This window comes from Takifugu flavidus, chromosome 7 (genome assembly GCF_003711565.1).
Source record: "Takifugu flavidus isolate HTHZ2018 chromosome 7, ASM371156v2, whole genome shotgun sequence".
NCBI classification, from domain to species: Eukaryota; Metazoa; Chordata; class Actinopteri; order Tetraodontiformes; family Tetraodontidae; genus Takifugu; species Takifugu flavidus.
The window spans coordinates 10589640-10733818 of record NC_079526.1 but is presented as its reverse complement, the minus strand read 5'-3'; the positions used below and the strand labels follow the sequence as shown (position 1 = coordinate 10733818).

Here is a 144179-nt window from a genome sequence, read left to right as displayed (position 1 = left end):
TGATGAACTGGCATCCATTAGCAGGCCTCACTTCTTCCCCTAGGGAGCGCCACTAGCTTGGAGCAATTAGATGCCTGTGCCGTGGCTTCTCTCGTGCAGGTGTGTGGATGCATGTAAAGCTGTCAAGAGCACTTGGAGAGAATCTGCCAAGGTGAGACCCCGGCCACCTGTTCCTGACACCAGCCTCGCAGCCATCTTCACCCTCGACCACACATTTCTTCCCAAAGACGCAGCCGTTGCTCTTTGCTCGGGTGATTGATTGAGTCTGTTGGCTCAGGCATTTAGGGCTGAGCAGGGGGGAAGGGGGGAAAAAATGTAGGTTGTGTTGGATGAATTACTCACATTTGACTGTGGCGTCATCTGGCTAACATCAAGAGAGCAACAGCCACTCAGAACATTAACAAGCCCAGTAACAAGTCCCACTAAAGGCTATTACACACCCCACAAAATTTCTCCCGGAGCTGCAAAAATGCTATTGTGTGATTGGTCAGAAATGTGAAGTGGGTGTGGTCATTGCAGTACAGTTAGCTTTCCTATGTTCATGTCTCGTAAAGACTAGCAAATGGGTAATAAGTTGTGGAAAGAGGTATCCCGAAAGACGGCTATCCCTTCTGTACAAAACATGTACAGATGAAAAGAACATGTGATGTGAGCTGCAGTGGGCGGAGCTTATGAGGACTTCACGTCAGTTTCTTGAGAACTACGTCCTGGCCATGTCAAATTTTGTATGAAATCTATGAAACGGCCTTAAGTCGCTGACCTTCACAGCTCAGTGAGATTTTCCTTTTCTGGAGGTAAAACTCTCAAAGTGAGAGGGTTAGCATGCCAGCACAAGTTTCAACACAGCCAGATCATTTGTCTTTAGCAACAGAAGCTCATTTTCTTCCTTCTTTTTCTTGTCTGGAGAAAGAGATTTGTCTGTCAACTTGTAGTCAGGGAGATTTCCGTCACTTTTTTCTTCCTCTATTCCAGATAGTTTTTCAGCTTGAAGGGCCTCGTTGACATGAAATTGGGTGAATCCTTGCCGGATGAAAAAAGGAATACCTCGTGCAGTTACACAACAAGACGACTTTGGTGTGGTTTTTAAAACTCTGCAGACTTTGCACAAAAATGTACTCCCCCACTCCCCTCAAGACACACACACACAGACACACACAGGATTGTGTTTATGCTTCTCTGAGACTTGTGAAAATAAACACTGTCTGGCAGCAGCAGCGCCATCTGCTAACAGATAATGATGAAATACATTTTTCTGAAAGTGCCGTAAATGACAAAAAAAGAAAAAGTCCTAAAAATCAAAAGACTTTTAAACGACATTTGAACAATGCTAAATGATTCACATCACTTTCACAACAAGATCCTCTGCATCTACATTATGTTTTGATTCAGATCAATTTTAAACCATCACACGAAACAAAAAGAAAGGCCAAATGTCCAAATACAAAGCCATGTGATTCATGTTAGTTCTGAAGTCATATTTCAAAGGTAGAAAACACTGCCTGTGCTCTCCACCGTTCAGTCTTCATTTAATCAGGTAATCTAATCAGCTGCCTCGATGGGAGAAACTGATGTCTGACCGCTGTGTTAAATTAATTCAACTTATGTCTCTCTGTGAGCAAATGTAAATAAATAACTGCAAAACTGATGAATTGAATTAGGACTTTAGCGAGAGACAGGAGAGGTTCAGGAAAAACAAATAATTCCTGGGAGCATTGTGAATAGTCGATGCAAATCATGGCCAGTTCTGCCCCTGCAGTGTAGATGAACTAATATTCTAACAAAGTTCAGGGCTGTACATTCATGGGGGGACTATTTACAGTTAAAGTGATGCAGTCTTTAAGCTCTTTAGCTACAACATTAAAGTAACTTTTTCCATGACTTCCATGTGCTAAAATATCATCTGTGGAGAGTCGTCAGACCTCAAAGTGCACAATCATCCCGTTGAATATATGACAGGTTTGGATCTCTGAAATTGTCATCATCTTTCATACACAATTTCATACAAAATTAACATTTCTACAATGAAAACCCATCACAAGTAAGTCAAAGCGGCTGCGCCACACCCCAGACCTGGAACACAAACCCAAAGCTCTGATTGTAGAGTGAAATTGGCTCAGCAAAAACAGAATCAAGAAGACCAAAACATAACACAGACTAAAAGAATGCCTGCAAACTAAAGTACAGCAACGCCTGTATTCAACATGCCATATAGTAAAATATGACCGAGGGCTCTGTCTTTGCTGCGTTTCGTTAATCTTGTGTGTTGGGAATGGACGTGCTCCGACGCTTAAAAGACTGTTTAGCGTAACGGCCACAGACACTCAAGGGCCTGTTGGGTGTCAAGGAAGATTTAGCACTTTGGCTGGCCACTCCACTGGGTATGGTCTGCATCTGGACGCGTCTCAAGCGCCCTGAAAAAATCCCCATCGATAACTGGCAAGGCTGGGTAAAAAGTCCTCAGCTATACATTTAAACAAAAACAAAACACAATTTGGTGGTTCCAACAAATCTGAGGACACAGACTGATTTCTATCTGGCAACTTTTCTACTAATATTTAAAAACGTGCAGAGACTGGATAAACCATTGTGCGTGATTGAGCAAATATTACGATCAAGGTGTATTCAAATTTTTATCAAGACAAATCTCATCTTCGAAGCAACTGTTGTTTCCTTTGCAGACCCATTTTCATTTGCCTTATTCCACCATAGCTCTCATTATGCCTGTCATTTCTAATCTGTAAATATCCAAAACAAAAGTTATGTATGATCCAGCTTCATATTTTTTTCAGGAGAACTGTTTTCTCTTAAACCCGCGACTCTTCACACAGTCTAAAGTTAACTGCTGTACTCAACTTTTACATTAAAGCTCAATGTGCTACTGCATTTCATCATTTATTCATTTGGGGTAACAGCATCATCTACGGGGACTCCATGATCCTCAACTCCAAAGAGATGCACTCCACACTCCACCCACTAAAGGCTCTCCTCCTCTCAGAAATTGCATCTTTATAAAGGATTGAAGACAGGCCATTTTGTCACAAACACGTTTGTTGGCTCTTCAGGGACTGCCTTGGACCTGTAATTGACGCAGAGACACTGTCCCTGTCACGTCCCCTTTTCCCCAGCCGAGGGACTTGCAGGCTAAGTAGTGCAGAGTTGTGGAGGGCCTTGGTTGGGTTAAGAGGCTGCTGCAGTGAACACCATTAGGCTAAGACTCAATAGCTCTCTGGTGGGAGAGCAGAGCTAAATGGACTAGGACAGTGGCATTTTAGCATCGTGCTCCTCAGAGACTGCTACACTTAATCTTTTAAACCAGTTCCAGCCCTTAAGTCTTGATGATGGAGAGCCTGTGGCATATTTGAAATTGCCACCTTTTTTGGGGGTCCACATTCAGCAGTATTGGTCACACAAGATTGTTTGCATTAAAGAACGCACAGTAGCCTTCAGTGTTGCATGTTTCCCCTCATCATTATCACCAGCATTCTTTGCAGGTTCTGAGTAAGCTTCTGCAAACCTGAAAATCCAGCTTGAAATTCATCACTTCCATATTAACCCACAATAACAAGTTCTAATTTTAACATTTGGGTTTTTTTGGCGTCCACATGGAATTTCTTTATTCTACAGTAAAGACCAATGCTTTGATTATATTGATAAAACTTTTGGTCTCTTGTGGCTTTGTCTTTGCCATTACATTATCAACTTTGGACACCATTAAGGATAACCATCAGCGATTAATTTCTCATTTTTAAATTTAAATTGATCCATTTCTGTTCATCTCTGCAGCACCAAAAGAACAAAGACTAAGAAAACCGAAGAGTTCATTTGCCGACAAACTGGAGAATTAGCATTTCATCGATATCTGCAGCGTAAAATAAATTATGGTTTTACACTTCAGTGAAAGTTATTATGTTTTCCTGAGGTCTGTCACTGTCTTTTCCATCATCTAGGACTTAATAGTTCTTCAAATAAACCAATGGATGAGTTTATAAATTCCCTGATACGTGTCTAGATCTGCATGACTTTCCTTTTTTTTAATAGAAAGAGGTGCATCAAATGGTCGGATGTACTTCTTAAGGCAAAGAAAAGTATAAGACTGTCATTCTGGAAACGCCTCAAGGAGGATTTTGAAGTCTCCAAGGACAGAGAGGGGAAAACATGATTCTTAAGACACCTTTCTTGACAGGCCTCCTCATCAAAAAGAAAGAAAGTGAGCTGCGATAATCGGATTTATGCAAACTTTTGTGTTACATCAAGACCATAAAAGAAAAAATGTGACAAGCAGAGAACCTGAGCTGGCTGTACAGTATCTCTGATTCTAATTTCTGCAAACTTATTCCATTAGTATGCAGTTACGGTGCATTAATCTGGGTCTGCTTCTGTGTTTTTCAGCACATGTCAGAGGAGAAAATATGGCCCTCACCTGCAATTGACCTCCTGCTGGCAGCTGGACAGGTGAGCAGTGTTGCTGCCTCATTATATTCAGACACTGCAGAGCTTGGCCTGCACAGACTGACAGAACACAACATGCTTAGACACATATGGATTATCCAACCCCGATTTACTGCCCACGCAAACACAACTCTGAACCCATTCTCCCCTTTGTGTTCCTTTCTTTCACTCATCTATCATTGTGCTTCTCATTTGGCATGTAAACATTTTTTTATTGACTGATTTTATTAAGAGATTCCGTAATATTTTTAATTACATTGACATCAGATCAGGTTTTGTTGGTACAGAATTATACAGAGAAACAAACACAAAGAGCAATCTCACACTCCCATTTTGAGGCCCGATGAATAAAAAATTGACATAAAATCAGAAAATGAGAAGAAAAACAGTCCAGTTGACACAAAAAACTACCTTGGATAACCATGGCCTGGATGATTGAGAATCTACACAAACATCTGACACCAATTAAACAAATCTACATGTCAGCCTCTGCTGCCTGCTACAATCACGCCATTGGTATCTCTAGCTCTGCATGATGGCTCCAGTCTACTCCTATCCTGCACATAGGTGAGAACATCCTTCAGGATGTATTGATATTCACCACAAAATACCTTCAAATGAAGGGCAATGAATTATTTTGGACAGTAGAACATCTTCATCTCTAGCTCCCTGGTTGCAATTGGCATTCTGCATTTATTGACTCCTCGGATATATTATGTAATTGAACTGTGTGTACATTAGTTTATTGTACAGCCCAAAGGTTTGTGCTGAGTGAAACATTATCTCACTGGTTAAAATAGATTAAATAATCCACTTTCCCCATTTCACAATGAAAAGTCCTCCACAGCAAATTGCCGCAGAGTTGATAAAATTGGGAATGTGTCTGTTCCTGCAAATGTTAATAGGTGAAATGGGTTTGGGAGCTGGTAAGGTTGTAAGGTTGTAAGGTTGCACTAAGTGGCCTTTTGAGTCAGGAACAAGAGCTCTCTAATCAAAAGCAAATGAGCAAATGGAAAAACATGTGGCAATGGCACTTGTTTGTGTGTAAATATTTAAGATGGGGAGTCGTAAATGAGGACCCCCTGAGACTGCTGGGGGGCACAATTAAGACTTTTAAGGTCAAATAAGCCTAGTTCACCACCTCCTCCACCCTTTACATCATGAAAATCTGTGACCCAGAACTCCTCTGTTTTTTTCTAGAAAGCTGTCAGTCTCCCAAACTTAAGGGCAGCCACTTTAGAGAGGGGAAGCCGAGGTGAGGGGTCAGAGGTTAACTGCAGCTCTTTGGGCCGAAGCAAACTTTGATGACGAGGCGTGTGGCTCATGCGCCAACACCGGAGGTCAGTGAGACCTTGGTGGAGTTGTGGGTTTTTCATCTGCAGGAATAACTTTTAATTTGTCAAGCACTGAACACAGAGGATTCATTTAGCTGATGCCACAACACAAACAGAGTGGTCCCTTTGATTTCTTACTTTTCCCTCCAATTCCTCTGAAAATAATCATCTCTGTGCATTAATAATGTTTAAGTCATAGAGCAAGTTAAACACACACACAATGTTTCATCTGCTAATGCACAACCTTTCATTATTGATAGGCCATTTGCAGACAAACTTAACGGCACAGTGTACCTCACCATTAGGTTCCTGACCTCTTTCTGGCTTGTGGACAGCATTATTTATGCAGGAGCCATGGGCGGGGGGCGGGGGGGAGAGATGACGCCTGTTGATGGGGAATGGTGCAAGTGTGTGTGCATGTGTGGAAAAAGAACCAGAGGTCTGCAGGGATACCATCAATAACCCTCCTTTCCACTCCTGGTACACATAGAGGGAAGGGGAGTTGGGAGGGTGGTTAATATATGAGTGAAGGTAGAGTGACAGTGTGGCTAAAGCAGGGTCACGGGGGGTCAAACATTAACCTAAAGAGAAAGAAAAAAACAGTGCAACTGCTATTTCTGAGTTCCTCTTTCTTAGCAGCTTGGGGTAATTTTAGCGTCCAAACCCAGACGGCGGGTGGAAGTGGGGGAGGGTGTGTGTGCATCAATCACCTGAAGAAGACACCAGTGTGCACAAGGAAAGAAAGATGAGCACTGTCAGAGTGGGGGAGAAGGAAGGGGGGGGGGGGGGCAAACAGAGGAAGAAGGTAGGTGGAGATGATGCGCTTGGTGGGGTAACCTTTTGGACTGGGTCATTGCCCAGATGTGTGGTGTGTTTGTATCACGTGTGTGTGTGTGTGCGTGTGTGTGTGTGGACTGAGCTGGTGCACAGCAATGAACTGCGGTGCCTATCAGAGCTAAGACAGTCAGTATGTTTACATGCACAGATTAAAGATCCTACCCTCAGAATTGAACCCTGGCTTCTTGTCAAAATCTGTTCCTTGTCCCAGTTTACACACAACAGAGAAAGATGGATAACTGATAGGGAGGGGGAAATATGTCTCTTTTGGCAGGATAATATGGCTGGATTGATTGAATTCTCTTTAAAATGTATGTATTTGTGATGGTTTTGGCAACAGGTGCCAACAGAGTGGCAGGGGCCATCTTTAAATGAGAGTTTCACGCTTTCTGTGCCACAATAAACTGCAGAATGTTCACTGAGTTGTACACTGAAGAGGAAAGATGTGACAACATTCAAGGCAAACTTCTACAGCCTAATTGTTGTGTTTAGCTGTCTTTTATTTACATAAAAAATGATGTGAAATGATTTTTGTTGAACTGTAGATTGTAGCCTCAGGTCCTGTGTGCACTAAAAGTGGCCTTTTGGTTGTAAGTCATATATGTTGTCAACCCAAACATAGGGTTGGGTAGCCAATAAGAGGGCAGATTGAAGTATGTATCAATGCAATAATACACAGAGGATGACAGAGCTTGTCATTTTCTGCTCCCATGTCTGTAATAAGGATGTCTGGTGGGCCTCCAATACAGGAATGTCCCGAAGGCTACCATTTAGGAAAGGAACAAATTAAAACATGTCATATCAATGTTAGCATCTCTGAGAGCAGTCAGGCAGGGAGCAATGATTCTCATCAATGCACAACTTAAGTTTGCTATATTCCCATTCTTGGCATGCATGAATGGTTGGGAAAAGTGATTGCACAAATCCCCTGATTTAAACACCCGGTGGATTATTTCTTAACTGATGCTTTCAGAAAAAGAAAAATATTGAGATGTTCGACAGAATTAAACTAATTTAAAATTGAATCATGCACCAGTTGTACACCTGAGGATCAGGTCTAAGCTAGCCTGAATGGTTCTATGACAACATCAAGGTTGGATGGATTCCTAACCCAATTCATGTATTGATCCTTGTGATAAATGCCTTTAGGAGAGCAAGCAGAATTACCTGCCAACTCACAATCACCAGCCTCTTGTTCTCACTTCTTCCCATAAACATGAAAGACACAAATCTCTGATTCTAAAAGAGCAAATTTTAACAAAACCTTTGCTTCTATTTGAGCATGACGTCCCTTAAATAAAATTAGCGTGACGTGTTGGCTGTGACCTGTATATCGTTAACTAATTCAGCATGAAAGAATTCCCATGTGACACCACAGATCAGCCCAGTCATGCAGGAGAACCTTTGCACTCTGTTCAGAAAATCAGTTTTAAAGAGGGGCCCTCAAAAAATGGAGGCTTTACTATTTCTGAAACACAACAATGTGAAACAGGGCAGCAAACCTAGTTTCAACACAAGGAAGAGACAAAGAGGATGAATGAATGAATCACACAAGTCATCTAAAAGGGAGGAGATTAAGAAATTTAAGGTCGACATGGGGGAGAGGTGTTTACTCAACAGCTACGGGCCAAAAGATCGTTTTTAATCTTTTCAAATTCTCAGTGTTTCTGCCACACCGACGTTTAGTTTTTCCATTCAGAGTCTGGAAAGAGGTCAAGGTCTGTTTGATTCCCATCCAAATCCACGTATTGATCTTTGTAATAAATCCTTCAAAGCAGTTTCAGGAGGGCAAACCAAATCCTCTGCTTTCTCACAAACACAAGCTCTCTGGTCACCCTCTCAGTCCAAAACATTACTGCTGCCAAAGATCGAAAACAGTGAAAATGTAATAAATCAAAAGTGACCTCAGGCAAGAAAATAAAATGTCAAGTCCTTTGAAGGTTGGGACTGATGGTGAATCCGTGATAACCTTTTCACCTTTCTGCCCTTCGTGTCCAAACAAGCAAAAGGGATGTAAACATGTTTTATTACCGCATAAAACTCGAAGGAGTTTGTGGTGGGTCTGGACATTAAGGGCTTTTATTTGCCAGAGAGAGGCATGTTCTGAGATTTTCCAATGACCTCTTAAATCCAAAGGCCGTAAACATGCATGACTAAGTGCACGTTAATGAAAACGAGGTTAACAGACAGAAGTATCTGACACAGCTGGTGATTGTGGAATATATTCAGGAATAACAGGAGAAAGTATGGATGGATGGTTCTGTAGCTGCTGGCAGAGGGTAAAGTAAATGAATGACTTCATCTATGACAATTAAGTCCTTTTCTGTGCAGTGGCTCCTTGGAGCTATGAGTAATCAATAATGCTGATGTGATTATTGTGTTGTGTGAGGTTAGCATTATTGTACATCTGTAGAGTGACTGCATATACAGTATCTACAATATTATCAATCAATCTGCCAAGCTTGCTAAAGGAATAACAATAATACAGTTGTCAAACTCATGTGACAGGTAATGCCTACTGTCACTTTTGAAGTGTGTTAGCTGTGCCATGTAACTAAAACCATTAATAAAGCATCAATAATGTATCTGTAATAGGTAACATATAAGCTACCTTTAAGGCTACGTTTAGAATTATGGCATCACAAATTCATCAAGGATCATAATTGTCTCAGCTAAAATGAAAAAGCTCTGCATGAAATGCTTGAAATTCTCTTCCAAAATATAAATATCATCATTCTTAAGTGAACACTGATGCAAACCATTGCAGATATTTTATGACAGCTTGTCTGTGAACAATTATTTTTGACTTTCAGTCAAGCTGAGCATTCCCAATGATGAAATATTAGATTAAAAAAATAGGTTTCTCTTTTTTAAAAAAAAAAAATCAATAAATCATTGTAAAATACAAATACAACATACTGTATAAATACATTGCACAGGTGTTTGGGATCACTTGGCGTCCGCACATCCTTAAATAAGGCCAGAAGCTCAGACTGTAAACATTAATGTCTGGCCAACATTTTTTGAAAAGAAGTGACAGAAGGTTTTCCTCAACAGTCTGACCAAGTGGATAAAGATGCCACACTTCCGTGAAATGCTCTTAGGCTGCCTGTACTCAGCATTCCTCTCTGATTCCTGGTCAACTAAAACACTTTTGGCATGAGCTCCTTGAGCTGAGGAGGAATCCTGACAGCTGATATGGGGAAAGAAGTAAATGTTTTTGATAGAATTGACAAATTGGCTGAGGTAACCATTGTGTGTGGAGCTGGTTTCCAGACTCACATCCCACCAGTGTTCATCAGTGTCTGGGAGGCTGACGGTGTTCTCCTCTGTGCAGGTGACCAGTGGACTCTGAGGGAGGCTGTCAGTGAGGAAAGGGAGCTGTGAGACCTCCAGCGGTGTGATGCGCTCATGTTGGTCCAGCTGCAGCATCATTTTAAGTAGGTTCACAAACAGCTTTCTGTCCTCCAGGTCTCCATGAGCTTTGGCACATCATCCAGTCTGATTCTCATTAATGTCCGTGCCTGGACGCCTGTTTCTTCCTCATACTCTCCCGCTGTCTTAAACCTCCAGCTCTGCTCACTGTCTTTCTGATGGCAGAAGTAAAACGCAGTCTCCTTCCCGTGGTCCAGAACCTTAACTGATGGCTGGCAATGGCACTGGATGATCTGGCTCAGCTCATCATACTCTTCTTTGCTTCCAAAAATGTTGCACGCTGTACCTTTTTCGACAAGTGATGCACCCGCAGACCACATATTTATGGCCTCAGTGAGTGGGTGGACACCCAGCAGCACTTCTAGAGCTCTGTAGCCTGGAGCTTGATAAAAAGGATGTTCTTCAACTCAGAACGCCAGCCCAAAGTCAATGAGATGAACTGTGAGTTCCCTCCAGTCCACAAGCATGATGTTTTCGGACCTGATGTCAGCATGAACAGTTCGGAATGTGCTCAGATGCTGCAGGGCTGTAGCCACCTGCCGAATGATTACTTTAATCTCTGGAATGAGGAGACCTTTTCCTCTGCTCTCAACATAATCACGCAGGTACTGATCCAAAACTGATGCAGATGTGATTTTGATATGTGAAGCTGCTGTTCCACTTCAGGATAGCGGAGGTGTCTGGACCCAAGCAGCGCAGCTGTTCCTGGATGGCCACCTCATCTATCTTTTACAGAGGAAGACCAGGAAACTTGTTGGTCTTGACGGCCTTCATCTCACAAGTTTCAATACTGAAGCATTTGGTCACATAACCAAATGCTCCCTCCTTGAGCAACTCCATCACCTGGTGGTACTCAGAAAGGAAAGTTATTTTTCTGATGTTGAGCTCTTCTATAAGTGCCAGCCTTTAATTCATACTGCCTTTGGTTCTGTTCATCAGCAAGCCATTGTACAGTATATATAATGTACGTTTGCTCTTAGCTCTTCAAATGTGTGTTCTGCTTTGATCTTTAACTTCAGTGTTCTGATCTCATTACTACTTTGGTGTATGCATTTGCTTTGTTACCATAGCAATGCTGCAGCTATAATAATTAGGAGCTCAGTTGGTAGCAGTTTAACTGCCTAAAGTGCTTAAAGAACAGGTCCCTTTATAAATCTGCAATTTAAAATACTTCTTTTCACCCACTTCAGTCAGTAAAAACCTGCAACACCTTTTACAGCTGAAACTGTATTTTCTGTTTTTATCAAAATTGTTTGCGTAAGGGGAAAGGCGATTGTAAGGCCAAATCCAATGCTTAAATATACAGACAAGCCTATGTCTTCATTTTATGAGGGTTACAGACAGGTCTACGTTGAAAAAAATGTATGCTACCTTGGGTACCTTGGGTCCATGAGGACCTTAGAGATATAGGGGGTTGTATTTAAAAGCAATGGTTAAAGGTTATTCAATCCATTGTTTTCAGAGGACAGGAAGCTTTAAGCTTTATTTTAGCTTTATTTTGAGATATCGTCCCAGACTTGTGTATCAGATTAAGGTGTGAGTATGTGTGACCACAATGATATATGTGGTTTTCACTTGGAATCAATCTGGTACGCAACAATCTGTTAACAAAATTTACATTGTAGTTGCAACATAATTCAAAATTGCAGTGGAAATAAAATAATATTACGGTAAAAAAAAAAAAAATCATTTGAAATCCCCAACAGCTAAGTAGACATGTTACACAATATTCATGTATGTTCTTCATGCAGTCTCAGCAGGTTCAATCCCACAAATAGGAGCAGTAGAATTTAACCCACATACTGTAGGTAAATCTGCAAGGTTTAAAGCAAAGCCTGTCCACAGAAGTAGGGTCTATCTCACATATAAAGCCTTAAAAAGTCTCCTGCCGTCAGACTCTGTGACACCATAGTCCCCAGGTTAACCTTTGTTTTATGCCTCAGTTTTCCATTACACATGTGCTTCTGATGGGGCGAAGGAAGAGTACAGTTATCAGTCAGGGGAGTGATTGACATTTTGGTGGTTGTTAAGGTTTAAACTGCTCACCCGCAGGAGTGAGAAGATAGAAACTCTTCCCTCTGGAAGAGACAGTTCTTCAGAGAAGTCATTTTAGAGACATTCACGTGGCATTCCGTCGCACGTGCACATGGAGAAACCTTTTTGGAAATACTTCAAATGTGAAATATATAAAGTGCTACCAATCATACCTTCAAGAGGCTTCATCTGTTTGTTCCCATAAAATGATCAGACAAAATCTGTCACAACCTCTTGAAAATCTATAGAATGCAAAGAAATCTATGCAGATATTCATTTATTTCCCTACTCAATCACATCGGCATATGTCAAAAACCTCTACGCATATTAATCCTTTCAGAGTAAAGAGCTACGTCAGCTTTCCCACACTGAGTAATGAGTTGCACTACACTTGTTGAATTAAGAAAAAAGAAACGAAGTGAAACCTCAGCTATGGATATGTGACAGCCTGGCTGGTCCATTTTCCAGCTGTTCGAATGGATCCATCATCGACTCATTCACAAAGACATCCTGCACCTGGGTCTCCAGAGACCTTTATTTATCTTCTCATGGCGCTGTTGATGAATGGGTTGACGCCTTAATTAATAGCGGTGTTGGTGTAATAATAATGATCGAGAGCTGAAGTGGTGTTGATAACTCAATCAAGGACAGCTAGTTCCTAGAAAACCTACTGATTCAATAATTATAGCCTGGCTTGTAATACTATGTTTTATCGATGCTGAGATACAAACTAAAACACAACCTACCATTTTTATTCATTCAAGGAGGTCATATCTGATTAGTGGTATATAGCAAACCTCTGGAATAATTTCTAACTCCTGCTGGTTTTTAATTAAATTGAAACAATTAGTTTGGTCTTACATTTTTCTTGTCTCAGAGAAAGCAATTTTTTTTTGATTCAGTGCTTCTACCTGAGCAAAAAAAAAAAGTTTTTTCACATTCTTGGTCCATGTCCTCTTAACACTTTTAACCAGTGTAATATTCTTATTGTGTACATTATTGCAAAGATATTGTGTGTTTCTCCTGCAAAATCGTGTTGCACTTTTCAGAACATAGTTAAACAGCAGTAGAAACAGCCAAACCACACAAAACTTTTAATAACATTTTTAAAACAAATTGTGCTACGGTTTGCTAAGTATTATTCTGCTAAAGTAAATTTATTATGACACAATAATTGTGTGGAATGATTGATTAATTTAGCACAGCAACATTGCCTTGTTGCCAAAGCTACAGATGGTGCTTCATTGGCATTACATTTTAGATTTACACACATGCAGTATTTACATTACAAATGGAAGATAACTTCAACTTCAGACTGAAAAAACCTAAAAAAAACAACAAAAAAAAACTTTTATTACACTAGGTAATTACTCTAGAATATTGCCTACATCTGTGTTGTTTATTTTCATAAAAATGGCTCATTAAGGCTTTGAAACAACAATTTTAGGGCACAGTAGTAAAGGCAATCTATTATTTATAATTCTGAAAACATTAAAATAAAGTAATTCATTATTGTTTGCATTTCTTTAGTTTACCTGCTGGTCTTGAAAATAAATGACCCATCATTCAAATTTTCTGTAAACACTGCTCTGACATAGCCCCTGTTTGGACAGGTGTGTGCAAAGGTGCAGGCTGTGAATGCGTGCGTGCGTGTGTGTGTGTCTGCTCTTTGGTCTACAAAATAAAGAAGCCTTTAATGCCCTGGCTGAGGGAGTGGTCCTTCAGTTTGCGCAGTTTCTTAACAAATCTTTGAGAGGAATTAGTAAGGAGCTCACCCGCTTGCCTTGCTTTCACAACAAACTCGGTCATCGAGAAGGTTAAAGCCACATTAAAGTTGAACTTAGAGTGATTTTGAACTTTGATCTACCCTGAAATTGGAGGTATTCCAGGCTCAGTCAGTTCCTGAAGTCGTAGTAGATTTGCATGAGTTGTTACAGAACAAATGTATTAATTCTTTTTTTACCCTGCATAAATTGTTTTTGACTTATCTCTTTCAAGGGATTGTGTTAAACTCACATTTGAAAGTAATTCTAGGGCTCAGGTTTAGTACTGAACAGATTTTTTGCTCATTTAGATTACTTTTTCCTCATCAGTCCAAATGAACAACTCATTTGGACACCCACATTTGGAAAGATGTGTCACCATTGTGTGCTTTTTTGTCACCTGAAACCCTAGGGAGATGAATTTCAGTTAAAAAGAAAAAAAAAATCTATATTACTGCTGCAAATCAAATCAGAAAGAACACAGAGCAGCGTATCAAATGGCCTTGATTTCCCCTGGAGCAACGGCAAAATGTATATCCAGATGTAGTCTTTCCATTATTCTAGCCGCTGCACTGTGGCAGGACATTCAGCAGCCCAGCTCCAGCACCTGTCTTGTCACACAGCTTTGTCCTGCTCCTTGTTTTGAAAACAGCGGCTTATGAATAGCTCCGGTATATCTGACACGCGTGCTCTTAAACTCCAATGTGCTGCAGCCTGTTACCACTACAGCAACTGGATGAGCTTGCCTGGAAAAATGAAGCAACAATTGCATTCCATTAGGATGATGCTTGTGGGTAAAGGTCTGTGTGTGTGTGTGTGTGGTGTGTGTGTGTGTGTGTTTTCTTGTGCCCATTACCTTGAAGGCGGCCTGGCAGGTCTGAAAATAATGATCCTCTTTTTAGTTTTCACGAGGAAATATTTACTCACTACTTGCTTGGAGGTGAATCTACATATCTTGGTGGTGTTTAAAAAGGCATCAGTAAAAGTTTGCTTACTCACATTTCTTTTTATGTCTTTTAAAAAAAAGTTTATCTTTGTATGTTTTGGGTGTGTGTGTGTTTATATTTGCTACATATTGATATATACATAAATACTCATTCTCCTACCAAACAAGTTACTTTTTTTGTGAACCGGGGCCATTTTGGAGGCCAACAAATTCAAAGGACATGATTTTAAGGTTGATGTACAACTGGGTTTAGGTTCAGGTGAGTTTGGATAGTTAGGATTAAAGTAGGGACCTGGGTTTAGTTTAGTTTTGTGTAATTCATTAGGACCCCGACACGTAAGGCATTATGTCTCCCCAAAGTCCCACAAAGACAGAGATACAAAAATGTGTGTGTGTGTGTGTGTGTGTAGAAAGGGAGGGAAGTGCTTATCTGTGCTGCCTGCTTCACTTTAGACTTTATTTAGATACCTGGCTTTTCCAGTGTAGGGCAGATGACACCGTGGTGTCTTTCCTCCCACGCCTGCCTTGCCTCACACAAGAGCCGCTAACAGATAAGCTGTGGGAGAGGAACACAGATATCCCTCGCCTCTCTCCACTTAACCACGCTGACACATCTAACTGCAGACAGCCGTTCCACAGGAGAGATGAGCACATCATTAGAAATATCACAAGGTCATTTTAACTTGCAGGGTCACATGAATAAGAGTTTAGAAAGCAGATTGCTCAGCTGTTTCCTCTGCTGTGGGCCGCTCTGTGCTGATTACACTTTTTTCCTTTTTTTGAAATCTCAGCGGTCCTCCATTAGTGTTAACCCAACTTTGGTCTTTATTCAGTCGTAATCACGTCTCTGTTATCTGCCTCACAGCATTTCTGTTTGTTTTCCTGGATATATGGGCCTTTAGAGCTCTGGAGCCTCTGCAAGTGCAATTGGCTTTATCCCACTGAAGTAAACACCATGGGCCCTGACACATTTCTCTTTTTGCCCCTATTACCCCACTCCCTGCACAGCACCCTCCAGCTGGAATGACTAACACTGCACCACTAAACCCAAGCTTTAAAGCTAAAAATTCTTTAGAAAATTGAGAACTGCATATACAGCAAATTACTGAGAAGATCAAGATTTATTTTTTGTCTGGACAATTATGTAGACATGTTTTGGAGCTTTCCTTTTAAAAAATTTGACTGTATTAATTTACATTCCAAATTTACATTCCATTCCAAATCCTCAAATATTGTCTATGACATTTACAATAATGAACTTTTAGCCACGAGAAAGACAGCGATTTAATAAAAGGACAATTCCTCCTGCTCCTTCTTAATACCTTCCTGCTGCTATTACTACTTCTACTACTACTGCTACTACAACAAGGACATCCCTCTTTAGATAGAGGCTGACAGAGGCTCTCAGAGAAGAAAGGATTTTGTTCTGCTGTTTCCACATGACCTCCTCCAAACTTGGGTCCTGGCTTAACACAGGGAGGAACATAAGGGGGAACACTGTTGCAAATTTGTCACCCAGAGTGTTAAAATTCCCACAGGAATGTTAATCTGCCCAGTGCTCCCAGCGCACACATACACTTCAATAATCCTCTAGACCATCACTTAAGAAGGATCTGCTTGTCCGCTACTACTTCTAGAGCTAAGAAAGCCCGCCGTGAGTAAAGCCCCAGTTTATCTCGAAACCTCCGTAATTGAATGGTAAATGTCATTGCAATCCACCAGGACAGGCTCTGGAGTTAGGACACGGGTTTGCTTCAGTCTCACACATGCTTCCATGATTTATCAGTAGATGTGAATAGAATTTCAACTATGAGTGTTTTGGTTGGGAGGGGTCAGAAGCACTTCAGAGGAGGAGAAAACCAGTTTACCATTCAACCGGGGAAAAAAGATGTAAGATACAGTATACATACTGTGAGGTGGCTTTTAACTGGTTTCTATATGCACAATTAAGTTGCATAGCTAAAGGAGTTGCATACCCGTGACATGTGGCAGCCCTCTGTGGTGCACTCATGCATTCAACTGGAGCTGTTGATAGTTCATAGACCCAAAAGATGGCGGCGGCAGGTGGACCACCGTCTAAAGACCGCATACCTGTCTCTCAGCAAGTCCAGCGCCACTGTTTAAATACTACTGCGATCTGAGCAGACACACCTGGCTTTTAAACAATGCAAAACTGTGACTTGCTTTGTATTACACCCCCCACACACTCATGCATTACAGATTAAATATATAATCTCTTTGGATGAAACTGCTGCTAAATTATTTCCCGTTTGATTTCCAAAATTTCACCCAATCCTCACATATTCCATTTGTTAATGAATAATGCTTAAAACTGTAGGCACCACAGCCTCATCTATGTTGTTTTGAATTAATGGAAACTGCTTTTGTACTTCAAAATACAGTAAACTCCTCGTGGTTCCAAGGCCTGGCAGGTGATTGCGTGTCAATACTGGTGTGCACGTGTGATGAGGGGAAGAAAGGTGGCGCTTATACAGCAATCACTTTCCTCCGGTTTGAATTTTTTTCTCCTTCCTTTATCCATTTTTGTCATCACACGGAGAGAGAAACAGAAGGCAACTATGCTCTTTTTAACTTTTTGACCTTCAGACAAGATTGAATCTGTTATGCTGCCAAGCCAGACAAAAAGGAGTCTGAAGGCAGAGTCAGCTCACAACTTAGCCTTCATGTAGCCGCCGACACAGTCAAAAGGAGGGAAAGAGGGAGAATTAATGCCATGCATTTATTTATTCAGACTGTCCATCTGCTGTGTGGCAAAAGCTTGGCGAGTATATGCATAACCACAGACACACACACACACACACACACACACACACACACACACACAAAGAATGAGTGAGATGGAGGAGGAGAGAAAGAGAGCGAAAGAGATGAAGCCACATTGTCAGGGCACCTATCATAATGGGGTTTTCAGAGCGGACATGGCAATGGCAGGGATGTGCTTCAAAGCCTATTATTTTAAATGGCTTGTACAGCACAATGGAAGTTCTCCACGGTGTCAAGTAAAATCCTAGAAGGGTAAAATGCTTCTGTATGCATTCATGGATCAAAGCCAAAGGGAAACACACAGAAGCAGAGAAAGCAAAGTCATAGATTGACCGTACAACAAATTATCCAATTGGAAATGGATGGTTAGTGCAAAGGTTGGCTGTATGTTCAAATCTTAAATTAAGTTCCCATTAGACAAATGTGTTAAAAAAGTTTTGAAAACTGCATTGTGACCTCTGCATCAAACCCTGTATCAAGACAGATCCCCAATCCATTACTGCTTCCAGTAATTGCCTCCCCAGGAGTTTCTTGATCATTATTTTGGTTTTATAAGCTCATTTCACAAACACACAATAAAAGTTGTTTACGATCCACTTACGATGCATAAACATATTTGCAACTGCTGTTTAATTCCAATATAGTTATGAAACATCGACTAAAAAGACAGACCTGGCCAACATTAATAGCGTTTGCTGTTTATTTATTGTTATGTACAAAAACATAAACCTTTTCACTTGAAGAATCTTTACCATTCTTCAATATTTGATGAGTTTTAGCTCCTTTTATGGAATTCATTTACTGCTTCACTTACCATTTCAAATCTATAGATTAGTAGACTGCAGTACTTTATTATCTTGACAATCCCAATAACAGAGGTCCAGGTAAAGGTTTCAGGTGAAAATAAACTAGCAATAAACAAATGTAAGTAATGTGTGACATTAGGTACCATTCATTGGAAAAGGATCAAATGTTGTCCCACCACTATAGTGTCAGCTGAGATCATATCGACAGTGGATCAGTTTCTGGTGTGTGAAAGGAATATGCTGGAGTGCTGAGACGGAACATCAGGATGGGAGTGTTTATTATGTTATGTATGAGACCTGGTAAGGGAAGATTTAATAGCAGCCTTCTTAAGGAGAACACAAACTGAAAAGGATCTGCAAATCATCGGCCATGCAGCAGTGGCTGTAAATAGATTCCTATTGCATGGTACGTAAAGTGGCTCTTGACGTGCATGTAAAGCATCACTGTCCTTGTGGAATGTTGGCTCATTCTCAGGAATCACACGGCTGGGACATCATCCTATAACTGTTTTGTTCTCCTTTTAAAAATCAAGGAGATAAGTGCCAGTGCTGATGGTGCCGCCTCTGTATTGCTGGGGGTAGCGATGACAGGAAACTGTAGAGGAGGCAGCTGTGCAGGCATTGGTCTGTAAACAGTTAAGGCACCCTGACCTGTTACATCGCTGATGTGTTGGTGCCGTTCCTTTGTTGTATCGCCAACCATTAAGTCAGGCTGATGATAATTTGCTTCCGTGTGTGACAGTTATATTGTCAAAGCAGGGGTGGAAAAAGGGGCAAAAATGATGAAGGTGGGCATGCGACCACCTGCCTTTGCATGTAGGGGCACATGCATGGCTGTGCTCAGTCAAGTTTCTACTGTACACACGGAGGTGTGAAGAAAGATCCGCTGTCACAACGTCAGTCCAGTATTTATGTTGCAACTGTCTCACAACCTTTCCCATCAACCCTTCATGTAATTAGCCAAATGGGATCAGTGTGGCTATGTGATGAGTTTTAATTCTGGTTTTAACAATATAAGATAGTATTAATGAAGTGAGACCATGCTAATCAATGGTGTGATGGTAACAATCCATCACAGGACTGCGGGGCTTTCCGCAAGCATATGATATAAAACTTAATTATCCACCACATTAGTAAAATAATTGGCAGCATTGTATGTTCTAATTTAATGTGGATTCAGCTGAGTATATTAAGACTCCTCCATCACCGTTAAAATAAGGAATTGAAACCATAGCATTTTATTATAAAGTCCTCTAGATGGATTAATAAAATAAACAAAATTCCTCTTGGTTGATTTGTGTTGTTCTCTGTTTGCACCACAGGTCTGGGATATGTGAGGGTTCTGCACAGTATCTTGCAACCATGACTGCACTCTTCTGGATAGAGCTCAGAGGCTCCTGCTGGAACCATTCCCATAGTCTGGGGGTCACAGCCTCTAATGCACCTAATTACCACAGGGACCATTTTTGGCTTTCACCTCCCACATCTGTTCCATTTATTTCTTCAACCCTTGGTATTTCTTTTCTTTTGCGTCCTCCTTCTTCCTGATGTTACTGTCAGTGTGAGTGAGTGAATCTATCACATGCCCTCATCTGCTCCCTGTCAGCCACAACTATGTCTGCTTCATTTGCCAAGAGTAACTTGTCTGTCTGGAACGTAGAGTCCCATCAGACCTTGACTGTTGATCTCGACCACTCTCAGCGCTACCTTCCACCAGGACTTTGGAACTTCTATTCATTATTGGCAGCGATGTTCCTGTGCATTTTCATCACCACTTGGTTGTTCATCCTAACAGTCCCGGCTCACTTCCTGGTGCTGTTTTATCTCAGGTCATCTTTATTGTGTACACAGGCTATCCTGTCTGCTCTCGTAGACCTCTATAAATCGCACAGGTCGTACCCTTGTGCCCGCATAATTAAAGTCTCTGCATTGTCTTTCTGAGCCACTGCTCCTGCCACTGCTGCAATTTCCCAATGCTAGCCATCTTGATCTACCATCGGTTGGCAGTTCAATCATGGAGAAGCTTCACCCAGCCTCATGGGATTATTTCCAGTGTGGTATTATGGATGTAATCCATTTTCCAAGATACAATTTAATCTAGCTATTTCCATGATATATAGGCTAAATTAGCAAGCAACCAAAAAAGGTAAAGTCCAGGTACAGGTGATCAGCAGAGCAGTAGTAAATAGGGAATAAAACAGTGATAAGAAAAATTTAGCACTAAATCATCACAGGAGGTAATTGGGAGACTTTTTTGCCCTCTTTCAAATATTTGAGACACTGAGCCACTACTGATAAGTCATACATCTTCATGTGGCCATCCTCATGTGACATAAACCCATATTTCATGAATGGCCTGTGTTTTTGCTGTCTCAAAGAGTAGTGGGAAAGCCTCCGTTTGGACATGTGCACACATTACCAAATGTTACTTAGGCTCCTTAGTCAGGCGATTGGGAATTCCTTTAGGGGAATATACAGTCACCATCAATGCCATTCCACACACATTGACAAATATATAGATTCCCTGAGATGGTTAGAATTATACTTATGTAGAGAGAATTCAAAAAGACTGGGAAAAAATGCTGTTGTATTTGTGCTTCTCTAAGTTATACTTACAAAATCACAAGGTTCATTTAATGGCAACTTTTTAAGGGTTCATTTTATTTTCAGAATGTGACTTTAAATTTGTGTGGGCTGTAGCTCAGGTTGCTTCTGTGACATGAAGGTTGGCTGAAATTCCTGCCTACTACTTGGATTTTGAAGTGTCCTTGAGCAAGACACTCAACCCCCAAATTACTTCTGCCTTAACACCTGAATGATTATTACTAAATCCAATATCACCTTCAGTGTGAGAATGTGATTGTAAAGTAGTGTGTAGCTCTTTGAGTGGCCATAAAATGCCAGGATAACTGCTTTTCAAATACTCCATTTGTAGATTACACATATATGTTTTTGTAAAATCCAGTGGGCCTTTATATACTGCTGATCCATTCTACAAATGCTCAACACATTGCTACTTTCCCCAATGCCTCTGGCAAAAAAGGACTTTAATTCAAATTTAATCAAAAGTATCAGGTGTTATTTGATTGAAAGCGGTGTTGGAAGTGGAGGGGAATGAAAGGATAGCTTTAAAAGGGAAAAAGTGGAACCCTAACATTGCTGCCCAGCCGGACAGACTTATATCTGTGATGAAATGCTCAGGGAGAGCATGCTGTTATTACCCTAGCGGATGTTATTGTCCAAAGCCAAGGACTGGTAATGAAATGATATATGATGTTTTAGTGAGCAGACAGAGAGTGTGTGTAGTTGAATGAGTGTGAGTGGATGTGCCTTTTAAACGAGGAGCCAGTGTCAGGCACCATCTGCCTGATGGAGGCTACAATAGATGATGAGATTGTGGCTGAGAAAAGATCTATTTGTGTTTGCCCTGCACCTTGACCCCCTCCCCCACCTTAAACAAGCATGCACATATGAAAACATGTCTGGTGGCTCCATTTGAGCCTACTTTAGCTCTCTGATTAGGACGATTCAACACAGATGGGAATATATGTATTAAACCTATTTACAGAGAGAGTCTTTCATCCCTTTTTTCCCAAGTAGTGGGAAGACTGGCATGTGCAATCACATCTTCTCAGGAGGGGGAGTGTGACTCTTAGGGCAGGCAGACTTACAGCTTGTCCTCCAGCTCCTGGACCGAATGACTCTTTGTTTAACACCTCGGCTGAAAGCAGAGCCTCGCCAGGCACGTCCGCTGCTGGCTGACAAAGAGCGGATCTTGTCTCTCCCTCTCAGCAGCCAGCCGCGAGGGTGAGGAACAAATGAGAGACCCGGGGAAGACAGAGCGGGAGGGATAGGAGGACTGACAGAGCCAAAGAGGGCTAGAGAGGGAAGATACTGAGAAAGGAATGTATCGAGTTTGTCTACTTGTGCCAGGAGACCTGCAGAAGTCCTGCCTTATTGGCATTTTTCATCTCAAGATGGTCTGGCCAAGTCACATCCAGGTTGCCAAATGCTTCCTTGGAGATCTCCAGTTTCACTTAGAGAAGAAGCCTTTGTCTTCACTCCGGAGATGCCAACAGCATGATTTCCCCCAAAGGCACACATGAGAAGTAACAAAGTACAACCTAACCTAATAACTTATAAAAATTTACAGGAAAACCCACTCAAATAAGTGTAGATGATGGAAAAAGGTGAAAGAAAGAGGACAGATGGTATGTTGCAAGTCCAGCCCTGAGCAGATGTTTACTTCTGGGGAAGCACAAATGTGACAGCCCATCTTCAACCTCTCTTGTGTGGGGCCATGATGATTGAGATTAACTTCACTTAACATAACGTAGCTTCTCTTCCCCTCACAGGTCATGACTGTGTTTATTATTGTAGATGTCAAATGCCCGATATCTAAATACTTCTTGGAAAGATTAGGCATTTAAGGGGTCATACAACAATATCTGCACTCAATTATTTGGCTTCGTTGACAGACAGATTTTCTTTCCAGTGGCAAAAAGTAGAGCCTTGACAAATGGAGCCTGCGGTATTTTCTGCATCATTATCTGTTTCATGTACAGATTTTTATAGCTCTGTTTCTTTTCAACTCTCATGTGTTCATAGTCCATAAAGTTTTTTTTTTCCTTTATAAATAATTCCAAAGCTGACTTAACCATGAACTGCCCTTCCCTCTTTAAAGTACTTTCATTTATTGTTTATATAAGGGAATAAACTCAAATACATGACTTTTATAATGTTTTCTGGCATATTTCCCAAATTTACTTTACTGAGAAAAATCATTAAAAACATGACAAAAAAGGGAGTGTGGCATCAACTTTTAAATCCTTACTAATAATAATCATCAGGAAGAAACCTTGCGCAGGACCAGGCTTATATATGGCCACCCTCCTGCTGATGGCAGCTGGGTTGAGGAGGAGCAGAAGGGAAGACATATCAGGGGGATAAGAACAGAAAAAAGAACAGACACATACTTCATAAATGCAAAATCTATAAATGTAGGCTCATATCCAGCTTACCTATATGTCCATGCATGTTTTCATATTTAGAAATGTATATATTTATTTTTGCACTCAGTGTTATGCTTACTTTTTCCATTTTATTCCTGGGATCCACCCTGACTAGATAGACCCAGACCACTGTAGGTCCTAGTACCAAAGTGCCAATGCACCATCATGTGATTACACAATGAGGTATGAGAGCGCTATCCAACCTTAGCACTGACCTTCAAGGGGATTTCCAACTTATTTCTCCTGAGCTAATAAACCATCATTTTTATTACACTAATCAGAGTGCTGCCAAAATAATAGAGTCCAGTGGCTCATCTCCTAAAACCATCTCACAGACATAACAAACTTACCCACACAGACAAAGCCAAGGCCAAGGCATGACTACCTGTCCAAGACAATGAAGATCAGATACCCTCCCCTCTTCCAAAAATAACATTTTGGTTGTTTTACCCTTTTCCCTACTACTCACTTAAGAATAGCTCAAAAACAGCATGTTTAATACCAACATGATTAGCTTCAAACTTACGTCACCGCTGAAGTCATTCGTGTCTAAATAAATCTTTGTCAAACCCAAAACTCATCTTTATTTCTGAGGAGTGGCTCTTTTGTATATTGTTCTTTTTCAGTGACTGTTGTTAACTTTTATCATGGATAGTGAAAATAAAGAGTAATTAGAAAAATTCTACTGTAGTTTAAGCCATGAGAAAATGTGTAGAAAATGACAACATTAGTTAACTAACACATTTTGCCAACAGTCATCATCGAATTAGCTTTGCAACCACCTGTACTTGAAATGAGAATATATTTGCCAAGAAAATAATAAGCACAAAAGTATAGCAAGCTTTTAATTTTAGCTTTTACACATAAGTTTCTTCACTAAAGTTGGACAATGTCAGGGCCATAATAGAGAGGTGAGTAAGTCAGTGACACACAGGTAACTGCCATCATTCTGTGGGTGACGTTCTTAACCTCAGCTATATCCATAGATATTTTTATTGCTACATGAAACATGGCATGGTTCAATGGCAGCTCCAGATGTTGCAACAGAAAAATAGAAGAGTTCTGAACTGAAGTCATTAACGTCATTGATTCCCAGTTAAACGTAAACATGGTTTATCTCAGCGTGGGGTGGGAACTACGAATCATTTTTGGTCTTCTGGTTTATCCATGTTAATAAGAATTATTTATCATCTACTGCCTCTTGTCAATCTCCAGAATCCAATCGCCTCTCCCTTAATCCCTTCACTTCACTGCCTCTGTCTCTCTTCTCTCTCTCTCTCTCTCTCTCCATCCCGCCTTTACTCCAGAGTTACTGTGGTGGAACAGTGGCTGACGTCGGCTTTTTTCCCTCTCTGAATTCAGTGTGGGCCCTAATTGCTAGTCTCTCTCACAAACAGACAGATCTGTTTTATCTCCTGCCGGCCACACCGTGCTTCAGCAGACAGCCCAGCAATGGCGGAGACCACTCAGCCCACTCATAACAGTTCAACACCCCCTCGCCATCATCTGCATCCAAGAGCAGTGTCTTTAAAGCATCCAATTAAACCATTACTGTAATGGAGGGAGGGAGGAGGTGGGAAAATGAGGCAGTGGAGGGAAGGAAATGTGAGAGGATGTGCTTGAGAAGAGAGATAAAATATACACAGAGAGGGCAAACAAAAAAGATATTTCTTCTTTTCAGTGTGTTTATTACCATAGACAGATCTACCCCTCAGCACAAATATGATGGTAGAGACAGGAGAAAGGAAAGAGAGAAAGGAAAAGGAGAAGAGATATCAACTCAGTAATTTACACCCCTTTTTGTCTTGGTGTCCACAGCACCTGAGGGTAAAGGAAATGGCAGAAGGCAATGGGAGATAAGAGTCCTACTTCTATGGAGGTGCAGAGATCGTTACATTCCACTAAATAGCCTTACACTCCTGTCCACCTCGGCTGACTGGAAATGAAAGTGTAAATAACTGCCCGAGAAGGCCAGACATATTTCATTATGGGTCCATATGGTGAGTGCCCTCGGCTAATTTTTCAGAGGCTCTCTGGGAAAAAGCTTTTTGAGGAGATCTTTCAGATGTCGCAACCTGCTGGTAGGCTTTTTTCTTTTCATTGAGAGAAATTGACAAATTACCTGTTTTTCCTTTGTTTCCAGGGTTTATGTTAAGCTAAGTGCCTGCCAAGTATTGTATTTTTAACACTCAAATCTGGAGATGGTACTGATTTTCCCAATGGACCATTCTTTTACATGATCCCTGCAGCATTCTCATTACACTCAAAATGGCCATATTTGGATATGACAAAACATTTTATGGAAAATAAATTAGATTTCTCACACAGTATAATGACATGTGGTAGACAGTGGCTACAGAGCTGTCCATGACTTTGGAATACATGGTTCTGCAAATGCACAGGAAACAATCTGGATGCCTCTGCACCAAATATTTTAAAAATAACCACCAAAATGTGGATTTGGGATGTATTTTCTTTCACTACTCAGTAAAAATACAAGTTATAGATGCAAATATTGCACATTTCAAAGTTGACTATTACACAAAAAAAACAAATATAGTTGAAACATTCAGTTCCACTTTGCCACCACTTCATTTTGCAGTTTATTTTGAATGATTTGGTTGAAAACCTACTGCCCGTACCAGGGGAATTCAACAGAGCAGAAACTAGAGACCCAACATCTGTGTCCCTGCAGCATTTCAGACACTTACATTTTTAATTGAGCAGTCGATTTGACAGCAGGACAGCACAACAGTGAATCAAGATGACTGAAAACTATAGCCAGGTTTTATACAGGTTGGGCTCTGCCACTCCAGAGTTTATTCAAGGACGAGACCACTTGTGCCATGAGCCACTGCTTTGTTTGCTTCTGAAAAGGCAGGCCGATCAGAATTATACCTGGCATTGATTTGAATTTTCTCAGCTTTATTAAGAGATCTTGATCTGTAAATGTCATCAACACAAGCTGCTGAAAGAAGGCCCAATGTCATCACAAGAGGTCATTTGTTCTAAAGTTCCAAACAGTACATCAACTCGAAGGTTAAAACAAGCGGGAAATAGTCTCTGCAAAAGCAAATCTACAAAACTGTCCAACATCTTTTTGAGCATGCATTAAATGGAATAAATGTAGTTAAAGATTTATCCCCAAACTACAGGAAGGTGCAGCCGTAGGAACTTAAGTGAATTAAATAGGCTTCTATACTCATAGCCTGGAAACATCCCATCCCACAAACCTGACCAGTATGGAGGCTCCATTATGTGCACTGATTCGTGACCATCGACACCATTCCTTCTTACCCCTTTCGGAACTAGGCTGCGTCTTCTAAAGCCATTTCTTCTCAAGTAGAGAGTGGGAGTTAAATATACAGTAGTACAGTTTGCTGTGACAGACATGCCACAAAATGTGCAATAGCATTGGAGGGCTGTGATTCATGATGCTTCCTTCGACTTTTCCTACCAGGACAAAAAGAAAGCTGCATACAAAAACATTCTGTTTACCAAGACTAAGGCCATCTGTGCTTACTAGTTCATCTATTCGCGTCCCACCACAAGCAGAGAGACATCTGACGAAAAATGGCTGATGGCACAGTGGAACATAATTGGACTTTTGCCTTCGTCAGAGTTGACATTCACAGAAGTCACCTCACATGCAACCTGCCTTATGACCGGTGGAGATTAGCACTCAACCTTGTTAGTAACTTTGATTTTATTCAAGCTAACATACTGACATCCAATTTGTGTAAGTCAGAAGCACTTCATTTCACCAGAAAGGTGAGGATTGGTGGGCCACCCTGGAGGCTATTCCAGGGTATGTGTGTTGAGAGGGGTGAGTTTAAAAAAGGAGGTGAGATAAGATAAGAATGAGACTTGAGGGTGTGGTTATTTAATTGTGTTTATCCAGTACTGCGGAGCTGTAGTGAAGGCAAGTGCGTTTTCAGAGTGGAACCCTCTCGGTGGGTCAACATGGCCTGGGAGTCATTTCAACTCCGTTTGACACGAAAGAGACAGATCACTGTTGAAAGAGGCGGGGAACCAACACACAGGATGTTTGGTGGGGTTTGTTAGCGTCCTGGTCCCATCTCGTTCAATAGCTATACGTCGGGGGGGGGAAGACGGATGAGACTCACCCCCAACTAAACACAAAATCACCCCCTTGTGTATTTTTAACCCCACAGTTCCTGCAATTTTCCACCTACCAATTCAACCAGAGGATATGGGATCACCGAAGTCACCGTCAAGCTGGAACACCATCTCCGCTTCCATTAATAGCAAAACACGGCCTGCTAATGGACAGAATGGTTTATTGCAACTTCAATCATTCCTGACATGTGTATCTACAGTCATCTGTGTCAGCCCTTGTTCCACAGTGGCCTTTAAAATAGTCGTCTTTAGGCAGCCAGGTAAAATGGTCTTCTCCTAATGCAACTCATACATAATCTGGAGGGTGCTAGGAGGTCAGTGTCCTCAGGCAGAGATGAATGATAATGCCTTCCATTGCTCCTCTTAAGTGTCCCTGTCTGATCACTCATCTGGCATTGTTTTTGATACTGTGGAAGTGCAAACATTGCATGACTGATTCCAGAGAAATAATCATTCGCCTGCGGCATTTTTGGCACATTTAATTCCTGATTAATTTGCTGTTTAGACAGGGAGGAAAATGTTAAGCAACCACATAAATAATTATAGTTAAATAAACAACTTCAAATGCATAGACAAAGGAAATAGTACTACAATAGTTCTGCCAGTCACTGGCAATGGGACGTCTGGTGTCTAGCTCTGAAAGGAGATGAGAGATTGAGTTACTCTCTGTTGAGACAGAGAGAGAAAAAAAAATATATATATATGTATTTGTGCCAAGACCGAGGGTCCCATGTGCACCCCAAATACACACATGAGCAAGACTCAAATTAGTGTTGTGAGTTTTAAAATATAATTCTGGGAACTGATTCAGCAGTGCCACCCCCCCTCCCCACACACACACACACACACTAATTTCAGGCTTAACGTTAAAAAGCATTTTAACAAAGGAAACCCTCTCCATGCCCTCCAGGATTTGGCAGGGGGGGCACAGAGCTGTCCCAACCTGTCTGGAGATTCCAGTAATAAGACCACCATGCGCCCTTGTAAAGTTAGTGTGGAAACAGAGTTTTTCATCAAAGCATCCTCAGCAAAGAGAAAAACATTGATGGTTCATAGCTCCTCCACCGTTTAAACATGCACTGCCCTCATTTTAACTCCCTCCCAGCTATCCTTGCACAGATATGTGTCTCTGTGTACGTTTGCAATAACAAAAAACTGAACAAGCTTTGTAGCACACACATTGGAATTGTTAATTGTTAATTAACAGAACAATTATGTGGCTTCTGACATGGTTTTGGCATGCTGACCTTCACCAAAACCTCCAAGTCAAGTGGCACTGACTGAAACTGATCATTCATCTACAAATAAAATAATTAAAATGACATCATTGGTTGATGCCAGCAAGGAGGGAGAGTGCGCTGTCATCTGTAAACTGTGCATTATTCATGTTTAGAGATGCACTATTATACGAAACAAAAACACAACTTTTTCAGCTTTTATTACCAGTTACTCATAAATTCGTGAAGTAAGGAAATCTAAGTAAAGTAATATTGCTCAAAGGTATGCGATGATCTAAGGGGTTCTTCTTACAGCCAATCAACTTAAAGAAGTCTGCACAGTTTCTGTCTCCCTTCAGCTGCTGGGGACTGATGTGTGCACTACATTACATGCACACATACAGTGCGGAGATCTGCGATTCCTCAAGTCCGTCCATGCAAACAGGTTGTATTACAGGCTGAATGCAGCCACAGTGTGAAATGAGATTGAACGTATATACTTAACATTGCAGACGTGGGTCAAAAGTACAAGATTGTTTCTCTTCCTGGTGTTCTAACCACATTGCTCTCAGTTCTCGAGTTGGAATCTTTGACGTCGATGTGTTGGAGAAAAAAGTCCGGCATCATCTTCTTGGCTCATTTTTACACTTATTAGAGCGCAGGGAGAGTAAACGAAAGCATCATTTTCTTGAATCGCTTTTTTTTCCGTGCCAGATTAATGTTGAACAAGAGGTCAATGCAGGAAAGTCTCTAGAGATGAGTTAGTAATTACATTTAATTTGATGTTTTCATACAGTGACTGCACTGTTCTTTCACTGGCAATTACCAGCTAGCTCTGCCAGCATTCCACTTTTATTTACTCCTTCGTGTTGGGAACAGAACTGAAGCGTTCAGGTCTCCAGCCGTGTCCCCTCGCACCTCTGCCTGAACGTTCACACCGTGTTGGGCTTTTAATTTGCTCTTCTTCGGTACAGGTGAGATTGGAGGGTTTTCGCTGGTGGGGGGAAATCGATGGGAAAATGAGAATCTGCTGAATGGATCACGGCGAATACGGTCGGTCCTCACGGGCATTGGAATGAAAAAAGTCTGGACAATGTTTTTAACTTCTTTTAGGAGGCTGACGACAGCAATCTTCCCTCTCAGCTTCATGATTAATTTCTTGTTACTGGGAATTGATCGCTTCTATATGGACTCGTTTGTGGCTGATTCCGTCCGGGTCCGCCTGCCAACAGGACCATATATACTCTAAACATTGGAATTCATCTTTAAGAAAGAAGGCAATTTCTGATGTCGGCTTGTGGAGACAACGCTCTTTTATTTAATGCATCACAGGTGTGACTAAAAGGTTACATTTGTTCGAAGCAGAAATTCAGTTCATCTTCGGCTCAGCACAGAGAATGAGACCGAGAGAGGAAATTGCTGTGTCACTTTGTCTTTTCTTCTGTTTATTAAAACATTGCTTGTGTCAATTGAGTGGATTGATATGCGATGGAGGAACAGCAAAGGCTGCTAGCAATACCAAGACAATCCCTCCACAGTTCACTTACAGAGGGGGGGGGTTCAGTGTATTAGTGGAGGGATCAAATATCATTTCAAGTCAATTCCAGGTATAACACATCACACACAACTGTGTAAGTTATTACAACTTAAATACACATTTTTCAAACATGTTTTGCTGACCAAAAGCAATGTGATGTGTCTTTTCCCCTTGAATTGGTCCAAATGTAAATCCCATCCATACTGACTACTAAGGGGTTTCTCTCTGTCCATCAATAGACAGTGCACCATCATCACTGTCCACAGGGAGAGCGCTGGACACCTTGTGATCTGCTGTTTTCTGTTTGGCTCATCAGCATCAGAAAGAGCTGATTGCACTGTCAGCTGGTTGTTTATGGCCTCCATGTTCAACATTTATCTCCCACACACCCAGCGTCTTACTAATCAACCATTAGTTTACAGTTTGTTTTTATGTCTATATATAGTTAATAAAACAACATAAAAAATATTTTTGGGGCCAGAGAGATTAAAGAGCTCACTTTTATTTAAACTTTTAAAACTGGCAGTGTTTCTGCTCAAGACAAGATGCTCACACATGCTAATTCTGAAGTACTCAGTGCCAAATTCAGGGCCAATTATGTTATTCCAATATAACGAGAGTAAATTCTCCCTTAATAAGTATCATGGCTCATTCTCTTAGTGTGTATGCACTTTCCGAAACATTAAAGATCTTTGCAGGTGAGGTAAACCAACAAACCGTGAGCCATTAGCATGTTGGTTGCAGCACTGCAGACAACCATGTCAAATCAAGTTTGTCCTTCATGTCTCACATGTTATTGCAACAATTTTGAACCTTTGGTTCTGCTACTCATTTGCATTCAATGTAAATCAGGCAAATAAATCATAAACCATTGTATTAAGCTTGCACAGGTAAAAATATGAATCAATAAAACTTTACGTGCAACAGCCACAGCCATTAGCGATCCCCATAAAAGCAACGGACCCGCTTGAAATAATCTGTGTATTAAAGTATGGCTCTGATGGTTTTACTTTGCATTTTTACGATCTTCTCCTACGCTGAGCCAAGTCTTTGATGATCAAATATGAGCCGTAAACAGACACAAAAACGGCACTCGACACTGCGCTTAATAAGTGTCGGGTTGGAGGGCTTATAAAATGGCGCTTAACAGATACCGTCTTCATTTTTTGCCCAACCTAGGGAAACTAATTATTTCAGCATTGTGCTGCGAGGACGGCCGCTGCCTGGGTATTCTCAGTATGGGATCCACTTTGATGTCACAAATATGTCCAGTCCTCAGACGCCAGACTGCTAATGATTATTTGGCCCTCGGTGGTGAGTCATCCATCAGCCCATTCAGGATAAGGTAACCACAGGACAAACTGGTTTGACACACACACACCTGAGGGAGCGGCTGCATAGCTTATATGCTCTGTGACCAGCCCTGCCACGGTTTGCATTTGGACTTTGAGCATGATTTCCCTTCTATTGTTATATAAATTGAGGGTGTGGTTATTTAATTGTGTTTATATATCACTAATGCACATTAAATGTTAAGGTGATGAAATCATAGGTTCCTGCACACTGTTTATGGGTTTGTCACAGACGCACGTGCGGAGGGTTTAGTCTTACAAAGTGTGTGTTTTCAGCCTAGAGGAGGATTTTGCTGTGCTTTTTTGCAGTGTTGCTTCAAGGGTGTCAGCAAGCCTCATTTCCTGTCAAAGCCAACGGTCCACTTGAGACTTGAGTACCGACGTACATTTTACACAATCACTCCAAATAACCTTAGCTGGTGGGTGCAGCGCACCCACACGATGACCAAGCAAGAGGCTGCATTTAGAAAGTGAAGTAGGTGAGACTTTGCATAGATGCTAATGGCTGTAGACCAAAGATCAGATGATAAGCTTCCAGGTTTGTGATCACGTTACAGAAACTAGGGAACACAAATTGTAGCAGAGCAGATTTTGTATCTGGATGTGCTAAAAATTCCAAGTCAGTGTTATCAGTGTAAAATAAATGATGCCAGCAGCTTTGCAGCAACATCCCTCTTGCTGTTCCCTTCCTCGGAATGGAATGAATGTCTCTTTAATTTGCATCGGTCTCTTGTTAAGTCTGCAGCAGTGGAATGAATGTGGCATTGTTTGACTGCAGGACACATCAGTAAAACAACTCTGGCTTGGAGAGTGTGCGTAAACAGGCTAATAAATGGGTCACATAAACCGTCTTTCAGGGGCGATAAAATAGCCATAAATGTCCATTTGTTTCTCCAGAAGAATTAGGAATGCTCCATTACTGACTGTCCCTCTATTGTTCTGTTTTACTTGGCTCTCATTAGCTGCAGTGAGGCCTCGTTTGCCACATTTGTGGGTTTTCCTTCATTCCCACTTGAAGTCCCACTAAGTGTGTGAAACCACTGGTGGATCTCTGCTGCTGGAACCTCATTTGGGAGGTGCTTGACCGTTATGATGCCGCACATGTAACAGCTGTTTTCATTTTCAGGTTGTCACCGTGGCAGCGCGAGCATTACACATCTCCTCTGAGCAGATGCTGTCCAACTGGGACGTCGGCCACACGATTTTCTTCTTTAAAGCCATCATTTTCAGATTAACATGAAGTTGAAGGGTATTGTAATTTATGTTTTTTCCTAGTTGCTCAAACATGCCTGCTTAATTTATTTTTGGAGCTTTTTCCAGCTAGTGCCACTGTACTTCTTTGGGTATTCTGCAAGAGATGCGTTTATGGTTTGATTATGATTGAGTTTAAGGTCAGGGTCAGAGTTAGGGTTAAGGCCAGGGGAATGAATCATATACGTAAATGCTAATTTAAAGATACATGACTGTTGTACAATCTTAATGTATCTAATGTCCATTTATGTATAATGTAAAGAGGAAAATAATGTACTTACCACAAAATGAGCGGACATGCAGGCAGCCAATTATACCCAAAACTGTGTTTTCTGTTTTCGGAAGCTGAACACACTCGTTAATATGAGCGAAATATTACGGCCTTGTGGATCTGTCCGTCTGACTATCACGGTTGGGCATTTTCAGGACATATGAGACATCATATTAAGAGTGCACTTACAACTTCTGTCAACTCCTTAGGCAGATAACAACCATTAAAAATTCTGAATGAAACGGAAGCAATTTCAGCACGTTTCTAGTGTCGCCACAGAAATTAACGTTCCTCCCTTAAATCCCCCCTAAGTTTTCCTATTTCATCAGGATGTGCCTAAGAAAGTAAAGATTAATGTTGGAGAAGGCACTGAACTGTGCTGTGTAGGCAAAGCTGTGAGTTTTGGACTCTTCCACCTGTAACTTGTCAAATAATTCAGAATAGGTGCAGTCAGGCCCCACTGCCCCTCAAACAGCACCGCCATCTGCTTCTGTTTGCCACTCTTTCCCACAATTCCCCTGCCCGTCCAGACATATTTCAGCTACTAGGTGCTCATGACACGTCTTTCTGTAAAAATCAATGAAACGTCAGCGTGCCTAAACGCACCCCTCTGGACCAAAACCTTTTAGCCTTAGCAACGGAGCCGGTGCGCTGTTTACCATCGGTCCTGAGGTGATCTTGGAGTGGAGCTTTCAGTGGTGTTTGTTTGCTTAATTAAATCACGACAGCCACCCAGAGTATGACAGGTGAGGAAAGCAGACGGACGAGGATTCCTTGCCTAACTCTATGGAGACGCTCACATCCAGGAGCCTGGCACTAATGATTTCATTAACATGGCTAACAGGGCATCAGTACACCTGTTCACCATGTTCCAGCAGATTCCTCTGTAACCTTGAGGAGACACTTTGAAGACCCTGCCAGCATTACTTTTTGTTTGCTTTAATGGCTGCTACCCGCACTCGTATGCAGTTCAATTACAAGCGTGCGCCTCTGGAGTTTTGTCTGACGTAAATGCTGATCTCATGCTGTAACTATAATGTGACAATCCGTTTCCTTGTGTTTTCATGCTGTAGATCCCACATGTAAGCAGTTCACGACAGGGCACTTTACATTTCACCACAAATGAAGAATTGCTTGTAAAGGCAAAAGAGGTGTGGCTGTGAAACACAAGAGTGGCAGTTCTGCAACCTACGTCATACTTGATCTGTTACCAACAGTAACACGGTAACACCTACAGTATGTGGCCCTCGAGAACAGCTGAAACAAAGATTTTGAGCCAAAGGCTCTTGTGGTTGAATGTCTGAAGCTCTGAATCCACACTGTGTTCCCTTTTACATGTCCCAAATGGCTTCCTGTAACTTAAGCGGCTGCCCCATTCAACCCCTTTTCTCACATCTGTATGCTTTAATGGTCTGTGTCTTGTCAAGAGGGCCAATATGTCTCCTCACTGACTCATCTGACAGCCCCGCTGCCTGAGAATGTGATCGATAGCCTCTGAGCCCCCCACCTGACTCTCTTCACAGGTGGATATCATTAAGAAACGAAATATCCAACCAGGCAAGCTGTAGATTGACTCGTTAAATTCTAAATCTCTCAAAAGAACAGACACATTAGCAACCAAACATGGTCTGGGCTACAAATAAAGTACATCTGGGATATGACAATTAATGTTTGAGGTTCGGGGCATCAAACAGCGATCAATATTCATCCAGATTTTGATGAATGTGTTGTTTGTTAGACCCACGACCTAGTGAGCCAGGATGGTGTCACTTGGACAGAATCTGGTCAATGTTGTTTTTGAACTACTTGGAGTGAACGTGGGTTCCCCGGGTACCACGGGGCACTGACCAAGCATCACGGATATGTAGAACCCTTTCTCCTTAAGAATCTTAGCCAAGGAAAACTAGCTGAACTTTGTTTAAACAAACTAACACGGAGGTCGGATTCATGCATTGCTAAACATGCTATTTCCCTGAATGCAAGTTAGCAGTATGCAGTGGGACATGCTTTTTCTCTCTAAATGCTTTTTGAACTGTGAAGTGTATTGAATTTTTCTAAAAGCATACTGAACTCCCCGGGGGAGGAGTGGTGATAATATCAGACCAAAAGCATCCAGTGTTGGCTATGACTCACGGATTTCGGGGCAAGTTGCAAGAACTTAACCTGAGAAGTGCATTAGATCCAAGCTGCTGCATTTTGTGGGTTCAGCTGTGCATGAAGATACAGATAAGTCTTTTTTTCTTTTAAAAGATCAGAACTGTACTTTATTATGGAGTGGCATAAGTCTAATGGTGCTAGATCCATGCTGATATGAACCGATAGCAGGTTTCTTTATCAGAAACAGACATACAGTCGCCTGTTTTGCACATCTACCCACTTGAACTCACGCACGCACACAGACAGCATTCCAGTATCTCACACAGAAATGCCCACGTGCGCACACTCAGCTGTTTGAAATCTCATGACTGTACAAACACTGTTCCCCACTCTACCTTAGACGACACAGACAGATATTTGCTGCTGCTTGTGAAAAACTCTTTTCATGTAACAGGACGCGTTTTCCCAAATGCTGAAGTTACAGTAAAATGAGGAAGTCTACAACACCTAAAGATAAGGAAAGAAAACATAGATTACAAGGAGATCTCCACATGCCTATCGACATTCTTTCTTGTTTTTGGCACCACTCTACGCCATCTTATATTTTGTAACACTTTTGGACATTTACTGTAGCTACCTGAATGCCGTACAATACTGGGGCTTTTAAGAGCTGTGGCTGTCTGTTTTTTGGCATATGTACTTGGCAGTATTTGGAAGATTTGATACAATTTGAAAAAGTTTGGGGAAGTCTGCAGCTCCACAGCAACGTCTGTTGATTTTAAAGAGGTAGCCAAAGATATTCGTTTTAACTTCTTGACATGAGCTGATGATATCAGCGTTACCTGGCGTTATCTGGAAAGGCCAGACCCTCCCCAATATCCCTGTAAAATTCTGAGAGCAATATATCAGCCTGGGAGGACCTGGGAGAGCTGCAGAGGGAGTACTGGGAAGGGTGACTGCCACGGACCAGATCCAGATCTTCTGTTGGACTTGGCTCAACAGTGAGAACGAAAAAGAGAATTTTTTTCCCCCGATCATCTGTCTATCTTTTTAGAGCTGTGTTGTTAAACATCGTGCTAAAATATATTGTCAGGGTTAGGGTTAGTACTGTGGGTTTTCAAGAAATGTTTTGAATTGTGCTCAACTTATTTTGATTTGTTTGTCTACAAGGTTCTCGATTTATTAAACTGTTTCATGTACTTAGTTTTAACCATAACTGCAAGCAAGTTGGTTTGGTCAAGAAATCTAAAGAGGGACCGTGAACCCAAAACCCCACCTTAAACCACTTGAATTAAATGTATTACCTACTTTCTACTGTTGACACAGCCTCTCTGGTGAGTATTTCTCAGTTTAGGTCAATGTTGGAGTGAGATCGTTTAAACTGTGACCCTTGTCCACTTTGCACCCCCTGATTTACAACTCCCTTTTCAATTGAGGACGCCACCGACTGGGCTCTGATTGGCTGTTGTCTGCAAAACATTGAAAAGTTTTAGCTTAAGATAGCCTAACGGTCTCTATCGGGTTTATTAAAGAAGGGAGTCATTTAGAGGTAATTCCAGGAAGGAAACGCCATGCACTATTTTCTTTTAGCTATTTTGTGATTTGGATCCACTTTTACGAAACTGCGTGTGGTTCAGTTGATGATTGTTGGGAAATACTCCCTCCCTGTTTCTGGTAAGACAAGTCAGTAAGAAACACTATTTATACTGGTCGCACACCAGACCATTATCCAATCGTAGCTGACGGCAATTCATCACAAACCTTCTTACTATTTCATCAGAGGACAAATGTGGATGTTCTCCAGCAGTTCATCTCAAGAGTGACAAAAAAAACACGATGCTGGAAAAACAGGATAATCTCGGTCATTTTGCACATTTATCTCGGTACAAGCCAAAAGCAATGGGGATATATGGCAACTTGTAAACAGGTCCACATGTGTGCTTACCATTATTACCACACTGGGACATTATTGGAAGTCCAAGAAGCCCCGGACTTGGTTCCAGAAAGGAGAGCTCTTTACTTCTTGTAATGAATGTGCTGTTTGCCTTATTCTGAGATTAAAAACTAAAAATAAAAACACTGCTGTCTTCATGACTGGCCCGGTGAATGAAATATAAAAAGTGTCTGCAGAAATAAAACTGAAAGTCATCCGACGGGTTATTTTTTATGTTTGTCTGTTTGCATGCCAAAAAAAGAATTAAGTTGAAGTCTGTACAGCCAGACAGCCTGCAGGAGCTTTCCAGTAACATTTGACTTTCCTTTAGCCATAGAAGCAAGTTCAGACAGGCTGTCTGCTTCCTTGGAGGGAGAAAAAGCAGTCGTCTTGCGGCAGCATCTCGATTATTAGCATTATTCTGTTAATTCTATGTACACCGTTAGTTAACAGATGGTTTTAATGGCCACTTCGAATGCCAAGATAATGATTACTTCATTAATTAATACATAAAAGGTCAGATGTAGGAGCCTTTGAACTCTGCCCAACTCTCTCAAGGGCAGTGCAAGTAAATGATCTAAAATAGAACCATTGAAATAACTATTTTTTAAAAATAAAAAAAAATGGTTTAATCTAGCCTGAACATTTAGCTTATTCAAATTTAAGGCTGCATGTAAGAAAGAAGAAGAAAAAAAATACCACGGAAATGATCCCTTATTTCCACTTTAAATGCAGCCATTACTCTCAATTTTAAGAGTAATTATGCTGACTAACTTGTGTTCTTACTTAAGAAAATACCGCAAAGAACATGAGAGCAGGATTTTTCCATCCTGAGTCACAGTTGGGAAAAGAACCAGTTAGTTGCCTGGTGGAATTACAATATAAACGACAGCGTCAAAGAGTTGCAGAAAAGCAGAAATCTCAGCCAGAACTAAGGCGCACATGACCTTTAAACAGGCTTTGTTTTTTATTATCTTTATAAACTGTCTTCTGAGCATACATACAAGATGTCTACTAGGACCCAAACCCTCGAATTTCATGGTCAAGATGTCCGATGAGTGTGTTGCTCCACCGTGGCTTCTGTTCCCCATCCAGGCTGAAAACAGCATTGACGTCAATAGGGCAGTGATCACAGGGGAGATGCAAAGGTTGATGTGGCAGGAGCTGATCCAGCTGACATCTGAAGATAACGACAGCAGGAGACGGGATCTGACTCTGAGACATTGTAAAGGGAACATTGATGTGCGTAGTCATCTACATGTCTAAACAGGCTTGAATCTGTCTAACATCACTCACGCCACCTTCCATATATCAAGTGCAAAAGAGATTTATAGATGGAAGTTCCACCAAAAAGCAATGTTAGTATTTTTCTAGTTCTCACATTGAAAGACTTAAAAGACTATGTGTGTGACAGCGTTCTAGGGCAAAGGACATCCCAAAATAACTTCCCTTTGACCCTGGGATTAATGGTTATACCGTGACGGGATGGCAAAACACAAACAATGCAGTCGTCAAGCTTCAGCAGGATCAGATTAAACACCACGTTGTGTACCCGCTGGGAGCTGGAACAGTAAAGACAACAATGGAGAGAGCAAAGGTAAACAGGACAACACGGGACACCTCACCACAAAAACTTTCAGTGACTCATACAGCCACGGTAAAGAGAGTGGAGTCCGTCTTTTTGAACTTTGTGTGAGCTCACATCCAGGGAATAAGCTCTTATTAATCTCAAAATATAAAGGCTGACAAAAAAACCCTCTGGCCTATTTAATATTAAACTAAAGATGTTGGAACTGTGATAATGAGTGGAGAAAATAATTGTCAGCAACACCGTAAGAGTGCACCAACTTAATGAAACGTTATCTGGGATTATCTAATGACTTACGTGGCCTGAAGACAGGACAGACGAGACGTTTGTCTCCTATCATTTCTAAAATCTCAGGCTAGTCTGTTTCACAGTTTGTCTTATCACAGCAAAAACAGCTTCCCTGTTTCTGGAGATTCTTGAGATCTCTATCCTGTCCTGTATTTACAGGTCATGAGCTGCCACTGTTGTTTAGGGGAACAGCCTCTTTCTTCTGGCCCGCATGAGTCCATGTGGAGAAAGAGCCAAACATGGCAGAGTAGATCCTCCAGGTGGATGGATGGATGGATGGATGGATGGATGGATGGATGGATGGATGGATGGATGGATGGATGGATGGATGGATGGATGGATGGATGGATGGATGGATGGATGGATTTTTTTTAAAAAAACTAAAGATTCAGCAGTCTTGATTTTGTAATTAGAATTGTTGCTCAGAATGAAAAGAAATTTAAACCTTTTTGTATACAAGACAAAAGACTAATAATGGGGGAGTTTATGTCTCTTTAATGAGAAATCACTTTAAGATGGACAAAAGAAGCCAAAACATGTCAAGTATGTTTAAAACAAATTCTTCTGACCTGGTTTCTGACACAAAAGAAAAATATATAAATATTCTTTGATCAAATTATTTGTATATTTAAGGTGCCAAATTTCAATATGACAACTTCAAGAACAAACTGAAGTTCGTCAGTGCCCTTTCTTCGTCGACAGACTCGCAAAGCCATTTGTGGGCAAAAACCCCGAGTTGTTTTTAGCAACGCAGCCAATCTAAACGGCAGCAGACCAAAACGAATGCAGACTTGAGATTATTTTGTTGCCTTGCATTGCTGCAAGGACAAGTGCACGGTTAATTTGTCATTATCTGGAGGGGAGTAAGAGTGTTTCTGCTCGTCATGTGTTGCTTCATTCAGAGGCTTTTTGGAGCTCAGTGAAAAACGAAGGAAATGTGAATGCCTGCATGGCTTCACCGGATCTTTTTCATCAAGTTAAAAAAAAAGTGACGGATGAGGAGAAAGATAAAGACAAAAGAACACAATAAATAGTTTCTTGTACCACCTAAAGCAATACATCTCCCTGGAGAGGATCCAGCTTGCAACAAGAGATCGAGATAGACGGAGGGAGATGCAGCGATAGATTGAGGAGTGAGGGAAGTAAGCACCTGGATGAAAGGTATGGAGATGAGAGCATGTAACACTTAAGAGGCTTCACATTGCTCAGAATCACCTCCGCTGCATACTAAATGACAGCACGGTCACTTAAATCAAGTCCTCAGTGGGTGAATTAATGCAACCCTCCTGAATTCCACAAATGTCATCATCACATCTGTCTCATAGCAGCTGTTCTCGGATTTTGCGATATGGATACATGGATGTGGCATCACGCATCTGTACATGATAAAAGAAAACCTTTTTATATGTAAATGATTCTAAATTTGGTGCATACTAACCCACAATCATCTGTAAGAATGAATAATGCATCTTCTCGGTCCATGAAGCTCTGTGTATGAGTTTTGCTTCCATCTGTATGCACAATATTTGGGTTCAATTTAACAGTTTATAGCTCAGTTCACACCGACATACGCACATTGACATGTTTACATTTGCACTCGCGAGTCACAATTGAAGGCAAATTTTGCAGTCTGTAAGCTGGAGGCTGACACTCATTTCTCCTGGATGCAACAGCAGATACAAATGGGTCACTCTCTTAGTTTCTAATAACTTCCTGGTCATGCTGATGTCAGCCGGGGCTGCTAGTTTACAGGATACAACCACTCATGGTGGCATATTTTCACCTCCTCTCCCCGTTTGTAAGCCACCTTCATGCCATTAACACCCTTTCTTCCACATTTACAGGTGACACTGACTCCATTGCTGCGCACAGACCTCTGACTCAGTTTTAGATCTTCAGTGACAACAAACTATGACTAATAGATTAGCATACATGCTGTGTGGGCCTCTTCCTCTGTTTTTCTTTGGCCCCCTTAATTGTTCTGGCTTTGTTTAGAGCTCCTGGAGACAACCTTGATTGTAACAGATGTTTTATACATATAAAGCTGAATTGAACTGCAATGAAATTTTGCTTCCTGGAACTAATTTGAGCAAAACCAATCAAAATAAGTGTGCAAACCCAACACTGGTGTCATCGTGTGTTTTGAGAGAGAACAGGTAAACTGACATACTTTTGTCTACACAATGACTGACACGGACACTGTGTGTACCGAGAGGTGTTAACCAGTGAATGGGATGATTGACCGTATCTGTCTGAGCACGCTCCCTCAGTGTGACAACAGCGCGTACATCTGTCAGACTCACAGGGCATTCTTGTCATTTCCAATCTCCAAAACCTGTCACTACAGTTGGTTTTAGCATGTTTGGTTAAACCTCGCCACTGTCAGGCAGCACAAGCACCAATGGAGGCAAATACATGAATGTTATCAAGCATAAAGAGATGAAATACCTCCCTCATTTCATCTCAAAAGGTGAGACATTCAGAATCATTTACACAGAACTGTTTAAATCATGTCAGCTCTCGTGTGACTTGTGAATAAGCTACCTTCATATTTTTTATCACACTGAAATCACTGTTTAAATAGTGAAATGTACATAAACATGGCCATAAGAGGGTATGAATAGAAACACAGCAGGCTTTTTTTTTTAACAGGGTAGGAAAGAGGAGGCACGCAGGGTTATTAAGGACTCCCATTTCTCCTCAGGGGAGAACAAACTATTTATTTTTGAGAAACATCTTTTACACATTCTTTACATACATGTTTACATGTGTGTTTATTTTTTTCCAACGAATAAGACTGAACAAGTGCTTCTGAAGGGAGGATGCTGCTTATGGAAATGCAACACCTTTCTTCTTAGTGTTTCAAATCTATGCTAAATTTACATCAATTAATAGACAGGTACAAGTCTCTAAGCTAAACATAGTGAATTCACAGGTGTTGCAGTCTACTTGTTTCACTGCCCTATTTATCATTAAAATAAGAAAATAATGTAAGAATTCTGAGCTGAAAGGAAATATGAATCAGAAAGGCAACTTACTGTGTAACAGTCAATAACAGCAACAGTCAATAGTCCTCAGTTGCACAGATATTACAATCAGGTAAAAAGGAGTTCAATTTTTCCTTTAAAGTTGCAACAGAACACGGGTTCCCTGACAGTCACATTATGTTTGTGTCACGTTCAATGTCATAGTGCTCACAGAACCTCAGGTGTAGATGCATCGTGGCGACCAGACCATCGAGCAACCTCCAGACAAGTGCTTAATGATGCCTGTAGTTGAAGATGCCACGGAGCTTCACTTGATCCATTTTTGTCTTGTTTGTTGTCCCATCGCATAGTCTAGAGTAAACGCGTCCTGGTCCAGGCTTTGTCCTGAAGCTGACTATTTTCTAAGGTGACCTTAACGGAACATAGATGACAAAGCTAATGGCGGAGGATGCACCTTTGCCGTTCATGCAAAATAATAACCAGATCTTTACTGTTGTGCGCAGACACACGGTGAACTGAGATACATAATCTGTATCATCTGAACTTTCCACCCATCTCTATTAAACCATGTTTGGCTCAAATATAATGTTCAAGTCTCAAAAAATGTATTTTACAGCCCAGTGAAGAAAACTTTCAAGCCTTCCTCTGGGATACTTCCACCATGGTCCACATCTCGAATGATGCCATATCCTCAAGGCCTAATGCCAGCACTCATCTGACTGATGAGAAGGCTTGGGTCACTTTGTACACGTGGATCCTGGTGACCAAGCCACTTCTTCTTTGCCCTTCTGAAGTGCACAATGCAGCTGGATAAGTGTTCTGGAGAGAGACATCAAATCAATCATTACTTTGGTTGCTTAGAGTGTGCGGTTCATCTGTACTATCACCAACTGGGGCAGTTTCTGTTAAGGCACTACTACTGTTTACACAGCTTTGGAGTTACTTCTATTGACCGCCACATAGGTGGGTTTTTCCTGGTTCTTAATGAATGTTTGTTCTCTTCATTAAGCCTGCAGCGCAGTGTGTCCAGTGAAGCTTTGTTTATTAGCCTGTTCGGCGTGGTTGGCTTACGTGTGTCCTGTGTGTTGTTACACCTAAGTTGCTATCTATTTACTGTTTTCTTTATTAAGCCTGTAGAACGGTGTGCTCACAGAAACTTCATTTATTAACCTGTTCAGTATGGTTCACTCTCATGTGACCACTAGTGGTGCATACCAATTAAATTTATATTATTGTTTATTGGTGAGTCTCCATAGTAGGAGTGGCTGACTTTATTGAACTGCTTGTTTACCACCTTAAGCCATCTGGTTTGCTCCTTGGTTGAGGTGGTGTGTTAGCACATAGTGCACGCCTGGCCAACCCGCGGCTCCCGACCCGCATGCGGCTCTAACGTTCATATCGAAGTTTGGGTTTGTGTTTTTTTAATGTGCGTGTTCGCTTCGCTTGAGTTCAATACGGTACTTTCGCCAAAAGCGCATGCGCGTTAGATGAAAATACCGCAAAGTTTCTCAGTAGGGACAAGATCTTTTGAGTAAACAATTAGTGTCAAGTTCGCCTTCAAAATGGCAGGAAAAAATGCACGAAAGCTTCGTGGCCCGGTTCCGTGATCTACAACTGAAAAGGCCACAGATTGCATTCCTCGTTGCCCCTTTTAATGTGGAGCCGCACTGTTTGAAAGCCCCGCCAGTGACAGATGAGGCTGCAGCTGAGTTGGAGATGATCGATCTTTGTGAGGAGGACCAACTGAAACCTGCTTTAAGGGAAGGGGCTATTGAGTTCTGGAAAAGTGTGCCAATGGAAAAATAGCCCAATGTCAAACGAGCTGTCAATATTTGGGTCAACATACGTCTGCGAGTCTGTGTTTTCTACCCTGAAACACGTGAAACCAAAGCATCGATCTGTTCTGACTGACACCCGTGTGAAAGAATTGCTTCGTTTGGCAACAACTAAATACAAGCCAGATTTGAAGAGGATTGTTCAAAGCAAGGAATGCCAGAAGTCCCACTAAGCAACATACATAGTAAGAGAAAAAAAAATATTTTAATTATTATATTTTTGTTTGTGGACTTAAATGAGTTGAATTGAGAGTTTGTGTGTGTGAGACAGTGCACACAATGTTCATTGTTGAAAATGACTGGCCCGTGGTCTGTAGAAGTTAAATTCTGTCATTATCATGTTGGTGTGTGACATTTACAATAAATCTGGCTAAGCAGAGGTCTGTGTGTGTGAGGAAGGGATGTGGTGATGTTCATGTGAGCCCATGTGTATGGTGTGGCTCTTTGCGGTAACACAGTAAAAAATGTGGCTCTTAGGCTCGGACTGGTTGGCCACCCCTGACATAGTGAGTCCACTTATTTAAAAGTATATTCCATTGATATTCTTTATTGCATCAGCTCTCATTGAATGCCCTGTTTACATTTACCTAGTGCACATTGAGCCATGAGTCGCCTCACTAGGACAGACTAGTTCGTTCTCATGGCCATCGGTTCGGTGCTGTAGTTGTGTTAGATGGCGTGTTGGCATGACCTCCCTCTCTCCGTCGATACGGCGTATTTGACAGTGGGCGTGTGTTCCTTTAGAACAGTGTGTCCAAGCATAAGACCTTTTTTTATCAATATAGTGCATCCCTGTTTAATGGGCATAGGATGTTACTGAACCGTTGTCTCTCTCTGTTAATTGCCTATAAATTGAACCAGGGTCAAAGAGCAGCGTGTCAGCATACAGGAAGCTACTTCCTCATCTAGTTACAGCAGGTATAATTTTGCTTCCCTGCCTGTACTTGCTTTGGCCATTGAGAGTGCCCCACTTATTTGGGGTTTTCACATTTGGTCAAGGATATTGCCAAAACCTGCTTGGCAACTCTGGCCCTCCCCTTAGAACATTGTACCCACATGGCCAAGAGGCTGGGGCAGTCCAGAAGACCTTCTACCTCTGCACTTTGCAAAAATCTACAAGGTCTTGAAAATCTCCAGAGTCCCTGAGTAATAACAAATAAATCAATATCTACACAGAATATAGAGTATTCTGGGACATAGAGTCCAACCCCCCTTTGTGTTTTTTTCCTGACACTTAATACAGTAACACATGTTCATATATGCTATGTAGTTTACAGAAGTGAGAAATGACACTATTAAAACAAACTAGAGGGAAAAATACTGTGTCCCACAGAAGGAAATCGGTACAGTAAGTTTTAGGCACAAACAAACACCAACACACACTTGCACACTCACTAATGCGCAGACAGCTTGCCCAGAGCTAGTGTCCAATTACAGTAAGAGCCCAACTCCCTGCAACATCAAGACCTGACCTGATCAACTTGTGTGAGCATGCATTTGTGCAACCTGTGTGCGTGTGTGTGTGCCAGTTTTTAGAGTTTGCCTCTTGTTTACTCTCATTCAGAGAAATTCATGTGTTTGGCCTTTCTGGGTCAAAGGTTCAGAAACAGCATTGCTATCAGATGAAATCTGCCAGTTAATGAACATTCTGACAAGATCCGATTGAATCAGAAATAACTCTGTGACTGTGACTCCACCGCACGATGCAAAAAAAAAATCCCAAAACTTTAGAATTTGTCCCAGCAACTCAAAAATCCCACTCAGGTAATCCATGGATGGGATTTTTCCAATATATATTTTTTAAAACTTTGCTGTCTGGCCCAGGGGAAATGTTACCATGTCATTTCATCCATGAACAGAGATTTGCATATTAGTTCAACTCGATAACAGCTCCATCCTCTAGATAACAGCTTGCTAGATAAGAACACAGGTGAACGTAGGGTGAAGCAGGAGCCTTATAAATTAATTTTTTATGAGCAGCCAGCACAACAGCTGCCATCATACGCCCTCTGCCACGGGGTAATCAAATGGGGTATACCAGATATTTATTACAACAGAAGTACTTTATGTGTGTACCTGAGTCCATAAAGTACCTCATATAGTCCCCCTCTGCACATGTCAACTAGATTACCCTTTAACAGGGGATTCAGGATTTACTATGTATTATCTTGAGTAAACTGAGGGGGCAGTCACACCTGCCAAAACCTAAAGGTTTGTTTTTGGGATGTTGTCATTTTTAGCGGATGTGGATAAAAAATTTAAAAAAAAGATTTGAACATTTGCCTTTGGAGCTTTTTTGGAATCTGGCCTTTTGATTTCAAAGCTAGCACTGCTAAACAAAGAAACTACTGTACAAACACTACTTGAAGTACCAGTTCTGACAATTACAGCACCGGCAAGCTGCCACATGACTCGGAATGCATTGTTTACTTAATGTTGCTCCGCAGTCTGAGCTGTGTTTATTGTATCGTGCTTGACTGCTGTGTGCAAAACTGGAGTGAGAATCTAAGCTTGGTTCTTATAGGGAGCAGAAGAAAGAGGAAAGCCTTGCTGCCAATCACACAAACACTTGGCAGTGTTACAGTTGTATCCCTCCAAGAAATAGATGCTGGCAGTGTTTGCACAAGAAGAGAAAGATGCCAAATAGTGTGCACGTACAGTGTTTCTGCAGCGTCTGGGAGCATCCCCGTGAACTGAGAGACAGAAATGACCAAATAAAGAGTCACCTCGGTCAAGAAATACGTAAAAATCTACTTGGGAGTCAGTAAATGATCCTTAGGTTTTATTATCACAGAGAACCACATTTACTAAATGGGGGTTCTTGCAGGAGTGTAGCCTGTTTGTGAAATTGCTTCCCTTGAGACGTGATGCCTGTAAATGTCACTGCGCTCGCATAGCTCGTCTTCAAGCAGCAGGTAGGACCTACTGTTGGCATGGGGTCAAACCAGGGGACACCCGTCTCTTATGCCCTCCCTCCATCTCTTTTCTTCTATTGCTCTCTTTTTGGCTGCTTTCACCCACCCATTCATTGTCCTTGTCATCATGGCTGCTGCTCTGTTACATTAAGAAGATGTGGTTAGAGGACTGATAGGAAGTACCGTGGCCCGTCACACGGTTTCTATTTTGTCTTTGTCCCTCTGTTTTGAACTTTGATCTCTTTTCAAGTCTTACTAAGAACTCCAGAAGCAAAGTCACATCAGCTGCTTTATTTCTGACAGCTCTGTTTAATCTGTGTTTTTTTTATGTTGCATAAAAGTCTAACAGAAAGCAAATGAAAGCTTGGTTTTAATCTAATCTACAATCATTTTTGAAGGTGTTAAACTGATAAGCTATGCAAAATTGTCAAAAGATGGCAACATAGATAACTGAAATTCTAATTATACAAAGGGGATAGGCCTGCTTCTTTGCAAGGTTAGGTCTCACTTTACTAAAAAAATGGTTTTAAAAAAGGTTCTCCGTCGCATAATTTGAGCATTAACCCTATTTCGTCTACCCTGACACTTCTTTGATGTGATACATCAAGATCAGCCAATTTGATCTGAGGGTATTTCGCTACTTACTGACAATTGTAGCAGTTTGGATATTTATAGCGAGACACTATCCACTGACCTTGGCTGGCTGTAACTACAGCACGTGATGTATGTTTTCTCCAGGAACTGAGGGATGGTAAACCCGCAGGAACAAAGACGGAGGCACACAAGCGGTACAGCAGGGGAAGGTGGTGAAACAGCAAAGGAAGAACAAGAAAGGGGAAAGGGATGTTCAAGGCTGTGATGTAGATCAAAGTCAAGGTGATGCCCAGGGAGTGATGGAAGGGAAGAAAAAAGAGGAGAAAACACACGGAGGAACGGTGCATGTGTGCGTCCCCGTGTGTGCAGCCACAGAAGTAGTGAGGTCTGTAAAAAAAAGAGTAGTGATCAAAGTAGAGATAAGACAATGGAGGAGGCCAGGCACAGACAGGGAGCAGTGGGAGGTACAGTCGAAGCCACAGAGGCCTTGTGCACACTGTAACTTTACTGTTTTGCGCTATTTTTATGGCAATATTTTTCTTTCATGATCTCGTCCCCTTTTTTTCTTTTTTGCAGCTGAACACATCCACCTACACACCAACGGTCAGCCCCTTTTCATACCAGCCCCTGCATCTGCCGGGCACAGCCATAAAAGACGCGGTCACACTGCGCCTCACAGCCAGCTTTCATTATATTCTCTGCAGAAAAGCCACGTTCAGAGAGACACAGCGGTGATTCAGATGCTGCTCCGCTCTCCAGTATTCCCTCATTTGCTGGGTTTTCCTAACTAATGAGTGGGCAGCAGTAAAGGCCGCAGCGGCAGGACAGCAGGGAAGTTTAAATGTGTGTGGCTTCCTGCGAAGTGGCTAAGGAACTTATTTACATAATAGTTACATAATTGTTGGTTTGTTGGCACTTAACTGTCTAAAGCAGTAAGATAATAATGAAAATAACCTGAAATGCTACTTTCTGCCATTGGCTACCATAAATCCTGCCTCTAGTTTCGAAGTGTGTTTACTCAAAGCTCTGCCAAAGTAAATGATTAATCAGCACCGTGAGGTCACTTCCGGTTCCTGTATTTTGCGATGCATCAACTGCGACGCCATTAGCTCCTTCTCTCCTTGAGCAGCTAATGTCAGAACTTGTAATTTGGCACTGTTGTGTAAACTCAGAGTCTTGCAATGACAAAGGAGATAACAGTCCTGACAGGCGAGGGGAGCGCTGAGGACAAAGGTGTAGAATTACATCCATTTCACTGTTGAGGAAAAAAAAAACATTTGTAGACCTGTGAGTATGAGTTTGGAAGACATATGTCTGCAATTAAGGAGGCATTAAAATAGAAAGAATAACTCATGCTATCTGTCATGTAAGACAACCCACCACCACACACACCTGCAATCATTCTATACCTGTCCTTATACTGTCTGGTCACCCAATCTTCACTTCTGCACAGCCACCCAACCCATGGTCACGTTTGCAGACACACAGGAGGAAGCATAAATCACAAAGGGCAGTGGGAGGGGGCAGCCTTGGCCCAGAGGTTACATGGCCCCAGAGTTGCTGAGCTCCTCTTTACTTTTCTTATGAATGATGCATGGCTGCTTTGAGTTTGGTGTGGAGGGAGAGGCGAGTGAGCGACAGCAGCCAGAGAAGCAAATGAGCATTGATCAAGTGTGCTACAATTACACTGACCTCAGCGAATTCCTCCCATTGCTCCCAGGAGTGGAGGAAATGGCCTTAGCTGAAACATATGCTTCTCTGTGTGTGAGTTTTCAGTGAACCAATCCAAAAAGTCTAGAGTAGGAATCAGAAATGGAGCATAATTGGGTGTGATAACGTGGCATTTTGGCTAGCTTACGTGGATAAAGGAGGGGTTTATTGAGAAAGAAAGGTGTGAGATCGGGAGAGCTGATTTGAGATAGGCAAGAAGGAAGCGGAAAGGTGATATGGTGGGCTGTGGGGCCGACAGATTGATGGATAGCTCTGCTGCAGATGGATACTGAGTAGAAACAGAGCTGAAAAAACACACTTTAGCTTGGACACTAAATCACACACAGACACACGTGAAAGCATCAACGCACACAGAGAAAGCCCAGCGTTACGCGCATGCCTTCATAAATATAGATTATACTCAATTCACAGTCTAATAATGCACAGCTACGCACTGACACTGAGCACAGCTGTCTATTCTCTGATGCGTCGGTGAACATTAATAACATGTCACATCACGCCACGCCACTAATAACTGTAAACAAGTATCACCATGGGGCCCTCACGCAGCACATTAATGGTTATTGCCAGCATCGCTCTCGCTGTGATTATAGACCTGTTGGCCCAACGTAGTGCCCCCGCTACGAGATTACACTTTCATTTATACTGAAATCATCTGCAGGTAGGTAAAATAATAATAGCACTCATGTTTCTGAGTTTATCACATCATGATGTGGAAGACAATAGATGAAATGCAGCATAAAGAAATATATCCAATAATGGGGCAGAAACCGTTTCCTTTCAGCATTGTAATCTCTTTAAATGCCATGATTGAGATTGTAATACTCCTTTTTTTTTTTGCTTGAAAGCCGCACATTAGTCCATGTGTTGCCGGGTGCAGCGAAGTGCCGTCTTGATGCACAAAAAGAGACCAAGGTGCTCATTTCTAACGTTGCCATGACAGAATATTTGCTAAACCTGAGCTAGAGAATCCAAAAGGGAAGAATGGTGCCATGTGTGTTTTTAATGCAATCAACCCGTTCAGTCTTAAATTATTGTTGCTTTGATCTCTTCATATGCTCACTTCTGTGCGTGTAACCGTCACTCAGGGAGCAGTGTGCACATAGTGGTGACCTGGATACAAAACGGTGTAAAATTCTCTCTGTACCACTAGATTACAGATATTTATGGAGCATCCACAGATGGAATCCAATATAATTGTCTCAACATCCATTGATTTAACAAGATGCAATTTTGCGTTTCAGTGATGCAAACCAAGGACACCGCAGCATTTGATAGATTCTTTATTAACTACACAATAAGACCTTTTAAAGCACACTTCAGGACAGCTTCATTGTTAGCCCAGAAGACTTGATCATTTACAGCGACACAGATCTTGTCAGTATTGCGTCATTAATGACCTCCCTGTTCTCTGATCTGAGCTCTCCGACAGGTGTGATGTGGCACGATGAGCAAACAAGCAAGGAAGCTTTTTTAGCTCAGTTTTTTTTCACTTCAAACAAAGTGTACTGGACAACAGACGCGCCCACACCCCGAAAGAAGGTGCAGCGCCGCCCAATTCTGAGCTCTGGTGAAGAATATGTCAAAGGGACACAAAGATCTGCAGCTATGAATACGTTTGTGACAAAAAAAGGAGATTAGAGACAACTAAAGAGGCAGTTGTGTTGACTGTTTCCCCGTATGACGCTGCACGCACTGGGACTGTTGAAATGAAGCCTCATGGATGGACCCAACAGCATATCTGTACTTGGATAACCACTTAAAGAGTTAATGTCTGTAATGTCGAGGTTTATTTGCCCAAGTTAAAAAGATGAAGCGGTTCTATTTCAAGTCTGACCATTAGTTTCCTCTCAATTGTTGCAGCTTGATATTCTTGTTTTCCCGCTTCAGTGGATAAATTAACACCCCTCAGTCACAGAGGCCCGGATAATAAACTCATTTTCGCAAAATTAATTAACAAACAGGACACAAGGAAGGAGGGAATTATGGGAATTGTGGCATGCATACATATTATCCCATATACTAATATATAGAGGATGTTATCCAATTAGAGATACAATAAAAATGAGGCCTTTATGGAACGATATGCTTTGGCTTATAAGAATTGAAACCCAGATTTGTAACTTTTCTGACATCACTTTCAGGATCAACTTCGTGAAAGTGTGGAATCTCAAAAGGGTTCAGTGGAAAAGAGGAGAAGAATTTCAGGCACACAGTAACCAAATGTGTCATATCTCACACATAATTGTGTCAACGTCATGTTTTTCCATTTACTTCCTGTTTTATCAAATCAAATTGTATTCTTAATACACACACCTATGTATGCATGCCTCCGCCTACAAACACACACATCCTTGAGGCGGGATATCAATAGCAGCGTCCTGTGATTAAACTCCCAGTTAAAATTTAAAAAAAAGAAAAGAAATCCTTATGATACCACTGTACAGATGTTGAAGACATTATTTAGACCAAACTCTGCCTGTTTGAGCCAACATTCATTGAATGGAATATATAAAGATGCTCTTAACTCAAATGGGTTGAGGATCGCAGCAAATTCAAAACCTGCACAATGTGGAGTTCTGAAATATCCGAAGAAATTCCCACGCTGGCTTCTAAAGAAATGAAGCTCAGGTGTTTCTTTCTCTTTCATTCTCCTTGGAGTCAAGGTCATATTTGATGGATTAAAACAGAAAATGAATACAAAGTTATACAATAAACTCCAGATGATGAATAACTGTGTTCTCTACAAGAAAACGGTTAATTTCAAAGAAGAACAAATCCACATTAGGGACAAAAGACACCAAAGCCATTGATATACCGCAGCTGGGACATGGTTTTACCACTGCTTTGTGTTCAGGAGCTCTCGAAGGGTATCATGTTTTTGAAGATTCATATCATCATCATCGGTTTTATTGTTTGATGCGGCTATTCTTGCAGTGGCAGCTTATTAAGATTCCGATTTGAGGATGATTTTCCACATCAATCTGTAGGTATTCACTGGGAATTGTCAATTGATATTAAACCTTGATGTGATAAATGCTTCTCCTAGTAAAAGAGGTATCCTAAAAATAAGTAAAATAATGAAAAAAAATTGAAGATAATAAATGGGGACTATTGCAATGTCTAGGTTTATATATATATATATATATCTTTTATTTTCTATTTGTGTAACACAAGTACGATACTCGGCATATCCAAAGTTAACTATTCACATCAGATTTTTTTTAAAACTGGCAATCTTTTCAGCATTGCAGTGAAGTTGGCTCTAAATTTGTAGCCTAAAATCTGAAGAGTGCAGCCAAACCTAACAAAAATGCTGTAATGAACAAAAGACTAGGCAAGTCTGGTGACTTCTCTATCTTAGAAATGTTTAACACAAGTTGAATGGGCAGATGTCTGACAGCAAGGCGCCTGCAAAACCCCCACCAGAAAGCAGTAAATGAACAACAATGCTTTGATAATGCACTTTCACATGCTCATTCTCTTTTAATCCTCAAACATTTTGGAACATCTGCTATGAGTAAAAGAATTTAAGAACACTGGAAGCTGAAAAGACCGAGAGTTACTTTTGGTTATCCTTTACAAATCCATCATCTTTCCATCATTTAATGCTCAGGGGATTTGAAAAGCTTGTGGGCCGGAATCCGGCAGACGGGAATCTGTCAGTCACAACTTGAGTCATTCTAAATACAAAACGATGGAAATATACAACACACTTGACACAAAAAAGGGGTTGTTTGATATATGATCTTGTAGACTGCCAAGAAGCGGATTATTTATTTTGTAGAAGCAAAAATGCAGCTCCTTTCCTACACAATCCCGCCTTTGATCGTGTGGTGCGAACACTTGTTATTCTGGTCTAAGAAAACTATTTGGAAGATGGTACACATGCTAGCCAGATTGCATCCATAGGAAGAGAAGACAACTTTTGGATTTCACACCTCATGCACTTAATCACACATAGACAAACGTACATGCAACACAGCAAACATGCTAGCAAACTGTGGAAAAACCACGAGTTCTCCCATAGGAAATAATATATACTAGGTAAAAAAAGAAAAGGTCCAGTGCTTATAAGTTGGTAGGTTCATATTGGGATCTCCCCCTTGTTTGCACTTCCTCAGAAGAGCAAAGCTTGTGCTACAGAATGTTGCACTTGAGAAATTATTTTTACCCATATCCTCATAGTCTTAGGTGAAGATTTTCAAATAAGCCTAGATTGAATTGGAAGGGGACTGAGCTGAAGCCCTTTGTCCATTTACTCATGCTAAAATACAAAATGTGCTTCAAGAGATGAATTAGCAGTAATTGGAGGAGGTAAATGGTTGCAATAAGCTGATTAGTCAGATCAAACACTGTTTTGGCAGGTGGAGTACTAGTGAACAATAGTTTGATTCCATAATGAAGCTCTATTTGTCTGCCGCTATAATCTCAAAGTGGTACTTGTATTTGCATGTTTTTATGGCTCCATCAAAAGGACTGATAGACAATGGAGTTAGTCAAACCAGAGCAGAAGCCTTTTGTCTGGCAAACCACAGTAAGTCCACCCAAGTGAGTATAGCAAGTGGTGATACACCATTTTTGGATTCAGTCATTTTCAGTGTCTAATTTGCAAATTTGGATTAATACTAAGACAAACCACAACGTAAAAACATGTACTTGAAAACTTGAACTCTTCTTTGTTTCTGTAACTATGACATCAGTGATGATCAGTACATAACCACACCATATCAAAGCCCCGTCAAACTCAGTGCCACACCCTGAGACTCATAACTCATACAAAATGGCATAAAGGTCTCCCCCTAGAAACACCATACCAGTAAAAGACTGGCCATAAGAATGGAGGGATGGTGAAAAGAGAATTGCACAGCCATTCTTTTTTAACAAATAAGAACAACTGCGTAGGGCTGTCCCTGAAATTACACTTTGCATCACTGTGCTTATTGTACACCACATGCATTTCCACCTCATACAGCGTAATGGTAAATTTATGTCAGAACCATTATATAAATACTTGACAGGGGGTAAGCCTTAATGAGTCAACATGGAGAGCTGGTAAATGTGCAGCACTGAATTATTTATAGTGAGTTGTACATAATACCCTTAAGGCAAACAATAGTTCTATCCAACCGATATATTTTATATTAGTGCTTTCCATCTCGATCATTTGTAAGCGTAGTACGAGGTTACATAATGCACCTCAAGTGATGCATAACTAAACATGTTCTCAAAACGTTACTATTACAGATCAATGTCAGCCAAAAGAGAAGTGTATGAATATACAATCACCCTGACAGGCAAATGGTACTCATCAACTTTTCTCTTTTGGGAATTGTAACAGCATCGATGTCTCCTGCGGACAGAAAGATTTTCCGCCTCACTATCCCCCTGCTCTTCCTGCGGTAAATACTTGAACAAGCTCCCAGCGTTAGTCCTGTGTCCCGTGTTGCCAATGCACAGAAATTTGCAAAATGGCAGCAGAGACAAGGCAGGAGACAAAGCAAATGTCAAACTGTGTCCCTTTGAACTGGGACTGGGGGCTCTGAAGGGCTCCTCGGTGCTGGTCAGATGGCTAATCCAAATTTATGTGCATCAGTGTGTTCGTGAGCGCTTAAAGCGTGCAAGTAGATGTGGACATGCAAACACTGGGGTACTTATGTGCATGCATGTTTGCATATGCAATCAGCTTCAGCAGACGTCACCTTGGCCGACCATTTCTGCAGCCTCTAACCAAGGCCGACACTTAATGCATGGGGGAAGGAGAGTGTCTGCTGCTACTGTGGGGGCCTAAGCCGGTTAATGACGCCGGGCACCAGAAGCCCCACAGATGGCTAATCTAACCATTGTCTTCTCTACCCAACCCCTTGGAGCAAACTGTCATCCTATTGGCCCCCCCATGCAGCGTGCTACTGTTTACCCTTATTCTCACCAATTCTAATCCTGTTTAGAAACATTCTTAGAACTCTGACCGGGCTCTCCCCATCCACCGTCTCCCCTCGGCTTTTGTTTCTTCAAATGATAAAAAGGGACGGCGGGGTGAAGAGGGGCCACTGTTATCCTCACATGTGCGAAAGAGGAGAGATAGGGCTGTAGGGGAAGGGGTGGGAATGCTGAATAAAAGCCTGAGGGAGTGTGGGAAGACCTTGGAATGTTCAGGGTTTCTTTCAAGGCAAGTTCATGCCCCAGCTAATTAACAATTATGCTTCATAGTTCTTGCATTCACTCTTAGGCAGGGGTGATGGATATGGTGCTGACACCTTCAGCCCCCTGATGCTGCTCCAAGTGCCCCCACCCGCCACCCTCTTGCCTCTTTTTCTCACATATTCTGTCTCTGTGTCAATCAGGGCCCCAATCTAGCGGTCTGATGCCCCCAGAATTCTTTACCCTCCTAAGGCAATGGGCTATCTCTTCACAGTGAACACTGTTTGTGTTCAAGTCTGCATATAGACTGCAGGAATGTCTGATAATCGATATTTCATGAAGATATACCAATATTTGTAAGCTAATACTCCACATGTTTATTACAGAAGCCAAAAGAAAGCAATTATCTAAGAGCTTAAAAAGATTCTTTGAAATTGATTTCACACACAAGCCATGTTGCGATGCCTCGACTTGTACAATTGCTTTTTTCTCCTCTCTGTAATCTCTCCTTCAAAAGTGTAGGAGGTTTCTTTACAAATCAAACCTGCCCTGTGACTTCTTGGCAAATGACAATAAGCTAGATGTGATTCCCAGCTTACTGAACAAGGTGTGGAATTACAGCTATGCAATTTCAATGAAATTATATTAAATTTAAGAATTGGATTGCAACCAGGAAAAGAAGGTTACCAGCTGTACCTCTATTTGGAACAAGGAAACATCAGAGGTCCGGAATCAAAATGTATTACATCACCTTTTCCATCATAGCAGCTTGACAATTACCAAAATTCTTTCTTGTATAATATGTAAGGGGATAGGATCTGTGGCCATTAATAATAAAGGCACGATTGCCCCTAGTCCATAGTCTCTGCTGAGCTGAGGTGACCCAGATGCCGTTATACCTATCCAAAGCAAAGCCAAACCCCTCATGGTGATCTACAAATACTTTCATGTATAAGTTATGGCACTGACAAGAAAATATTAAGTCTCATTGTTGAAAAAGTGGTATCTAAGCAAAACTTACTTTTAAATATAGTATTTTGTCATTCCCTCTTGCACACACACACACACACACACACACACACACACACACACACACGCACACACACAGTAACCTCTACCAAAGCAGGCGTATCACAAAGCAGCTCAAAATGGATCAGTGACTTGTGTCTGTGAGCTCGTGTTGCCCTCTGCTCGTCTTTTCACTTTTGTTTCCATACATATCAAAGCACCCCTCAGTTCTTTTGCCCAGCGTGCTAACATGACACATTGCACTCTCTACTGATTTGAATAAGTGGATAAGGGCCACAAAGACCCACACATTATAGAGAATGACTCGAAGCTCCTTCATCAGCCGCTTAAAAAAGGACATTGTTACTGTCCAACCTTTCTGCCGAGTTCCAGAGACGTTTCGACAACTCAAGCAGATTACAGGCGATGAAAGAATCCACTTAACACGTTTTGTTTTTTTCTTTTTTCAATTTTTTTCATCTTTCCTTCTCCTGTTTGCACAGCGGTGAACATATGAAAGGGAGAAATGGCACGTAAATGGGATTGCTGTCTATCTGTTGCAGCCAGGTATTGGCAAGCATTGACTTCAAAGGCCACAGTAGCACTTTGAAGTGAGCTTGAGAACAAAGACATCTGCTCTTCTTTCTTTCTTTCCTCTCCTTCCTTGTTACAGTGATTGTTAGACACACTGATACTTAACACCCTGCCAAATGAGAAGTTTGGACTTTTTAAACTTGACAGCACCTGGGTTAAAATACCCAGCCATGCTGCAAAGTGAAGAGACACCAGAAGTTTCACCATCTTAATCTGTTCTCAATTGCAGCTGTAGGAGCTAAAACTCACAAACACTGTGTTTAATCTACCGAAGAGTTAGAAGCACTTGTTATTGTGACCTTTGTCTTTCATTAACTTGAAATGACGTATTTGGCAATTATAAACAGCAACTGACAGCCTTTGTTGCTGTCATGTTCAAGTATATTATCTCTACTATTCTTATTTCTGAAGTATTTAAGATATCTAACAGTGATACCATCACTTAAAGGGGTTTTCTATGTGACAAAGAGAAGTTTAAGGCATCAAGAGAACAGGGCAGCGCCTGATAAAAAAATCCAAAGTCCTTAGCCGGAGCTCTGTGAAAATATTCTTCTGCTATGTCTGTCGTTCATCTATGGTGTGTGCTTTAGTTATGTGTGTGTAACAGAACTAGGCAACAAGTCTAAAAATTGGCATGTTGGACTTGTTTTATATATATTTTAAATTCTAAACACACCTGGTAGAATGGAACTGGTACAAACACTGATTTAATAAGTAGCACTACCATTCAAGTCATAGTGCCACTATTTAATAAATGAAGATTGATCGTATTGAGGAAGAAATTAACTAGCAATTTCCTGCCTGACATTGCTCAGAAATTGTCTGTAAGGACACAAATCAAGTAATAGATCATTTTCTCTGGAAGCAACGAACCTTAGAGAACAATACAACATCATTTCCTTTGAAAGTAGTGGATTTGTCCAAAGCAAAATTTCACTGTACAATTATATACGTGACATAGTCTCTTTTTCTATTTGTGATTAACATATAAGTTTATCTTAATTTGAATGTGATGTAAAGGAAATGAACTTCTCTTACTTGTCTTGTGGTTTTACACACATTCACTAACAACTATGACAGAGCACATTGAATATTTCCTAGCGTTTCATTTAGAATTTGGAAAATTGTGGCCAATGCAACCCTGCAGGTGTCTTTAAACCTTGGCAAAAAAAAGGATTGCATGTTAAAAGCATCAGCAGAATGAATCAACATTGTGGTAAGGCTGAGTAATTGGAGGTCTGCTAGACAAAGAAAGGCTCCATCCTCCCACTGATGAGCCAGCACCAACTACCAGTCCATTCACTGAATCATTCTCCTAGTAAATGTCCTTCATCATAGGTTTTATGCAGCACAGTTCCCTTCTTCAGTCTTCAGGCACTGTAAACGGCAAGCAGGGTCACAGTAATTGAAATCATTAATCGTGTTTTATTCTACTTTGGGGCAAAGTAAGCTTGAATCGGAGAGCAGGTAATGACTTTGTATAATGTGCCCATCTTTGAGGGAAGTGAATGAAACGATATTAGGTTGCATATTGAGTTTCAAGGGGTGGCAGAGTCGTACATCATGCAGGGTATTTTGTAACAATAAAATCACAGATTTAGTGTTTCAAATGAATCTTGACCAAATAAAAATGTACAGCAAAATGTATTTAATTGTAGCAGATTGGTCTGGATGCTGCTGCAAAAGAGGATAAATACGGAGGCCTTGCAAAAACTGAAGCACTAATAGGTTAGTAAGTATTTGATTTAGGATGCGTCATGAGGTCAACCTGACCTCAGTCAGCCAATGACAGACTTAATTCTGGTGCAACTGAACCTTCACACAGACCACATCCACATCTGCGTCTAGACCCGGTGAGGTTCAGAGGTCAAAGGTGCCCATATAGTTGATTGTAAATCCATAAACCAACCACACTAGGGCGAGGAGACAGGACAGGTCCCAGACCCCCACAGGACATGAACGTATACTGACCTTTGTTGTTGTGCTCCTAATTTTGTTATGACCTCATAATGCTTAGCCTTAATTTAAATTAGCAGCCATCCAGGCAAAGGTTTTTGCTATTTTCTCTAGAATGACTTCAGCCGAACAAACTGTTTGCATCCATGTTTGTGTCTGTCCCTCTCATCGTTCTGTCCTCAACATAAAAGTTTCCTCTCCTGGTTGAAGAGGTTTCAAAAGAACAAAAAAGCTTATATTTAAAAATCTATTCAAAACAGCTTCTCTGCTGAGGAACAGACTCCACCATCCTGCCAAAAAAAGAATTTAAATCTCAATCATTTTAGACAATAACATACTGATTTACTGGCTTATGTACATACTGTAGTGGTCATTTTAGTTCTTCAGCATATGTATAAAAAAAACATGTGAAAACTTAACAACACCAAACACACAATGTGTCACCTTTGTTTTCCACATTTTTGTGTCTAAAATTGTTCATTTCGACGGGATTATGACATGATATTTGTAAAACCAGTAGGCTTTGTGGTGAGGCTGGATGTGTTCTGATTGCTGGCTGGAGGCCCAGAGTGGATGTGGTTCCATCCCTTCTGTTACAAAGCAGCTTGATTGCCTCAGGACAGGGCAAAGGATGCCTGCACCGCGACTGTGACCCAACTGGGTTGAGCTGCAATGGCATGGCTTCAGCGCCCGTCCTGCAAGCTGGTGTATTCATCCTTATCAGGTTAACTAGCTTGGGACATGTCCAGTTGAGCTTGGCCACTGACCCAGAGGACCTCCACTGGCAGTTGATCTTGGAGTTCATGTTCTCTATTTGCATTTTTCTTCATTTCTGCCAGTGTGATGGAGGAAATGATGAGATTTGATGACTGACTATTCAATTCACCCAAAATTAGTTCTAATGCACTTGACTAGAATTCACATTTATTTAGTTTGTTCCCACTTTTAGGTCCCAGGCAGTATTAAGAGGAGGTTTGTGTTAATATTGAAGCCAAACATAAGGATGAAGTGCCATATTTGGGCATTTAGAACATATTTTTGGTCTCATCCCTTAAAACTGAGTTGGAGAAACATTCAAGTTAAATAATCTTTAAAAAAATGTCTTCCATAATGCATTTTGAGTATTTCATGCATCTTAATGAAATCCTGATGTCTGACTTTGTGAACCAATGCTGACACGCAGAACTGCTTTCGATTTATTGCACAGTGTTTGCTTTATAAAGTCAACTGTTAGCAGATTAAAATTTTGAACAAAGGATGACATAACCTCTCACAATGGTGCAATAAAAATAAAGGAAACCATAACTTCACTTCAGCTTGATTAAATTGTACAGATAAATGAAATGCTCTCATTGCCAAACACTCACTCACTCACTCATTTCCTTCCTGGACACATCTCTGATAGCCGTCCTTTAAATGTTTTTATGCTCGCAGATGACGAGCGCTGTCATATTGCAATCAATCCCTTAACAAGAAACTGAAGTGCCCTTCTTCTGAACAGCAATTATATGGCTAAGCTCCAGGCGAGAGGTGTGTGAACCCATTTTGTAGCCTGATTAAAGACTATTCATCAAGCCCAGCAGTTGTCTCACTCCACCTACAGGACCTGCATTCATGTTCGATCCTTTTAGCAATCTTTTGTTTCAGAGCATGATCTGTACCTGAAGTTACCTCTGAAAGGTTCACAGCTCACGCACAGCTCAAAAGAAGAGGGCATCAGACTGCGAATATATGTATGAAAATTCTTACATTCAGTGAAAGGTGTCTCAGTAGCACAAGCACTGATATGAAGGGAAATAACAAAAATATTATAGCAATATTACACCAACATCACAAAGAGTTTCTACAATTTTCATGAAATACATGAGCAATATCAGACTTATAGTACCATAAAAAATCCCCTCAAATGTTAAAACATTAACAGATAAACTGCATTTGCAGTGTCCTGAAGAGGATGATCAAAATAAAACAGCTAATCTTCATTTTCCCAAACATGACCTCTCTTTGACCCAGAGAGCAGGGGGCAGATGGTAATGGGGATTATAATGAAGGCAAGTGTGTGTTCTTGTATTTGAACACCCAAATGTTCACTTTAACTTTCAAAGTGAGGATACGATAGTGAAGTGTGGTCATTTTGGCCTGTCTGTACTACTTCAAAGAACTACTTAAGGGCTCAAAACCTTGAGGAGACATAGTTTTAAGGTTAAAAATAGAATTGGGTTTAGGTAAGGGTTATGGTAAGGAGGTTGGTTGGTATGGTTAGGTTTAGCAGGAGGGAGCTTTGTAAGTATTATGTCTCTCTATAGAGCTCCCCTCAACATAATAAATATGAGTTTGTGTGTGTGTGTGTGTGTGTGTGTGTGTGTGTGTGTGTGTGTGTGTGTGTGTGTGTGTGTGTGTGTGTGTGTGTTTAGAGAGGAGCGGACATTTTTGATACACAAAAAAAGCCCTAACCATGACTGCTGTTCTAATGACCAAAAATGACATCTGTCATTGTGCATGAATGTACAATTGTTATGTTGTATTTCGCCACTGTGTGTGTGTGTGTGTGTGTGCGTATTTGAAATGCAAAAAAAATGTTGAAGTGTGGCAGAAATCTGCCTGTAATTGTGACCCTGTCATCACAGCAACTTTTGACAAGATGAATTTCAGCTCTAAATTATGTTGAAAGTGGTATACAAGACTTTTTTGGCCACCCTATCATTACTTTTTTGCCCGTGTGCGAGGAGACGAGAGGGAAACAATGCATGAGTCAGCTCTTCTACTGTATGTGTGTGCAGTGTAAGATTATATACTAAGGAGAGTGATCTGAGATTGTAAAACCATGCCAAGGCTGAACAATTCCCCCAGTGTGGTATTTAAATTCTTTTGACCCTTGACAGATTTGTCCAGGATTTGTGTCAACATACAGTATTTCATTGTTCCCACAATTGCATTTTCAGCCGTAATTTCCTCACCAATGACATATACAAGCCAAGTGACTGCTCCACAGCATCGTAGCTAAAATATTATTCCAAGCATATTTCCCTCTCTGCTGCAGCAAACGCCATAAAGGGCTGAAGATGCACTCAATGTTATTCGTGATTTTAAGATTAGAATTTGTTGTGTTTTTTACCCAAAATACCCTGCTTTTATCCACCCTTTCTAAGCAAACAAGGCTGAATGATTTGAAATTAATTCCCAATCATACAAATATATTTAAACAGATGATAGGAAATAAAATCAAAGCAGTTGGGAAAGCTTTTTGTTGAGTTTTTAAGTCCAGATAATTACATTCTTCATCTTATTAAATATGTACAATAAAAGCCTTTCAGTGGTATAAACAGTAGTCATCGAAGCGGCCTCAGTCTGCAGGTCTGCCTCCCATCTGACATGCTCCCTCCTGTGTTTTCCTCATCACATGACACAGGGGCACTGGAGCATGTGAGGTAGGAGGTGTTCCTGTACTGTTGTTGTCAAGCATGTCTACTTTTTTCCCCCCACAAACCGCTCTTTAATCCTTTTTTTTTGTATGCCTGTCATGGATGGACGATGCCTGCATGTCAACGCGGCTACACCGACTCCTGCGAAGACACGTGCGCTCCTGCAATTGTGCATGAGAACGTAAGCACGAATCGCTAGAGGTGCGACCACCCACAGACACACGCAGGTGCAGGTCGGAGGGTTGTCTACTTGATTATTTACTTTTTTATGTGCCTTAAACTTGCATTTATATTTATTTTAATCCCCTATATAAGTTTATCTTCTGACTGCATCACCAAAATCATACACCTTCAGTTAACAGTGAGCAAGCATTTAGTGTTAGCACAAAAGATTTACACTTTTAAATTTATATTTACATATACGTGAATAAGGGTTCATTTTACACTGAACGCCTGTGATAAAGAATAAAAAAAATTCTCTAGTGACATCTAAATTCACGGTTTTTGTGCTCTTATACCCAACGGTTGTTGTAAGAGCTCAAAATGACCAGCTTTGTAATTAAAGTGCCCTCTGTAATTACACAGTGAAATACTCCAACAATCAAGTCTGGGATTAAGGGGAGAGGGATTAACAGTGGAACAAAAGCCCAACAAACAATAAAGGGAAAAAAAACTCGGGCGCAGCCATTTCTCCTTTTTAACATTCTCCTTCCTTTATCATCACGCTCCTGGATATTACCGCCTCGCAAACGAGCAGTTCTTATCATATTATGGAAGCTGACTTTACCGGCAGCCTTTGATGTGTGCGATATAGCTTTTATTTCACATTTTCCGTGTGTTTATTATGATTTCTCTAACAATTCAGAATGTAATGAGAGGTAATTGCCAGCCCTAACTGCGCCTCTACTGGAAGCCTTTATTGTTCTTTATTGGACACCATTTACATCCTGATAGCGCACTCTGCTAAATTGGGCTTGATGCAAATCTTTGCTAATGAGCGAAATGTGAGCGCTGTGTGTTTAGGCGTGTCTCCGTGCGACTATTAAAGGCAGCGTTCACTGGCGTAGCGTGAGGGCAACAACTCTATGTACAGCGTGAATGTCTGATTAGTTTATTTAAATGGCCGTCTAGTTTAACAGAATGATTACTCCTCTGTTTACCAGCTGTCCTACATTTTTGTGCGCTCAACTGCCCTCCTCCTACTCCTACTGAGGAAAAGAGGGCATAATTTTACCCAGGATGCATCACGATATGGCCCCTGTTTGACCTCGGCCGCCATGATGCCAGACTCTGGCCGCGGGCGGGGTCACATTTCGGTCACTTTTGTCCAATGAGAATCGTCTGTTGTGACTCAGCGGCTGTTGTGGGATCGGATCGTGCTGTCGAGCGAATCGATTTGACATTAATGACACCAAAATAAGGGATAGAACAGGTCAATCTCTTAATCTGCAACAATGTCCCACTTTTCACTATTTGTCTTATTGTGACGGACAGATCGCTCTTCGGTATTCCCGTCGCCTTTGCCCAGCGCATTTTTTTTTCTCCCATCGCCTTTGTTTCGCGACAACTTTTGGTGGCTCCAAGTGTTTACAGGTCATTGGCAGCGCAGGGAGGTGAAACCAAGTCCGTAATGAGTTGACAACCGATTATACAAAAAAACACCTCAATGGCCTTCGAACCCACGCAGCTGCACCGCTCCCAAGAATGTTCGCACATTATCCAACACCCCCTGTCGCCTCACCTTTGTCTGCCTGCCACCTGACATTAGACTGCTTCACTATGGCCTTGTGAAAAACTCTCGGAGAGGTCAAGGGGCAAGACCGGACACCTGATACTGGTTGTAAACGATTATAGTTTATGATGGGAAAAACAGATTAGTTTGTCCCTTTCTTAAACTTTTAAATGGTTGTTCTGATTCCATATCGTTTGTTTCTTAATTACACCGTGGCTAGTTTCTCTAAACTCTTTATAGCAGACTCTACTTTCTGAAGGCGCTGAGCCGTCGGCTGGCTGACCATCACATCTGTGGATGCACAGTTTCAACATCTCTTGTTAGAAAGGCTCCAGGTCTAGTTTTAGTCCTCGCTCCATCGTCATCTTAACCCGTGGTATGGTTGCTGTACTGATTCCTGAATGTTAGCCTCGTTTATTTCCACGTCTAGGTCACCTGCGATTCTGTGCTCAGTCAAGGCTCTTGAAAGATACTGGGCCCCACCGAAGACATGTGGAGTTCCTAAACCTCTACCCTCTGTTGCTGTTGACGTGCTTTTTCTCAGGCCTGACCCATTCTCCACCGCTCAGACTCACCAGCTTTGACTCCACCTTAAGAAACCCTCTTAAATTGTTATAATTTTTAGCTGAAAGTGCAATCTTAAATAAGAAGATATTCTTATTTAAGATATATGATATACTGTATATTATTATTTGTTGATGTTGTTTTTGGTATTGATATTATTTGTACTGTCTGTAGATTATATGGTGTTTTATTCTATTATCTATACTCATAAGGTTGGAATTTTTATGTCTTATTATAAATCATTATCGGAGTCAAATTAATTATTGATAGATAAAGTATACATCCTCTCAAATATTATTGACAGTTGGAAGGTGTGTATCAATAAGTAGTAAGATTATTTAAACATTGTGGGTGATTATATTGTATTATAATATAGTTAAACATATAAAGACAATAGAATTTTTAAAATTGTGTACAAACAAAAAAACATTCACTGAAATGTTTGTGATAAAATAAACTGGAAACCTCTCCTGTGCTTGGATGATCATAGGCATCATATCCTCTCCTGCAGAATATTTGCAGTGCAGGCATGTGAAGCAGCTGGGAATTCCATCTTCTCCTGACGCCGACCCCTCAAACTTCTTCAAATAGGCACCGGACTGTTTTTCCCTCTGTAAATCAAGGACAGTGGGGAGGACGAGGTGTGATTGCTTTCACACCCAGGAAGTAATCACACCGGACCTGCCACAGCTCTGATTAAGACTGATAAATATCGACAAGCAGTTAATGAGATGTCAGGCAGGAACAAGGCCCTTCCCTTCATGCCTACTGATGACACCAATGGAGAGGAAAAATGACCTCGACCAGCAATGTCACTGTCTTTCACAAGTACGCAGCGAAAGTCGTTAATTATCTTCAGCTGCAAATCGAGATTATCAGTGGTGCCGCTGGATTATTTGCACGCCCGAGTCAAAGTGGCCGCAGAAGTTTGTGAAGATATCATTCTTCATAATTTGGTCAGCTGTCCTGATCGGCAGTGATATGAACCAGCAGACAGTTTCACTTTCCGGTTAAATGACCATCTGAAATGGGCCGAGTAAAGAAATACAGTAATGGGCCATAGAAATAAAAACCCATGTTAACATCCGGAGGAGCATAGATGTTGGCCTGGTTCTCCATGGAGATCCTTCATGTTTGGTTAGCTTAATGACACTGCGCTAGTTTTCCATAAGGTAAACACATCTGAAGCCTTTCGCAAACGCCCTCCTGCATAAATCCTCCTTGCAGACGTTGGCCTACTAAACGTCTGCTCAGCTGCGGTGAAGGCGTGAGCTCGGTTGGGGGTAGAGAAATGTAAATTCATTACCTCTGTAAGCAACGGCTCTGCATTACCGCATGTGGGAGCCTTATTCCCACGAGCTGGAGTCCATTTAAGTGCAGCTTCATGTTGTACACACTGTGATTTATGCATTATGTTGCCAGTGTTGGGCTTTGTTTACAGTGAATTAAACCTCTGTCTTGATAACTGCAACCATAAGGACGTCTTATCTATCCCACAGCGGCATTTTGATGTGTTTGTTCAATGGCCGCGCCGTACCTGAAGGCCAGTGCACCTCTAACATGTGATAGATTCCCCACCAACTGTTCAGAATGTGACCGTGAACTCTGGGTCACCCTTTGGTTCCTGGGCACAGTCCTGTCAAATATTGTTTTCCTGGCAGATATACTCGGGCCATCAGACAGAGAGAGACCCTCGCAGCTGCACCTAAATGCCCAACAATAGGATGCTTGTTCTGGGAGAGAAATGGTCAGATCCCCCTTTTGGTGGAAGGGGGTGATGTGAGCGGGTGGTCGAATATTTTAGGGGTTTTGCATTAGGCTAATCCTTTGTGATGTTCCTTTGAATGAACGGCATCCCTCCGGGTCTTGCAAGTGTGCTGGCAAAGGGAGCTGTCCACGACAAAAGCATTTGTTTAAAGATGAAGTATTTTACACGCATACAGTAGGTGGAAATATCATGAAATAAAATCAGTGCACTGCTTTTGTGCATTTACTTACTCTACCTATGTCAGATTTTATGACTCTTGCCTTAACAAGTGCTGTATTGTACTCTTAATTTTATTATTTTACAATAACAAGGTTTTCAGTGAAATTACAGCAGTTCTCTGACATCAGAAACTTTAGAGTATAAAATTTGTTGTCAAGGTTTCTGTGAAAACATAACCATAATATCAGCAAAGGAAATCCTTGTTTAGGCAACAAAAAGAGTCTCAAACGTTTTTTTATCAGTCACAGCTCATCATGGTTGCATAAAAGAATGATGTATGGGGGGAAATAAATGTCATAGAAGTCATGCATATCTTTGGATTTATATTTTTTCCTTTGTCATATCATCTTCAGCTGAAACCAAGAAACATAAGTGAGGACAGACATACAGACACACATGCTTCTTTGTTGGAAGCATTCGCCAATTAGCGGGTTTTGGGGCTGGTGTGGTAATTAGGCTTTCCAGTCGACTGCTGTCTGTGCACAGCTTAGCCGAGGCTGGTCCGGAGCTAAACGCCTCGCTATTTGTCCAGCAATTATGTCAGGTCCTGATGTCACAGTGCAGACGTGACCAATTAGCTCTGCCAGGCTAAAGTGAAACAGACAGATTATGGCAGAAGCGCTGGGAATGAAAAATAGACAGCAAATGGGTGTTGGGTTGGTGTTTGCGTGGATCTCAGAAGAGGGGGGAGAACTGGGGATGGGCTCATGGAAATAAGAAAGGGATGATTAGAAAGGGAGGCAGAGCCTGGCTTTCGAAATGAGGAGAAGGAGGGGGTACAGAGGGTGTAAAGGAGTGGATTTCTTTCTTCTTCAGTGCTGCCGGATCGTGTTGTGCATTGATCTTCACCCTGACGGACATGTAGCTGAGACATGCTAATGCATAATGATATATATGCTAATGGCGGCCCACTGACAAGTCTAAGAAACTGAGCTTTATTGACATCTTGGTAATTCTCTCCATTACATTATGCGCCCTATTTGATGAGGAGGTGCACATTCATTCTACACAGTGCAGTTTGTGGTATTGTGACACTATAATAATCAAACAGCAACAGATGATACTGTAAGCACAACAGGAAGCTCAACTGTCTGGGCAAGTCAAAACATCGTTGGTGGTTTCTGAGTTACATTGCATCATAACTTACATTTTGCTGTTTAAGTGCCTTCTAATGTATCAGAAACTGGAATCAACAGCAAATGAAAACCTTGATAACCTTGATTCTTGTCAAGTGAGTTCATTACTAGCACGGAGAGATAGGTGCAGCTAAATTTGCGATGAAATTTACTGTAGCTGCAGCAACACAAGAAGTCCCATAATCCTATTCTCAGGGTGGATCTGCAGGCTGAAGTCTTTCAAAAAATATCTGCTCTGCCCAGACATAGAGACCACCTGAACCAAGGCTCTGTATTTAATTGGACCGGGTAGGGGAGAAGAGGGGAGCCAGGGGATGAAAACATGAGGCAGATAAGGTAGAATCTATGATCTGAGTGTCTTTTCTTGGGGAAAACAACACTGTCTCCTCTGTGCCTGCAAAGATGAGCACACTTGGTATCAATTAATGGGCTTGAAAGGGGGATTTGTAAGACTCTGTTGATAGAATAGTGGACTGTAAAAATCAATTTGTTTATATGATAATACATCTTGCAATTTCTAAGCCTGAGATGCATTGGTCTTTATTCAAATGATTTGGGTTGATAATTGAAGCAATTGTGTGTTTCTAACTGTCAAAGGTTGGAGTTAAAACAAAATAACCTCTTCATTAAAGAACAGCACATGATAAGGTAACTAAAGGATACCTACAAGGTGAAGACACACTGCTATTTATTGATTTACACACAATGGTTATCTCATCAGACAATGCTAATGCTAGCTAAAATATCTATCGAGCCTTTCTGTGCTGATCTTTGTGAGACTTGTGCTTTCCATGTTCCAATATTTGTTTGGTTGTTGAGCATAACTGAGATGGACACCTGTGTTAATGTAGTCGATTCAGCTAGTACAGAACACGAACCAGTTTGTTCATTCCAGAACAGAGCTGTGCTCCACTGAGCTCCTGGTGGAAGTGTTTGATTAATTTGAAATGTGTTCACCCCTTTTCTATCCAAACTACATGGAGTGACATTCATTTAATGTTTTTTTTTAAAATAAAGCAAGAAGGAAGAAACGTGAAGGAGTTCGTTACAAACACATAAAAACACACTCGAGAGATTCAGTCACATTTCTTAAATAATTTAATTGCAAAAAAGGGTCTTTTAAAAATATTTCTACAAGGATGCATCATATTTTTTTTTAGTAATTTGTTGTGTAAGGTCTGCACCATTAAATACATCTGAATGCTTTTCAAAGAGGAATCAACAATTGCATTTCTCAGCATTTTTTACACCCTCCCATCTCACTACACATGTACAGTGCACGCTGGAACAAATCACTTGCTTGTACAAAAAGTGGGGAAGTGGGGAAATTTCAAAAGTGACCAAAAACACAGATGTGGCGATTGTAAGAAGATAATAGTACTGTATATATTCATCTAAAATGGATAACGGGAGAAAAGAAAGTTAGCGGTGAAGTGGCGAGTGGTCTCAGAGAGGGTGGGTACATTTGTCTGGTGATCCGGGGATGAGGCAGAAATCAGGAAGCCAAGACTGAAGGAATGTCGGGATAGTTTGGACAACGTTGGCACGCGGAGAGATAAAAGCCTAAATTCTTCTGATGAACATGTTCTTGTATAAAACGGCAAACCTTGTATTTGACATACCTGTACAGACACACACACACACACACACACACACAAAAGTCTAACAGTCCGAATATCAGGGTGAAGAGGGCAACATGAGGGTGAGCTCCATGACCACCAGAGGATAGTGAGCAGCCCCGTGAATGTGTGAAAATCCACTGATGGATTAATTGTCTGCAGTTGATGCGGCAGCATCTTAATCATTCAGAGATGTGCAACTCATCGCTCACAGCCGGTTGACTTTGGTGAACCCAGCGACAGATCCCTGCGGAGCCCGTGCCTCGTTCGCGGTTCCAAAGTGCAGCTATTTCTTAGGAGTAGAAAAGTCTGCTATCTGATCATATTTAGCCGAGAAATTTACCCCATTTTTTTTTGCTTTTTGCTCATCAACTGTGTCTTTTTGGTGTCACGTCACTGACAGCAGGGCTAAGGCTTAGCTGGCTGAGCTAAGCTCCCGTGTAAAAACTGGGCTCCTGATTACATTTGTTCCATTCCACTTTCTCCAGACAACACGCGCTGTCACCATTTTCCAATCACAGAGCTGATTTTCTGTAGGAGGAAACAAAACAATCCTGCAGAATAATTGCAAGGGGGAAGAAAAAGTCTGACTTGCTAACAGGCACTTTCATCACTGGATCATTATAATAAATCAGACTAATGGTAATGCAACTTCATCACTGGAGCGCATATCTGAATCGATATTATTAATAAAAATCACATAATGCATCTGTCCTGAAGAGAACAAGCACTTTAGAGTGAAGTGTGAAGCAGTAATGTAAATCTAATGGAATCAAGTTTTGCATAACGTCCTCACTGACTTTTGAGAACCAAAGAGAGACTTTACTGGTTTTCATAAATTCCATTTCTTGTAGCGATGGGCGGATTGATCAGTTTAGTCTCAAATGACTTGAAATCCAACTGGGGAATTAGCATCCCACAGTGGACGTGGACGCCCTTGCACAGTTGCTTTCGTTTATGAAGAGGGTACCTACAGATTATGCCTGTGCCCATGCCAGGCTTGTGGATCCTGTGCCACCCTAATCACGCGGCAGCCTCTGCCGAGACGGGATGATTGCAGGCCAGACAGGAAATGAATGGAGATAATGACAGGTCGGCCTGATGCATGGCTGCCGTCGGTGCGTGCTCATATCCTCAACATGCCAGTTAGGCTACAGCGTTCATCAGCATGGCAGAAAAAAATGTAGATTTCTCTACTGACAGCTCGGAATTTTCTGATTGCGTCTATTGTACAGGCTGCAGTTTTACTGAACGATGAGGCCGTTGAGCTGATTGACGGCAAGGTTGCATCATTTCTGGACAAATCCATTAATGGGAGATGCAGGAGGACCTCATTGTTGGAGCTGATCAGAAATAGTTACCATCTTAACAGAACAAAGGTGTACTGTGGTGGTCTTGCTGGAGGTTTCAAGATGACATAACTGGAAGACTATTAGTGATACGTCAGTGCTTCAGAACTTGCCTTTGTGGTGAGTACAAGACTTGGGTGGCTCGCACGTGCACACAAACGCACACACAACAAAGGACAGAGAGCAAAAACAAGGCGATCGGTCACCTGATCGAGGTTGTTGTCCGTCTTTACCACGTTCCCTTCCGTTCATTTCACTCCATTTTGTCAAAAAAGCACAATTTTTCTCATTATTTATCATATTTTTCATTAAAAAACATGTACAGGCTGTTTAGAACAACAACAAAAATACAATATCCAATTTATAATATGCCATTTCTTTTAGTTTAATAATCATCAATTCAATAGGTGAATCCTCTTGGAGTTTATCTCTCTGATTGTTCGGGGTCCACGGTCCCAAATGGCCTGAAAGTCACCCGGATCGGCTACAGGGTACAAATAAATACACAGGGCAGGATGTCAAAAAGAAAGGAAAACAGGAAATCTGATTATTTCTACTGTAAATCCAGACAATAGTAGGTAGAAAGTAAGGTGTCCATCGTGGTTTCTCCTCTGCATAATGCATATACATATATATCACTTCATATATGTATGTCCTAAGTTCATTTTTTGGACTGATTTTTTTTAAGTTTAACAGTTGTCCACGGAATATAGCATAATCATTTCAGATATATTTGCTCCTTGTCACGGTTCAGTTCATGCGGTAATTCTCGCCCGTGGCAAATATAAGCTGTATTGTACAGTATCTTTGAGTCCAGTTTGACACCCTCCCGCAGCCAAGCGTACGTAATTACACATACACGCACACACATACGGGGAAAAAAAAGTTGCACACAAAAGGCCGAGTGGTCTTTTTGTCGTGTTGCCAAAGTCCTCGCTGGACAACACATACGTACAGTGTCCAGCAGGGTTACTCGGGTCTCTCTGGCCGTGATGAGACCTTCCAAAAAGTAATGAAAAAAACAACAAAAAAGAAACTGTTTGGGTTATAAAAAGAGTAGGTGTTGATCCCAAGCTGTGGAACTAACGAGTCTCTCCACATGTAGAGATTATTACGGATCCAAAACAAGTTTCCATAAATGGGTTTGGCCTCCTTTGACATCTTCTGACCTCTTGACTTTTACCTCACTTCTTCTCTCCTGTCACCCTTTTTCCTTCTATCCTCGAGAAAGTGCCCTTTAAGAAAACACACCTTCAATATGAAGGTGTATGACGACACTAACGTGCAGAGTAAAACGAGTTCTGGCAGGGCGGGGGACTGCCTGCTTTCTCCCCTGGGACCTTTGTTTGTCAGTTCGTGTGTCTGTTTCCAGCTCGTTTCGTCTTCCATCCGTCAAAGCGGCGCGGAGAAGGGAGGGACTCTGAGCGTGGATCGGATTAGGAAGTTTCACCTACTGAGCTAAGGCCGGCCTCTCGAAAACACACATGCATGCAAACGTCAACCCACACCAGAGCTGGTGAGGCACGCATGGGATATATGTGGGGAGTTAACTCTTCAAATAAAAACACACACTCATTCCGACTGGGTGGAAATCAAAAGAACAACAACGGGTAACAAAAAAGCAGGAACAGGAAATGGAACTAGTAGAGAAAATAAAAGAAAATAGTCAGAGGCACTGCAAGCCAGTTTCATATCAACCAAGTGGTAGAGATGGGTCAGGCAGCTAAGGTTTTCCAATGGCTCTCTCTGGTACAGTTCCTCCCCGTTTTCCTGTCTGGCTAATCTTGGACTGCATCTGTTCGTGCCCTATCGCTTCACACCTGGACAGGAAGTGTTTGGTTCATCTGTAGTCGCATATCTTGAATGCTACCGAGAATCTTCTTCTGATGGCCGGCCAGCGTTACTCCTATCCGCAGTAAATCCCTGGAAGGAGAAGAAAGGGGTAGAAAATGAGAACAGGTGGCTCGCGATGTGAATAAAAACGGGAAAATACAGAAACTCCAGGAGAAGTTTCATTCCACCTCCAACGGTAAGGTTGACTGTTCCGGGAGGGCATAGGAACACAGTGGAAATCCCCCCTTTAATGGATGACTTGGTCAACAAACTGAGAAAACTCATTTGGTTATCATCCCTGCAACATTTTGTTCTCTGGCAGGTGGGCAAAAGTGGAGATGTAAAGGCAGTTAATGATTAAATGGGAAAAATAGCTGCTGTTCAGCAGCTGGGAAGTGTTTGCCAGTTCACATCGCCTACTGAAACTGATGCAAGTCTCCATTCGGGAATCTGACGTCATTGTTTTTCAGGATGTCGGATTTAGCTTCACCAGCGTTGCAAGTCATCGTCGCCATTTAATAATGTCCAAGAGACATCGGCGCAAACAAGAACGTGTAATCTTTCAGAGGTTTGCACCAGCAACTGTGTAATCTTGGCAGCAGGGCGAAGGTCTTCACCTCAGGTCGAGGGTGCAGCAGGAAAAATATGGAAATGTCGACATATATTTAACATTAATGCACCCCTCAAAGGCCTGGGAGAGTGAACCTGTGTCGTCTGTCATTAATCCAAATGATTGGGAGAACATTCCATGAGCTGATGGCTATGAGCAGAGAGCAGCCTGCGTTTGGTGCGGTGATTAGTTCACACACACACACACACACACAATAGGACTGTGTAATCTAATATTATCCAAAGACACTCCGCTTTGCTTGTCTCAATGTCTTTCTGACTCCATCTATTATGAGCAAACACGCATATTCTGCATGCGTATGCACAGGTGCTCACGCGCGCACGAGGTTCCTCTCTGAAGCCAAACACAAACGCATCACAGCAATTCTGCCTAATATTCCGCTATCCCTATCAGTGCAGCGATGGAGGATGAAATGATAATAAATGGGTGCCATTAGAGGAATTAGTGGCCATTAAGGGCAACAGAGAGCCACAGTACACCACACCTGTCAGCCCGGCCAAATTGAAACAAATTACCCCCACCTCCATTGCCTATTACGGAGCTAATGACAATAATTTATTTATCATTAGATTCCTTATTCATTTATTTGATCATGGTTGGCATCCAGTTTTAATATTTCCCCCCATTGCATCATTTCCTGTTTGTAAACATGACAGATGGTGGTTTGAGTGATGAAGGTCAACTGGATTTCACATTTTTGAAAGAAAAATTAATTTGTGTATGGAGCAGGTTATTTATGTTATTATGTAAGGAGTTTCTAGTACAAAAAGAATAAAAACCTACTCAGTTTCAGAATTTAGTAGCGTAACACTACTCATTGTGCTCTATTTACAATACTTCTGGAAATGTGTTTATTATTTCCATACAACTTCAGCTGCGCTCAGTCAGTCACATCAGGCCTGATTAGTGCTCCACTCACTCTGCTGTCATCTGGGCCACCAGATCAAAGGAAGCAAATCCGGCGTTGACAAAGTTGTCACGGTAACGGCTCATCTTGATGGCATCCAGCCAGTCCCCCACAGTGGTGAAAGTGGTATAGTCTGGCACACAGCGGTCAAGCAGTGGCTGGGATACCCTACATTAAAAAGCGGGGGAGGAGGGTGGAGAAAAAGAAAGAGAGAGAGAGAGAGTGGGTTAAGGTCGTCACTCAACTGCCTCCATGGGCCACCTCACACCCCCCGCTGAGCGCCACCTCTCCATCTCTCCACCTCTCCTCCTCTCCTTTCCTCTCCCCTCTCCTCATCTCTGTGTCTAGGGAGTTGCCTGCAGAGGGGTCGAGGGTGGAACGTATGAGTGGGTGGGGTGGGATGGGGCACTTTATGACAGTGGAGAATACTGGCTGGAGGCTCGAGTGGTGGATGCTGGCGCTGCAGCTGGTGAGGCGAGATAGCGTGCACAGAACAGATGTCAGCTTTGGTCTCAAATGGAAACTCTGGGAAAATCTCCCTTTTCTTGTTACAGGGAGATGTCAGGGAGTTGGTCAGACATGCAAACAAGCAATGACACAAAAAAAACCCAATGTGAAATTAAATCTTTGTGCTGGTTTAGATTTTCTAACCTACAAAGGTGGTTTGTGTCTGAACTGGAATGATTGGATTCTGTGTGGTTTTTATGGAGCCATCAAATCCACTTTAGTTTGTCCAAACTCGGTGTCAACATCAGCTAAACACCAAGGATGAAAGCCAGGATCCTGAATCCAACTATACCAAAGATCATGCGACCCAAACTTCTCTGTAAACACGTGCGACATTCCGAGCTTCGCGGCTCACACACGTTCCCGTGCTCGATGCTGCTTTCACATGTATTCACACACAGAATGTTGTCAGTGGCAACATAAAAAGGTTAAAGTGCTAGCAGCAGCGGCCTAAAAACAGATGTGACCCACACACAAGGGGAAAACCCCTGCCAGACTTAATAATAATAACCTCATAATTGTGCATTTAGATGTTCATATTCTGAACAGAGACGTGTCTAGAGACACTGACATATGACAAAGTGGAACCAGTAGTTCAAGTACATAATATAGCGTATTTTCCCAAATTAGCTCGATTACTATCTAAATTTAACATTTGGGATTCTGGGGATAAGTAAATTTACATTTCATTAAAAATAAAATGTCTTACTCACATAGGCACTCTAATCTTCCCACACACACTGTGTATCACTTGGCTCTGCTGACGCTGGCTTTATAACCTCAGTTTTATCTGTCTGTCTACCTACAGCCGCAATCACCGCTGAAACGCATCACAGACTACTGCTCAAGGTTCTAAATGAGTGGGCGTAAATGCACAGTACCCCGCGAACAAGGAAATGCCCTGACAACCATCCAGCCAATTGACAATGAAAAAAGGGTAAAGTCGATGCATCAACATATAATGCAGATGATAAATGAATCAAAACACGTGCACCTGCATGTGCACCTAAATGTTTCCAACTGGGCTCTCAGGAGTCACAGCTCTGTGAAAGGGAACCCTTGTCATCTGTAATTGTCACTGTTTGCAATTTCATTATACCAAATCCCAAAACTTTTTTTTTTCTTTTTCTGAAAGATGCCACAACATAGCATAAGAATACAACTCCCCCTGAAAAAAGAAAACCTTGCTGCATGTAAAGCAGATTGCAACAGGGTGTGTATTGTGAGAATGTCCTGTACGTCGTTAAACAAATGTCACTGGGATAGTAAAACTGTGTCGGTGCGAATGCACACCTGCGGACGGCCCAAAAACGACCTTTCTCAGGACAAAAGTGTGTGCTGATCAATGCCGCAGATAGAGGGGCCACCTTGGGAGTTTTAATGAAACTGCACAACAACTAAGAGTAAAGTTGAGGTAGGAGAGGTGCAGGAGCTGAGGGAAGAGGAACAGGCAAGGTTGCGGGAAAACTGAAAGAGCACCACTGTCTCCCTTCTCTCTGCTCTGCTGATCCCTGTCATCCATTTTGATGGCATTAGATTCATTAACAATTAAAAGAGGAATGGAGAGGGGAAAGTAGGAGAAAAGGCATGTGGGGGAGTTAATAAAAGTGGTACAGAGGCTCCATTGAGCGGTGTAGATGGAGTGATTTTTAATAAGGCCTATGCTTCAGAGCCCAAGGCCCGGGGCCATCGTTAACGCCGGGCTCTTAATAGACTATTGTTAGTCCTCTTTCTCTTAAGTTGGCTTCAGAAGAGTACAGATACTTTCTGGCCACATGTGAATTGGAAGCAACCATGCGGCAGGAAAGCTGGATCATGTTGCTATCTGGAGAGACAATGACCACTGTAAAAGCATAAAAAAACATATTTGTAAAGCAAACGAAGGTCGGCTGGTCGTCACATTTAAAGAAATTTGGAGTTGCTGCACGTCAAGTACTCATAACAAGATGGTTGTACCAGACAGCTAACCTCTAGCCACCCTTCAATGCTGAGAAGGACAACGATATCATCTCTGCCTCCTCCCTTGTTAGGGTTGTCAGCAGGAGGCCACCTCTCTACTGGCCCGTTTTAAAACTCGTTACTGACTAATTAAAAGGCGCTCCTGTCTCTTTTTTTGCATCATTTTAATCGAACTAATTAACCGCAAGCCTAATCTTCTAAGAACGTCACTCCAGTGGCCAACCGAGACCCTGGTTTCCCCCATGAGCCTCAACCGGGATTGTCTGTGGCAATCCCTCAAGACAGAAAGACCCTGATAGGTAGGTCACCCTACCTCCCTAAAGTTCCAACTCTGGCACCTTCCGTGCTCCAAGTTCTTTCCAAGAAACAGGTTGCATTGAGAGGTTGTGGAGCTAAATGTAGTGTGACACCACTGACTGTGCTCCCAGTTAGCAGGGGACGATACAAACTTTAACCATTACGTCAGAGTGGACCTGTACATTAAATGCAATGGAAACCATTGCAGATTTGTAAGAAAGTCACTCTGATTGACAAAAGTCAGGCAGGCTTTGCTAAACACATCCATTCAGAAAACTATACAGGCTTTTTATGAGACAGCCTCCACCTATATCCATGATTATATGCTCGTAATTAAACATTAGTCACCTTCATGGAAATCTCTAAACCGCCACACAAACCTAAACTCAGGTAGTGTCATTTACGAACCTTTAAGATTTGGTTCATCGCAGTTTATTGAGCCAAATGTGCTTTTCTGTCAGAACATGAGAGCTTACCCTGTGGATTGTGTGCTGTTGGTAACCACCTTGAGGCTGGCAGCATTACGGATAAGCTTATCCAGTGTGGCCACGATTTGGGTGAATTTGGGCCGCAGGTTCCTCTCTTTCACCCAGCAGTCTAGCATGAGCTGATGGAGTGCCGTGGGGCAGTCCATGGGGGGCGGGAGCCGATAATCCTGCTCCACTGCATTTATCACCTGAATAAATATGAAGGGAATTAAAATAATTTCAAGTAAAACAGAAAAGAAAGGATCTGGACAGGATTTTCAGGATTTTTTTGTCAAAGCACATTAACTTACATCTTGATTGCTCATGTCCCAATACGGCCGCTCGCCATACGACATCACTTCCCACATGACAATACCATAACTCCATACATCACTGGCCGACGTGAACTTTCTGTATGCAATGGCCTCCGGAGCCGTCCAGCGAATGGGGATCTTCCCTCCCTGTGGATATGCGAATGAGTATGTGAGCATGAAATACTGGGGGAGGATGGAAGAAACACACAATCACACACATACAAGAGGAAGAGAGAGGGTGAGAAAATAACACCGTCTAGAGGAAGTGTTAATGCACAACACAGGGTACATGCTGTTAAACACTACAGACACACGAAGTTAGTAGCAACAGCAACACCAGAATGGACACATAGACATCCCGACTCACCAGGGTGCTCGTGTAGGTCGGATCTGACGGGTCATCCTCGAGAAAACGGGATAGTCCAAAGTCAGAAACTTTACACACCAGATTACTGTTGACGAGGATGTTGCGCGCCGCCAAGTCTCTGTGCACATAGTTCATGTCCGACAGATATTTCATGCCTGCTGCGATGCCGCGCAGCATGCCCACCAGCTGGATCACTGTGAACTGCCCGTCATTCAGCTGGCAAAAGAATAGAGGGAAGGAAGGGTATAAATGTGATTACAGATCAAGGTTTCAGTCTTTGCTGTAATGAACTCTTCTACATTCTGCCATCCATTTATGTGCTCTATTTCTCCTTGGAGGCTTCGATTTATTTGAGACTTTCTACATGTCAAAACTGCCTGAATGCACAACTCAGATATCTAAGGTTGACTTGGTGAGAACTTTTTAAATTTCATCCCTCAAAAAATCTGAAATATAATATACCGGTAGCTGGAACCTAACGTGAGCTAATTGTTGTAGATTCAAACACTTCAAAAGGCCAGGCCAATGATAAACCCAGTCTTTGGGTGCATGATTTCCTCACCCTTAAGAATGAGTCTAACGCTCCGTTCTCCATGAACTCTGTCACAATCATCACTGGCCGACTCTTCGTGACCACCCCTTCCAGCCGGATGATGTTGGGATGGTCAAACTGGCCCATAATGGACGCCTCAGACAGGAAGTCTCGCCTCTGCCGGTCAGTGTAGCCCACCTTGAGAGTCTTGATGGCTACAATTATCTCCCGCCGTCCAGGCAGCTTGAGGCGGCCACGACACACCTCCCCAAACTCTCCTACGGGAGCCCGGGTAACACATAGATACAGCAAAAAAAGAGAAAGACAGAAAGAGGGATGGGAGAGAAGAATGATGGAGGAGTGTAAGAGAGTGGGGGAAAGAAGGGAGAGGGCACAATTAACTGGTTAGAACCAAGGAGCCAGGGAAGGATTGGAGGAAGGGTGATATGGAGGGGGGGGGGGGGGGGGGGGGGGGACTGCAAGAAAAGCCATGACTATAGGCCAATTTTATGAGATGGTGGGAATGGAGGGAGCATTCAGTGCTTCTTTTCTTTTGAACTATAAAGCAGTAGAATAAAATATATAAATATTTTAAAACAACATGGAGAGTTTAGGGCAAAATGGCACTTGGGAAAATCTCTGCATGTTGAAAATAAAATAAAACTGGAGGAAAAGGAGGTCAGGCTTATGATGAATGAAGGGGACAGGGATGAGGGGGGCGGTGCTAAGCTTCTGATTGACTGGAGAAGCGGACGCAGGCGGAGGAGACAGGGGGGGACAAAAGCTTGGGGTTTCTGGGGGTTTTGGACAGTTTTTGTTTAGATTCTACACCAAGCGTGTGCAAGAACGCAAGACAAATATGGCAATGACAGCAGTGTGTGCAGAGGTGATTAGGTGTGCGGGATTTCAGGAAGGGCAGGCGAGGGATGAAGAAATGTGGGTTGAATTAGGGAGGTGGTAAATGAAATGGAGGGGGGAGGGAAGACAGGGATTGAGGGCTTGTCACTTTGAAGGCGAATGCTGGGAAGCGACTGTAGTAGTAGTCTCAGCAGCAGAAGAGCTGTTGCAGTAGTAGTAGTAGTAGTAGTAGTAGTAGTAGTAGTAATGTAGCAGAGGTAGCAGTAGGGGCTTCCTTCTGTCCTTCACTTTGGCTGAGATACATTGCTAAGCAAATCATCCACACTTGGCACAGTCCTGCAGCTTTGAGCAGAGATATTACTAACAAATATTTCAGCAAGAACAAATAGTCACCTATCTACAACATTAAAAGTTAGGATTTCTAACGGAGGGGAGACAACCACATGGGGTGTAAAGTATGTATAAGGGTCAAATACAACAATGGTATTCTCCTATTCTATGATATATAAAGAGGTTCTCAGGGCAATGTGAAGTGCGTTGGAGCAGAGGTTGCCAATCCTGGACAAGAAACATCTTATGCCCTCTCGAGATATTTTTTCAGGGAAATACAGAACTCAAATATCATTCTCTCCCAGGCAACCAAAATGCCACTGTAGAGTGTATTGAATTCTTGAACTGTGACAATGTTCTGTCATAAAGCGTATACACTGATCATTTCTAAATATCAAAATATCAATTGAAGAATTGAAATACAATCTGTCCAGTAAATATCTTCTGTGTGGGCTTTCTTGGATGAAAATGAAAAGTTATTATAATGCAACAGACCTCTTGTTCCAGGATTGGGTTTTTTTCTTGAGTGTGAATTGGTCCATCACACATACATTGGTTCGATACTAGGATTGAGTCATGCTCATTTTAAAGTACACACTGTAGCTACTAATGCTTAAAAAACAGGGGGCATCTGGAGTTTCTAGAGATGAACAAGGGGGGAGGGGCGAGGAGAGGACTAGCGATGAATTAAGTGAAAGTACCGCTTGGTGTGATGTCCTCTAATGGTATGGCCTGGAGGTGACTAGCAGTCTTCCCCCTGTTGCTCAGGAGCTTTGGTGGGTTACCTGCGCCAATGACCTCCTCGATCTTCACGCAGGAAACGTCTATCTCCTTGGCAAACTCGCGCACCGCCTCATTGGGGTCTTCATAGGTGAAAGGGTCAATGTAGACCTTCATTCCCGGCGTTACTATTGGGGATTCAGTGGCAAGAACAGGAAAGTGAATCTCTGGAGTCAAATATAGACCAAATACATAGGTTAGGACAATTAAAATTTTCACATACAAACAAGCAGATTAGGATGTTTAAACACAGCTCTATTAAATCATATTTTAAATACTGTAAATTGGTTAGTTTAGAGTATGCCAGCAAAGAGACTTACTGTACTGCTGCAGTTTCTCCGTGTATTCTGACTCTGAACCATTTCTCTGCTTCCTGTTGTGACAGAAATAAAAGAGAAACTGAGTTGCATGAATTGCACCCAGCATGGTGCAGATATACAGCAAAAGAACAAAGGCGCAGAGAGAAAGCTGAACCTTAATACTATAACTGTGTCTAATTCCTTTCTTTTTCTTTGGTTTAAGGTCTGTATATTCAGAGGTCCCTGGAGGGAAGTCAATTTTGACATATCTGGATGCAAATGACTTTTTGTCTGCTTTTGCAGTAGAAGCAAATACTTCAGTGATCGATGTTAATGATTTAATCTTTGGGAATGTAAGACAGACTAAAACAGAAGAAAATGACATCATTGTCTCCAGCAGTAACAATAAGCAGTATTCAGTCCCGGTGCTTTCAAACTGCAAAACAGAGACAAAAACAGGCTGAAAACGCAAGCTCAGCTATTCCGCCTTTCTCGCCCTGCAGACACGGCACAGTACATTTCAATTTTTACAAGTTGTTCTCATGGAATCACACGTTGCTGTATTTCTTTCATTGTGTTTTTGTCTACTAATCTTGTCTCTTCTTTGCCTGTACCCTGTCTCCCAGTGTCTGTATCATTATCTGCCGGCATGTGTCCCTTCTACACCAGAGGGGTGAGCACAAAGACTATGACAGCGAGAAGTCTGGGTTGATGAAATCACATGCTAATGCGCTTCCTTTGTTGTCTAACAGTAACCAGGGCACGAATACCCAATGGCGATTTGCATCTTATTTCAAATTTTAATTTGGCAATGGAATATGCTGAAGCTCTGGGTTTTGTGGTATTATACAATTTCCTCTGTTTTACGTTGTGAGAGATGGACAATGTCAGTATAAAAGCAGAAAAGAATAAGGAGGATAAAAAGAGAACAGGGGAACTAAAGAGGATATTTTTCAAATTGTAGAAAAAAGCCTGCGAGTACAAGTCAGTAGTGGGCAATAATCTCTAATATGCAAACACGCTGCATTTACAGCCTGACAAATATATGGTGTGAGGAAGAACGCTCATGGATAAAGTTGTATCTTTCCACGCACTGGATCCCAGCAGATGAGCTTCTGCATGTGTCTTTTTCTGTAAGCCAAACATACAGTCAGGTCTGAATGCCTATCAAATCCAACAGATGCTCTATCCCGCTGTTTCCAGTGAGCAAAGCAGTGTTTTGGACAAAGCTGTTTATTATTCACAGTTTCTGAATGCTAATCTGGAATTCAGTGGCCTCTCACAGGTGGCAAAGCAATCCGCTGAGAGTGCTCAATGGTCCCTCAGAGGACACGCAATCAAAGCTGACATTTGAAATCTCTGGGTGTATTTTCCTCAATGTTTTCAAATTGAACATACTTGCTTGTCATATACTGAATGTTTGCGTGATGGGTTATATTCTGACCTGAGGCAGACAATAGCAATGACCACGACTGCGATAATGAAGACCAAGCTGGCAGTAATGGATCCTACGATGAGCGGAAACTGCTCCTGCCATGACTTTGGAGGATCAGCTTTAAGGGTCAAGGAGAGGAAATGGTTAAAAGAGCAATCTTTTGTCATCAACCAATGTATTTGTAATCAGTAGAAACTAGACAAGTCAGTTTTGCTACACAGAGCCTGATGCACTGTCTGATTACTAATAAAAGCACATACGATAGTCCCATAAGCCTATGAGAGTCACACTTATGCATATTGTTATAAAGATATTGGCCCTCAGTCTAAAATATTGCAGTATATCCCTGTGTAATGAAGTAAGTTGAAGAGCTGCATACTTTGTAGATTGGTGCTGAAGTGAGCCGGGCTACTGTAGCGGCCATAACCAGCCACAGTCCGAGCACGGACCTGCACCACATAGGATGTACCAGCCTTGAGACCTTCGATGCGGGCATTACTCCGTTGGGCAGTCATGGTATGGGCAATGGCCTCACCCTGATCCTGCAGAAATAAGGCAATCAATGGTAAAAAAAAAAAAAACAATTTTGTAATTACTTAGTAATAACAGTTGTGTGACCAAGAAAAGTCTGACCAAGAGACAAATCAAACAAAAATTATGAATGAGAGAAACTGAGATATGAGGGATACAGAATGAGGCCAATAAAGAGGATGATCTCAAAAGCTGTGGCCGGAAATTGTGACTTGCCTCATCGCAACCATATGCTTATCAGGCGAGGCATTGTTTCCCCATTTACAGAAACACCATGGAAGTCAGTGAAATGGGATTGAATTAGAGGCATAAACCACTGTTTACCTTCTCATGGTACTTAATCTCATAATCCAGAATGATTCCGTTGGGCTTCTCTGGAGGTAGCCAGGACAGGCTCATGGTGCTCGCCGTGGCCGACATCAGGTGAACTGTAGGTATTGCAGATGGAGCTGGCAAAACCAAAGGAGAAGGATAATCACCTTTATTTATTTATATTTCCTCTATTGTGTCTTTTGTATGTGCATGCCCTTTGTGTGTCCGCAGGCTGTGGGCTTTGTGAGAAGCTTTGGGTGATAGTTAGTATGCAACCCCATTCTCCACTAGTGCTCCAAGTCTCCCTCCCTTAACTTCCTGGGAGGGAGAGGGGATGCCTGATTCTTGTGTGATGAGAGAATCAAATGACAAAAGAGATGGAAAAGTTTCTGGTACTAGCAGATTCCTTACATACTCTTACTTGTTAGCAAAGCTGTAAGTAAGAGGACACATTAAGATGTAGACTATTGTCAAACTATTGCCATTTTATTTCCTTTTAAAACACGTAATTTTTCTTTGTTCTATTGTGATGAATTTAAAAGCACATCTCAGCGATTACTGGATTCTGTCAGAAATTGTTGGTTTTTCTTGAGCGAAAACCATAAATACACTTGCACTTATATATATATATTTTTCTTTTTTATTCTGCTGTCCACATTAGTTCCAAGGCTGTCTGTCTCTTTCCAGTCCAGACTTGTCTACCCCTTTGACTATCCACCTCCTCACATTGAATTTTTATCTTTGTTGCCTGATTTTAACCTCCAGTGGTAAATTTTGCTTCAAAATATTTTGTTTTCCTATGAACAGTTTTACCTTTAGGATGTCCCCATCTCACTTTTATCATATCTTTTTCTCTTTATCTCTCCTGCCTGTTTTTTAACTACTTAAATAAGTTCTTTGATCCCGTTTGGGTAAATCTGTTCCTCCTCTTTTGCCCATGTTTGTGGTCAGACAGCTTTTGTTTTTTTCCTCATTCTCTTTGCCCCGTCACGTTCCTTTCCCTGTCTCATTCACCCCCATCCTGGCCTTTCACATCATTCTTTCCCTTCCTGAAGACAGTGCTTCCTGAACAGATCCCTGATTCCAGCTAAGGGATTAGGGGGCCTCCGGTGGGAGAAGACCCTGCAGTAACCATGGAGGTGGCCTCTGTGGCTTATCACCACCCTATTATTTATTTTGGTTCTTAAAAGGTGAATGGGCATGCAGGGATGGTTTTGGGACTACACAGGGGAATAATCTGATCACAGCTGATGCTCTTTTGTGACCACCCCTTCTTTTTACCACTATCCCGACACCCACCTAACCCCAGACCCAAAAGGGTGGCCACTGCTCTCATGAAGTGATGAAACCCTGACTTGAGGTCCCTTCAGGGCCTTTTGCTCCTTGACTCACAAACATAAGGCATTCCTAAAGATTTAAGAAGCAGTAAGGCAACAAAGACTTGGGGAGAAGAGAGAGAGGGTGGGGAAAGGAATAAGGGATAATCCTCTGAGTTGTCTAAGCCTGCAGAAATTTACGTCCATGACACAACAACTTAAGAAGAAAAGTCCCAAAATAAAATTCTAAGTCTTAACAGCACTCAATTTTACTGAGGTCATGAAAATTAAAAAGTTAAGGTAAAACAATTCAAAGCTAAAGTTTTAAAGAGCAGCCTATGTACAAAGACTGTATCGAAACTTAGAATTATTACTTTGTCCTTCTCTTATTTGTATAATGTCCTAGTTACTCTAGTATGATGTGGGCTGGTACAGCAGTGGGTTGGAAGCAGTGGGCTGTTGGAATACTGGGGGTTCAACATTATGAATACATTCTGCCTCGCTATTGCTATTTGCAGCAGTGTTAGCACTGAGCACGCTGTGGGTGTTTTGAAAGAGGTCCTTTTCCTAAGCTCATTCAGAAGACTGTCTTCCTTCTCAATCCATGTTCAAAGAGAAAATATGCAACACACTCCCACATGGATGCAAGCTATTGATCTCCACTTCTTGAGCGTAAAGTATTTTCTTTGACCGCTTTTTATATCATTTTGAAATTTAGCTGCATTTTCAAGTTTCATACTCATCATCTGAAGCAGAAGCTCTACCTACCGGCCTGATTTGTGGTGATGTTCACTGTGGAGAACTGAGGTGAATACGGGCTCTTGTTGGAAACACTGTTGACCGCCTGGATCTCAAAGCTGTACTGCGTGTGAGCTTGCAGGTTGCGCACTGTCACGCGGCGCTGGGTCAGCCCAAGGTGGCGTGGCGAGATGTCGACATTGTCGTCACAGCGTGAGCACATTCCCCGCTCAGGCAGACACTTCTTGCAGATGACGTTGAAGAGGACATCATCACGCCCACCCAGGTCTCTTGGCTCACTCCATTCCAGGACCAATGAGGTTTCGTTAACAATTGAGATGACATTTCGCGGTGAAGAAGGAATTGCTGCAAGAGGGACGATGGATTACATTATAAAAGTAGGTTTGCATTGTGAATTAATTTATTATCCATGGACAATAGGTGTATAGACATTTTCCTATGGACATGCTAACAATAGGCTGAGTCTCGTACTGCACAATATTATTACTTCTCATTATACGCATAAACATTTATTATTCAAAAGTGGGTATCAACAAAACTCATGACCCAATAATTTCCTTTGTGTTGTGGCATTGCTGCATTTTTCATGGACTAAGAGAGACAGTTTTTTCTTCTGTGCAAGAGTGCTCTAGCAATTCCACAGGAAAAAAAAGAGGACAGGAGTGCTGGGGGGGATGTGCAAGACAAGGTATTGGCAGAGTTTTAGCAATTCTTATCCAATTACCAGACCCTTATCTCTTTCTGCACTGTGAAAGAATCCATCTGTACAACAGAAGCAAAAGTGATATTATTTTGCCAACAGCGAAAGAATTAGCTTGCATATATGCATGTTTGCCCTTAATGGAGACACTACCACTCCTGTGCTGTCTGTTTGTCAAGTGTGAGGAGCATGAAAAGTGGAGAATCTTGGGAGTTAAGAATGATGAAGTTTTGGATAATGCTGGGAAAGCAGAGTTGTTTGCTATCTGTGCACAGTGGTGGGAACATATTCGAGCCGACTTTTATCAGCCCCCAAGGGCACAACTCAAATATGACAGAGGGGGAAAACATTTACCACACAGACTTAAACTTTGTTTAACGAAGACTAACACAATGTTGGATGAAAAGTTCATTGTTCTAGTCAAAGCAAGAACATTTTCAATTTTAAAATATCTCATGTATAAGATAGATAAGTCTATATTTACTTGTGCAAGCGGAGTCTGGAGAATCGGTATCTGAGCGGTAGTAGCCAGTTCGACAGGAGCAAACAGTGGATGCTCCAGAGCTGGTGCGGCTGTTGGGCGGGCATGGTATGCAGAAACCATCACCCTGTTTAGACTTGAAGGTGCCAGCGTTGCAAGCTGTGAAAGAAAAGAAACAGTATGAACATTAGAAATTTTTATTACTTAAAACATTATCTAAAAAAGCTTCAGTTTAACCAAACTGGGTAAACAGTGAGGTGCACGTTCAAATTTGGTGAACGATTCCATGGTCGATTTACAGTTTCAGCTCAGTGGGTAAAACAAAAAACTATAAATGAAAAAAAGATTGCTTCACCTAATCATTTCATCACGTCTGCACAAACAAATCAGCTTTTTTTTAATCCTTAACAAAGCATTCTCTCCTTTCCTAGGCAGCGCAAAGCTGTCCGAAGAAACACAAGATCTCACAAGCAGACTTGTCGAACAAAATTACCTACAAAACCATGTGCAGCAGTAGTGCTGACATGTTACTTCAATCATTAATGGCTTGCAGAGGGACATATTACACAGGTGTATTTGTTAGGAGATCATAATACACGTCTGTTTGGATACGTGTACAGAACATCGGTTGAGTCGGTACACGCTTTTCATCTTGATAATCATTGTCAGTGTCTATTTTACAGATCATTATCAATGTAGACTTATACACCCAACTGCCTTTGATGTGTTTTTGACTACTTGCTGAAGTAAATAATGACATGAAAACATGGTTTGTCTTTACAATTGTCCTATCTCTATTTATGGCAGCTATTTGGTCCTTTATAACTTTAGTGATAAGGTGTAGATGTACAGGGAAACACTGACACCACCCTGATCCACAACGCTCTGGCAGGCTGCAACTCTTTGATAAATAGTCTCGTTAAAAGATGAATGAGTTTGCCGCTGAGCTTAATAAAAAACGATGAGAGCAGGTAAGGCAGGCAAAGTTTACAGGGGCCAGTTGATTAGCAGACTCACTAACGTATTAGCTTGTCAATGTCAAGGACAGACAGCTATGTTTTTTCCTCCATGGATAATTTGGATAACATCATATATTGATATTAAAATAATACATTTAAGATCTTCCGGGGGTCAAAAACACAACAGATCTCATACCCTTAGCTGTTGTCCTTTTTTGAAAAGTTCAATATTAACCCAAAGCCACCAGTGGACTGCTCCACGGAGCCAGCATTAGCACAGAGTATATTTGCTCTGTGCCCCATTAATCACAGTCATCCACACCTCTGGCTAACAGGAAGTGCTGCTTGATAAACAGATAAGGAATGACCTCGCATTTAAGTAGGTGAAAGAACAGCTGACTTCGTGTTGATCTAAGAGGGTTCCATTTGGTGCATCTAAGGTAAAATAAACTACCGATTTTTACTTGGCATGAGTTGTTTTTCTTGATTACAATAATCTTTAGGGACGGGATTTTTTTTTTTTTTTTGGGGGGGGGGGGGGGTGAAAGTGCTGATCAATGGCTTACAGTGAGCAAAGGGGTTACCTCTTCTCTTTCATCTATTTTCCCCAAGAGACCCTAATAAAGAATGAGGGAAGAGAGAGACCATGGGCTAAAGAAAAAGGGGAGGAAGAGGTGGAGGCATAGAAAATGCTAATCCTGCAATCCCCCTGCCCCACACTCCCCTCTCCCCTGTGTCTTATCCTCTCATGCAGAACATAGAGCTTAAGGAACTGATTAGAATGTGTGCTGAAATTGGAAATTGTGGAGCATGAAGAAAGAAAAAAGTAAAGGTAAGATATGTGGAGCAGAAGAAGTAAAGGTGTAGGCGAAGAGGGCTAATTACTAATACCCAGGCAGAGCATCATAAACTAGCCTGCAAAGGACTACAGATTAGGAATGAGTAACATGACAAGAAGTAAAGACTGTTACACCAAAATGGAGCTAGATTCCTGCCGCTCAGTGCAAGAAGAAATCAAGAGATGATGAAAAGGGTGAGGGAAAGTACATGATATGAACCTGAAGACAAATGAATAATAATGATATGTGTGTTCCATGGGGGAGGGGGGCGGGGTGTCTCTCATTTTCTCTCCCTCAGCACATATAGAACTTCCAGAGCTCACTACTAGGTAAGTGGAAGGAGTATTTCACCATTGTCCTGATCAGTACTATGGGTGCTGAGAAAAAAAAGATACAACACTAATTAGCCATACTTGAAATCACTTCAAGTATGGGCCCTTCCTTTCATTTTTTACATGCCCTGACACCTAAAACTGAGTCCTATCGATGAGCAATCTTGACCCTCTCATTTGCTCCATCTCCATTTGACCTTTACACCCCTCTGCTTCTCCGCACATGGACAGTTTCCATTATCCCTCCCTCTCTTCATGCTGTCACCAGCACTCCACAGTAACCTGGGACGTGCTGTTTGAATTCACCTTGCTCTCGACCTCTGTGAACCTGTCTTGTTTTCCATCAGACCTGCAACCGTCATAGGCTTTCACAGCTCTCAGAGACGGACGGCCCCCACAGCATTTCCATTTATTCAGTAACCAGCTGCCAGGCAAAACTGAGGTCAAAAGAGTGAACAGCTGCCTGCTGACAGTATCATCGAAAGTGCATTATTCTTGTTCGCAGTCGCTGGAATAATGTGTTGAAAAATATGCGGGCCAAATAAACAGGCCATAATAGGCTGCTGGAGGATCTAGCAACGGAGGCTGTAACCTGCAGCCAAGACAATACCTGTCCAATCTCACCATCATTCAGTGTATCCGTGTGTGCAAATGAAGCAATATCCTGCAAGGCCTAGATGCCTCATTCATTACCATCATTGTAATTCACTCTGCATAGACCCACCAGATACGAGGCCTGTAAAATGCAAATGTAAACTTTTCACAGCAGCGATAATGTGATACATTATTGATCAGCGTGGGGAAATACCCCCCAAACACTCGCTGTAAGTGTGTGACACTGGTATAAGCTATTAAATGTTGCTGGTGTGATCTTTCTCCATACATGAAGCAGTATATAAAAACTATATTGACTTCAGCCGGGTTGTTTGGAGCTGCTGCCTTGCGCGTATTGTTGGGGCTATGAATTAATTTGGCTTACCAGGCTGCGGGTGGACATGAAATTGCCTTACCTTGACACTGGCTATCCTTCATGGCTGGTTCAAAACCTGCCGAGCAGGTGCAGGCTCCAACAGGAACCATCCACTCTCCATCGCCATTGCAATAAAGCTTCAGCGGCACTGACACTTCCAGGGCGTTGGGAACGCAAGTTCCCGGAGCAATGACCAAGGATGTCGCTTCGGCTCCGGTTGCCGTCTCTGGGAAGACGGCAAAGTTCGCGATGGTGGTGGAACACTTCTTGTAATAAACCCTCACGGAAATGAGAGACACACAGGACCCAAGATCCTGAAAGGCTAAGTAGAACCCGGCTTTGGACAAGGGCCCGAAACTTCTCACTTTGGTGTTCACCCGTCCAGCATCGAGCTTGGAGAAGCTCTGGTCTGGAGCGATGGTGTCCACCTTTACGTATGGGTTCTCCATCCAGAAAGGGCTGGTAGCGGTGGCCGAGTCAGAGTCGGACTCATAGTAGAAGAGGTTGAAGGTCTCTTTGCAGGATCCTGGGATGTTTGGGATGCTGTTGCAATCTCGCACTGTGAACTTCATTTCAACGTAAACACGCAGCACATCCTTTCGGGGTATAAAGTCGCTGCGTAGCCAGTTATTCTGGTTGACTTCACGGACATTGCAAACTTGGTACGTCCGAATGGGGTTCATCGCATCATCGTAGCCGCTCACCTCTTCCCACTGTAAAGTAAATCAAATAAAAAGCTCAACATGTCAAATGCTGTTATATTTGCTCATGTACTGTTACACGCACATGCACAAACACACACTGTTGACTCTCATAGTAACACTGTTATTTGACATGTTCAAACTACTTGTTAATAATCTTGTTTGGCGAGAGGAACAAAGAAAAATGAAGCATGTGGCTGTGAAGTTGTGCCTAAACAAGATGGGGAAGTGCCCAAGACATGCCTCTATTCTGCTTTCACTTTAGCTGTCTGATGTTAAGAGTATGCTACTAGTGTCAGCAGACGACAGATTTGGACCTTTTGCATACCCTAAAGCTCCATACACATTGCCAAATTATGTTTCTTTGAGGAAAATAGCAGCAGCACAAGTGAGAAACTAGATAGAAAGGATTCATGTGGATTTTTTTTCTTCCCCGTCCTTTTCAATTTCATTCCCTCGCCTTTGCCACGCTGCATTTTTCATCTGTGGTTAGTGTGGCAAAATGTAGGAGACACGGACGGCAAATTCATCACAATTACTTAACCTGTCACCTCTGTAGGCCAAAGCCACCAAAGCATGTTTACCACAGCCTTGTTTGAAAGTAGCATTGCCGCGCAGCCATTTACACCTCGATTACAGAGCTATGATTGCAATGTCCTCCAATAAAGGCGAGGGAAAGGCAGCACTTAACCTTCACGCTTTTCTGTTTTTACATTTTTCAAAGCTGCTTCAGTACCCAAGGGCTGATTTACTTGGCACAAAAGGGGCATTTTTTTTAAACTCGATTGCCATTTTGAATATGAGCAATGCAGATTGTTTAACACCTGATGTGATGATACAGTCTGAAAGCATTTTTTCCCGTGTTTTATAAGGATTTATTTATTAGGGTATATAAGTTTATTTTTCAAATACAGATGCATAAAAAAACTCTTTGGAATGAGGCAATGAAATGCTTCATAGTGTTTAAATGACAATGAGATGCACGGAAAAGGAAAATAAATAAGAAGACAGCATTACACACTTAATCAGTGGCTGTTATTGGACGTGTGTCCCGAATTCATGAGATTGAATCACCGCCCCAGTGACTGCAGGATGTTCTTTTCACATCACTCACCGCCCTTGTCAATTCAAATGCCAAGACGCATTTATAATAAAAATCTTCTCCTCGCACTCACACCGAACAATCGACAGTCTCGAATTTCTGCCAATTTGTCCTCCTAAGCCAGTTGTTTCCATTGCAGCTATGAGCATCTTAATTAAGGCTTCGATGTGGATGCCGTGGAGACAGGGCTAATCATCCAAGACCCTTGAGACCATAAGGAAGGACGTGAAGGAGTGTAGATAGCTGTGACATTAAAACGATAGTCCGGCTCAAGAAAAAAGACGCGTAGAAAGGATCGATAATCAGCAGTGAGGTCAATGAGATGACTAAAAGCAAAAAGTGTCAATGGGTATTAGGTTTGGTGTACTAAATCACCCACTCACTAAGTGTTGGTGTGGCTCTGCATGCTTTTGTTTATTGTTTGTTTGGGTGCACATATTACAGTTAGTTAGTGTGCAAGCTTGTTTTTGGATGTCTTCTTTCCCTGGGGAGACGCACCCGTGGCCACAAATTCAGAATGAGTTACCAATCCTGAATGAACAAAGTAGGTCATGAAAAAGGGTCAAGTTTCTTGGCATCGATCTCCCGCAAGATGAATCGTTATGCAAGATTTGCTATGCGCTCCATTTTCTCTCGGCCTCTTCTAATCAAGACTTTTAGGTTTGAAGTGACGAGGAACACAGCCTCTTGGGTGCACAAGCACTGTCATTTTTAGGGTCCGTGGCCTTGGCCGGCAAAAGAATTTCTCTAATGACCTGGCGAAACTGCCACAGACCGGAAATAACATATTACTTTAGATTACAAAAGCTAAATTAAGCCTTTAATGCAAAATCTTAAAGCTAAAAGGGTCACAGAATAGTAAGCATAGCGTTTTTTTTTAAACTGTTATTGGCACGATTTAGCTTGGTATACTTCAGAAAGAAAAGGTTCTGAGGTTTATATTTGTGCCAGTGGAATTTAGTAGAGCACCTTAAATCATAGGAGTGGAATTACTCTACTCTGCTATAAGGGAACAATTTACACCCTGGACATGCATGATGCTTAATGTTACAGACAACATAGATGGATGTAGACAGTGCGACTAAGATATATACATACCAAGTCAACAGGCATGTACATGCAGTGCCTCACATGTCAGGAAATGAATGTGCCGATCAGCAAATAGCTTTCAGACCATAAGCTGTGACATTAGTATCGCCTAGTGTTTATATACCATTACCGCTGTCTCTGGATTCGCTGTCAAAAATAAACACAAATCATGTGCATATGTCTAAAATAATGCCCAAAATTAGACAGACATGCTGTGATTCCTCTGTGATTGGCAGCATTCCTGAAGAGGGAAGAGTCTTGGATTGGTCGAGGATATTTTTCTGCAGAATTTATGTATTTTTAGGTTTTAGGTTTTTTTAGAAGCTGTCTCTGTCTTCATTTATTGACATTTTTCTGGGTTTTGCATTCTCTCTGTATCGTTTCTCTCAAAACACTTTTCATCTCACACCAAAGGATGCAAGACGAAAGAGGGAAATGAATATGCATTTGTGTCTTTTGGTAAATTTAACAGTGGCAACATCAAATCTGCAATGGAACTCTGGGATATCCATCATGCTGGACAACAGTAGAAACTTTTGGGTTGTTATGTTGTCAATGTAAACCACTCAAAAAGGAGCATCTGTTACAGGGTTTCAGAAAAGTGTTTTTGTTGGTACATGTGGAGCTGGTGGGAGCATTGCTGTTGTATTGTAGCTTAATGAGGATGAGCAGGGGGGGAGGCTTGAGAGGACAAACAGATGGGGGGGGGGGGTACAAAAGGCAGTGAGGGCGTTTCTGCTGCCGATTGTTGCAGCTGATGAGGCCAGTGTGTCTGGCTTCATTAGTGCTTAGTTACTTGGAAATAAAGGAAGCGCAGAATGCGAAAGGGTGCGCCACATTCAACAGCTGAGGTGGAATCGCCCTAGTAAGGGCAATGAGGTAAAAACGGAGTACAGGGCCCGTCTTTCAAAATCCAAGTCAGAGGGCCACACAAAGGCGGGAGGAGGAGTGTCTGCGATCTTTGAAGTGAAGCTGAGGAGAGGTCAGGACTCTCCGCTCCTCTTTAGGCTTTTGTGTAGACCACATGGGAAAGCAAGACGGGGCTGTCACCGGCATTTTGTGCTTGGCAGATTTGGATGCTTGGGTCTGCAACGGGTCAATTACGAGAAATATTTTAACCTTTTAAACGACCACTTTGTGGGGAAAGCGTTGTTTCTCGTTTTTTGAGTGCACCGGGGCGGGAGCAATGGAGCATCTGTGGCTGGGCGGGTCGGTGAAATTGGATTGCAGTGTGTCTTTTTTCCGTTCACTAAAAAGTACATCCTGTTGAATCCTTAAACATATCCGGCTGAGTATTCACATCACAGACAATGATGTCAACACAGATATGCTGCTGCTGCCATATTATTTATTTATTTATTGTTTTATTTATTTATTGTTTTATTTATTTATTGTTGTTGTTAACTCACCCCGGTCTCAGGGTGTGCAGTCCAGGCTAATTCTGTCGTGGCCCATGTTGTGTCCATCAGAGTTTCTGTAGAACAAAGAAAAAAAACCAGGTCAGACAAGAGAGATCAATAACTTTGAATTGCTTCACAACGGCGCCGTAAAAATCCGTCTGCAGGACAGGTAAGACGCCAGTGTCTACGAGAGGAAGACCGGGTCTGGTGGGCGCGCTCTGACATTTTCCTGTAGCTCCTTGTCTGGCTAATTAGTCTCAATTAGACATTTACTTTCATACAGTGGAAAGGAAACAACAGTGAGTCTTGCTGGGAAAGAGTTCCGTTTCCCACAGGGCAGACACACACTCACCCACCCACACACACACAGAGCATAGTAGGAGGTTGTAAAAGATAAATAAAACCACTGTAGGCTTGAGTAGAGTGGGGCCATAAAACTAGGTGTCACAACAGAGGCTCCTGAGCAGAACAAAGGTCTGTGTGCTTCAATTCACTTTCTGAAACCTCATTTTTACACCTACATCTGTTCTGAACATACAGGCTGAATTCAGTACGTTTGCTTTCCCCGACTTTCTGTGTCCACAGTCAGTTTTCGGAGAAAAGGAGAAGCCTGAGAAAGAAAACTGTAAATGTTGAATCTTTTACTACCTCGCGCTCAAGGCACCGTGTGCAGCCACCGTCATTATCTCAACCGCTCTGCTGTTGAACAGGACAGTAAAAAAGATGATCAAACGGCTCTGCCAGTGATTGCGCTTGTCGGTGGTCAAAAAACGGAAATGAGACATTTAAAATTTTCTGTTGCAGCGGATCAACCTGTTAGGCTGACGTGGAATTTTAGGTTTCTGCTACAAACGCCTTTTAAACTGGTTGGGGGGGAGTAAAAGAATACTCTGTGGGATTTTACACTCTTCATCAAGTACCTGTCACTATCAAGGCTGCACTCTGGAGTCGAAAGAGTTGACAAATGCAAATGGATTTCAACTCAAAGACCTTTTTCGTAAATGGTGTAGCAGGTATTTCCCACTGAATTCCAGTCCCTCCCTCCTGTGTTTACAATGCATCTGCGACAACTGTCATGTCAAACATCTACTTAAACTATTGCTGAGGCTAAAAGGGAAAAAAAATGTTGACTTTTGGGGTAGATCTGCAGACCAAATTAAGTGGAGTCGCTGTTTCAAATCTACGATGGCACTCGTGGATATGTTTCAGACAGTGTGGCTTCTGTATCAGCCTTCTGAGATTTGACACTTTGTTTTGTCTTTCTGACCGGAGGTGGCCTCCACAGTACATTTTCTGTCAACTGTCTTTGGGAGTGGCACTGGAAACAGACTGACAGTCATAACAACACTCACTTCCATGTCACCCTCCAACAATTTTTCAGCCATCCCTAGAAATAGCCAGCTTTTACCAGATGATATTTTAGCCAGCCAACATGTCACCACAGAGCAGATGAGTGCATGTACTGCTCAGAAAGTGTGTCAGCAGTGAATAGCTTCAGGACTTCCTCTGGTGTCTGTTTCACTGTGTCACTGTGAGCTTTAGGACCTGTTGCACAGGTAGGCGAGAAATTACCCTCCCCCCTTTACCTACCGTTTATTGTCGGGGCATGTGTTTGCTGTAGAGGCTAGTCATTAGAGATGACCTTGCTGGAAATGATAAAGTTGAAACGCAATGACAGAGCGAACCAGGTTAAAGAGTGGAGCGGAGGTGGTGATGACAGAGGGAAGGACGGAAGGGAGCGGAAAAAGGGAGACATGTCACACGAATGGCACCACAGTTAAACAGTGGATTACTCAGAAGTGCGCACGCAGCAATAACCTGTTCTCATCTCGTTGCATCTGCATTGTTCACCCTGTGTGTACTTGTGCGCGGTGGGGGGAGTGGGGCGTTATTGTGTGTATTTGTTGCAAAGCCCTGCATTGTGTGCAAAAGTGGAGCAACACTCCTTAGTCAATGGGCCAGAGCAAAAGTGCTGAAAGACCCTGACCCAACCTGGCCTCCCCCTCGCTGTCACTGTGATTTCTGGTTCATTTGTGTGTGGCTGTGAATAACACACTGGGCATATGAACTAGCACAATGCTATTCATGAATGAGCAAATCCAGACACCTGCACAGTCAGAGAAAACAGTCACACACACAATCACACATGCACACACCTGTGTGTACACGTATAAGGACATAAAAGCAAACCACAAAACAAACTGCTGAACGCCCTCACACCGAAAGTACAATTTTATGAATGATAAAGGCGTGCCAGCATGGAGCGAGGCGGATTAAATCAGAAAAAATGATTCGTTTTTTTAAGTAAAAACATGCAAAAGTTGCCTTTGTGCAAAACTACAAAGACCAGTTGGGGAACATTTTGAAAATCAAGCAAATGACCGTGTAAACATGACGAAGTATTCAGAGGCGGGAGCTACAGTAGGTTTGGATCACAATACACGTGTGCAGGAGGCTGTTACATGCTCTCCTTTTTTTAAATTCATTTTTAATATTGCATCATCCCTGTGAAATGGTGGATCTAATTCTGCAGTTTCCTCCGCCCACATCTTTTTTCTCTTTACATATATTACCGCTTTTAATTTCATGATGCAATGATGCATTTAAAAAGCACTTCCGCTTGCATTCCTCTCTTTACTATGTACTTTGGGTTTTGGTGCCGTGATGGTGGAGGAAGGCCTCTGTCTCTCAAACTGTCTAAGGAGATTACTGAATTAGCACGTGAATTATCCAAGGAAACATCTGGCCGATCCTGGCAATTCTCTTTCTTCCCTTTTCTGGCACGTTGGGATGGAAAAGCAAACGGGCTCTAAGAGATCTGATGCAGGAAAACAAGCATGTGAACATGCACACACGCATGCAGGGCCAACCCCTATGTTTTAATCCTGTAATGACAGGACAGGGCTAATAACAGGGAAGGGCACTGAAGCTTTCGTCTCTGTGGCTGCATCAAACACACAATAACACACATGTGCACACGCACTTACAAGCTTCTTAAAATATGTCTTTGTTCAAACAAGCTAAAGTCAAAAGAAAAAAAAGAATAGCAGAAAGAGGAAAGAGAAAGAAAGACAATTTTTAAAGGAGGAATGTGGAGATGTTTCAGGAGGCTAAGTCTCCTGGACGAACCAGTGGACAGGTGAGGGATTAACTTTGATCTCGCCGCCTCTGCTTGGAGCTGTTTAGCATGCTGCTCATTGCTAGTATGACCTAATGAAATGACAAATGACAGATAATGGAAGGAGAATTGAAACACACATCCAGACAATGGGAAGGGGGATGGGGGGGTTACAGAGAAGATAAACAACAGCTCATGAAAGTAATAGTTTCCTGTTAACTTCCTACTAGAATCCAAAGAAAAACAATATTTACCCTCATATTAGCATTGCTTCGTTATTGAAACATGATGACAGCAAGAATTCTTGTCAGAAAAGGCAATAAATAGACCTTAAGCCCCCGTAATTACTCCTTCCCCTAAGGCTTCTCCACGGGTTAATTATCTTTTTCCCCCACCTCTTCTCTAAGGTGCTTTTGTTGCGTTCCTCTCCAGTCAAACAGACCAAGCACATGGCAACCTGGCATGGGGCAGCCACTCCATTAAAATACGATGTCAAACACTTGAGCTGCTGTTTAGCCACAGAAACAGTGAAATGTGTCAACACTGAGAGCGAGGACCCCACGCTCAACTTATTAGCGCTATTAGCCTGATTGCTTTGTGGGTGCCGCTTTTGTCATCCAACGTGAATCAGAAGTGCAGAAAGAGGAAGAGGGGTGCAGAAAGAGAGGGGTGCTTTTCAGATTTAAATTGGAAATGCAGTCGGGGCCAGAGTGCAATGATTAGTCCCTTCTTTTATAGCCAGACCTCCCCTTTAGTCCCCTCCTCCCAACACACACACATCCCTCTACACTCCTTGTCAGTCACCCAACAATGGCTGTCACTTAAGGGGCTTGTCCTGTGTATGCTAATAGATTTTTGGTCTCCTTGCCTAATAAATCAGCTCTCTATCTCCATCCTTTGTGTTTCCCCTTACTTTAACTTTTGTACCATCTTTCCCCACGGGGAGGTCTAATGAGCCCCAATCTTTACCCTCTGCGTTTGTCCCCGCACTCGTTTATTTTCCCCTCGTCGAAAGATACCTTGCGGCTGAATACTATTGGAGATCTCTGTCTCTGTTTTTTTTCTTGGCCCCATTTTCTAACAAGAGGCGCTTACCCAATTCTAATAAATAAAAATAAACATGAACGTGTTCTCTTTTTTTAACTCAGAGGTTTTGAGGGAGCAGGGCAGAGCAGTTGAAATGGAAAAAGAATAAGCTTTGATCAGAGAAAGGAGGTCATTGTGAGCTTGTGCAGCTGCCTTGTTGAAACTACATATATGTGCATGTGTCTGTGTGGGTGTGTGCATGCGTGTGTCTGCTACAACTGAAGAGTGTTTGCTTCTTTCAAGGGCTCATGAAGTCTGGTCTAGTTCCTGTACCACCATTGGAATGGGCCCCTTTGTCTTTATCGCCTCTCTCTCCCTCTCTCTCTCTGTCTCTCTCTGTCTGTCTTTCTTTAACTCTAGTAATTACAAAGCATAGAGCATCTGAGGAACAGGTAGCCCTCAGGGCAACTGTCTAAAAAAACCAGGTGTGACCGTGTGTGAATGTGTACTTGTTTGAGTGCGTGATTATGTGTGTGTGTGTGTGTGTGTGTGTGCTCGCACATATTCAGCCATTTCAAACCAGCTCCTCAAAGTGACAAGCAGAACAGATCATATTTATACTTGTCAGAGTGGCAGATTAGTGCCAACATTAGGTGGTTCTTCTTCCTGTTGTCTGTGGCACCTTTAGCTCCATCTGATTAAGCAGAAGAGGCTACAAATTATTTATGTTTTTCTTGTTTTGAATGTTTTTTTTTCTTGAAGTCGTCCCCCCCACACCACCACCAGCACCACCTCCTCCCTCTTCATTGCAGCAGCCTTCTAGTTATCCAGGCAACCCCTAACCCTGCCCATGATCCAGGCATTCACAGCTGTCTCCATTGGCTCACTCAGTGGCTCCATGTTTGGCTCCGAGTGAAAAACTCGCAGCCCCTTCATCAATAGTACTGACAACATAACACATACACACGCAAACGTGCATATTCACGGTCAGGGGTGAGCCATTAGCACTTTTTTATTGGCGTCTTGGACTTGCAGGCGAGCGCTTGAAAGTATCTCCAAAACCCCATTCTGGAATCCTTTTTGCAGGAAGGGCTGCATTTCATCAAGACTGTTGTCTCGCTCGTTTCTACTCAGGCAGCGACGGCTCCGTTGTGCACTATGACATAACAACTTTCCTGCAGATAACCTAAGATGGTGCTTTCAATGTGCAGAGCATAGCATCAAAGCAATCAAAGCCAAGGGTGATGTAGACCTCAAGGATCAGGAGTTTGGTTTTTGGAGCGCAACGCTGAACACCTAAACAACACATGCTAGTGTTCTCCTCAAACGCCATGGGAAGTTTACTGGATGTGCCGATGAGCTCAGGATAATAAAAACAGTCGTTTGTTCTGGAGAAAATGGTCTCCCTGTGTGGCACGTTTACCGTCTCAATGAAGGATCCATTTGAAGTGGTCGCCGCGGACCCTGCTGCTTTATGACACGAGCCTTTCTCGGCCTTGTCAGATGAAATCTAATTAGGACTGCCGGCGCTTTAAAACCAGCTCTAAGTGGAAGTCAAGCAGGGGCCTATATATTAAGACCAGACCTCATCTGACAATGAATAACAACTCCTAAATACAAGCATTGCCTTTGTACAATTTTTTTTCTTTTAATATAAATGGAATAATTGTCTGCCATAATTTTAGCCCAAATATACCTGGCTTTGGATCCATATGAATGACACACCCAGTCTGGAAAGATGTGCTCCTCATTTGGGAATGTTTAGGTCTGCATCTGTTTAAGCATTGCCAGGAAATGGGCATGGGACCAGATTTCTGTTGGTGCACGCGATGTTTAGGTCACCTAATGTGGAAAGCATGACCACAACCTAAACCAGAATTTTAAACTCAATATTTTTTTTATTCCTTGCTCCACCTCCTTCCTAGAACTGGTAACTCTCGCGTGTGTTTTACAATATTTCACCAATGTGACTTTTTGCTTTCCCTCCAAAAACAGTCAGCGCGGGGTGCTAACACCAAACACAGGTTAAACGCAATCACAGAATTGGCGGCGTGGTTTTTATTCCGTGTGTGCCTCTGTCAATGCCTGCATTTTGTCATTTGATTTCCTGGCAACAATCTCAGCCCACTGCAACTGAAAAATGCAAACAAGCACGTGAAGAGCAGGGATGCTTCTCCCGACAATCTGCATATGGAAATGTGAATCTGGCTGATGGGGTTTGTGGGTATTTGTGCATGTCTAACTTTGCATTACTCTGAGTCAGAAATGTACCGAGACAGCAATTAGAGTGTGTTTGTGTTGTTTGTGCACGATGGAGTGTATGTTGATTTTATCCGGTTTCACCTCCCACTGTCTCGGAGGGGCCGATAGCAAGACACATTTTACCGAGACTGTTGATGTGTGTCTGCACAGAACCACACAGCACATGAGTGGCATTTAACATCCGTATTCAAGTTGTAAAAACATGCTTTGACTATCAGTAGTAAAAGTAAAATCTGTGCTCCCTGCGTTTTTTGTTTTTTTTTAAATGCAATATCTTCCTTTGTGGCAGGCGTTCAAAGCTTTGCTGTTGGGCACTACGGAGGAGATGAGTCTGAAACAAGCCTAGATTAAAAATAAAACAACTGTAAATTTCCTCTGATTTAATCTTCGCAGATGTTCAACAATTACCTCATCGTCATCTGCAAAGAAAGGTGTATAAGACTTAATTGTGCAAGTTCCTCACATTACATGAGCATATTTCTTTCTAAACACTCTAATTTAATCAGTGAAAAGATTCAAATTGTGCCATTTTGATGGCAGGAATGCTTTACAGACAAATACTATGTGTGAAAAGTGAGGTTTGTGAGCAACTGTGCAGCTTCACCTGGCGCCTCAGCCTCTTTTAGGGATTTTGGGGTATTAGCGGTGCAGGCTAACACTGTGACAGGTGAGTGTCAGGACTTGCTAAACCCATCCAGGGTCTCATTTAACATGTCAGGTCTGCCGATGGGGTTCTGGCAGAAACCAATCTGCCCTCATACTTCACCTTCAACACCCCCCCCCCCCACCCATTCACCCACCCACCTGCTCATGGATGTTTACACAAGTGTAACTCCTTCAAAGACTGGACTCGTGGTTACGGATGCTTCGCTGCTTTAAATATTAGGAGTGTATCACCAAGGTCAGCGTGTGTCCATTAGGACATTCAAATGTTCTTGGGTGGGATCAACAATTACTATTTCCCATTTTTTTCTTGAAGGAAAAAGAAGGAAAAAATATTTTTTAATCACATTAATAACAAATCAAAAGCAATTAAAGATCAGTGGTGCGGCGCAAAAGTTCCATACCTCCCAATCAGAAAGAGTACAAATGAAATCACCATGGAGGGTCATTTTTGAGATAAGCGGAGGAACGGCAGCAGAGAAAAGCCAAAGTAAATTGGAGACAGAGCGAAGGGTGAAGGTAGATGGGAAATAAAATCACAGAGGGGAAATAATGTCTCCGCATCAGGAAGAGAGCAGATGAAGGAAAACTGGTGCAAGTTTTCATGTATTCTGCCCATATGCTTGTTTCGATGTATGGAATGCTGACATGCAGCAGGCTTAAGTGGCTATGTGAGCAAGTATTTATGTCATGTTTTGTGTGTCTGGGAACTTTTTTCGCCATATTGCAGCAAGACATCCATTGTCTAATTCAGGCCCATTCTCTTTTTGTGCTCGAGTTCCCTCCTCTGCCCCGATGCCAACCAGTGCATCTATTCACATCAGTTCTGGCAATGTATAGAATATGGCTGTGGAGAATTCTATATGTATGAAAACAGATTGGATCTTTGGGAACCTGTGTGGGAACATGCTCACCTTGGCAAGTGAATGAGCGTTTACTGTAGGGCTGCGAGTGTGGGATTAGCCCAGTCTCAGAGGTTTTTGCACATACACACACACACCCATACACACTTTTGTTCAAATGTAGGTGGGCTATTGTGCTTCCTGTGCAGTCTCATTGTGCACGAGCAGTTACCTCAGAGCTCTAATAGCACGTCTTGAGAAATTGTGTGTGTCAGCAACGGCTGCATCAGAAAAACAGCCCAATCACCTGGAAACACAAACGCCCCACCGTCCACTTAGGTAATACTCAAACACACACTGCACATAATGCAACATTTAAACAACTAAATGAAAACAAAACAAAGTCAAAATGGAAGGAAAGACATATTAAGACCAGTACACACATACACACACATACACATGCACGCGCATGCACACAAATCCTGTTTGTTCACAGGGGGTGTAGCGTAGAAAGAGCTGGAACCAGGCATTGAATAAAAGCTGTGGCTCTCTGAATGGCTGAGCTCCACAAGAAAAAAAGGCTTAGCACCCAGCTTTGCCACTCTGTTTCAATAGGCACTTTAGTTCCCTCACACACTCAGGCTCTCTCTCTCTCTCTCTCTCTCTCTCTCTCGCTTACTCTCTTTTTAGACATCTGTCAACATATCAGATCATTTTAAAAGACACCTTTAATGCAATATGGTATCGAAAGTTACCTGCATTCACAGTGTGACGCGAAGCCTCGCCGTGCTCCACAGCTTACATTTGAGGTGCCAGTGGCTCGGAGTTACTTTGAATCACTTCAGTTTAAAAAACTGTAGCAAAAACAAAAAGTGTTTCTTCTGTTTCTCCTTGAAAACTTTTACAGAAATAAAAGACGCAGATGAAAGACACAAAAATAGCAACACGGGCAAATCGCCATCCGACTAGCCTATTAGCGTGCTCCCTATGCTAGACATGTTAAAAGCTGTCCTTTGGCTCATTGAACATTTGCTAAATGATTTATGAAGATGTTTCAGGGTAATTATCAAGTCAATTATCACCGCCAGTCATGTTAATTTCCCAGGTATGCCCTTGCTCACAGTTTAAGAAGAAGAAAAAGGTGGGGGAAGTGAGGGGAAAAATGGCAGACGGGGAGTACTGGATGAGTAATTACAGTCTGTCCCCCCTACTGCATATACCCATCATCACACCCCATTCTCCTGTGCTCGCTTTTCAAAATGGCTGAAGAACTCTGGGTGACATGCAAACCCCACGGGCAGGCTGGCGCTTCTCCACCGCTCGTTACAGGTTACCTGCCCACCCGGTCATTAGCCATTCACGTGAGAGCAGAGAAGAACAAAAGGGGAGGTTGGAGCGGGTTAGGAATGCGGCTCACCAGGTCAGTCCTCTACGGGCCTGCGGGGCCGAGCCACTCCTGCACAACCCGTCACGTCCCCACATGTGTTTGTGCCACACGACTGTGTCTCTGCAGCCTTTCATGCGCGTGTGGAGTGGCCCAAAACAGAAAACAATTAAACGAATGACATTTCAAACACAAACAGGAAATTAGTGAGGGTGGTGGGGCAAGATGCCCATGACGCAGATACACGATCACAGTCTCTATTGTGCAGGTATGCTGACTTTTTAATGTTGAGTCTGTGTGGTCGGGTGGGGTGGGGTGGTAGGGTGTCTTTTTTTTTTAAAGAGTAACGCTGATATATGTGTTTATTTGCTAGGTGCCATCATTAATTCAAAGTAAAAGGTGGATTATTATTATTTATGGCTATTTTGTCTGCCGATACCACGTCTGTCCGCAAATGGACAAACATTAATCACACTGATTGGTCTAGCAACACCGCCCCCCCCCCCCCCCCCAACCTCGCGTCCCTTCTTTACTCACAGAGGTTTTCTCCTAACTTGCATTTTTAATCGCCACCAAGTTAATTAATCTCACACTTGGCTTCGTAATAACCTGACTTGTTAGACCTTCTCTGTGCAAATGGTTTTTGCCTCTTTGGGAGCTAAAAGCGCAGTGATGAAGGCACTGGGGGGGAGGGGGTAAAGATGTAGAGAGAGATAGAGAGAGAGAGCATAAGGTAGACCTGAAAGAAGCTCTGAATAAATCCTCATCAGTGCTATTTTAAATGTGATTTTACTGGGAGATTGTGATTCAATTTCACCCATTTAGCTTCAATCCAAAGAGGATTCTTGTATCAAATAAAAAATGCTGCTTTCCAGATTACCAATACTGCATGTTTGATGATGAGAAAATGGGATCAGACACAAAGCAAAGTTAAAATGATATAAAGGAAGTAAATTAGAGTTCTCAAAGACACTTTTGCCTTTATTTATAATGAAATATCCAGACTGGCTCAAAAGGATTCACTTCTATTTCTTTCGCGTGTGCAATTCTGACAATGTGAGCTCAGCTAACGGCGCTTTGTAATAAATTATATGGCTCCTAAATGTTTATTTTTGAAACCTCTTGGAAGAGAAAGTGAAATGTAGATTACTTTGAGTTGATAGAGAGAAATTACAACCAAACTGGGGCCACATATTCACAGTTTTATGTGGTCAATCTTACGGCCAGGGATCAGTCTGCTCCCAAACCTTATTACATATTAATGCATTTAACCCGACAGAGAAACCATGCAATAGATAGTGACTATCCACGAGTCACGACTCTTGGCAATGAAAATGAATTGATGTATGGACAGACAGACGTCTGGAGCTGCTCGGCTCCATATGGCGGGGGCTTTCAGAGGCTCTCTTCAATTACATAAAGACCACTGCGCATAGACATGACACTCGGAGGGCCCCAGACAGCACCGCCGGAGAAAGACGGAATAAATCATCCGGGGTTCAGCAACACACATATGCACAAACACGCACGTGTCCAGAAACTGGCTGGCAGAGACACAAACCCAAAAATACAGAGGCTTCACACATACACGACGACCGCAAACCGAGACAGAAAATAAGCTTTCTGCAGAAGACCCAAACCTATCATGTCTGAGTCGGCTAAAGGCAGAGCTGCACTTTGTGCCAGGGCTGCGCTCCTCTGTAATCTGAAGGTGTCGTGTCACTTTTGAGGTGCTCAAGCATACATTTTAAGGGAAAAGGTGGCACATGTCACAAAAATGCCGCCTTGTTGGATGAGGGCAGTATGGAATAGAGCAAAGCAACACTCACATTTTATATGCAGTGGACTAGGTTTCATTTTCATAGTTTTTATTTATCGGCCTGTTTATCCATTATCCTTTGCCATTCTGATGGAGAAGGAATTGCTATGGCGTGGAGACTAACCCTGGCTAATGTATTATTCACCCTCCGTTGATGTTTAACTAAAGCTGGCACTTTGGGCCGAGTGGGGTGTCACCAATTACTCCCCCCCCCCACACACACACACACACACACAAACACACACCACCACTACCTAACCACACACAAACAGACACACACATACATACCTGCTTGGGCTTGTGAAACAAGGATTTCCATTTTGAATGGATGCAGCGACACAGAAGGTCAACTGGGAATTTTAACAAGACTGCAGAGAATTTAGAATTTCACAGATGCTGCACAGTTCCAGTGTCTGTGTGTCATGCAAAATAGTGTAGCTTCCCAATGATATTTAAAAGCTATCAACAGAAAGGTTATGAGATTAAATTGCCTAGATAGGCCAGATTAGATAGTTATAGCCTTCTGACATCCATACTGTTTCAATATTATAAATCATTTTCTGCTCGAGTGGCCCGGCTCAGATGCAGAGACAACAAGGCTTTACAGTATTTCAGTTTTTCATCTACTTCCTGTATACTGCAGCCTGAAATACACACAAATTACAGGACTCTTCACCCAGGGGTGTTCCAAGGGAGTTAGCTGTTAACTTTTTCCCAAGTTAGCCGGATTTCTCCCCACCCGTCTGCCCGGCCGTGATTCCTATGACACAGCCTCGGGTGAACTCAGCTAGTTAAAAAATAACAATCACAGTGTTTATGCCTAAACTCAGCCATAAGCTCTGGTGCTCCGCTGAGTTCAGCTCTGTTGTGGCCTGTGGCGATTCAGTCTGAAGGTAATAAACAAGAACGGGGCACGAGCTTGCTTTTTCCCACCCCGACTGGAGAGGGGGGACTGACATATATACCGGAGAAGGAAGTGCGATTTCATCCATCTTCGGAGAGTTTGAGCCACCTTAGGGCCACATCTCTCGGTGGTCCAAATGAGCTCGGGTGGGGTGGGTAAATCTCCAGCCGCATGTTGTGGATCACCGCAGACCTGATTACTCATCAGTCTCAGGATATACAGTAGGAACGAGTGGATGGAGTTACTGACCATAATCAGTGAAGTAAAGGAGGAATCCTTGCAAGATTATTGAAGCACCAATCAGTACAATCATTACAAAACTGTGATTCTTATAAAGATGTTTTTAATAAAAGTGGGTGTTAATATCAACCATCTGTTGTTTTTCCCTGCTTGAAACTAGTACCTGTTTAAGTGAGGCGAACCCTTTCAATAAATAATTGCTCATTTAAATCTGCAAAAGCGTTGCTGCTCAGGGAAAGTGTTAATATTTCATCGGCGTAAAGCCCTCCTGTTCCAGTGCCGTGGTCCGACTTCCATATCTAATGACTGCCAAGGTTCAACACATCTGGCCTTCTCTATTCTTGGGTTAATGAACAAGTGAGGAATTTCTAAAACAGCCAGGAATGGAAATTGATTTTTTTTAAAGTGTTGCCTCATTATCCCATGCGGGGCACTTTATGCAGTACCACGGAAACCCAATACCAGACGGCGTGGATTGTGTAACAGCAAGGTCACATGGGTGTTATGGTTTTGTGTGTGCACTGACAGAACGGGGCTCGGTGGTCTGTATCAGGATTGTATAGATCGTCTGGGAGCAGAGCCATTAGTGACAGTCTAATTGGAGCAGGCCAATTGGTCTCCAGCACTGGCCTAAGCCAAGATTCATAAATAAGTAAGTGCAGGGGCAGCTTGGTCGCTTAATTAACAAAGCGTGAAAAAAGGGCGTGAATCCCAAGAGGCAGTCAACCCAGTCTGGTTGCTAGGATGGATTATCGACAGCAAACCTGTCTATCTTGGTGGCACTGATTGATGGAAAGCCAAATTGAATCTCTAATCATCACCACTTTTTTGTACCTGCACCTTTGGGAATTGCAGAGGCCAGAAGTGGAACGGGAGCTAATGCCGCCGTATCCATTTCTGACGGTAGTGGCGTAAACATAACACCCTTCCCCCAAGCCTTTTCTCCCGTGCTCTCTTGCCGACTGTCCCCATCTGGCCAGGGGTTATCTGACCCCTGTGTGTGTGTGTGTTCTTGCTCACACTTTCATGTGTCTGCCAATTGTTTTCACACGACAGGCTGTTTGGCTGAGGTATTTAAAAGACAGACACCTCACACATCTTCCACTTAGACACCCACTGCCACCTTAAGCATATTATATTACAGCAGCGAGAGGCACTTGTCTTTGTAGCCCTTCTTCCTGCACTAATCTTGTTGATTGTCCAAGCTGACAGGCAACGGCCGCTTTCTGTAGGGAGCAGAGAAAAAGCCAAGGGCAACGGTGACATGTTAAAAGAAACAAGCCTGTCAGGCCTGTCATGTAAGAAAATAATTTTGGCCAGTAAAGTGTGGGGAGATGACATGCGTTTAACAATAGCAGCCTTCTTGTTGCCAGTCAGGACCTTATCAAGCACTGTGTGAGAACAAAGGGTCTCAGAGTGGTAAATAGCAGCCATCTCCCTGCTCTTCATCATCATTGTCGGGATTTTGATATCACAAGGGTGTGAGATAACGTGGAAAATAATACTGCAATTAGGACCTACAGTTAGCGTGATATGCTGCAGTCAGAGAAGAGCGGTCTCAGGGGGCTGATGGGAGAAAGCTGGACAAGGAATGAGAATGACAGTTACAGGGAGATGGCATAGAGATGATAGCCCGTTAGCGAGGCTGGGAACGGGACGAGGCCAAATAACAGGAGGGTGGGAGAAACAGAAGGTAAACAGGGTATAAAAAGTACACTTTGTTTGCTGGGAATTCCACGTAACATAAAAAAATTTAGGGGTGTAAAATGAACCACAATGTATTCATTTTTGTACTGAGCAGTCTGACCAGCCTAACCCATGCAGCATGCAGATCTGGACGCTAACAGCTCCTGATAAACCTCTAACAATCTGCCATTATACAACCGAAGGCTTCCTGTAATCAAAGAGCAATAAAGTACACCCGTTTATGCCATCAATAACGGTCTGGAGCTAGAGTAAACCATGCCACTTTATGAAAGGGAACTGCATGTTGAAAAATGACCAAGCGTTGTTCCTGTAAGCCTTCAATTTCTCATAAATATATTTAGAATTACAGCACTTATTTTTGTTTAACGCTACATTTACAGCTCAAATTCATGTTGCTTTTCATGCTGACTCGATTGCTCCCTCTGTCTCCCTCTCAATCATTTCAATTCATCTGCCACTAACTCACCCATTCTGACAAAAGTACAGATTGTGTCTTCAAATTTTTTGCGTTTCATTCATGAGTCCTAGCTCGTGTGTCATATTTATTATAAATAAAATGCCAACAGATTCTTTTCAGACTTTATTAAAGCCCGGACACAGAGTGTAAAAGCACCGCCATGCATAATCCAGCATCTGAGGGAAAGCTGCATGTTCTGAAAGTTGAGACTTGGACAATGTTGGTGGAAAGCATCCAAGTCGGGAGATTAACGTTTCTCTGCAAAGACAGAGCTCGAGCTCGGAAAAACCAGCTGCTACTTTATTCCTCGGTTTCACACACTCACCTTTTTTTCCCATCACTTCCTCCTCGCTCTGTTCTCAATCTCATCATTATTGACCTTGCCTTCCAGTAACCTTAGTGCAACATCTGTCCCTCATGGTTGTTTCTTTCAACACATTTAAAAAAAAAGTGGGCAGCCAGTAACCCGAGTGGCTTTTGAAGATAAAAAAAAATGCACACTCTGCATGGACTCACACACGGAACCCATGTTGAGGGGCTTTAATATCTAATAACACTTATGACTTTGACTCAGTGTGGGGTGTTGGTGGTGGAGTGGTCACGGTGAGAGTTGGACCCAACACACATATCGGTCTGGCCAAGGTGCAACCTCAAACAGGTGGGGCACTTTTATGGCAGGCAGGGGCATCTTTGGAAGTGGATGAGTTAGCACCTGGCTGAAATCCACCGCGTGCTAAGTCCAGCCTTCCCGCGATGTTGGGATTCACAGTGCTGACATGTTAATCTCGCAGAGGTAAAAAGAAGGTCAGCTATAAATGCAAGCAGAAGACGTCTTGCCTATTTGATCATTTTTTAATCCCTTCTTTCTCTCTTTCATTCCATACACATAAATATGCGCTGGTATGGGCAACATCAAAACGCCACATTTCGAGGGGAGCAAAGTGGGTGAAAAATGAAGAGTCTTTGAACTGCTTGGATGTGTCTCCCCTCTCAGTCTCTGGGCTCCCCCGCTGCTCTGTTGGGGAGGGAGAAAAGGCCTGATCGATGTGCTCTGACAGCAACAAAATGAATGGAACCAGCTGATTGATTCATTAGCAGAGGAGTGAGTGCATGTAGATGTGGGCTCTGACCCTAAGAAGAGGGTGAGTGCATGGGCAAAGATTTCATGGGTGCTTGTGCATGCGTATTAAGTGAAGGTAATTGTGTGTGTGTGTGTGTGTGTGTGTGTGTGTGTGTTGGGAAGGGGGTTGCTGTGCGATTAAGCAACTGTCACCATCCATGTGTGTTAAGTGTACGTGTGAAAGACGGAGAAACAGAGGAGTGTGAGAGTAGTGAGGGGTCAAAAGGGATTTCCAATGGGTGTAAGAGGGGAAAGCGAAGCTGTTTCCAGCCTGACTTGGCACAGAGGGAGGGGGTCAGCCTATGTTGTCCGGAGCTTTCATGTGGCTCCTTGCAATTAGTCTTTCACGGTACTGACTGTCAAATCTCTGTTAAAGTTGCAGCTAACAGCCAACCATCATCGTTCAAAGGGGAAAATTATTATAAAATAAATGAAGATAAACAGTTGATATAAAATAAACTGTCTCTATTAGACTTTTTTGATTTCTTTTTTTAAACTTTGTTGTAATGCTACGAGTTACACCCTACATATGCAATGTTGTAGCCATATTAGGCAGTTGAGTATCAAAACCAAGTTGCAAAAAACTTACAGCAGACCACAAGGGTGGCCTTCCACACCTGCTGTGGGTTAATGTGTGTCACAGGCATGACTTTATGGCTCGCCCCAATCAGCGGTGCTACCAAATGGACAGGTGTTAGGGCCATCTCAGTCACAGACCAAAACACCTCAACATTTGCTAGATTGCACCCATTACATGAGTGCCTCAAAGGAGCAATTTGCAAGACGATGAGTCTTTTTCCTGTGCCAAAACCTGACATTTTGGCTCAACCCAACAACCCATTCATGGTCTGGGAATAAGAACCACCAATTACACCTTCATAAATAGTAATTTTAGACTTTTGACCTTACTTCCATTGGCCTCTAAATATTGCACTTGCTCTGACATTAAAGTCGCTGTGTCACTGAAAACCCCATTTCAGCTTGAGTTGAGGTTAAATAAATGCTCCCCACAGCTGGTAGTGCATTTAGGAGCTACACTGAGGAACCATAGGGATTATGTAAATATCTGCACAAAAGGTCACGTGTGATTGCTGTTACTGCCACTGAAATGTGCAGGATTCACAGTATGTGAGCGGCCCCGTGGATGGTGTGTTCAGGAGCGAGTTGGTTGTCATTTTGATGAGAGAGTGGGGGTCTTGGTGAAAGTTTCACGAGAAGACAAAAAAAGGGCAATGCATGAAATATTTAATGGAATCGGGGAGCCCTTGTCCTGACTACAGGGCCTTTGAAGTGTAGATGAGGTGCAGTTGGTGAGGGTTTTTGACAACCTGGCAGAGACTGAGGCCCCTGCTCTCACACATTAAAAACTACACTCTACAGTTGGACCAATTCCAGGGCATCCCTTTGTCCTGAAAGTTGTACTCCTTGTTTATTCTCTTTTAAGACCAGCAAAATCTGTTACCCTGCAGGGCTAAAGGGCTGGAGGTAGACCCTCTGCACCCGAAAATGGTGCCATGGACTACCCAGCAGAGACTCCCACCCCCCTCCTTTTTTCTTATTATGGCTAACAGGTCAAAAGGTTGTAACTGCAGGAAGTAATGTTCTCCCTCATCAAAGTGATATATATATATATATTTTACAAAATTGTCCACTCTTGAAGGCAGATGTAACTGGACATTGTTCTGTACCCCATTTGCAAATTTCATACAAGAATCCCTAAAGATGAAGCACCAAGGTGAGTTGCGACTACTCCCCACAACTCCTCCCACTTGGTCTTAATAGTGTCCCTGCCTCTGACCAATGACCAATGGCGTGATTGCTGTCACATGTCCTTAGAAGCTCTTAGTACTACAACCAGCCACAATGACTGAGCAGTAAGGCACACAGCGACTAAGTCTCCAACTGTGCTTTTGACCTGGTCTGTGAATTTAAGTGTTTATGTGTGTCAACGAGCTGTGGAAAGTTGCACAGCTGGATCCTCTATATGGAGACATCCCATTTCAATATATTTTCATACACTGCAGGAAAAGAATAACCCCAGGAGCTTGATTGTGTCAGACCACCTATTGTTGCGAAGAAACGAGACAAGACTTGATGAGTGTAAGCCCCCGCCAATGTTCCATCCAGACAGACCCCCCCCGTGACCTCTGCTGGGATGTGAGCGTGGGTTTTTCATATTTGAATGGATAGAAATAATAGCAGGTCCTAACCCTTTGGACATTGGTTCACGTGGTAGTTTTTGGCTACTTTTAGGGACATGTCGCACCGACTGGGCCAATAAAAAGCGTCCTCCGATGACCAGTAGTATTAGTAAAGTAGTAGGAAACAATGCTAAAGATGTCCATTTTTCAGCATTCTTTTATGCCCTTTGCGCCCTGTAGGCTAGTTTAAAGAGATGAAAATGGAAGTGACAAAAACCCTCACCCTACTCTTCCGTTTCTGAATTTCTCATGAGTGACTAACACATTTCCCTCTGCTGTCTTTTTATAGCTTTATTTTTATTTCCCCCCACCTTCACTGTAGGAGCACATCAGTTTCAAAATACCAAAGCCCCAGAAATATACAAACACTTTCCGACCGCTGCAACCTCCCGAAGGCCGCACACAGAGACACACACTCCTGCCCTCTACGCACCACACGCCCCACTCTTCGCCATGACTATGAAATCTCTCCCTCGATCTCTGCCTCTCCCAGATCGTCTGTGTTTCAGTGCTCTCTGCGTTCTGCTCGGCTGGCTGCAGACACCAGCGGTGTGTCCGTTCAGTGGGCAGGCCTAAACACATTTGCCCTCCTCTCCTCGCTCTCAACTGTCGGGACCTGCCAGCCCTCAAAGCCCCTCTGTCGGCTAGCGAACGGACTGCACACGCTAATATGATCCTGGAAATAAAAAGCGCTGCACACAAGAAACGTGAAAACGTTCAGTGAAATACACAAGAAGCTGTGCTCAGGATATCCTGCTCACGCAGAGGATTACTGCACAATGCTGCCATTCGTTTTAGCAAAACACTATATTATGTTGGTGTTGCGTGTTTGTAAAGCAACTGAAAACTGACAAGAATATAAAACGTGGCTGAATTAATCCGTGCTAAAGCTGAAGTCTTTGTCTGTTTTGTATTTAGGTTCTGCTGAACCTGTTCTTTAAACCGCAGAAGCTAAAGCTCGAAACAAACAAACGGATGTGACTTCACAACATTCCCACCGTCACATTTTGCCTCATTGTTGATGACAGCACGAACAATTTCTTTTGAATTGTTCTGGAAATCCTTTTTTTTTTTTGGGTTTTACACAAGTCATCCTGCTTTTGTCCACTTCCTGCTGTGAAGGCCCCGGCTGGACTTACGCGGCTGTCGCTTGCCTGACATGTGAAATTCCAGCTCAGTGAATCTCTCTGTGCCGCCATATGAGCCATGACCCATCATTCGATGCACATGAGCACTCCCACAGACCCTTACATCTGCAAAGACCGTCAGTTCCTCCGTACAAATCCGCCCTGCATGCAGACCACCTCCTCGCCGCTCTCTAATACCATCCTGTCCCGACTCCCATTACGTTGTCATGTGCTCCCCTTTCTCGTCAGTGCCTTTCGCCAATCTCAAGTCACTGTACATCTGTTCAACATGGCGGCTGCTGAGCACATGACCTATCAACTGTCTCGCCTCATTGTTGAGGTCAGTATGAGAGGACGCTGGACAAGGGAAGAATAGACTGGAAAAACAAATAAATAAGTAAATTCAGTATGAATATTAGGTTGAACTTTTCTTCTTTCCGTTTTTTATTTTTACAAATTTTGTATGCAGTTTAATTTGAACAAATGATAATAATGATGTATTATGCTATTGTTGAATAAATAACCTGCAAGCTTTAAATGTATTTATTTTGCAACTGCTGATACTACTACTACTACTAATCCTACTACTACTACTACTACTACTACTACTACTAATACTACTACTTATAATAATAATAATACATTCCTGTCATTTATTAGATGTCTCAAATGCTCCAAATTAACACCCTAAATCATCACAATTGAGCTGCACTCTTCCTCCATTAAGCAACTGGTTGTGAGTTACTGATAAATATCCTAATGAATTGGGGTTTTTTTTAAAGGAGAGGACAGCTAAAGGTGGCCTTAATGACCCTGTCGCGTCTGACCTGCACTGGTTGGTAAAGGTCAGGATAGATAGATAGATAGATAGATAGATAGATAGATAGATAGATAGATAGATAGATAGATAGATAGATAGATAGACAGACAGACAGACAGACAGACAGACAGACAGACAGACAGACAGACAGACAGACAGATAGACAGACAGACAGATAGATAGATAGATAGATAGATAGATAGATAGATAGATAGATAGATAGATAGATAGATAGATAGATAGATAGATTCCCACTTTATCTACAAATAATTACGCCACAGAAACGTTAAATAGTTTCCTTTGTCACACCACCACTCACCCAAAATTTATGTTTCACTTTAACTTTACAGCAGGTTTATTGCGGGGGACAAAAACGCGCGTTTGCGCGCAATAAAAGTCTCTTCAGCGCATAAAAGGTCCTTAAAAGACTCAAGTAAAACCACTACCTCACTCTATTCATTGCTATTATTACTTTTGAGGAGGATAAAACGTCCCAGAACGGACCGAATTTCTTTTAGCGCAATGTTTAGAATGCGTGAAAAGTAATTAACACCGCAACGCATTTTAATCTTAGGCTGGTCTCATAGTTTTGGTTTACACATTTCTGACGTCTGGGGTATTTATTAATTAATTTATTTATTTATTTATTTAAGGCATATTTTAAAGATTACTTTCTTTAAATCAATTAACTATTTTGTTTTATTTCTTAATTCGTTTCTTTGAAAGCAACAAGGCAACTTTATTCATCCCCGTGGGGAAATTGAACTGTAATAGCACCCTATACAAAGTATAGAAACAGAATAAATATATATACAATATAAGAATCCTTTATTTTTATTTACAGCTGCGTTGCTGTGATGAAAATAATAAGAATCATAAATAAAACGCGCGGCTGTCATAATGACAACCACCTTCTCTGTTATACCAGGGGAGAGAATATATCATTGCTGAGTGGTGAGAAACCTGCCAACTGGAAACAGCCACAGGAAAGCTCCTGCGGAGGTGTGATCTCACCGACGTAAACACATAAACGTGGCTTCCAATGGACCTGCGTGTGCGTAATCACTTCGCGAAAAGCGTCGCCGGAAATAGAACTCCGAAGTGGTACGACTGAGAGGGAAACCCCGTGTTGGAGCCATACAGTAAGGAGCCATTAGTCAAAGAAAAGACGGGGTGTTGCCAGGTGAGAAGAAACGAGTCTGGGTGTTGTCCAAAATTAATAGAATTAAATCTGCTATAATTTACAGGCCTGAATGCAACTTTTTCTAGCTCAGAAAAATAAAGTTGGTTACCTAAAGCACCGCGATACTCGGACATATTTGATTGCACCGTCCCAGAATCACTGCGCGTGTGTATGTGCGTGTGTGTGTGTGCGCGCTCAGGTTATCATCTGATCAATATCGCCGACGCAGTGCTCTCGGTTCTCTGGCTGACTCTGTGCCGCCTGTCCTCATGCCATTCCGCGCTCCCTCCCTCCGACACACGTAATTTACAGCGAGGAGCAGCCACAGCGCCTGTGCGCCACAGTGAACTGTCATCGATGCGATCTGTCTCCTCGGCGCGCCGATCAACAGTCAAGGCCTCCGCCGCACCGAGGCCACCGAATCCTTTGACCTCAGCAGCGCCGCGATTCTCACTTTCACGACATGAAATCATAATGAGTTTCTAACAAGGGCAGGAGGAATAATGAAGAGGAATTAAGAGGTCAGGAGCCTCAGACAGTCAGACTTAAAACACATTTGGATCCAGACTCTTAAAAGTTTAATTACATTATCCGAAAATTGAAAAAAATGAACATAAATCACTCTGAACTACCGCTCATTCTCCCAAATGAGCTTCAGAACATGCAGTTGGATGGGGTTTAGTGGAGGAGCTGTTTCATATTAACGCTCAGAGTTTGTTTGCTGCCTTCATAAAGTCCAGAGACAGGCGGGTGGATCGTTATGGGCCATAATTAAAGCCCGTGGTTATATAATTAAACAAAAACCAAATTTACAGGATTGGAAACATGGAGAGCAGCTTTTACGCATCAACGTGACGGGCGGGTGGGAATGAATGTCGGGGGGAGTTAAAAATGAATGAAGTTAGAGGCTTTTTCCGGGTTCTGTGACCCCTGGAACCAGCGAGACGGAGGGGAGAGGCCGCTTTATTCACCCTAAACTCCCAGACAGAAGTCCCAGCAGCGGCCATCTGCACTCCATAAAAAAAATTCGGGCAAGTCACAAATATTGCAAAATGATTTATTTTCAATTAAATCTATCAGCTTTCTGCACAAGCATCTTTAACATACTGTCATAAAAACCCAAAGAAACACCTTTCTCTCCATCTTCCCCCTGCGCTTTCTCTTCTTTCTCCAAATTCTCTATTCTATCTGCTCAACTCCTCCGTTGAAGCCATGTGTTTCCAGTCAGCAGAGCCCAACTAAGGTTCGGCGACCTACAGGGTCACCGTATGCTCCACGTTTACAATCCTGAAGGAAACTGATGAGGACATCAGGAAATCTCACACAAACTGTGAAATATAGGCCTATTTCTTTTCTTTCTTTATCAGAGGGGATCAAAATGTCTTGATTTTAAATTTAGGATTCTGACTTTATAAGTCAACGCATGCGCTCAGCATAATCAGCTCCAGACTTGTGATTAAGAGGTGACAGCAACAAACTCGATCAGGTGAGCGTCGTTTTCGTTCAAGCGCCAGCGGCGGACGCGCGTCCCGGTCGGGCGGGAGGGAGCAGCAGCTAGAGGCAATTTAGCCAAGCGGTGATTTCAGGAGGTGTTCAGGGCAGCGTTTTGGTCCGGTCCCTCTGTAGACACGCCGTGTCGCTCAAATGAGGTCCACGGCACAGGGAAGCGAGCTGGAAGTCAAATGCGCAGAGCAGGACGGGAGCGAGTCGAGAGGAGGCGAAATGTTGTTTTGGTCTGGTTTCTTTTCGAGTTCTCAGTGACCCTTTCAGCCTCGCCACGATGGCTGATGATTCTGATGGCATTTTACAAACTAAGAAGAACAGCATGAGCCAACGCATATCGCTGGAGGAGAAAATAATCAATTATTTAAACATCAAAAGCACCTTTACAAAAGAAATAGGGAGGGAAGGAGGGAAAGGCGTTTACTGAGCCAGTGGCCCACTGTCCTACTTTCCTAACCAGCCGGGGACCTCGACTACGTCGGCTCCAGTATCCACTTTTAAAACTTCCCTCATATACAGTTGCATTTCCAGATCGACTTAATGTTTCTCACTCAGAGGAAATAAAGTCCCGCAAACTAAACTGTGTGAACATTAAAGCAAGTCTATGAGTTTTCCGCTTTGCTTTGGGAAAATTAGAAAATTATTTACGCCGTTTTACGCACGAAGGATTAATAAGAGAAGCAAATTTTACAAAATGCAAATGATCGGAAACCGGAATTTAAAATAAACTAACGTGGATCTAAAGATCCTGTAGATATAAGGATTTACACGCGTATTTACTTTTCCGAGCTATTGTGTTTTTGGACAATTTTAAAAAAAAAAAGAAAAAAAACGTCGCAGCTTTGAAAATTGAATCACGTATTTGGATTTTTTAAAATCGAATTTGAAAGTGTGCACTTTGACCTATAGACATCAGCCCATACGTCCGAAAGAGCACGGCCTTAAAATACAAGGAGCCGTCCGAGAGAAAGTGTCTGCTAGGGAGGGGGGGTGGGGGGATCGGAGCCGCGACTCCCCGGTGAGGTACAGTGGCGCTTCTCTCTGTAAGCGACGAAGAGAAGCACCGGCAGCCGGCGATAGCTGATCTAACAAAAAGGAATACACAACTCCAGTGGGAAAGGATGAGCTTTGGCTGCTGCGCATAACAATTGTTTACCAGCACCATCGCCGGCCACAGTAATTGGCTGCGTAAAGCCATTAATGCTATTAGCGCTCCTTTAAAGGGATCCAGATGGCCACTTTGTTTTAAAAAAGGGGAATTTTAATCGTGGATGACAGAAGAAAAAAGAGGTAACGAGGTAACTTGGGTGATTGGGAGCCTCACCCCCTGCGGCACCCAGCTTCTGCCGGGCAATGGGCTCACATGACGGGGGAAAACACACCGGGCATGGCAAACAACGGCTGAAAAGGAGATTTCTTACCTTCAACGGTGGAGACCACGGGCAGCAAGAGGCTGCACAAAAGCAGAAAGTAATCCATTGTCATAAGGCAGTCTGGTCGGACATGTAAATAAACCAACTAGAGAGAGGGGGCAGAAGTGGCAATCCAATCCGACGCCCAGCGCACCCGGTCCCAGTCCCAGTCCCAGTCGGAGCTGTGTCAAGCCTCCAGGGACAGAGTCACCCCTGCGTAACACAGATCAAGTCCGCTGTCCATATAGGATGTAAGAGCCCTGATGTGGACTGTACGGAGAGGGCAGCCTCGCACCCGTGCCAGAGCTCTCCAATGCGCCTCAATAAAACTGCCTGAAGAGCTCAAACCTCCTCACACTTTCGCGCACGGCGAAACAGCTGAAAACAGGTAGTCCAGTCCTCCGTCAGCATCCGGAGAATAGTCCCAGCAATCAGTCTGAGTGTCTGTGAGAATTTAAAAAAGCAACCTTCTCCAGGAGATCCAAATACTTTGTCTGTGGTCAGAAGAGCGGAGGCAGTGAGAGCCCCACTTGTGTCACAAGCATGCTGTGCAGTCCCGGTCAGGCATGTGTCCGCGGCTGAGAGGTATTCCTGCGGAGAGAGAGCCCGGAGTTGTGGAGGCAAAGTCCCTGAGCGAAATACTGTCAGCTTTGGCTGCCGCGTAAAGCGCCGCCGACCGTCTGCTCCGCTCGGCTTGTGCTGTGGAATGAAGCACACGGCGACTGAGGAGGAATAACGGGGGTGAGGAAGGGAGAGAGAGAGAGAGAGGGAGATAGGGAGAGAGAGAGAGAGAGAGCCCGGGGCAACAGCAGGAGGGGTTAAGTTTAAAGCGGTTACGCTCAGAAAAACGTCCACATCGACAACCATTTATGATGATATGCGAATTAAACCAGTCTTTGAAACAAGATCACGCATATAAAGTTATTGAGTTGATCGTCTTTGTTTCTCACTTTACTACAGCAACATTCTTCTCTTCACATTAATGTGGTTAAAAAAAGGCAAAGAGTGAATTTTATTGATTTTTTTTGAGTAGCAAAATTTTTATCATACAGCTCCGTAAAGACTCCGGCCTCGGTCACACGCTCAGACATAGTTTTTGTTTTAAATTCAGTTTTCTGTAGCTGCGCGTCTCCGCGACTCTCGGCGTTCCTGGGACTCCCAGCTCCGCGCACAGCCGCGGACACACAGCGCCTCCCTGCGGATCAGCCACACTCGACGCGAAGGTATAATCAACACTTCGCCGGTTTTCTCTTCAAAATATTATTTTCCAAAGCTACGTGATTTTAAAAATCCCCAGAACTTTAGAAAAGAAGCCTGACCGGAGTCTCCGCAGCACCAGAGACTTGTTTTGTAAGTATAAACTTAACAGAATATTAAATGCGTTTGCATTTAATATGGACGGTGAGGAATCAAACTTCTCCACTTTGACTGATGCTCCTCAAAAAAGCAACGATTTTCTTTTAGTTTTTAAAATTTTATTGTATTTCTTTCACAAGCATTTTTTTTAAAAATTAAACAGTGCTTATAATCATTTTAAAAAAAAAAAATAGTTTTATAATTTACCATCATAACAACGCACATCACAATTGGTCAGGCAAAATACCGGACAGTGTTTTCTTTTCCAGTTTCTTCTCCTCTTCCTACACTAAGTAGATCATCAGTCACGACTACCTTTTTGGGGGGTTTTTTTGTGGTCAAAATGAGCTATTGCGCACTAAAGACAACACGTAAATCTTTAAAATGTGACCGTAAAATAATGCACAGAAAATGTACTTTTTTTTTTTAGCTTTGCGATTTTTTGTATTAATTTTCTAAGTTATGTGAGTGTTTCCTTGATTTATATATTTTATCCCCGTTGACTGACACTGTTCCAGTTCTGTATTAAATTAAACAGTCAGCTCTAAAAGAGGTTAGTTGAAGGCATATGAAGTAGATTCCTTCATATATCTGTTTAATCGTTTTATTTATTTTCTAATTTGTATTCCCTAAAACATAAACACCACTCTTCAACTAAAACCACATCTATTTAAGTTACAGTTAAGTTGACTCAGTCACGCGTTGTCCTCTGAACATTCTTCTGGATGCAAAGACCCACAATTCTGTCAACACAAAGGAATCTGGTGCCTCTCATTCCGGCATATAAGGAAAAGTTCTAGGTGTGTCCAGAGGAAACAAGACCTGCGAAATGTCAAAGCAAACTCAAACGACTGTTCTGTCGGGGGGAAGTTGAAAGGTGATTGGATGTCATTTCCTGAGAGGTGCGACTGTAAGCATGTGTTCTGCCGTGTGTCTGCCTGTTTTATGTGTGTCTCCGTGCCACTGCTGCCAAGGAGGCCGTTCAGAAGCTTGGAACGATGACGTTGTGCTAGTTTGTTTGTTTCTCAAAAGCATGTCCTGCTCCCAGTCACTGCCAAAATAACCCAGGACAGGATCACACAATTCACATTTCGTTTTATTGTTTTACATTTCAGCTGGTTATATATTTGTTTAATGGAGACATTCTGCTTTCAGTCTGTGACCGGTTGCTGCAAGTTGGACGCCGACCCGGAATTTTCGCTAAGAAACTCCAGACGGAGGCTGGGATCTGAACAAAATTATTTTTCTGTGTGTTTGTAGGTACTTGTTACTTCTTCTTGGATTAACTGAATTAAAGGGAAATGTTAGAAGTTAATTCAAAGATGCACAAGGTTGCCATCATCGAAAACAAAGAGGAAGGAGTTGTAGGTTTCTAAAGAGACTTTAACCAGAAATATTTAAGAAACTATGAAATTTAAATGCACACGGTCAAAAAGAAGAGAAAAAGAATACTGTATACAGTTCTGTAATTGATGGTATTTACTGTAATTTTACACACACCCAGGCACACGGTTGTGTTATGATAAAACTGAAATACAGAAAAGAAATAAAAGCATTTTTTCTTCAAAATTTTGGAGGTGGACGTCCTGCTCACCTCCCACCGACACCGTTCGCTTGGAAAGGAAAATCATTTTAAAACGACGCGACGTGGGTAAGAGGATCTGCGGCGGCTTCAAAGCTAACTGTCTCATTTGTTGCCAAAACCACTGGAGTTCCAGTCCAGTCGCCATTACAGGGCAACCAGCAGCACACACACGCGGATCAGAGTTTGTGCCACCTCCGTTACTTCCATAAAAATATACTTTTTTCATGGCGTGCATGCCGGTCTGTGTTCCTGAGGTACGTTTCGGAGGATGTTTCCCAAACCCCAACCGTTTGCCAATGTAAAAAATAAGTGTGTCAAACCATTTATATGGTCTTCAACACAGTGGACTCCAGCGACTGGAACGTACACAACAATAAATCAACAGATGTGCAGTTTATAAGTTCATCCGAGGTTTACGAAGCTGCAGAGTCGGATTATTTTTTGTTTTACAGGGTTTGATAGTTAGGTTTGTGCAGCGGAGCCACGATTGAGCCTTGATAAAGAATGAGGGGGTTTCACGACTGTTGCTGAAACACAAGTTTTTTTCCCCCTTTTTACAGAGGCTTACCGTAACCATTACCCATAACCAAAACATGCCTAAACCTAACAGTTGCCATTACCTTTCCCCTATAATCTAATCCCGATGAGGTCAATAGGATATTTCAGCTGTGCATGAATGCAACTGTTCACAAATAGTGGATACCGATTTAGCAGGGCCTGATCTGGTTTAGAGTCCGCAATTTGTTCCAAATGTGACTTAAAACAAACACAAGTACACACAGACACGGACAAAAGAGGTCCACAATGAGCACCTGGCAAATATTAGAAAGTCGGTAAGTAAAGTGGCAGACATTTTACTGCCATGTGGAAATTTCTCAGCCCGTACCTACTGCGCCCTTGCCAAAACCTCGCTAACCTCATCCATGCTTCCTCCTATTCATCGTGTGCCAACATATTAGCGTCTTAAAAGGCGACACAGATACCCCAGACTTTGCTCTCATGCGCTGAACCTCTCGAACCTTCAGTGCCACACGTTCAGTGTCCCTGTCTCTTTTTCACGCAAAGCCAAAACAAACACACATCCTCATATTTGTGGAGACTTCCATGAACACAATACATCACGCAGTTCCCTGGCCTAACCCTAACTATCCCAACTAACCCTTTAACCTAAACTAAATTCTCACCCCAACCTCAAAACCATTTCTTGGGGGAAGCAGCCAAATTGCAAAAATGTCCTCACTTTGCAACAAAATGAGCATTTTTAGCAGTCGTTTTTGTAGTAAATACGAGGACAAACACACACACAAGCGCACAGGCGCACACATGTGCACACACATATTGTAGCTCTCTCATCTGGGTTTGGTCTAAGAGCGGCACTAATGTGATGTGAGTGTGAGGGGATCACTTTACTCTGGCACTATTAGGGCAACGGTAATCTGAAGGTATGTTTGAGTGTCTCTTGCAGTGTGTGTGCATGGAGGAGGAATTGGTGGTGTGTGGCTCTGGAGAATCTCACCAGGGCTCAACACTGGAGTCACAGAAGAGAGGAGGTGTGTGTGCATGTGTGTTGGGGGGGGCGAGAGGGCTGTTTATATAAGTTTTGAAGGTGGGGGATGGGCAGGGCCCTAATCCTGAAGGCCTTCACCATTGACCGAGCACTTAACACAGGATCACAAAGCAGCCCTGAGTGAACCCCTGCAAGACCACCATCATCCACCCACCCGCCCTTCCTCACACACACCGCGACGTGTTACCAGCCGTGGCCGCCACTGCCGTAAATCAGCACCTATCGAGTCACACCCGCAAACTCGCCTCTTCCGCTGCCACCACCTAACGCTCCACCTTTCAAACAACTCCCATCTGCCCCAGCTCAGAGTCGACTACCTTTCAGCACCTTCCCCACACAACAGAGAGAAAAATGACTGTCACGCTCTCATCAGAGAGCAGATTTATGACTCAGCCCTCCATCAGCCGGTCCTGTTGTCTCTGCACCCACAGAAAGACAGACAGACATTTATGCAGTCAGACGGTAGTTAGAAGTAGTCATGCCGGGCTACCGCGTCATGAACACACATCTACAATATCTGCCATCCCTCTCTTGATTCATCTATTGTTGGTGGTGTCTTGTAGATGATGCTAGACACTGGGTTTACCATGGTTGTGTTTCTGTTTTGCCCGGGCAACCCCAAAACAAGCAGATACAAGCTCTGCAGTGGGAGCACGAGTCTGACCGAGGCCTTAACTCCAACTGAACTGCGTCACTAAGTAGAAAAGTGGCTTTTAAGGTTCAGAAAGCCGATGGAAGCACTTGTAATTGTTGAATAAATACTTAGGCTGAAGTAATGACTGTATTCTAATCTCAACCAAAATACAGCACCTCCATTTGTCACATACTGGGCATGTGCGTCCACACGGTGATACATTTTTACATTTAAAAATAATACAGGCTCCTTTTGCGAAACCTGAACTTTGTTTTATTTGGTCCCCGTCTGACAATGTCGTCATAATGGTTTGAATGGCACTCAGAATCGTTTCCCATATTGTTACTTTGATCAAGTGTTGGACGTTGCTGGATGATGCATATGGAGGGTTTCACACATTTGCAGCCTTTCGAGCTTTTTCATTTTGATGTATCGCAGAGGAGCCCAGCTCTCTGCCAAAATAGACACGGTTTAATTCCAAAGCAGTTGCTGCAGGTTGTAACCAGACATATATCAGTCGAGACACATTTCTCTTAAACCTTAACTTTTGGGGTTAGAAACATGTTTGGTTTTATCCCCACAAGACCTCTTTTCTCCATCTCATTCTGTTTTGTCTGGTACAGAAAGTTTAGGAAGGCTGGGACAGGTGCAAAGCCTGGTCGTGGGAAAAACTACTGTACGCCTCAAAGCTTTTCCTATTAGCCCTCTGGAAGCCCGCTACAAGCCGTGTGCCACTACCAGCTTTGCTATTGGCAACGCATGTGACAAGCTACCTTCTGGTTTCTGCCTGTGCATTCCAGATTTATGTGCTGTTGCTCTACGTCCCATAGCTGAGCTTGAAATATCTCCAGCTTAACTTGTGCCAACAAAATCACTTTCGAATCATAAATAGTTTGGATGCTTCCAATCTGAACACTATAACGTAGACCTGAGGAAGGATGGGTTCATTCGTCTCCGTAGGCAACTTTCCCAATACAAAAATCTAGATGAACGATAAGGAAAAAAAACCCATCTGACGTCGGCCAATATCAAAGGGCCGAGATGAATAATCACCGGTGCCGTTTCAATAACTCGGTGATTGATTGGGCCATCACCCCTTCCGTGTCTGAGATAACATCGTTCAAAGCATCCAAACACAATGTCAACACAGGGTCTCCCTTGTGGGCGCCAGTCTTCCTCTATGCAGAGAAACCCACTGTTGCCCCCTGACCCGTGAGCATGTCCAGCTGCAAACTGCAATCCTCCATGTGGCGTGTGACCCCTCGGGGTTACTGCCAGTGGCAAACAGTGGCAGATGCTCTCCACTGTAGGTTATTGGAGCTGTTCTAAACATAACTGTCAAAGCCAGACAGGATATTAACTTCTTCTTATTATCATTATTATCATCCAGCTTCCTGGTTTCTCCCATCTGTCCTACAGGGGACTTATTTGATGGCATAAGCAGAGATCATCAGGGTTAGCGTACAAATTTTTATGAGCTTTGTTTACCATCAGCTTTTTCTGCTTACCCTCCCTCCTGAGAGTCCAGCTCTACTCAAACTCTACCACAGGTGTCCAAAGATTTGTGACCAGCAATGCATGTGGTTTTATTTTAGCCTTCTCTACCATTGGAAATGATCCTCATCTGGTCAGTGATTCACTGCTAGCATGACCAGAAAGCTACATATTGACAATTGAGATGGCTTAGCTACCACAACAAAAACATAGATTTCAATAAAAGTAATGAAATTATTTGTAATTTAACATACATACTTTAATCACTCTGTTATATGAGAACAAGGGATCCATGAAACAACTTTAAATGTGTGTAAATTACAAAGAATCATTTTATGGAGGTGCTATTGGCATAAGGTTTGGGGCCGGTTAATTGCTTATCTGGGTTTTTGGCACATTCCGCTGTTGATGAGGCAGGCCGGGAGCAGACGCTTGGCAACACCATGCAAGACTGTAAGTTATTTAATCTGTATGACTGTGTGCGTGTTTATGTGCGAGCTAAGCCTGCATTACCTCAGTGTTAGTGAGTGTGAGGTGCTCTGTGTCTGCGTGTCAGCTTATTAGCCTCACATATGTGTAATGTAAGCACCGAGACACGGGCAAGGCAGGGCATGTACGCGATCGCGTGCGTATTTTTTTCGTATTATACGGACATATTCCCACAGACCAGCCAGAAGATATTAGGCTATAAATAAGTAAACATAAAACAATTATTCATGATGTACACTATAACAGCATTGCAGTAGATGGCAGTATAGCGAGCATGTGCAGGTTTGTAAACCTGCAATTAAAATCAGACTAAGAATATTTTATCAGTTTTGTGTATGCTAGCAGTTCTTTCCTGACTAATCCTCATGTTTTCCACTTTCTTTCGAAAGCAACTCTTCCTAACGATAAATAACTCGGAATGATTTTAGGTCGAAACAGAAGCAATATTACCATGTTTACATTTTAAGTGCTCCGTTGTTTTTCCATATGTTTAATTTAGCTGTGCCCTCCGTAGATGAAAATAATCCATCACCCCCCTCCGATAGATTTGCAGTTGTCTCGGCTTCCACCAGACAAAGCAGGAAAGCTTTACTGTGTTTGCCTCAGGCCTTTGACATGTCCAGGCTCTTACACACCATTACATCATCACGATTTAAAGCTACAAGCAAAATTAGTGCTGCTTGGCCGCAACTCGTATTATTTCACCCCCTAAGTGAGTCACAACAAGTTGCGCCGCTAAATACACAGGTGGGTTGATTCAGACACGGTGATTTTTGTCTGGTATCAGAGGAAGCAGTCATTATAAACAGACAGGCATGACTGCAAAAGACTGATTCATCTTGTCTCATTTTGATGAATTATGTTTAAAGATTTAAGGGTTGCTTCTTTTCTTCCATTTAAGACGACTTCTGTTCCTTTTGAGCCCTGCCTCCGCTATCGCGTCTGAATGCGGGCAAATCCGAAGCCAAAAGCTCAACGATGGCTGCCGTCGGGTTCCAATATGAGGTTTGGAATAATACTACACATGCTGCTTTCTCTACTCATGCATGCTGTGACAGCCGGCTGGCAGCCCCGGAGGAAAGCAAGATCCCTGGAAACGAAGGTAATTTGGTAGCGGATATGTAATTCAAGTACGTGCAACCATACACAGACAAGCCTGCACAGTATGCACATAGCTGTGACGATGAATGTATGCAGTTGTGCAGGCACACATAAACATGCACATACACGCACACACAAACACATGACTGCACCCAACAAGCATTTGACAGACAGCAGCGCGCAGCCAAGTTCAACCAGTTTCCAATCCCCAATGACATTTACATGATACACAGATTGACTCTCAGAAAACATTAAAGCGTCTCTGACATGTGTTTGGAGCTGATATCATAATCACATTCAGTTTTTGATTTCATAAGGCCAGCCGTGCAGCGCAAACTGAAAACACAGCTCGACAACTTTGCTGCCATGTTTACGCCGGAGTGGTCCCGTGCTCGGAGATTTAATGTTGCCGGGCACGCGGGCAGATGCCGAGGAGAGGTCACATGGAGATAGTTTTTTGGGGGGGGGCTTTTTTTAGCAGTCACTTCGATCGTGATTGTGTAGAATTCCACGTATGCCAAACAGACTCCCTTAGCCACCGGCCAACTTCCTGACTCCTCCCACAAAAAAAAACATTGACCACAAACAAAAAATAGGAAACCATCAACCCCAAAGAGATGATCCTTGATTGGTTCTGTGAAGGTGCGGGTGGAAAAAAGCAGGATGGACAGAATTAAGGACACAGGATGGGCAAAATTAGCTAGTCAATTGAGAGGCGGCTGAATGAGACATTAAAAAGACATACACATGTGTTTGCGAGGGACCCACCAACCAATTTCTGCGGCCTTACACACTTCTATTCATGCCTCATTGTTTTCGTAACTGATAAGGAAGTACTCGAGCTGTTTGCAAACAGTGTGTCAACAATGGGAGCGGACAATAAGCCTATTCAATAGCTCGAGAGCAAGAGAACTGGGCTTATGAAGACGAAAAAGGGCACAGAACGAGTGTGTGTTTTTGTGAGGTGTGTGTGTGCGGGGGGGTTGTAAGGAGAAAAAAAAGCGCTTTTCAAACCAAAGCAGCTAATTTTAAGCTTTCTATCATGTCACCCTATGCAAGTCATCATAGGGTGTTCAGTGACTTTGCCCAGTGCCGTCTATATACTTCACCCACCACATACACACACGTCTGTCACCCATGGCGATGTGAGTGATCTATATGGACACAGCTCAAGGGGGCATCTGGACTTTTTCCCCTCTCAGTCGCTGAAATGTAAACACCCCAGTTGCCTGGATTTGCCAAATGAGCACCTGGTATTTCAAAGTGGCCTCCTGGCTGCGACTCTTTTTTAGTTCCAGCGTGGGGTGGGAGGCGAGGCTGTTCTGCATTACGGAGGCATACACACCAGCGCGCTTGCACGCACACTCCCTGTTGTTTCTCCTCAACATATGTACCGTGGGAGTGGAGTCAGAGGGTGAGACCAGCCAGCAGACTCACACGTAAACACACACTGACGCTCGAACGGGGGGGAAATGAAGAAAGAAAAATGCACACTGAACGTAGCGCACGCTGCACGCACACGACGCACTCCCTCATTCCCTCACCTGGGCCTGTGTTTAGTCTATTCTAAGTGTAATGGTATACCGTAGGATTACTGTGGCCCCCCGGGGTGCCGCAGTAGCGTGGTGGTGCGCGTCTAGACTTTCTGCCCTCACCTTGTCATGAGAGTTCGGCCCAGTCAGCACAGATTTAGGAAGTTCTGAGATTTGGGCCCTTTGGGTTGCAATAGAAGCATGTTTTTACTGACCGTGGGATTTTGAGAAAGTCGCTAAAAAATCATTGTTTACTTTACAGTTGGAAGGTCTGACTATAAATTCAGGCAGCATTTTTAGCGTTTACGCGAGGAAAGAGGGCACTAAAATCAAATACCACTTGTTTTAACCGCGGTGAAGGAGGACACACATTTAAATAAAAAAATAGTGCTTAGTAATCACATCCTCACATCTATGGGGTTAACGCGGCGGAAGGGTAGTTTATGCTGACACGTCACTGTTGGTAATAATCTTTTGCACTGTGATGATTAGTGGACCACTTCCTGTTCTGTGTCCTTGTCACACACAGCTTGAATGTTGAACTATAACACTTTTAATTCAGTGTTTATTCAATGAATAATTAAGGTCAATCCACTTCTTTAAAAAAAATAGCAATTGCACGGTTTCACTGACAAATAAACTTGAATGTAGTCATTATTTGCTAGTAATAGCATTCCGTAGCCTAGCGGCTAAACATCTTGCTTTCTCATTTAATTGACATTTCAAATTCAAACTAAAATATTCAGAATAAATATAATACAGACTTTGGGGAAAATGACTTTAGACTTTAATGAGAATTACACTAATTCAATTTGGTAGTAAACTACTGGGTCACTTTAATCAACATTAATGAATTCCTTTTTTCATAATATTCATTCCACCAATCCTCAAGATAAAACTGAGGGAAGGAAAATCACTTATTCTTTCATGTAGCAACACTTGATTGAACATCATAGGTCCCTGTAAAATTTGAGCTTTAATCAGTTTTCGTGTATCCCCGTGTGAGATGATCCTCCTCTTCCTTTTTTAAAGTGAAACAAGGTTTTTGCATAATTCCACATTTTCCTCAGCCCTGCTGTTTTGATATTTGCTGACAAGCCTATTGAAGCTTCTTCAACAACTCCCTCTGTCTCTTAACACATTCTAATGATAAATATTCCTCAATAGGGATTTTTTTTTATTGCAAAAATGGAATCTAGAAAGGTGAATGTTTCTTGTGCTCAGATTTGTACTCTGAAACCACTTTGGGCAGAAATGCATTTGAAATATAGTTAATAGCAATTATTATTTAAGAAAATAATCCAATATGGTAATTGAGAATCCATTTCTTATCTAATTTATTTCCTCTTTGTTGGAGTGCCCATCCCCACAACTGGACTCCAGAGTAGTACCCATAAACACAAATGCAGTGCCATAGGAAAAATGGTGCCTTTTTGCTGATGTGATTTGTGGTCTGCTGCTTTGGGACTGATTCACGTTCACGTGTTAACAGATCATGACAGGCTCCTGCATGCCTTCACATCGAGGGGGGGGGGGGGACTGCCTGTCTGTCATGCGGTGCGTGCCGATGCGGCCTGGTCTGCGCCGACTCACCTGACTGATGCACCGTTAGTGAAAACAAGGCGTCTACCCCTGGGCTCTTACACACATTTCACCAGCACTGACTCACCAGAATTATCAGTTTGAAAAACGAGCATATTTCTCAGACCAGTTTATCATCTCTGCAGTCCACTTTGTGTCGGTGTTTATTCAACTGGGTGGCGTATAATTTGAACCTGAACGCTGCGCGCGTGGGTAACTAAGTCTGGTTTGTGGGACGAGTACTTAGTATATGAGATGATACATCAAAGTCTGTCCTCGCACATCCTTGTATGCGGTTCTGGAGGTAAGTACTCTGACATATCCTCGTGAACAAATCCTCCTTTTATGTTTTCAGGAAACTTTTTACTGGGGACTTTGATACTTTCCTCCTCTCACTTCAACACAAAAGTGATATTGCTCCTTTGTTGCAAATCCCCGCTCTCTTGACTGTCTGCATCCACCGGGGGAAACAGAAAACGTTTTAAAGATGAGAGGCACAACAACACAACAGACAACAAAGAGCTTGCTGAAATGCTGATATCGTCAAGTCTTTGCCACGTCAGGGACCAGCTACAGTATCCGCCATTCTGTCGGTTTTGTCATGTTCTTCTGCTGTATTGTGTCGAGTGCAGGACCTTAAAATGGCACATTTGTCTTTCATGCTCCCTTTTTAACCTTTGCTTTCCTTTTGCTCGTCAAAAATTCAACAAACCGAGAACCTCTTGTCCTCCTCCTGTATATGCTGGGGGCAAAGGTGCTCTAGATTAAACCGAACCTTGCAAATTGAATTCACACTTGATGAAACAAACAGATTTGCATGCGTCTACCCACCTGAGATGGGGTGGCCAGCTCCAGGCAATGAGCCGTCCCACCTCCAAACAGTGCAATGTGCTCAGCTAATTAATGGGCTTTTACTGCAGAAATGTGTCAGAGTTAGAGGTGAGGTGATGTGGAGCAGCAGGTCCCAAGTCCAATAAAGGTCGAGGTCCTAATAGGATGGAACCGGGTCATTTGCCAACCTAATGAAAAGTCAAGGTTGCGGTGCTCTTGGAAGTTTGTGAAGTTCAGTCTACTTCAATTTACATCTCATAGTTAAAAGCAGATGCTAACTCCTCCTCTGTCCTTCTTAACAAACCTGAGCCTTCCTTGTCACTTCTTTGTCTTAAAACACGTGAAGCGTCTAAGCTGCTCTGTATTCTGATTACGGCAGCTTACCTCATTTGATGGCTCGCTCCATTATGTCCTTCCTTTTTCTATCAAAGGAGGTGTATTTCTCACTTCTCACTCACATCAATTTACAAATTACAAATTTCTGTCCCTCCAGACACGAAGAAATCTCTAGGGATGCCTCTCTGAAAAACTGCCCAAGTAGATACAAGCATCACGGTAACTGACAGTCAGTAAAAGGCCAGACTGGATGTAACGATCAGCAGATAAGATGGAAAGAAAACAAGCCTCCACAGAACAGATTCTCCTGCATAAAGTCAGATCTGAAGCTCTGCTCTTCAACGACGTTTGGTTAAGGCGTGAAATCCGCCAACCTGCGGTGGAAATTGGAGGTTTTATCCCCATCTGAATAAACAAAACTGAAGTGTGGGTCAAAAACAGGAGGGATAAGACATTTGTGTGTGTCAAGTAAAGCGCTGTAGGCGGTTTTCAGCTCGGGAAATTGTTCTCAACGATGACACCGAACTTCTGCATTTCAGCCAGCAGATGTAGTTCCTGCTTTCTGAGGTTGGAATTGTTTTCATATGGGTTCCATGGATGGGCGTTTGTCACCTGCAGGTGAGTGGACTGTAAGCAAGAACACCACCATGTGTGCTTATATTCAAAAACCATTAAATGATCACCTGATGTGTCCAGTTAAACGAAGTTGCTGCAAATGACCAGCAAATCCATTTCCCCAAAACGGCCATTCACTAAAATGTTGATTGTTGTATCATAAAGGAGAAAATATGCAAAAATGAGCCCACAGGAACACCAGAACATGTTAAAACTAACTATTAAAACTGGCAAACATAACTTCTGGAAACACAGATTTTTTCTGTCTTCAAAACTATGTGACAATTAAACATCAGTCTAAATTTGGAAACATAAGCAGTCATTACATCCTGGGTTAAAATATATAATGAGGTTAGGCAATGTCATCTGTGTTACAGGGGAGTATAATGGTGAGCAAACTACAATGTGCATACAAATGGCACCAATAATATGAACTTTTTTGTCAACATACAAAAACAATACAGAAAAAAAGAACAAATAAAGAAAACATTTTTGGCCCTCGCTCTCCACTGGTCTTCCATGACCAACAGCACAGGTGGACTCCAGGCATCCATATGGACAATAAACTAGCGTAAAATAGCCATGTGGGGAACATTTGCTCCAGGGAGTGGTAGAGGCTGTGCTTCCTGGGAAGGGTTAGAAATACTCCTGTGAACCAGAAAGTGCCACTTCCATCACATCAAGCACTGGTGAAGCTAACAGCGGCTGCATAGTTTAGCTACAGTTAGGTTTGGCGGAAACAACGCAAAACACATGGCAAAATATACACAGATATAATTACTCCTATATTTGTGGACGAATATGTGTGCCAGCCCGTGACTGGGCACACAACAGTTGCTGAAGTGACCGTGATGGTCAGAGGAGCCTGTCAACATGCCTTTTTTCAGGTTATCTTTCAACAAACTTTAATTACACAGGATAAAAATGGTCTCAGACCCCTCAGTGTGTTAACAAACTTTAATGATATGCTCGTTTTTATTTTTATCTTTAAACATCTCAGGGGGAAAAAAAAGCTGTATCCTGCCACCTATTTCCTGGGCCCCCTGTTGGTCATCAACAGAAACCAGTGGAGAGGTAAACCCTTGCTCTACACTCTCATCAAGGATCAGTGTGGGACTTGTCCCCTGTTCCAGTCTCTTCAAGCATATATCAGAAGGGGGTCTCATTCAAACAGGAATTTCACACCCTATTGACAATGTGGCTTCTGTCAGCTGCTGCTTCATCACCCATTACCAGAAGCTCATCCTTTCTTCCAAACCTTGGGATACTCTGTTTTTCTCTTGCTGACTTCTTTTTTATTCCTTTAAGGTGGTTCTGCCCTACAGGTTTTCAAAAGAAAAGCCAGGATCCGGAGGTCAGTGGTTGGTCAGGGATGTGTTCCTAAGGTGTGGCTTTGTTTCTAAGCCTGTTGGTTTTGCAGGAAGAGGAAGTTGTTGAGTGTTACTGATGTGACCTTATGGACTGAAAATAAGCCTTGGATCAGTACTGTTATAGAATCTGTTGTGTAGATGTTATTGAAAATGTTTGTCCTCTTAACAATCAGGGAAAAATGCTTTATTTTTAACACAGGCCTGTTAACTAGGCTGTAACAACACTCACAGCTAACCCCCCCGCCCCCTTCGCGTGTAGGTGGCATCTCTCTGGGATGCTTGGGTTTCTCACATCGCCCGACTTTTACTCATTCAGATGTATTTCCGATGAGATGTTTTAATAACATCTAAAAGTACAAAAAGTGATCTGTCCGCAGAAATGACACACTTCTATTTAGTCAGATATGTATCAAGAACAACACAATAAGAGCAGAATTAAAGTTTTGAAGACAAAAAAGCACAAAAAAATACATGTCATGACCGTAACCCTTCCTCCCTCCAATGACCTGTTTTTAAGGGCGTCAACATCAAAAGCACCATACCTGAGTAATCCTTTCTACGTGGCTGTTATTTTAAAGGAAGTCCACTTATGTTCCTTGGACTAAGACGTGATAAAACGTCCCATCACACTTGAGTGTTCCTTCCTAACAGGAAAGGTCACATCCTCTTCTGAACCCAGACATGAGCTGCAGGGATGAGCAGTGTTGCTTTCTCTTCCTGTTTATGTGTGTGTGTGTGTGTGTGTGGGGGGGGGGGGGGGTATTTGTAATTGTAAACACAGTGAAAGATAAGATTTAAGGTACACCGTGTGTGTTTATTTTACATTTTACGCTAAAATCTGTGGTATGTGGCAGAATATTCCAAGGTGAGTCAGCAGCACAGATGTGTTGCTGAAACATACTGAAATCTATGTAAGAAATGAATATTCAATGGTGGCCATATTTTATACTGCCTGCACTTCTAAGTCTTGATGGGTATTTTGAATAGAGTCTATTTAATTATTCCCAGATATTACCCAGGATGATCTTTCACAGATCAAATAATCCGTACATAAAGTGCAGGGTTTCCATTCAGGGCGGAGCCTGGAGAGGTCACAACATTTCTGCTAAATCATAACATTTTCAAATGCTCCTGGAATCAATTTAGCTTTAAAACACATTTGAAAGTAGCCCTATTTTTAGCTTTCATTGTCTGGTTACAGTCCAGCACCTGTGACTTCAGAAACATTCCGAAGTTTCACAATATTCTCATCGAGTTTGGCAAAGACTGCTACGCTAAAAAACTTTTTTTTTTCACAAAGTATCTAATTAATCATTTTAGTCTGAGTGAGGCACACTCGTAATCTCTGTCAATTATTGCCCCAATACCCAAGAGCGAGGGCCCGTGTAGAGGTGCATTAAATCTACCTTTAACGTGATTGAAGAAGGCTTTTGGAACGGGAGGAACAAAATGACATGGAATGAAATTTGGGGTGGGGGCTGGGGGTTAATTATCTTAATAAGATTGGGGAGACGGGGAGTGGTCACGCCAATGAAGGTAAGGAGGGGATAAGGGGGAGGTACACCTCTGCCTGTCTGAGGAACATGCCAGGAGTACAATAGGAGTGCTAATCTGTCAAATTGAATCCTGCTTGTGGGAGTGGGTGTAGGCAGGGAGTGGCACTCGGGCTCCAATCCCTACAATAAGGGGGGGAAAAAATTAAATTTGTGTAGCTGCAGAATTGTCCCCACTTCCAGCCTGTACTCCTTTCTGTGATTTAATTTATGCTTTGCACACAAGCTTCGGTTTAATTTCATGAGAGAGCAATGCCCTTAAGACAAAATCGTGGAAGGTGCTTTCATTACCGCACCTTTAAAACATTCCATAAAGGTTTACTGCCATTGTGGTGCTCTAACCCCAAAAAACTGTTACTTTTGGTTCACAGTTAAAAATTAAATCATACATGAACTGCAACAGAGTTGCACAAAAAGCAAATGCGGTGTTAATGGTAATCCATTGCAATTAAATCCAAACATTTACTGCAGCTTTTTGTTGTCTCTCTACTGTCAATGCGGTGAAATTAGTTAATTCAAGAAGTGCTCCGACAGCCGTAAAAAGCCGATCGGCAATTTTCAGCATCTCCTTTCAGCCTTTTAAAATTAATCAATGCATATAAACATTAAAAAGTTGCATCTATCAAGACAACTTGTTTCTTTTTTAAGAGGCACCTTTTTGGATAAAAATCTCCATATATTTTTTAATGTGTTTACACACAGATCTTAAACTCAAAGTCTCGATTATGGCCGATGACAAATCAGTTGCTGCTCTCTTCTTGTTATCAGGATTATGCATAGTTTACTTTCACTGTCGATAAAGTTTTGACTATTTAAATCCGCAGGCTGTACCGCGGGCTTCATGATTGTTCATGAAGGGGGACGAAAAACTAACAGATGTATCAAAGAGATCTGCTGATCAGTGTGCAGCAAGAGGAAGCACTGATTGGTGTTAGATATGCACAGCGTCCATCCTGACAGTGACGTAATGTCTCAACAACTGTTATCAAATTCCTAAAGGTACCAACAGTTGGAACAAGACTGGAAGAAAATAAAGATGTCAAAGAGAATTTTACAATGAGGTTTGTTGCTGACAGGATCAACATAAGGATATTTTTACTGCCTATGATATACAACACTGTCTCGGCAAGATTCATGGCTCAATTAAATATGTCATTTATGCAATATTTGCTCTTCTGGAATTGCAGATATATTGCCAGCTATTGGAAACCTTCCATCAGCAGACTCTGGCACAAATTAAGATGAGAAAGGGGATTTGACCCCACTGAGTGCTGATATTTTCCCCACGCATCAGTTTCTTGTCCATCCGAGGACTATACCCTTGCATGTCTTGCAGAAGAGACTCACCTGCACAACCTGACATTTCCTACACAGGAATAACCCTAATCTCACTGTGCTTTTGGCTAAATTGCCATGAACTGCAGGTTTCCCCCCTTTTGCCCCTCTCAGCATCCTTGTACTCTATAATATTTTAATGATAATAACTTCTAATTCAATAAGGTTCTTCTGTTACTCTTCAGTCCACACTGGCTCTAGTCTGAGACTTCTTGCTGTCTTTCTGCCCTTTCATCCTAAATTGCTGGAGCATAAGTAAATGCTGTAAAATAAACTTGAGTTACCAACCATTACTTACTCTGTGCATTTTGGAAGATTGTGGAGAGATTTCTTTCCAACTCTCCTAAAAGCTCAGACAAGATTCGATATTGACCCTAAGTTATATTCCCAAATTAGCCACAGTGTCAAGTGAGCCATGGTATTATCATATTACTGAAAAAGTCTGTGTGTTTACATGCCACAGGATGACTGAATAAAGCCATACTTGTTTGGGAATGTGTCCTGATATCATACTAATCTGTTTTTCTGTGAGCCACACAAACACACTTATGATAATATGTTTGGTTGGGGTTATGCGTATAAGCACTGAAATCAAAACTGGACTCCGTTAGATTCAGCTGTTGCTCTCCAAATGTACCCAAGATGATTTCCAACCAAGGTTTTTGTGCTCCAGAGATGATGATAAATACAGTCCATGTTGACCTTAACTACTTGTTATGCTGACAGGTTTTTGCAAACCAACATGTTTTTCATTAGTTTTTCCTGTGATTAAACAAACTGTAAAAAGTATTTTCACCTCTTACCTTCTTCTATGCAAGTATACATGGATAAGGACAGTAAACAGACATTTCTATAAAGATGTATAGAAATGAAGTAAACCTCGACCAGGATGTGACTACCTTTATGCATGTAAACATACTGAGTGAAAATAAACTCATTCAGCTCCAATGGTAAAAGCCTTTTTTGTTTACTTTATAGCACTTACTTTATAGTTTACTTTATTGTCATACAGTCCCAGAAAGTTGCATGATTCCATTTATTTTTTTTGTGGAATATATTGAGGTTAAAAAGGTCTCTGATGAGAGTGTCGTTTATCTCCAAAGACGGTGTGGCTACCCTATAACATGAATGGATCTCATGATAAACCATTAGAATAGTCAGCAACCATTCCATTATGCTCCCAGTCCTTCCTATCAGCCTGACCTCATCTCTGGGCCTCTCATCCTCTGTCTTTTCCCTCCAGTGACTACAATAGCCCACAGAAAATCGCAAATAAATAATGCAATGAAAGATTAAATTAAAGTTTCCATCATGAATGCACGACGATGTAAAATGAAAATTAACCTTCCAGCCAAGAATTACAAAGAGGGCTTGTGTAATTATGTAAAGAAGCACTCTTAGCAGTTGGCAGCAAACCCTTATTGGAAGGACGGGCTCGGCTTTTCATCCCGCAGCTTTATAAGCCGAAATTCATGAGATGTTGATGGCGTCCTTTTGGAAAATGTAGTCTGGAATGCAGGACGGGTTACTTTATAAATTCTATGAAAATATGAGTCAAACATATTATCACAAAGTTTGATCTTTCCTTAAAATGTTTTCTCTGCTTTGGCTTTGGAAACCAGTTTCCTCATGTCCTCTACTCAATCATTCTGGTGAAGGCATTATTGTGAGTGAGGGTTAAGACTAATTTTAAAGTTGATGTTGGTTTTGGGGGCCGTGCATGCGTGTGTGTGTTTGTGTGTGTGTGTATCTGTGTGTGTGTGTGGCTGTGACTACAACAGACTATTCCAGCCTCTTGATCAATGACCTCTGGGATAGGCTTCAGAATTTGAGACTCTAAATAGGCAGTTTAACAGACAATAGAAAGGTGGATCATTAACAAATTAAAGGAATTCTGTTACTGATGACAAAAGACCAAAAACAATCACTTTTATCTGAGTTTACTAAAGTATTTCAAATTGGTAAGCAATAGTAAAGTGGCTGTGTGAGAAAGCCTTTGGGTTTTTGTCCATCTTATAGTACAGAATAAGCAAATGCGGGGCCTGAACTACCCTGCCAGCCACTTAGGTGTAAGATGAACCGAATTGTGTCCAAAGGTCTGAAATCACACAAAACCTTTGAAACAAGAAGCAACCTCCCCTTAAGTGCACAGGTTGTACAGAGACGCAGCAACAGACAATAACCCTGTGAGACAGTCAGACGAAGAAACCTGAAGAGATCCCCCCCCACTGCGTTTGAAATTCAACTTTAGATCTAAATGCCTGAGTTGAGGCTCGACAGGGATTTGTCACTGAAATGCAAACCATTTTGCATGCAGCACTGAGGGATGAAAATTAACATAATATGTCATTTTCACAACATAAAACCAGGGATTTTTGGCAACCCAAAATGGAAATTCAGCGTGCACTCATTTATTATTCATGTTTATACGTAAGCGCAGCTCATAATTACAGATTCAAATCTTGTTTCTGTGTTGGGGAGCGAACGTCTGACGAACACCTGCGTTCAGTCTGCTGCGATGATCGGCTGCTCGGCTGCTGTCCCTTTGAACAGGAGTCACGCAGGACGTCCTGGTGGCCAAATGGCTCACACTTCCTGCCTAATCTGTCACCTCAACTTTTAGGACCCAGGTTCTATTACAGCGCTCCTGCTCACAGTAGAGCTGTGCAGTATTGTAAAACCTCCCACTCCTGACCATCTGTCTCTTTTTGTCACCATAAAAAGAAACAAAACAGGGACATTCTGTGCCGATTTGAAGGCCTTTTAAGTGACATAAGGTGAGGTTTCACTGTGTCTTATGTATGGCTTTGCCACATATAATTAAAACGGAAAATTGATCCAAGCCTGTAGGAGGTGGGGGATTACTTCACTCAATCAATGTATGTTCTTTTAGTCATTCTTTCTTTTCTGGATGGCTGCATTCCTTTAATATGATGAATGGAAATGCAACAGCCCGGCAATTTTGCTCTCCAGCGACGAGCATGTCATTATTTCTTGGGGTTTAAAGAAAACACTGCCTTTTTTGTGGGAGTTGCAGATACACTTCAAAGTCAAACTGGACCTCGGGGCGATTGGGTCTAAGAACAAACACCCTTGAGTGCAAGTCTCGAATTTAATCCATGACAAAATTCGGACCAGCATTCGCTTAGAGAAGAGAGAGAAAACACACCATCGTTATTACTTCCACTTACGTCCGCTTTGCATTTCAAAGGCACAGCCTCTCCTACTTGTCACACCCTGGTTAACAGTTTAATCCCGACATGGTTTGATGTTCACTCCCCCCCCCCCCCCTTCCTTTGTAGGAGGACTACTAAGTGTCCGGTGGCTGGTTGGGAAAGATGTGATGAAATCAGCAGGAAGAAACCAGGAAAGGAGGGCAGACGATGAGATGATCAGAGCGCTACTGCTGGCAGAAGTGACATGGCGTCACTGATAAAAATGAGCCGAGGAGATTATCAAGTGCTTGGTTGTTCTGTAACACAAAGTCCACTTCATGGCTTTGTTAACATAATAAATCCTTCTCCCACTATTCAAGATAGGACTTGGTCCAAACTGAAAAAGTAGCATTCCATAGTTCAGTTATGTTGCATTCCAAATACGGTTTTAACTGCAAGTTTCTCACAAAGAGGGTAAAACATCAGAGACAACAGCTCAACTGGCTGGTGGGTGGGTCAATCAGGAGGCACCGGGAAGAACTTTTGAATTTATTTTAATGATAAAAGCACTTGGGGGAAAATATACACATTTGATTAATGTTTGAATCTCACATAAATCAGATTATTGCCAATGAAAATGCTGACTTTCCTAATTTCTTTTTTTTTTTGGCACAAACAGCTGAATTTTAATTGGCGCAGGGCATTTGATGGATAGAGTGAACCCATCGTGTTACGATCTTATCAAAATTCTTCAGACTTGCAAAAAAATCAATTTCATCATCTCATTCCATATGCTTTTGAATTCCTGCAGAGTGTCTTGCCAAGCAGCAGCGATATTATTATTTCAATAGTGAAACATCAGGGATTCATACCAAGTGGCACGTCGGCGCGAGTGAATGAGTGCATCTAGACTGCCTGTCAAAGTGATCTTTGGAAAAAATATTTATGCTTTTTAATTTACTTGTGTGTGTGTGTATGTGTGTGTGTGTTTATGGGAGAAGGGAGCAAGTGCAGGGCTTTGACTTGATCAAAGAAGAAAAGACAAATTCACATATGCATATTGACACACTTATGAGAGTCCTTATGTGATTCTCAATGTGCGTTTGCCAGTCATTGCCTTTGAAGTCAAGAGAAAAAAAGACATGTATTTCCGTACCTATGCTTTATTCAGCAGGATACGTGCATGCACAGGCTGTCGTGTCTCAAACCAGGAGTGCTTGACTTTGATTCCTTCATTTATCATTGAAAGAGCATGTGCCCACCTGAGTCTAACAACGTGCCAATTCACCGGCATCGCCTGTGTTTCCCCAAAGTCTGACCTCTGTGGAAGTGGATTTGATCTTTTCACCTGTCCCCTTTGACACCACCAAGTTGTCCCAGTCACATGGCCATTGAGGCTGTGACCCGTTCTAACCCTGCTGGTGGAAGAGGACGCAATTGTGTTCAAGAGGTCAGGCAGGGCTCTGTGTCTTTCTTATCCATGCCATTATAAAAAACCTCTAGGTATAAGAACCTAAAGTCTTACTATACTTCTGTTTTTCACTTTTAATTTGAGTTAAGTGGTTCAATTTAAACTGAATTTTTACCTGTGAATAAAATAGATTTTATAGATCTGACCCACTCATATGCACTACAGAATGAATGCCTCACTAATAGTGTTAATAATAGATTAAATGTGCTTGTAAAATAAAATGAAAAAAAAAAATACAACCCTTCTGCAAACCCAACTGTCAAGTTTTACTCAAATCCGAACAATGAGAAATTCCTCTTTGTATTTATTTTTTTCCACCCTAGCTCTGACGTCCCAAAATATTGAATGCAGAGGTATGCGGTTTTGCTAGTGTGAGCAGCCACGCCAAAAAGTGTCTAAAAAGTACAATACACTACAAATGTTTTAGTGATGCCAGTTTTTTTTTTCTTTTTTAAACTCTGCATTGAAGAGTAAACCCCAATGGCTTCTCTGCCTGGAGTGTTTCAAGACGCGGTCCTGACGTTTATTGAATCAAACTGAAATGAAAATAGTAAGATGCAAGCCAAACCTCTGTAACCCAATTTTGGCCTTCTTGCGAAGATTTGAGACGTTAGAAGGGTACTCTGTTTTCCACAGACGACTCTCCACTGCCGCACACACCCACACACATACAAATTGCTACATATTGCCGTGGTTACCAGTAGAAGCTGAAAAGGATTTCACCCAGCACTCAAAGAAAATCCTACTTATTTCCTACAATCCAGAATACCTGATTCTAAAGTGTCTTTATGGTTACCCTGCTTCGGGCATTTTGGACTTCACACTGAGTTTATTTTCAGGTATGAATGAAGGAAGGAATGAAGGTGCTTAACACACAGGTGAAGCTGTTTCGAAAAGTTATTTCACCTTATTAGCTCGACTTGGCAGGCTAGCTTAAATTCAGCACAACGCAGACGAGCCCTGGTGGCATAAAATGAGCACCGCGGCTGTTTCGGTTTAAACAGGTAATACGGTGTGATACTGGGGTCATTGCCTCCAGCTGTCTGCTCCAGAACCGTGTGAAAGAAAGAAAGAAGAAAGAAAGAAAGAAAGAAAGAAGAAAGAAAGAAAGAAAGAAAGAAAGAAAGAAAGAAAGAAAGAAAGAAAAAAAGAAAGAAACTGTTTTCATTGTTCTATGTGCATTACCCCTGTCATCCCTATCCTGCCATGGAGTGTCTCCGCCACCACAAGCCTACGCTGGTGACCTGGTACTGGGTTAAGAAATGAAGACACATCCAGCTCGTAGGGATTTCGCTCTGTGTTCTTTGTTCAAAGTGTGAGCTACTCAAAGGAAAGTGTGGATCATCCTAAGGGGCTAATTCTGTGCTGCTCTGTTGATGGGAGGGACATGGGAATCAGTGGGTGGCCCCACAAATGCCCCACAAATAATCTGCTTGTTTATGCCGTTTGGATGCAAATGATACGACTGAGGTCACACACTTTCCTAGTTTGTGTAACAATAGGCGTCTTGCATGGAGCCATGCTTTTCGGATCAGATTCTAGATTCATCATTAGTCCCTTTGAGGGCTGTTTGATCCCCCCACTCCCTCTCCTCGGTGGTACAGCACTCTGTTTGGGGACCGTGCTCTTTGCTTCTGATTCGGTGAGTTCAAACACGTTGTCCCTGAGGATGATAGCTGATTCTAAAACACAGAGGAGTGAGAAGGCACCCCACAGAGAGAGCTGCCGCTTTTTTTAATTCCTTTTTTTTGGGGGGTAAAACATCAGAATGTGAGGTCAGAATGGTGGTCTGGGGAGAGTGGAATGTTTGAGTAGTTGCTCATCTTCAGGACTTGTGAACAGCTGTGCGGCATTCAGGACAGGCTCACATTCAGGAGTGTGTGAATAAGTACAGTGTACAGTGTGTATTGCTCACAAGAGGAATGTATGGAAGTGGAAAGAATGTGGATCGATCTCACAGCAAACAGCTGGAAGCTCAGTCTTTTAAATGTTCTTTCGTTTATTTATTATTCATTATTTAACATGGCAAACGGTGAAAATGATGGCTGCAAATGTGATGCAGGATATGATAAAAAAAAGCGTGCGTACAAGTTCATTTCTGTGTACTGACTGTTAGTTTTAGTGAAGACAAGCACGCATACATCAAATGTGTAGACTGGTGCTGTGATAAAGAAGGAGTGGGAAACAATTAGGATAAGTGTGTGAAAGCTGATTTCAGTCACGGCCAATTAAATTCTCTTATTGACTCTTATTGTCTTTTTTCATATCAGTTAATTATTCACAAATGAGGCACATGTAACTGGAATTGTTGTCTATATTTCATCTTTAATTAAATGGTAGAATGAACAAAGGTTACTCAAGCATCAATGAACAATATCAAAGGATTACATTTATGTAAAAATGCAGTAAAGACATTGAAAATAATGTAGTACGGGTAAACATGGGGGAAAAAAATCTATAGTAACAGAAGCTAGAAACAGAAGTAGTGTCCAACGCAGAGGCTGTCTCGAATGTAAGAAGTTTTGGCGATAGTGAGGCCAGACTCAGATGAGGGACAGTGAAAAGGCAAGAAGATGAGGTTGGAACTGTAGGAGGCCCAGAGGAAGACCAAAGAGGAGAGTTATGGATGTAGTGAGTGAGAAAGGGAGGCAGAGGATAGGGTTAGATGGAAACAGTTGATTGTGGTGACCCTTGAGGGGAACAGCTGACAGCAGAAAAGGAAGTCCAATAAAAGTGCTTCTTAGGTATGTTCTACCACAGCTGGCATCATGTAGGAAACAAACATCTCTTTGTTTATATGTTGTGTTTGATGAAGGTCTGGGACCAAACTGTCCCCACAATAAAATGATGTTGCACGTGTAGACATCAATCTCTATCAGTAATTTTGGACCTGCTTTTTCCCGACTGTAGAACTCTTTTTCTCGATACGAGAGGGTCCTGAAAGATGTCCCTAGCAGATAGAGGACAAGAGTTTAGCAGAAAGTTCAGCTGAATCCTCCAGATTCACTCAGCCAAGACTAAATGGCGCAAACACTAAATCAATTTCAGAAATACGAGATGATGAGAGACGGCCAATAACTGACGGCAGAAAGATGAAGCAGGAGACACAGAGAGAGAGAGGACCCCTGTGTCAAATACATCAATTGTGGGGTGTCGAAAAATGAGGGTAGATGTCCAGAGTGAGGGATGGGTAGAGAAAGAGATGGATGACAAGGTGGGAAGATAAAAGGAGAGGAAGCAGACAGGAAAGAGAGGGGACAGACCTTCCTGTCAGAGGTATCAACTGGGGGACGGTGACTTTAAAGACAGCAGGGGTCTTCGTTAGGCGAAAAGTGTGATTAGATCAACGCAGGAAACAGATTTCCACTGCAGATTAAGTAAATAAAAAAAGGCGTGCCAGGTCTGGATGCGGCTCCTCTGTGTTGGTTTAAAAACAAATAAAAGAGGGGGCTGGGAAATCTCCTCAGATTCAACAATCAAAATATCAACAAGGTGATTCCTCTCACTCTGTCACATCTTGGTACGAGGTGTGCTTGTACAGGAAGAATGTGCCCGATGACAGGAGAGGAAGACGGCAAGGAACGGAGAATGTGCGAACACGTTTGCATGTGTGGGGTGGATGGCGGTCGGTCCCAGTTCCCTGGAGAACCTGGCCAGACATTAATCTTCTCCCCCTGACAGCTCCCTGAAAGTTTCTCAAGAAGGGCCATTTCCTTGAGCTATTATAATGCTTCACTCAAGCACAACCCCCTGTGCTTGGAGATTGGCGAAAAGGAAGGACTAGAGTGATAGAAGGTGGAGAAAGAGGGGAGAAGATTGACACCAAGATTAGAATATTGTCATTATTGGAGCAGCGATCTGACAAGCGTGCTTATTTTGGACTTTGAGTGTTAAATACTTTCTATCACATGAGCAGGGAACATTTGACCATAATTACAAGGAAAACAAAGCAATTGAAATCTATAAAACTAAATTAGGAAATGCTTTTAATATCAGCTCTTTTCTGTTGTTTTTTAATTGCTAGATGAGATCTTTTATGTTTCTTAGCTGCCAAGACAACACCAGCGTTCCCTCATTTCTCGTCCTTTCTGGGCTTTGATACGCCAGAGGGAAATCTTCCAAAATCTTTGAACCAAACTTCCCCTATTAAAGTCACTAGTAAAAAGCTATTTCCAAAGCTGCATCTACGTTCCAATCAGATCCAGCATTCAACACATTTTACTAATCTCCTTTTGGGGTTGAAAGAGTCTAGTAGGCCAGTGTTGATGCAAAACAAAATAATGTTCTTTTTCAGCATTTTTTTTATTATAGACTTTAAATTTCCACCCTTTAAGCAGCAAAGCATTGTTTTCCTTTTTTTAACCCTAGTGGTTTTCCAACAAGTTTTTTTTCTTCTTTTGTGCTTTTCTTTCATCTATTCTTTTGACATAAAACAATTGCACCAATGAAATGAGTTTTTTTTTTTTTTAAATTTAAACTCTAACAGTTGCACATCTAAAAGAATAACTGAGTTATCTCCAAATAGCTAATATTCTTCCTCTGTGGTCTGAGATCTGAAAGCACGCTGAGGCTGAGCATACTTGGAAAATGTCAATTGTAAGGTTTAGCACGGCGCTAAATTTATCTGGTTTGGCAATTCAGAGTTGCAGTGAGTGATTGTATGAGCCAAAAGTGCAAATTCAAAAACAGTTACCATTTAAACCTGCATTTACCTTCACAGTCTAGAGCCAGCACT

At 42.3% G+C, this 144179-nt stretch overlaps 1 protein-coding gene across 9 annotated transcripts; it reads right to left on the bottom strand.

The window, feature by feature from the left end:
* Nucleotides 1–68756: 68756 nt before the first annotated feature.
* On the bottom strand, nt 68757–118180 carry LOC130528494 (ephrin type-B receptor 3-like). 9 transcript variants are annotated; one of them, XM_057037942.1, is made up of 16 exons: nt 117449–118180; nt 93661–93725; nt 89400–90072; nt 86263–86418; nt 85088–85423; nt 83016–83140; nt 82540–82702; nt 82170–82278; nt 80747–80799; nt 80348–80566; nt 78489–78736; nt 77927–78142; nt 77557–77742; nt 77255–77454; nt 74028–74183; nt 68757–72567 (listed from the first exon to the last, which is right to left on the bottom strand). In XM_057037942.1, the coding sequence occupies exons 1-16, from the start codon at nt 117510–117512 to the stop codon at nt 72459–72461; spliced, it is 3078 nt and encodes a 1025-aa protein (XP_056893922.1). In that variant the 5' UTR covers nt 117513–118180; the 3' UTR covers nt 68757–72458. The 9 variants fall into 9 exon arrangements, with proteins under 9 accessions (XP_056893922.1, XP_056893923.1, XP_056893924.1 ...); XM_057037943.1 differs by having other exon boundaries at nt 80348–80554; XM_057037944.1 differs by having other exon boundaries at nt 77557–77706; nt 117449–118179.
* Nucleotides 118181–144179: the final 25999 nt, after the last annotated feature.

Coding starts and splice junctions, on each gene's coding strand:
- LOC130528494 (XM_057037942.1), bottom strand. CDS start 117,512: ATGACAATGGATTACTTTCTGCTTTTGTGCAGCCTCTTGCTGCCCGTG. Junction 86,419..89,399: donor GAAGGATAGCCAGTGTCAAG/GTAAGGCAATTT, acceptor TTTCTTTCACAG/CTTGCAACGCTGGCACCTTC. Junction 78,143..78,488: donor CGTTAGACTCATTCTTAAGG/GTGAGGAAATCA, acceptor TTCTTTTGCCAG/CTGAATGACGGGCAGTTCAC.